The sequence below is a fragment of the Periplaneta americana genome, chromosome 5, assembly GCF_040183065.1.
Source record: "Periplaneta americana isolate PAMFEO1 chromosome 5, P.americana_PAMFEO1_priV1, whole genome shotgun sequence".
Taxonomy (NCBI): Eukaryota; Metazoa; Arthropoda; class Insecta; order Blattodea; family Blattidae; genus Periplaneta; species Periplaneta americana.
Window position 1 is genome coordinate 47,104,385 of NC_091121.1, and position 119,486 is coordinate 47,223,870.

The 119,486-nt window shown below is 35.2% G+C and overlaps 4 protein-coding genes across 6 annotated transcripts; 1 reads left to right on the plus strand and 3 right to left on the minus strand.

Moving 5' to 3' along the window:
- Nucleotides 1-6,810: 6,810 nt before the first annotated feature.
- Nucleotides 6,811-43,101, plus strand: LOC138699591 (kinetochore protein NDC80 homolog). 3 transcript variants are annotated; one of them, XM_069825599.1, is made up of 8 exons: nt 6,811-7,317; nt 8,279-8,412; nt 10,306-10,497; nt 13,965-14,061; nt 18,842-19,061; nt 25,930-26,078; nt 28,246-28,911; nt 41,036-43,101. In XM_069825599.1, exons 2-8 carry the CDS (start codon nt 8,306-8,308, stop codon nt 41,480-41,482), a joined length of 1,878 nt encoding a protein of 625 aa, XP_069681700.1. In that variant the 5' UTR covers nt 6,811-7,317; nt 8,279-8,305; the 3' UTR covers nt 41,483-43,101. The 3 variants fall into 3 exon arrangements, with proteins under 3 accessions (XP_069681700.1, XP_069681702.1, XP_069681701.1); XM_069825601.1 differs by having other exon boundaries at nt 7,293-7,317; nt 8,285-8,412; XM_069825600.1 differs by having other exon boundaries at nt 7,299-7,437.
- Nucleotides 43,102-46,462: 3,361 nt separating this feature from the next.
- On the minus strand, nt 46,463-75,846 carry LOC138700410 (uncharacterized). The gene is made up of 7 exons (XM_069827028.1): nt 75,838-75,846; nt 72,436-72,537; nt 65,610-65,738; nt 60,371-60,519; nt 55,009-55,109; nt 50,855-50,986; nt 46,463-48,174 (listed from the first exon to the last, which is right to left on the minus strand). The coding sequence occupies exons 1-7, from the start codon at nt 75,844-75,846 to the stop codon at nt 48,062-48,064; spliced, it is 735 nt and encodes a 244-aa protein (XP_069683129.1). The 3' UTR covers nt 46,463-48,061.
- Nucleotides 75,847-76,291: 445 nt separating this feature from the next.
- Nucleotides 76,292-95,242, minus strand: LOC138699593 (uncharacterized). Its single transcript, XM_069825602.1, has 4 exons — nt 95,065-95,242; nt 81,247-81,353; nt 78,686-78,784; nt 76,292-76,940 (listed from the first exon to the last, which is right to left on the minus strand). Exons 1-4 carry the CDS (start codon nt 95,082-95,084, stop codon nt 76,594-76,596), a joined length of 573 nt encoding a protein of 190 aa, XP_069681703.1. The 5' UTR covers nt 95,085-95,242; the 3' UTR covers nt 76,292-76,593.
- An 8,990-nt stretch (nt 95,243-104,232) lies between these two features.
- Nucleotides 104,233-118,336, minus strand: LOC138699595 (uncharacterized). Its single transcript, XM_069825604.1, has 4 exons — nt 117,802-118,336; nt 114,482-114,591; nt 109,132-109,275; nt 104,233-104,444 (listed from the first exon to the last, which is right to left on the minus strand). The coding sequence occupies exons 1-4, from the start codon at nt 117,807-117,809 to the stop codon at nt 104,350-104,352; spliced, it is 357 nt and encodes a 118-aa protein (XP_069681705.1). The 5' UTR covers nt 117,810-118,336; the 3' UTR covers nt 104,233-104,349.
- Between the last annotated feature and the right edge of the window lie 1,150 nt (nt 118,337-119,486).

Sequence of the window (119,486 nt, forward strand, 5' to 3'; positions counted from 1 at the left end):
TATAAATGATTGTACAGTTTTAATGTTGACATTTTGTGGAGAAGTTAAGTCAATAAAGATATTATGTTAAGAGGTTATTATATGTTTCCACACATGTGCTTTTTTTTTTCTCTGATGTCTCGTCAATAATCAACTTTGGTTCTTTAAGCCTGTCTTGAGTGATTGTTGATACGACATCTCTGATTCTTTAATTCTTTTTCTTGAAGATTCTTTACGGGCTTTCTGGAGATCCTGTCTTTTACATGGCATCATATGAAATAAACTAGTGGAGTTAAATCTGGTAACCCCTGAGGTCAAGAAATGTTACTTAATCAGAAAACAATAACATACTGTAACATCAGTAGGCCCTAAGTGGAGGTGTAGGGTGACCAACTTCTGGTCAGAAATATACTGGAGATTTGGTCCTGACAAATTTTAGAGCAAGCCCGGATTCATTGATGAGCTCCCGAACAAAAACCCCCGTGTTATCTCGACCACAGCATTACCCAACACAAGTTATAAATCAGAGGTACACTGGGCATCGAAACAAGGTCCACATGATTATAAGTCCAGCACTCTAGCCACTAGATCACTGTACTCGCTTTTCTGCAAAGTAATGTAACAAGTATTTATCTAGGTAATTTCTCCAATCATCTCTTCCTGTTTTATAATCATGTTTTACAAATTTCCCTAATCCTAGAATTTTTCATTTATCATTACATGTACTTTTAAAGGCATCGAAATATTTGTAAGCACGAAGGAGAATGACTTCATTGTTAAATCAAGAACATTAGATACACAACACTTTTAAAGGACATTTGTTTCCAAACTCTTCAATGACTGCAACATAATCCTCTAAGGTATATAGCCTAAACTTTGCTGCCTTTTCAAAACTGCCTCTATTTCACCAAAATCATAGTCATTAGGCAGAAAGCTGTGAGCAGAAATAAAAAGCGCAGAGTAATCTATTTCAGAGTTGGTCGGGAATCTAGCACTGTTTTTAGCATTAGGCACAATCTTTTTTGTTGTGATTTTGGCCACCACATGACTTGCTCCACAATATTAACTCAATTTCTAAAAAAATTTCCTTCGACATGTCTCAATAGGCAAGAAGCAATCTTTTATACATCTCTTCATGCTTCACCTCTCAGCCATAGTAGTATCCAGTGACTGTGCGAGGGGTGGGCGAGAGTGTGTGCCAGTCCAACCAAAAATTTTCGTGCCCACACTAAAAGAACAGTTAATACATTTCAAGTTTAATAAATCTTTCACAAAGTACTAAAAGTAGTCTATTATTATTTTCTAAGCCATGCATTTATTATTCAAATATTCATACTTCTTCTGTCCACACCTGTAGAGTAACGGTTAGCACGTCTGGCCGCGAAACCAGGTGGCCCGGGTTCGATTCCTGGTCAGGACAAGTTACCTTGTTGAGGTTTTTTCCGGGGTTTTCCCTCAACCCAATAAGAGCAAATGCTGGGTAACTTTTGGTGCTGGACCCCGGACTCATTTCACCGGCATTATCACCTTCATCTCATTCAGACGCTAAATAACCTAAGCTGTTGATAAAGCGTCGTAAAATAACGTACTAAAATAAAAAAAATTCATACTTCTGCTTTGATACTGTATATAATTAATGACAATGGCTCGGTAGAACTTATCAAACAAGCATCTGGCTTTAATTTAACATTGACATATTCTAAATAGTGTAGTATAGTATTGTAAGTGCAGTTTTAGTTATGGTAGATCCTAGTAAACAGTCAGATATTTTTTTTCATTTTACCTCTAGCGAGAAAAGCAAAGTGTAGTGATAATGATAATGAAACTGACTTGGCGACGAAAACTTTATCGCGAAGAGAGTGTAACTACAATGCAAAAGGTAATAAAACTAATATAGTCGTAAGTGAAAGTATCAGTTCAGTTGTAGGAAATATTTCTACTTCAGTAAACAATGGTCTGCGGCAGCCATTCATGGTATCTTAAGACTCCTTATGGTAAGGATTTCAGAAGTTTTCAATCTGAATTATTATTGTTTAGTCAACTGTCCGAAGACAGTGTTACCAATAAAGCATCACTCATGAGGCAACTAAGCCAAGAGATAATGGGGTAGGGTGTCTAGTTCCTTTCCCTCTCCTTTGCATACATCGCTGACTGGTTACATATTACGCCAATCAGACTTCTTAATCTGAATAGTATCAATTATTTCATTGGGTGTAATACAGTATTGAGCGTGATGCAGCATTCTGTTTTCCTTGTAGATTCTTTTCGAATGAGGGTAGATAAGATAAAAATGTGTTCATTTGTGGTTATGAGAACTGGAAGCGAGCACTGGAAAAAATGCCATTTAGGAAACATGCAAATAGGCCTAGTGTAGTACATAAGACGTCTATAGTTTTCTGGGGTTCGTACAGGGAAATGAAAAGAAATGGTAGTAGGTTTCAGATGTTACCCAATGCAATGCTTATACTGCTGAAGTGGTTACCTATATAAAAACAGTATTAGCAAAATGCAGTATCGATATAAAGAAGGGCTGAGCACATATATACTATGATGCTAATGTACTCCTATGGTGTATGAGTAGTTAGACCTTCAGCCTGTCACACAGACAGTCTGGATTCGATTCCCGGTCAGGTCTGCAATTTTTCATTGCAAAATCCATAGTGGCACTTGTGGTGGACAAGGTCGCAGTTGAGGTTTTTCTCGAGGTTTTCCAGTTTCACCATATTAGACATCTACATCATTCCGTCAACATTTCTCCATTTTATCATCATTCCATAGCATTACTCGAATGTCAACTGGCATCCACAAAGTCTACAAAATGCACCACTCTAGGGTTACCATGAGAAGAAATTCTATAGGAAGACATGGAATCTAAAATAAGAGGACATTGCTGAAAAAAGGAGGACTTTTTAAAAATTGGTATGAACAAAATTAAAGATAAAAACAATGGCTCACCTTAGTCAGTTTTCTCACTAGTTGCTGTATCAGTATTACATCTGTACCCTACTTATCGGTGGAGCCCATTTTGTGCACAAGAGTCTAAAGGGACCAACTTATATCTTGTAACAAATAACTATGGAACTGTTCACAGGACATGTCCTTGAAATTATATTTCACTATGATAATACCTCTCATTGTCTCCATTAGCATGCGATTTCGTTCTTTTGTCCATTGAGCAGATATTAGGGAAAATACTCTCAGCACATCCATTGTGACATGGAATAAATAAATAAATAAATAAATAGAATTGACATATTTTTGAGAGTTCTGAGAAAGTTTCAGTGCTCGCAGAACTATTGGAATTGAAGAATTTGCACCATTGTTTATCTAAACTTAAATCTTTGTCAAAATTAACTTTATTGGTATATCTTTGTACATTGCAGAATAAAATTGATAAAATAGCTTAGAATCATGAATAGTGACATTTTTAGAGTGCAAGAATTCAATGCATGTCAATAGGTCATCATATTTTATGTTTTTTATGTGCTCCAGCTTCAACCATTGAAAGCAGTTAAATTCTTTCATAGGTTTTCACCATTTGTTTAGATATTCTATGCATAATATCGTACATTATTCAATATTCATATTAATTCTAGTTGAAATGAGAAATGCCGGACATTTCAAATTTTTTTTAAATTCATTCATTCATTCATTCATTTATTTTATTCCATTGATCTTACATGAGCAATGAAGCTTTAAGATGTGGAACATGTCAACATTTTACAATATTACAATTACAATTTTTACAAATTTTTATAGTTTTACAATTTAGTAATTTTCTACAATTTTTACAATTTTGTACTTTTTTTTTTTTTTTTTTTTTTTTTTTTTTTTTTTTTTTTGCGAGATGTAGTGAGATGAAATGAAGTCCGAGGATTCGCCAAAATATTACCCGGCATTTGCCTTTTCGGTGGGGGAAACCTCGGAAAAACCCAACCAGGTAATCAAATCAAAGGGGGTAATCAAATCAAAGGGGTTGATGCCAAGGACTCGCTATAGACCATCCGGCTTCAGTCCCACGGCTGGGGAAAACCTCCGAAGAAGCCAAAGTCCAAAGGGGGATCCAACCCAAGCCCGAACGCAGCTCCGGATCAGCAGCCCAGCGAGTCTGTCGACTGAGCAACATCGATGGCTCTACTAAAAGTATACAATACATAGCCAGTCAGATTATTAAATTTACAAACGCAAACGATCATTCATAAGTTGAGCTATATTATAATACAAAACAATTTAATTAAATTTAAGGCATAAACAATTCAACCAGTTGTGATATACAGAAATTGATAATACATATCATGCAAACTACTTCAAATTACAAACACAAACAATTTATCAGTAGAGATATATAGATTACTATTCAATTTAAAGCATATACAATTCATCGGCCAAATCTATACAAATATATACAATACAAAGTAGCATACTTTCATTAAGCTATACATATTTGTGCAATTAATATCAAGTAGATTAATTCAATTTATAATCATAAACAATTCATCAGTTGAGCTATACATATTACCATTCAATTTACAGTAGGTCTATATACAATTCATCAGTAGAGCTACACAGACTAGTAATCATTTTAAGAACATATACAATTCATCAGTCAAACTATACAAACATATACAATCAAATTAGTTCAATTTACAAACTTATTTTCGTTAAGCTATACAATTCATATGAAGTAGATTAATTCAATTTATAAGCTTAAACAATTCATCAGTTGACCTATACAGTATACTATTCAATTTACAGTACATACAATTCATCAGTTATGCTAAACAAAAAATACAATAAATAGTAAACAGATTAAGTGAATATAAAAACATATTTTAGTTGAGCTATATAAAATTGTACATGTCAATTCACAAGCATAAACAATTCATCAATTGTGTAGAAGGTATGAGTATGTAGAAATTTGGTTAATTCTTTTCTGAATCTTTTCTCGTTGTTCTTCAAATCTTTAAGATAATTAGGCAGTGCATTGAAGACTGTTATACATGAATAGCGATAAATGTCTGCCAGACAGGATAAAATGATTAAAAAAGAGGACATATCCTCCTTTTGCTAGACGGATGGTAACCCTACACCACTCTAAGTATGATCGAAATACAACTAATCATAATTAGTTCCCCCTCATTTTTTATATTTGATTTAACGTCCAAATGTTTTATTCATTGACTCACCACTAACAGCAGTAGATGAAGGTAACACAGATTGAATTACCGTACTGGGTCACAGATTTCACTTTCACATAAAGACAATAAAATTGAGAATTTTCTTCATTAAATTTAACGGATGCACTTTCTATTGACGTCTCAACACGTATTTTCTTTTTAAGAAAAGTAAACAATGTCTGCTGTTTTGGCCTCATACAGTGAAATATTTATATTTGTGTATAATATCTTATAGCTATTTTAGTAAACAAAATTATTATATTTTCTGAACAGAACTAACTTTGATAATTACACCAATAAAAACACAGCACACCTGACTTCTTAACTGTAGATTTACCTTAATAATCAAGACAGAAAGCTCATATGGTTTAAATTTCTACCAATCAAGGCAGGATGGCGGACTCAGCTATGCGAATTGTGTTGCGAAGTAGCCTTTTCTAAAATCTCTTACGTAAAAAAGAAGAAAAAATAGACTACCATTCAAGGAAACAACTATACCTGAAAATCTACATAACAGAATTTATTTTAGTTTCTGAAAAGTCATATCGAATTGAAATATTTGTAAATTATATTTTTTAGTTTAAATAAGTCTGAAATCTCTGGGGGGAAATTCTCCCTTGGGCCACCTCTTGAGTTAATGATTGTTCTACATAGTGGTGTAGAACACTTGATACAATTTTTGGAGATGGTTGCAAAGCTCTATTCTGCACTTTGCTATCAATGATAATATTTTTATTATAGTTCACAGACAAAAAAAAAATACATACATATAATCATTGAAACCTTACATATTACATACCGGTACTTTATAATTTACATATAGATATACAATTTTTAATATAATTTCTAAATTTAACTATTTAATATAAGATGTTTTATCTTGCACTTGCAACTAGTTTTGTGCAAGACTCAACTCATTTTAGTATGTTGATACAATTAGTCTTTGCTCACTTGGCTAAGATGTACTTCACGTTTCAATCTGCAATGTGCAGCTAGCATATATAAATCTTCCATTGTTCTAGTGTATTTAAAACTTTTGAATATAATTATGTGTTTTATTTTATTTATTGATAGTACTATTCAAAAACTACACCTTTCTTTCTTATCCAATTTTTTCTCATTCAATTCTAGCTATTTCATTTATTCTTTCCATCTAAATTTTTGATCTATGGAATAATTATAATAAATGGAATGAAATTACTGTAGACGACTACTACCACTACTGGTATTACTATTATTGCTACTACTTCCACCATGACTACTACTACTACTACTGCCAGTACTACTACTATTACTACTACCAGTACTAATACTACTAGTAGTATTTAGTAATACAGGTGTTGATTTTATGAAACCTCATATGTGACAGTACTGAAATAATTTTTCAGGAGGAAGAAAAATTTAATACAATATCAATAGGCCTTGATGCCATATTTTATTTTCACCATATTCACCAACGTTTTCTACCGAATTACTTTATATATATATATATATATATATATATATATATATATATAAATTTTTTCTTCCTCCTGAAAAATTATGTTGTGTACTGTCACATAGGAGATTTTATAAAATCAACGACGATATTATTATTATTATTATTATTATTATTATTATTATTATTATTATTATTATTATTATTCCTAAGTCTTCATGCATTTGAATTTAGTTGGTCTGTAAGAACCCTGGACTTCGGGCGGAGGTAAGAGAGCGCAAAACGAAATAGTTAACAGTAAATTCTGCAGAGGGACGTAGAAACGTATCTTTTTGCCTGATCCATCGAAGTCTCTGAGAAGCTTAGTTGCGATTGCTATTGTATGAGCGCTGAAGTATAATATGAAAGGACCAATAATATGAGAGTTTCAGCAACTTACCACTACAGAAACATGAAGAATGAACAATTATGAAATAGATATGACATGATAGAATGTATTTATGGTGCTACTCATCAGAAGTTATATAGATATGTGTTATTATACATTTACAGCATTATATTTCAAATTTGTCGGTTTCTTATGTTAATGAAATGCATAGATCTAATTGATTTTGTATCTCATACGTTGGCAGCATTGTCTCAAGTTTCTAAAAGCGGCAAAGAGGAGTATTGGCGGGAATATTTTGTAGACAAGCTCAGTTGTTCTTGGACGACTTGACGTATGTAAGTATTCATGATTTCTACTATATTAAGCAGTGCGGTAGTGAGACTTTATGTTAAAAGACGTTATCATTCATGACGTATTGGCGTTATTGAGCTCATTTTTGTTCCATTCATTTGTAGGTAAGGTTATTATTTATTTATTTATTTTTTTGCTTAAGTCAGTGTGTTAACTAATAGTTCTTATTACTACAAGTCGAAATTCTGTGTGCTAGTTAGATATCCATTATCTATTTGTCGAGTTCACATACTGTTAATAAGCAATAATTTGTTCCACATCTGAGAGTTACGGAATGGTCATAGGTCATAATTTTTATAAATTAATAGAATAGTGGCAGTGCTTGTAGTGCTGGTGGGGAGATAGAATTTATTGTCGAAGGAGGTCTTATTTTGACATATCGAAATTAACAAACTTGTTTTACACATTTAAATGATGACCTGTTTCCTTGTGATTTCTGATGTGGGCAGCATCCATTTATTTATCGGTATGTACAGCTGGTGAATAGATCAATATAGGTATTATTTACTCAATCCACAAATGGTATGTACAGCAGATGAATAGATCTATATAGGTATTATTTACTCACTCCACAAAATGTATGATGGATGAGAATGACTATTACGACGAATACAGAATTATTTTACATATTTCATCCTGTAACAAAAGTTGACGTAGTTTTTCTTTGTCCATGGTAGCAGGTTCCAATAGGCGAAAGGGAAGTTACTGATTTATGAAGTTAAAGTAATGCCACAAATTGGACCAAATAATTATTCTGCCACTTTTTGTGGAAATAGCACAAAAAAACATTACTGCACACTACTGCCATAGGCTTTGTTATATAACAGCACCTTCGTTTGCAAATGTTCCAGCAAATAGCATTGCTAGCACGTTGTGGTATAGCAAAGTTTTGCTCACTATGAACATTGAAGAAGTGAGTAGCCTAATATATGGCTTTTGAACAAGTTTCAGGTTGTCTAAACTGCTCTAAGTATGAAAAAGTCTTCCTTAGGAAAACGGAAGACATCAGTGCCTCCACGTCGTTTATCTTCATTAGGTGGCTTTGGAGACCCTTCTGAACCTGGAACCAAAAATTCACAGTAAGAAAATCTTTCTTGGAACTCAACAACTTGTTTCAATTTCTAAAGGGGGGAGTGGAAATAGGTAGGTAGCAGAATGTGCTTATGCAAAGCAATAGTAAAGAGCCTTCGATAACTGTAGTGTTGTAAGTTAATATTTCTGTCTTTCTTTTGTTGACTGGTCTTGGCATTCTGTGCAAGGAGTGTGTTACAGTAGAACTTCAAGGGCACGTGACCTCTGCAGTGGCTGAGTGGTGAGACCTTCAGCCTGTCATGCAGGCAGTCCAGGTTCGATTCCCGGTCAAGCCTGGGATATTTCATAACTTTAAAGCAAGAACACAGTTGGCTACAAATCGTAAAGCAATAGCTATAATAGCCCTCTCGTTTTAAAGACTCATGGTATTACTGTCAACAAAGTGATAGCTGGAGAGAAGAAAAATCAAATAGGTTAATCAAATGTTGAGTAAATGTTATTTCATAACACATAATTAATTATTTCTATTCTATTCTATTTCAGAACATAAATTTGGGCAAAATTTCATAACTCCTCAATACTACAATGACCCTGATATAACAATACAACATTTATAGTCCAAAGAAAATTCTTGCATTGAGTTTTGGCTGTATATCAATAGAAATACATTTTAAATCTTTTAAGAATATTATATATATATTTTTTTTTTGTCTAATGATTTGCAACAAAGCCATTTGTCTTCTCGCACTCCAATATATTATTTTTATTATAGCTATAATAATTATTTTGAAGTATGCTAAATAGTTATAAATTAGAATGATAATATTATTGTGAAAAGGAATCTCTTGTCACTAATATTTGAATTGAATTCGAGTTCAATGCAGAAGATGAAAAATTAGTTACATGATCTACGATTTTATTTCTGTATGTGTTGAAAATCTACAAATGGAAATGATATTGGTGGGTAACAATATAGAAGTGAATTGTTACGGAATACGTCAAAACTACATTGATATAAAATGTGGGTAGTTTCCTAGTAACCAGTACTCGTTACATAGGTCGTTTTTATGTTTACACAGTGGCTCCTTTCTGAAAAGAATTTTAATAGTTTGTTACTAGATGTGATTCTAGTCAGTTTGTAATATATTTTTGAACGTGTTCTTAGGTTAGGTTAGTTTAGGTTTTAGTTCGTTTCTGACAAAAGAAAATATTTTTATCGTTATCTATAATAATGCATTCTTAGGTTAGGTTAGGTTAATTTAGGTTGTAGTTCATTTCCGACAAAAGAAAATATTTTTATCGTTATCTATAATAATGCGTTCTTAGGTTAGGTTAGGTTAATTTAGGTTGTAGTTCATTTCCGACAAAAGAAAATATTTTTATCGTTATCTATAATAATGTGTTCTTAGGTTAGGTTAGTTTAGATTGTAGTTCATTTCCGACAAAAGAAAATATTTTTATCGTTTTTCTTTTCAGAAAGGAACCACTGTGTAAACACAAAAACGACCTATGTAATGAGTACCGGGTACTAGGAAATTACCAAAATGTGTTATGTACAATCTTAGACACACAAATGACTGATTTCCTGTAGGATTTATTTGTCTATGTCTACTTCAGGAGCGCCTCGTTCATGCAACTAGGGAAAGCATGTTTATTTTGCACAAAATTTACCCCTTTAATATATCTTTGTTATAGATTAGTTATAACACTTGATCTATAAACAGACAGAAAAAAAACACACAGGAGAAATAGAGCAGAGTCGTGTATAAGAAATCCATTCATGTGTAAACTTAAGCTTTCATGGAATCAACCTATGTCTTTCGAAGGGAACTTGGTATATTGAAACCAGTATGGTATGATCATTTTTTTCTTAATGTTTACTTATTTTACCAGTCTTAAGCATGTGTCGGGATTAAATGTTTCAACTTTTCATCTTGCAGAGGCCACAAGAAATCTTTGATCCCTAGGCCATCAAGAACTCGATCTTCATCTGCTGATCGGGATGTTGCAAATCCAAGTACCTTGCACAAGAGTAGAAGTCATACTCAGTTGTCAACACTGGGTATGGCCTCCACCACCCCCATTACCCCAGGGTTTATGGTTGTACCTTCAGGAAGTTGCTCTTCAGTTAGGTAACATTAAATTATAAGTTGTGTGTGCATGTGTGTTGCTGTTGTGTGGTAAAAGTGACCATGCATTCACAGCCCATAACTGGTAGTGGATCAAACATAATGGTTATATTCTTCTGTACAGAATTACGTGGCCCTTAAGAGGGTCTTCGTGTAGGTATGATTCTAAAACAGTGATGTTAATGAGAGTGCAAGTGTGCCTCATCGCCCTTATGCACTGTTCAGAGCATGTACAGCACGCAGGTACAAGTCACTGATGAACTCGAGGGTTATACATTACACATTGAGAAAGAAGTCGTTCAGTAAGTTTTAGGCTGACTGGACTCCTGACTTCTTTTGAGTGAAAGAGGCGAAAATGTTCTTTGTCTGATATATAGAAAACATTTGTTACGAAGAGGAGCAATGTGAAACGCCTGAAATTCGCGGGTGTTCATGTAAAGGGGGTTAAGTATGATTTGGCTAAACTGGAATAAGTACAGATTTGAACTATCCACAATTACTTTTCTCTTGTGTTAAAGAGGTTAAGTCATTCTTCCATCTATGATGCAGTTACAGGGCTTCATATTTTGTGACAAAGGGGTTTTGTTCAGTACCAAAGGAGAGAAGTTTACATACCTTACAATTTAACTTAACCCCCTTTACACGAACACCCGCGAATTATTAATTGATGTACATAATGTTGTATTGAAATTTTGTTGTTTTATTGACATTAATTAGTAATAAATTAATATATGTTTAGATGTACTGTATAGGTTCTCCCTCGCTGCATTGCATTTAAGTTTACAAAGTAAAGTACAAAAAGTATGGATGCTAATAGTGTAGACTCATTATGAATTCTGTCTAAAAATTGTGAAGATATGTCATCCATAGATTTTCAGTTTGACAGTGGTGCTTACCATTGTGATGTTCTTTGGTTAAGCCGGAAAAGTTCTTTCCAGGTTCTTTGAATTGCGTGAACAGACTCAAGTTGGAAGTTCGCTTTGCCTGGTAATATATCCAGGGTATGAATATTTGCGGCACAAATTATTTCTGTATTTGGCAGTAAGCACATATGTGAGCAATATTCCTCACTTATGAACCTCACAAAACCAAGACTAATACCAAGATTATCAGAAGATAATAAGCGTGCTATGTCTTGCTGCAGGAAACATAATTTCGCCGAACATAAGAAGGTTGGTGTCGGCAAAAACAAGAAAAAACACTTCTGCATTAGACGAGAAGTCAGGAATTTAAATTTGTTTCTAGAACATTATAAGTATATTATTAAGTGTGTAACAGTTACATAGTAATTAATTAGGTAGGCCTCAATATCTAAAACATCTAAGATAAAAAAAAATACTATGTTTATTATTTGTTGCAATCCTATTATTTCATTTTTCTGAATGCACAATGTCCTGTAATTTCTTTCACTTTTGTATTGGTCAGTTTAAAACAGGAAAACAGTGTTTTTATAATAATTGGATTATTACATAATTATATAAAAATTAATTATACTCTAGTGAGCAAGAAAATCGTATTGGATGACATGGATAGGTGCATTATAAGGAGAAAAATACGAGAGTACTACACACTAAAAAATGAAGTACCTACATTAAAGAAACTCTGCGCTACACTGCAAGACGAAATAGGTTATGAGGGTAGTCGACAGCACCTCAGACGAGTATTGCATTCTGTTGGCTTCATTGCGGTAAGAGGAATAGGTAATTACATTTCTGAGTAGCTGTCATAATAATAATAATAATAATAATAATAATAATAATAATAATAATAATGTGACAGCGACGTGAGATTCGAACTCACGACCAGCGTCCCGCAAGAGAGAAGATCGCGCAGAGCACTTTGGAATGGCGCGCGGCTGAGAGGGGAAAGGGCCAACGCGGCGAGAGAGTGGAGAGAGTTTGCGCGTGCATCTTCTGCTTGCCTAGAGAGGCCGAGAAATCCGTCGAAATGGAAGACTCGCGAATTCGAACTTTCGAGGCTACGTCGCTGTGGTTATAAATTACGGACGCGAAGGAACGACAGCAGAGTTTTCAGTTATTCAGTCAGTGAGTAAGCCAGAGCAAGCAAGCCAGACTTGTGTGCCGGAGTTCGACTCTAGTGTGCGTCCGCATCTGCGTTAGCATCCGAAGGCCTGAGTTCGAGTGCAGTGGACCGCAGTTGGAGGGACCTGAGTTCGAGTACAGTGAACTGTCTCTGAAGGTCTGTGGTTCGAGATACTGTGAACTCGAGTGACTGAGATAGAAGAACTGTGAACTGAGAACTGGTAGTTCTGATTTGTAAATAGTACTGTGTAAATATTAGTTAAGATTAACAGTTCATTGTTGTGCGTAATAGTCCAAGTAAGTTGTCATTGTCGTCGGTGGAGTGCTATAACGAATACTGTGTTGAGTGAAGATCCAATTGTTGACGAGAGCATTTAAGGTGGATTGTAGAAAGGAATTATTGTGGCGAATAAATTACATTGTTGTTACTAATAAAATTTACAATAATAATAATAATACCTAATAATAATAATAATCTTAATGGATCCCTGTTACTAAATGTGGTAACGCTGAGTTCATAGTGCTCTCTCCCTTCCTCCTGTGAGCACCTCCTCACTTGCTCACCCCAATACAGCTAGTGCTCACGTAACTTGGTCAGAGTTTCAGTTCAATTTGTCAACCTATAACTATAATGGATAAGAAAACAATTTCCATTGACTGCCTTCATGTAGAATTGTATGGAAAAGAACTTGCTGATAATCTTCCAAAGAATGGAACCAAGATAACAAAGAAAAACGTTAACCTACATTTAACATCACTAAAAATAATAGTCAAAACAACTGATCGAAAAACTAGACAACAACAAACTGAAATGGCACAGAATAAAATTCGGAAAAATACAGAAACATTTTGGATTGATTTTTTTTTTTTTTTTTAGTAGGTTATTTTACGACGCTTTATCAACAGTTTAGGTTATTTAGCGTCTGAATGAGATGATGGTGATAATGCTGGTGAAATGAGTCCGGGGTCCAGCACTGAAAGTTACCCAGATTTGCAAATCAGAAGAAAACAAAAGCAGCAGTAACAGCTTTCCGAGTCAAGAAGGGCACAATATTGTCTAGTAAAGCACTTATACCGGTATGGATTCAAAAAATGTCTTAGATAACTGCAGCTTATGCGGACTACTAAACTCCATAAGGGATTCGAACTGTGCTGAATATTGTAAACAGAGACATAACAGCTCTTTATTGGGATGCTGGAGGGAGAATAGTACAACTACCATCAGCTTGATGCTATTGGAAAAGAAGACATAATAATTATTAATTTTGCAACCGTCACAGTTTCAGGGAGTTGACGAAAAGTTCAGTACCCATCATAAAAAAAAAAAAAAAAAAAAAAAAAAAAAATCATTTAGGAAAGAGGGAGGCTATTTGTTGTTCTTGAAATTACAAGGTGAAAATTTATGATATATGTTTCTTTAATTTTCAGGAGCTACATGAACTTTGGTGCAACTCAGAGCTCTCGGCCAATTAAAGATACAAGACCCATTTCTGAAAAACAGTATCAAAATAAGACTGTGCAGAAGGTAAGTAAATAATGATAGTTATACTTCTGAAGAGTGAACCATGTACTGTACCAGAATTATTATTAATAAAAATGTCTGATTTAAGATGAATGCATGTGATATGATTCAAACAAAAGGCGAGTCGCTGTGTGCCGAGTTTCTAGTATGTAGAATCCAAGTCACTTTGCCCCATGAGTGAAGAACACTGTGATCATCCTCTTCTTCACTGATCTTGATTTTCTTACAATCACAGGAGCATTCTCGTCTCCAAATAATCACATTTTGTTCTGGATTTTTGTTGGTATGTTATAATAATACATTCAAGTTTCGTCACTTGTAACAATGGTCTTTACATTGCATTAAGATCTATTCTCAAATTCTTTTATCATTTATCGGTTTCGTTTTGCACGATGTGCCCTTCCTCTGAGAGTGAGTAGAGCACCCAAAGACAAAGGCAATAAACCTTTCTAACATTGAGATGATCATGCAGAAATGAAAGAATAGCTGATGTAGGAATGTTAAGTGTCTCTTCTGTTGATATGCCAGCCACTTCTCCTGCTGCAATATTTTCCTTATCACCTCAATGTTTTCACAGGTGATGGATTCAGAATGTCATCCAGAACATAGATCGTTTTCAGTTATAAAATTACTGCTCTAGAACTCTCTGTATCAGTAGAAAATGGTTATCCAGTGTGGGTAGTCTTCCCAGCACTGGACTCATTTCCTCCAGGCACTTATTGGTAGTTAATCCTTCAGAAAAATTGAATTGGATAAGTGAATTACAGTAAAATCCCTTGTATTCAGCACCCAAATAACCGGCAATACCAAAACAACGGCACTTTTGGCTAGGCTAAAAAGAAAAGTCATTCATGTGAAAGGGAAGATTTGGACGAAGATTTGATTGGTTTTCGTGGATTGCACATGCCACTTACTCTTTACATGTGGAAACGTACAGAAAACTCTGTTATGTTCCTGGAGTAGATCATGTAGCGTCAGTAAGTTTCCACTTGAGTCTTACAAACAATGCACAGAAACGATATCTTTAAATTTAACACTTAAACTCTCCTGTTTCGAGGGGGTGTTGGATGAGTCTAAATAGGAAAGTGCGAAATTCTCTGTTCCTACAGCACATAAAAGTTTTATTCGTGTGGTAAATAGCATCATGGCTACTAACGCTACGCGTAAGAGGAACATCTTCACACTGAAGCAAAAGCTTGAATTACTCGAGAAAATAGAGAGGAGTTAGTAGATCCAAATTAATGGACGAATATAATGTTGGAAGTTAAACTTTAGACAATATAAAGAAACAAGACAGTCAACTCCGACAATTCATAAGTAATGCTGAATCTATGAAAGTTGTGGAAAATCTGAAAACTACATCAATCCCACTTTGAAGAATTAGATTATGTTCTATAACAATGGTTCACAATTAAAAGATCTGAGGGAATGTGCATTTCTGGGCTGATGCTACAAGAAAACACCAAAGAATTGCATTGGAAAATGAAACTGCAAGGTGAGTATGGATTTTCCATTGGGTGACTTAACAGATTCAGAGAGACGTGGAATCCGAAAATTAGACATATCCAGTGAATAAAGCAGTGCCAACAGAGTGTCCGTGGATCAGTTTATTATTCGTGGATCTCAACCAAAAAGGGACTTTCGAGCAGTCAGTGGATGCAAGCCATTAAGATGAACTGTAATACAATACCTGTACGTACTCTCCCTGGTAGAACTCTTGACTCAACCCATTGCAGAAGATGCAATCCGAAAATTAGACATATCCAGTGAATAAAGCAGTGCCAACAGAGTGTCCGTGGATCAGTTTATTATTCGTGGATCTCAACCAAAAAGGGACTTTCGAGCAGTCAGTGGATGCAAGCCATTAAGATGAACTGTAATACAATACCTGTACGTACTCTCCCTGGTAGAACTCTTGACTCAACCCATTGCAGAAGATGCAATCCGAAAATTAGACATATCCAGTGAATAAAGCAGTGCCAACAGAGTGTCCGTGGATCAGTTTATTATTCGTGGATCTCAACCAAAAAGGGACTTTCGAGCAGTCAGTGGATGCAAGCCATTAAGATGAACTGTAATACAATACCTGTACGTACTCTCCCTGGTAGAACTCTTGACTCAACCCATTGCAGAAGATGCGACGAGCAAGAAACGCTTCCTCACGTCTTGGGTTTCTGCCATCATGGAGAATTGCTCCGAATCAACAGACATAATACGGTTCGTTCTCTCATTGCAGCTTCAATCCGTCAGAATGCTTCCTATGAGGTTTATGAGGAGGTTGGTTGCGTCTCTTCTGATGGCTCTACTAGACTGGCTGATATCATCATAATTGATCGGCAGAAGGATAAGGGTGTCATTCTGGATCCCACAATCCGTTTTGAGATGCATGAGCAACAGCCACAAGAGGTGTGTCGTGAAAAACAAGTCATATATGAGCCTTGTTGTCAGCATCTTGGAGCACAATACCACATCACACATTGGACAGTTTTTGGGCTCATGTTCGGTGCCCGTGGCACGATCCCACGAGAAACTTTAAATCAACTTAAACAATATAAAATTTCTGATGCAACGATTGATGCCAAAGGATCTCACGTGTTAAAATCATCCTTAGCTATAATTAGTAATCATTTGTACCCAACAAAATTTTTATTGTAAATGATTTCCTACGTTTTCTTATCTTAATGTTTTTTCTTTTTCTTTCCAAGTGTCACAAAATTGTTTTGTTTACTTATTATTCTTTATGAATTGATTAGTAGGCCGATCTATCGAACCCTTATTTAGGGCGGCTTTTGTTTCTACAAATTATCTTCCAGAAAATTATGTCTGAGAGTAATGTTAGTGTGAAACAAATATATAACACAGACGAGACTAATTTATTATGGAGGTGTCTTCCTACAACACTGGCATGTGCAACAGAAACCTTGCCTAAGGGCTTCAAACGAAACAAAGATCGATCAGTGAATATTCGAACTGAAAATTAGTTTATTTTTGTGTTAAGTGATGTGTTTTAATAAAGAAAATGCACACAGTTTTATGTTATGTATTTAGTTATGATCAAGTTCTGAAAAACAGCTTCATATGGCTGCAGTTTCAATAGGTTGACATCATAAAATACTAACAGGTAATTTGTTAAAATAATTATTCAATTATCTAGCAAAATCTCGTATCCGGAACTTGCCTGGTCCCATTTGTGTCAGTTAAGGGGGATTCTACTGTATGTTCACTCTTAGAACACCCTGACATTTCAATACACTTTCACTGTCACAGTTCGACAAGAACTGCTGTGAAGATCGTACTGGTACCCTATTGCCTTCTAGACCAGTTTTCACCCCTTTTTTTTTTACATTCATCACAATGACCGGAGTAACTGGGCAATTGTTTCTGCATATAGCAAAGCTTCCTTAAGGACCTCCATAGTATATGATAACTATGGAGTGGATTTTTATGTGCTAAAAAATTTAAATATATTTATTTTTTATGTGCTAAAAAGTACGAAAATATTTGCTAAAAATAAAAAAAAAATATATATATTTTTTTTTAATATGACAAAAATACCTTACTTAGCTTGAAAACAAATGTTACTGGTACTCATCAATCACACTTGAGTATCAGTTGCTATAGTTGTCCGAGAATTGTGGTGAACAACAAAGGTCATCTCCAAATTCTGCATCAGAAATGCATGCCGATTATCTCTGAACAACGACATACTGTGAAAACGATCTTTCCACATCACAGGATGTCAGACGTGCATATTTAAAGAGAGGAATGTCACAAACACATACACCGTCAATTTCACCTACAGGCACACCCTTTGATACTTGAGCAACTTTACACATTTATTTATATCCACTGTTTTGCCGTGAATGCACACGTGAAGCAGCGGCAATGTGCTTGTTTCCAGACAAATGTTGGGTTACCTGAGAGCACTGATCTGCACTTACTGATTTACCACACGGTTGGCAAAATAACACTTTTCTGTCGGTAGTAAAAATATTTTTAAATTCATCTACATATTGCTAAAGACGCAATCTTAAACTCGATTTGATTTTAGGCATCTTAAGAGACTAATGTACCGTTGTGATTTCACAAACAAAGCTCAGAATGAAATTATCTTCAGCAACAATAAATATTCCTAATTATGTGTTGCAAGATTTCTCCTCGTCCATGTTAATTTATTCTCTAATAATAACACTGATATGCTGCCTAGCAGTTCTCAGAACTTCAGGCGATACTATGACAAAAATGGATCACAGATACACCATACAGTGCATAGAAACACGAAGCAACCAAGAATTCTTAAAAAGAACTAAGAATTCTTATAAAGATAACGTACTTTTGAGTGATATAATTGATTTAGTTTTAAAATATTTAAAAGTTCTTGTAAAAAATTATTTAAGGAAAGAATTCCAAGATTTATGTGTTTATAATAGATTTCCTGAAAATATGTATTTACATAATTTTTTTGTGAAAATATGTGTTTTTATGTGAAATAAAATTCGGATTTTAAACTTTGAACTTCACATTCGAAATTTTTTACTTTGTTAATTGTGTTTTATCACATGCAAAAAAAAAAATATTTAATTACGTAGGAATCCGCTCCTTAATGATAACTTCCTCTCCTGAAGAAGAGTGAATATGACTTGGGTTGCATACTTCATTTTAAGTAGGTACAGATATATATATATATATATATATATATATATATATATATATATATATTTTTTTTTTTTGTAAAGGCTGTAGGTGCTTGGATAGATCATTTTTACATCTCTTCTTGTTACAGATAGTGGCTTACTTCAATAGTATTCCTGATCAAAATATTAGTACAGCATTGGTTAAGCGCTCCTTGACAATAAAATTGTTTGTGGATGCAGTGGTACAATTGTTGTCTCCGTTCTTCAAGACTCTCGTTCTGAATATGAGCAACTATTCTGAAGAGATCCCCCGTCTTGCAAAGAAGTTGGGCTATCCTGGTACTGTCAAGAAATCCTGGCTTGTTACAGGTAAACATTTCCACTCTAGCATCTCTATTTTAAAACAGGGTTTAAGCTAGAAAATAAATAATTGTCGCAAAAATGCACAAGTGAAAAATTATATTTGTGCCAATTGCGAAATCCGTGTGTAATATTGTAAGTAATTGGGCAGAAAAATAAAATTAATAAATTATGCAGAAACAAAAAATTATGTAGGGCTTAATTTGTTTCTTGAAGTTTTATTGCTTTCAGTGCATCTTATATATTACACTCTAGATGTACGAGGGGGATCCAGGAAATAACGACCGTTTTGTTGTAATAATTAAAAAAAATATATATATATTTATTTGAAAAAACAAAGTCTCTTACATAACTGAAGCTTCCTTTACTTCTCTACATAATCACCACCTACATTTAAACGTTTGTCGTATCTGTTCACTAGCTTTAGAATTCCCGTGTTATACTCCTCTGCCGCCAGTTCATTAAGCCAGGTGTTCACTGTCTTCTTCAACTCTTCATCACTTCCAAAACGCGTACCACCCAGAAAGTCTTTCAGCTTAGTGAAAAGGTGAAAATCGCTAGGAGCAAGGACTGGAGTATAGGGCGGATGATCAAAGATTTCCCAACCGAATTGATCCAGCAATTCTCGAGTTGAAGTAGCAGTGTGCTGGCGGGCACAGATTTTGTGGTAGCCAAGATGTTGCGACACAATTTCACCAAGCAAAGAACGAGAAATGTCAGGAAAGGCAATATGCAATTCGTCGAGTGATGTGTGCCTGTCTTGCAAGATTCTGTCGTTCACTTTAATCTTCAGGTCTTCTGTGAAGAGTGATGGGTGTCCGGGTCGAGTTTCATCGTGGACATTTGTTCGCCCATTGTTGAACATTTCGCAACATTTTCTCACATTTCTTTCATTCATTACAGTATCACCATACACTTCCTGCAATTTCCGGTAAATTTCTGCAGGTTTCAAATGTCGGGCATTCAAAAATCGAATCACACTCCTCACCTCACAGTCGGCGGGATTATCAATCACGTCGTTCATTTTGAAGTAACACAAAATGCACAATGGCGACTTGTTGCAACCAGTACTCACAACATTATGAGAACACATGTTAAGGAAGCCAGTTGACCTTCAAACAAGGAAGGGGAGTCAGCTGTGCGGCGGGTATGCGCGAACGGTCGTTATTTCCTGGATCCCCCTCGTAAGTAAATCATTAGACGCAGGTATGTTTAGACTCAATTACTGCTGAATTTACATCATATTAAAAATACGTTATTTTATGGGCACTCTAAACATTGAAATTCTTTACTAGTAGGCCCTTAAAGTTTTATTGCTGGCAGAGTGCTAACTCTTTTTACTAAAGATGGTTTCTAATTCCAGTTTTTACAAGATTCATGCAACTAAATCTTCGCTCACAATTTGCAGTAACTTATGCGATGGAATTATATAAATCAATTAGAAGAAATTGTTCTCTTGCATGAATAATTGCACCAACTCTTTGGAATCCATTGCTGAACATCTATTGCTCAATACCTTTATGAACATTGCCCATGTCATTAGCATTTCATTTAAATTCACAATAGTTCAAACACATATCTGATTTACTTTTCTCCATTACCATCTTCGTTTCTGAAGTCCAATGTGGTTGTCGCATTTTTGCACATTTACATTCAAAGTTTGTTCCATTTTTAAAAGTCGGGTGGCAAAATGCGACGAATGCGACTGTGGCTTAAACCCTGTTTTAAAACGTTTGCACGTGAGATAGAGGACTGTAATGTGTGTTATCCCAAAGAAATATGAAGGACATAGCTGAAAATATTTCTAGGCAGGAGAAAAGGAAATGTTCCCTATTTCTTCCGGGAGGAATGTAGATAAGAAACGAATCTTAAAGAATCGTGAGTGTAATTGAAAAGTCACATGGATAGGTATTGTAAACAACTTCGGGACAAAAATTTAGCTGCGAATATGACTAAGGTGCGAAAGACAGCATTCAGAATTAGCATAAAATCTGGAATCTTGTGGCCTTTGTCGGCTTTTGGAGAATTTATGCTTGACATGATTTTTTGAGATCATTCACTTCTCAGGTAGATCTGTAGACCAGATAAACATATTTGACAGTCTTTATCACATTGAATTACTATTGGATGATGCTGCAAAACACAGTTCATGGTAGACATTGTTACTGTTAAATAGTGACCTTCTTCAATTTCCAAATTGAACCCTGGCCTCCTCAATCCTTCGCCTCCATTCCTCTCTGTTCCTTGCCCTTGTTTTCCAACTTCCTATCCCTATCAAGCTCCTTGCATCCTCTCGCACTACGTCCTCCCATCTATTCCTCGGTCTTCCTCTACCCCTCTTCCCCCAAATAGTATGTTCCAGTGCTTTTCTTGGAGCCCTTTCTTCCTCCATCCTAACCACGTGACCAGCCCACTGGAGTCTCTTTAATCTAATGAAGACAGATAGTTTAACTTCTTTGTATAACTCATAAATTTCTTTATTAAATCTTATTCTCCATTCTCCCTTTTCTTGTTTTGGTCCATATATTCTCCTTAATATTTTCCTCTCCAAAGCATCCAATTTTTCTCCTAATCTTTAGTGAGTGTCCATGTCTCACATCAATATGAAATAATAGGTCGAATAATTTTGTATAATCTAACCTTGTACTTTCTGTGAATCATTCTGGACTTTATAAAGTCTAATATGATATGATATGCCCTGTTTGCCTGAAGAATCCTTCTATTTATTTCATCATTCTCATAATTTTTTTAATTAATTGGAGCATCGGCTGGAACAACGTTGTAAGTTACAAAATTTTCATTCGGCGTATTTCTGTGTAATAATGTTGTATGTCATGTTACCTTACTGTACTCTTTGGCTTGCAACTGTCCATCAATGCAGTACGTGAAATTTGTCCACTCAAAAGTTTGCTACCCTATAAGAACAACGTTGTACGTGTACACATTTTTGCAGCACCTGTAAATTTTACCGAATGTAACTTATAACACTGTTCCAGCCGACGCTTCAATTATTGAGCCTAGATATGTAAAACTTTTAACCATTTCAATATTATGGTCTTTTAAATTTATTTCTTCCGTATCTTCATTCTGTTTCCGTGTAATTACTCTCATGCCCTTTGTTTTTTCTCTATTAATACACAATCCTATTTCCCTAACATTTACTGTTAAATCCTGGTAAACATCCTTAAGTTTTTGTTCCGATCTTTCCATGATATTGACAGGTTGCCAATCTGCTTCTACTCTAGTGTAACATGACAGATCTGGGTTGTCTCAATAAGCAAGAAAGGTTGCTAAAGTAATAGCAGAACATAACATTTTACGCTGTATTTAAAGTATATTTTTTGTATTGCAATTTGTATTGCCACATTCGAGGTATGGCACTGTGTGGCAAATAGTTTTCCTCCACCATACACTTTTATGACGTTACTTATAATTTTTTTTACTAGTAATATACAACTGTTGTACATTATTTTGTGCAACAGAAAATTACAACTCCATACTATACAAGAACTTTTACTAATAACTAGGGAGCGGATATTTATGTGCTAAAAAATTTAAATATAGGCCTATTTATTTTTTATGTGCTAAAAAGTACGAAAATATTTGCTAAAAATGAAAAAAAAAATATTTTTTTAAATAAGACAAAAATACCTTACTTAGCTTGGAAAGAAAAATATTACTAGGTACTCACCAACCACACTTGAGTGCTAGTAGTTGGCCGAGAATTGCAGTGAACAACAAAGGTCATCTCCAAATTCTCCATCTCAAATGCATGCCGATTATCTCTGAACAATGACTTATACTGTGAAAACGATCTTTCCACATTACAGGACGTCAGACGTGCATGTTTAAAGAGAGGAATGTCACAAACACAAACACCGTCAATTTCACCTACAGGCACACCCTCCAATACTAGAGCAGCTTTACGCATTTTTTTATATCCACTGTTTTTCCCAAATACATTCTGGAATTTGTCCCTTAGTAATTATGCTTCTGAACCTGGTAGCGAGTCTAGTTTAATTTTCATGGCACATACCTCCCTATTTCAGACAACAGGTTTTTGGATGTTTCGAGTTTTTTATGGTGTCACACAAAAAGCTTAGATTTGCTAATAGAAAAGCCAAATCATTTTTTAAACCATCTTTCAGTATATCTTGAAGGATATCGATTGACGAAGCCCGGTAACAGGGAATCACAAGACGTATTGCCTTACTTGATAGACATGAGTGAGAGGCGAGAAATTTGTTTAAATTAAATAATGTTGATACCCAAGCTCTTATCCGTTGTGTTTCACAAAAAAGCCTGGAATGAAATCATCTTCAGCAACAATAAACATTCCTAATTATGTATTGCAAGATCTCTCCTCCTTGTCCATGTTAATTTATTCTCTGATAACACTGTTATGCTGCCTAGCAGTTCTCAGAACTTGAGGCGAAACTATTACAAAACTGGATCACGGATACACCACACAGCGCTTAGAAACACGAAGCAACCAAGAATTCTTAAAAAGATAACGTACTTCTGAGTGACATGATTGATTTAGTTTTAAAATATTTAAAAGTTCTTGTAAAAAATTATTTAAGTAAAAACTCCAAGATTTATGTGTTTATAACAGATTTCCTGAAAATATGTATTTACATAATTTTTTTGTGAAAATATGTGTTTTTATGTGAAATAAAATTCGGGTTTTAAACTTGAAACTTCATGTTCGGAATTTTTAACTTTGTTAATTGTGTTTTATCACATGCAAAAAGAATATTTAATTACATAGGAATCCGCTCCTTACTAATAACCAATATTGTATTAGACCATACTCCTGGAATAGGGTCTTGGTCGATGCGACCTGAATGGAAAAGAGTGCTTGAGCCACAGATGTGCAAACACTTTGTATTGGTGGTTATGATTGAAACTGCGTGGGTGAACTCATATGTGTGGAGGCTTGACATTATCTTGCCCAATAACAACTCATGACTGAGATGATATCAAGGATCATGAATTGTTATTGGGCAAGATAACGTAAAATCTACACATATGCACCCACACACGCACGCACGAGTTTGCCCATGCAGTGTCAATTACAACTTTATGTTGTTGTTGTTTTCTAATACCAGGCGTTTGACAATAAAGTCATTTGACCTCTTGCAGTCCAATATTTTTCAAAGATATTATCATGGCCAGCCACTGAAGCACAGATTTTGAGGTGTTCCGAATCCATTTCTTGGTTTGAGTTGCACAATGGGCAGTTAGGGGACTGATATATTCTAATTCTATGTAGGTGTTTGGCCAAACAATCATGGCCTGTTGCCAATCTCAGCTACAGACGATTTTCGTGGTAAATCGGGAATTAATTGTGAATTTTGACGCAGAGAGTTCCATTTTTTCCCTTGGGATTGTTTATCAAATTTTGTTTGTTGTAGTCTAAGTATGTAGATTTAATAAATCTTTTCACAGAGTAATACGTAGATTTAGTAACAGGTCTGTAAGTAGCAGTGCTGCCCTTCTTTGCTAATGCATCCGCATTCTCGTTTTCCAGGATTCCACAATGGGATGGTATCCATTGGAATACAATTCTTTTATTGAGTGATATTAATTGAGAGAGCATTTTAGTTATTTCTGCTGTTTGAGATGAAGGTGTGTGTTTAGAGACAATTGATAGAATAGCTGCTTTGGAGTCTGACAATATAACTGCATTCCTAAATTTATTGATGTGGCATAGAAGATTCCTGACACTTTCACTTATTGCAATGATTTCACCATCAAAACTTGTTGTTCCATATCCAAAAGATCTATAAAGTGAGAAGAGACAGCACGTAACACCTGCTCCGGCACCTTGTTCTCTGGAGATCAAGGATCCGTCGGTGTATAAATGAAGCCAGTTTTGTGGAGGATACCTTATATGTTGTTGTTTTCTAATAGCAGGCATTTGACAATGAAGTCATTTGACCTCTTGCACTCCAATATTTTTCAAAGATATTATCATGACCAGCCACTGAAGCACAGATTTTGAGATGTTCCGAATCCATTTCTTGGTTTGAGTTGCACACTGGACAGTTAGGGGACTGATATATTCTAATTCTATGCAGGTGTTTGGCCAAACAATCATGGCCAAGATTGTCTCTAAAGACAATTGTTTCAGTATTTCAGTGTTTACTTCTGATTTCAGTATTTCTTCTGTTAAATTTAGATTATATTCTATATTTAATACAGTTAAAGGGTTTGGTTTAATGTGTAAGGTTTCTTTTAAATTCGGGATATTGATTTTCTGTTTTAATTCTTGAACAATGGATACGAACTTTTTTTAGTTTTCAATCTACAGAGAGGACTGTATGAACGCCAATTGTTTCCTGGTAATCTGATATGTTTTTCATATTGAATCAGTGCTTTTTCTTCTATTGTCATTTTGATGCTGTTAATATTAGTGAGGAATCTCATAGAATCTATTGGAGTTGTTTTGATTCCACCAGTAATGAGTCTGAGAGCTTGGTTTTGAACATATTCTATGTCGTTTATGAAAGGTGAAGTAATTAAAATTTCTCCACAGTATGTCAGCACTGGCTGTATAAACATTTTGTATGTAGTGTTCAAAGTATTCCTAGAGCATCCCAATTTCTTTCCTGCTAGTCTATTTAGAAGGGAGAATCTTTTACGAATTACAGCTTTATTTATTTCCCAGTAGGAAACTAATTCCCCCACCCCTGCATGTTCCCTTTCACTAATGAGGAAGAAAGTGGGGAAATAATCATTGATTTGTAGAAGTTTAATTATGTGACGATCATAGATTGAACCTAACAAAGGATGAAATAAGCTCTTTAGTTTAAATGTAGTTATTGTGAAGTAAAGTATCGAAATGCTGATCTATTTGTTTTTCTGTTCACAGCAAATTCCTCATATTCATGGCTTAATGTGATTGCGCTTCTGTCTTGGTTGGTTGATTTACATGGAGTGAACAGTCATATCCGCGAGTTGATGTTTCCACCAAGAGATGATGATGATGATGATCTTCCAATGAACATCTTGGATGACTCAGTAAGCACATACACTATTACCAGTAGTGGAGAAAATATCAGGTCCACAGACAGCAGTAGCTCACCTAGTCACAAGCTCAGTTCCTTACAGATTGTGATTAAAGAACTATAGAGCAGACTTGTTTTGCATTAATCCCATTCTACATTTCCTGTTTCATAATCACCATCACATTCGTCAGTTTTATCTTTATTTATTTGACTAAAACTAGCAGTGCAACTTCTTTTTTGGAAAACTTGCTCCCCCTGAGAAATCAGCATTACACAAGCAGACTCTACACAAGTACAGGAGTCAGTATTAAGGTACGGTCACACATCGCTACTTTTGCAGCGCAACTTTTGTACTGCAGCTGCAAAAGTTGCGTGTCGTGTTCACACGTAAGCCAAAAGTAGCGCGCTGCATGCTACTTTTCGTGCTGCGCAACCCGAGTGCTGCAAAAGTTGCAACTGGAGGTTGCGAGTCTGTTCACACACAAGGCGCTACGTTTGCAGCCGCAGTCATGCTGCAGGTTTCCATATCCATGTTGACTTCTCAATATATATTTTGTGGTTATGTTTGCATTATTAAGAAACTCATGCGAAAGCTTCCTTATCTATTATTTGCTTTTCTGTCGTATCTAGTATTCAGAAATTGACATTATTTTTACTATAAAGCTTTTAAAAACGCCTATATATTTAAATGATAACCAACAGTATATTCGCGTAATCAATGTTGGCAACCCTCCTGTTTGGAACTACGCTAAGGAAATTTAAAAAAATGAATTATATCGTCAGCAATTATGCTCAGACTGTGTTGTGTATTTAATAACTGTTACAAATAATTTATTTTCATCACATTTAACATTAAAATATATTCAAACAATAAAAGTATCATTGGCACATTTGGGTGGTAACACTGGTTGCAACCGCAGCAAAAGTTTCAACAAAACCGATATCAAAAATGCTGCGGCTGCAACCCTGAGAACCCTGTTCACACATCGCTACTTTTAAGCTGCGTGCAGCATGGAAAAGTAGCGGGCAGCACGTTCGGCAGCCGCTACTTTTCGGGTTGCACCGTTGTTCACACGTCGCAGTACAAGAGTTGCGCAGTTTTTTGTACTGCAGCGCTGCAAAAGTAGCGATGTGTGACCGTACCTTTAGGCTCCTTAGAAATGATCATTATACATGCAAATTCAACTTAAGTACAGGAGGATTCCTTGAATTGAACTGAATTTCAGAATTGAGACCTAGAAAATCTATTGTGGTAACTCTGAAACTGGACTCATTTCAAACCCTCACAAACTGACTACTACAGTAAGGCCTGTGTCACACTTGGCATTGCTGCCAGTCTGGCATCACTGCCATCAAAATAAATGCGGTTGGATTAGGCATCTCACACTCCGATGCCAGCAGAGCTGCCAGGTCGACCTGGTTGGCAAGTTGGTATAGCGCTGGCCTTCTATGCCCAAGGTTGCAGGTTCGATCGCGGGCCAGGTAGATGGTATTTAAGTGTGCTTAAATGCGACAGGCTCATGTCAGTAGATTTACTGGCATGTAAAAGAACTCCTGCAGGACAAAATTCCGGCACATCCGGCGACGCTGATATAACCTCTGCAGTTGCGAGCATCGTTAAATAAAACATAACATTTTTTAACAGAGCTGCCAGTCAGTAATATTTAACACTTGTTGCCTCACTACTGCCTTGTTCTATTGTTGTCTGTGTGTGTGTGTGTGTGTGTTTTTTTTTTTTTTTTGCAACATGGACAATTTGATACCCGGATGATTGTGGTACTGCACTTTGCTTACTGCAAAGAACTTTACGAGAAAATTCCCTTAAAGAATGAATGAAATGTTGCCTTCAGGTGGAGTTATCGCCAAACCCCAAAACAATAACTGATATATATCATATCGCCCATGAATAGATGGTTACAGGTTAGATCAGGGGATTAACACTGGTGCAGGTGGATGTGGAATATTAGGTGCTATTGGTGCACAGATTATATTCCTTAAAAGTGGTATTGCCCTTAAACCAGGTTTCCTTAAAAGCAAGAATTACATGATAATTTGTCTGGAACTTAACAGATTATTCCTTAAAAACTGGAACGTTAAAATGGGGATGTACTGTATCAGCCAGAACTTGAAACTTAATCTCACACTGTTTTTGACTGCAACCATTTCTTCCTGTGTTTCAGACTATGTTTGATTACTATATGAAGAGCTTCGACCTGTACAACAAGGCAGCCAGCAGCGAGGTCATTGACACGCAGTTTAATAGAGACATGTCAGCAAAGATTGGAATCAGTAATACTGACATCGAAGACCTCGAAGCAGATATTCAGAAGCTGAATGTGGAATTGGCAGATCCTGAACAAATAGCAGAGGAACAGGAAGAAGACGAAAAGTTGAATGAACTTTCTGAGTTGGAGAATAAAGAGAAACTGTTGGCAATGACCAAGCTAAACAGAGACAATTATAGAAAGGAGTTAGAAAAAACAAAGGTGGCCTTATTGCAGAGTATTCAAACACTGAACACTCACAAGCAGAATACACTCTCAAATATTTCTCGGCTGTCAGATTTGGTGAAGAACCAAAGAATTTCGATGGAGGACAAGAGGAAGATAGAGGCAGATATTATGGAGTTGGAAAACACAAACATAGAGCTTCAGAATCAATTTGACTTGTGGTCCAAGAAGGTATACTCTGATGATCTACAAATCGCTAAGCTTTCGTCTGACTTAAATAATAGGAAGACAAAACATGAGGAACTGTTACTTGAGCATGCAAGTACCATTCCCGAATTGAGTGACTTCAGGGTGACGGTCACCTATTTCCAGAACGGTTCTCTTGAGATCGTGAAGGTAAGCTGCCTCTTACACTATTTGTACAATTACCATTCTTTCCAACATAATGTCTACAAATACTGTATTTTTTTTTTTGCATTAACTGCATCCGTACATGGGTTGAACTATCAGATTCATATGAAATAATTTGAAATAAAAGAAAATCTTATTCTTAGGCCATACAAACAAATTTAGATTAAAAAAAAATTGTTTCAAATAATTATTTGGACCTTTCTGCGTGATTTTCAATATAATTTATTGAAAAGTTATAAATGCCAGTACTTTTAATTTTGTAATACGTTTTATGTGTCAAACTATTTTGTTTATTAATATATCTCTGAAATTATTTGGTACAAAATGTTGTCGTTTGATGTGTTTCGTATCTGAATGTTTGTTTCATAAGTTGGCTAACTTTGTTTCGAATTTTCAAAAACAAATTTCAGTGTTAGGCCTATATGTGTTTGAAAATGTGAATATATCTAATGTTTTGTCTCTTCTTCTTTTTTTTTTTTTTTTTTAATTATTAAAATGAGATCTGTAGTTATACCACAGTCTAATAGATACAGTCACGCAACTCATACGTATAAAATATGCCAACATTTGACAGCTGGCCCGACAGTAGCCCTCTAGCGGCAGGCAAGTTAAAAGTGTGCACACGACATGATAACACATCAGAAAATGGGTTTTGCGTAATTTATTTTATATTTTTATGCTATACAATAAGTGTATATGGTTCTTATTAATTCTACTTTAGAATCCTGGAAGAATTTCACACGCAGTTAATCTACAAGTTTCAGAAGCTGGGAATAAACGTAATTCTTTCTGCTCCTTACAACTGAATCATGGCCCTGATCACGTATCATGGTTTGAAATAATATAATTGTTCGTGCGTTGTCGGTTAATTAAATTCATTACTAAATATATTTATGAATCATTGGAACTTTGTATTTCATGTGAGAAGAGTAAAAATTGGTAGCTTCAAAATTGTAGGGCATATCTCGTAGGGTACATCGCGTGGTGAACTCTTCTCCCTATTTCCTGAGAAATTAATGATTTTGCATACCGCAAATTGGGATAAACTCGGCCGCTGAGGTAAACATTAATATGAAGTTCATTATTTTTCCATTTCTTAAGAACCGGTATTTCCTTTATTATTTTGAGTCGCAAATAGTGCTGATGTATGGTTTAAATTTTTATGGAAAGTTTACCGCATTTTACATTACATTTCCAGTTTTCACACATAATGCCTAATTTTGACTTATCCTACCTATATAATACGTAATTTACGTGCACTTACTGTTAATATGACGTAGGTGAGAACAAATAAATGAACACACAATTTTGTTGAAAAAAATTGTAACTTCAATTAACTCAGAAAGTGTAGGCCTTATTTTATTTTCAGAGCAGAAGTGGTGTAAGTCAAAAATGGGTAATGAGGGTTAAAGTAAACATTCTGTAAAATACAGCGCACAGTGGCAGTTAATATTGAATTTATTTAAACTATTAATAGTCGGTGAATAGCACGAAGGATATTTAATTGCTACTTTGCGCTGTGTTTTACAGAATTTTTACTTTAAACCTCATTACCTGATTTTGACTTACACCACTTCTGCATTGAACGGCTCAAATAATCACTGGGAATGTAAAATCAACGCCAATAACAGTCATGAAATTATTACAGAAAAGATTGCTTTTTATATTAAATTTAAAAAGGCTCTTTTATTTATTGAGAACTTCATACGTCTGCCACATGAATCTACACCAACACATCAGAAATTTATCGACACAGTCCGGATTTATTCAAGAAGTGAATATTTTGCAAAAGGATTACTATACTCCATGAGTTCTTGCAAAATTAACACCATGATACCTACTTGAATGCTATATAACATTCAACTTTTGAAAAATATAAAGAAAAAAACACGAATACAAAAATTATGGAATTACTTGCATTAAAAACTGTAGTTATATTATCCAAAATCGGAATGGTTACACATTTACACATATGATCTCTGCAAAAAATAATATACTGTAACAGGTATTTACTTTGTTTTTATTTAAACTGTCCTTCTGACATACAAATAGGTAATTGATAAGTAATAAAATAGTGTTTTATAGAACACAATACGTAGGCTACCTATAACGTGGATTATTGGTTATGACTGAGTTATGATTTTCTCTTGGTCTTTAGGAAATCTGAAGAACGACAAATTCGGAGATTTAAACTTGTTGTTACTGTACTGCAATTTTCGTCATTGCACACATTGTCTTTATTCCGACGCGTGATTAAAACATTATAACATCTCGCATCCCTTTAAAGCACGTGCTGGCTGTATCAACCCTATGACCAGTGCCTTGCCTGCCGCTTGGGCGCTAGTGTCGCGAATGTTGGCAAAAAAAAGTGTTGAAGTTGCGCGACTGTATCTATTAGACTGTGGTTATACTGTTACTATTATTTGAAATTAATACACCTACAGTTACATTAAAAACTATTGGACATCAATGATATTGAAGTTATGTTACCCCTTTTCTCGAAAGTTAAAATCAATATAATACTATCGATAAGCTGTAAAATTTCATGCTTGTAGCTACTTTAGTTTCTGAGATGATGGTCAAAAGGTTTAGCAAGAGGGTTGGATGATGATGAACATTGAAATCTCTCCCCTTCGACTTTTAAAACTGATGGAAACGTCCAGAAAATCAGTGAAATTGTTTGTAAAGACTGAACATCAGCATGGTTGTAGGCATCGTAGAAATTGACAAAGAGACATTGTGACAAATCTTACATGATCAGTTGATGATGAGAAATTTATAATCGAAAGTATTAAAGTCGTCCACATTGTGATCCTGTTATTAGTGATTAAATCTGCAAATATAAATTTTTATTTTTTATTTTATTTTATTGGGTTATTTTACGACGCTGTATCAACATCTAGGTTATTTAGCTTCTGAATGATATGAAGGTGATAATGCCGGTGAATTGAGTCCGGGGTCCAGCACCGAAAGTTACCCAGCATTTGCTCGTATTGGGTTGAGGGAAAACCCCGGAAAAAACCTCAACCAGGTAACTTGCCCCGACCGGGATTCGAACCCGGGCCACCTTGTTTCGCGGCCAGATGCACTGACCATTACTCCACAGGTGTGGACTGCAAATATAAAGATGTTGACATTTCAAAATATACGAAGCTCAATACATTTTGTAAACAAAATCATATGGAATATTAAGCTAAAAAGCGAGAATGTTGATGAGTGAGGAGTTAAATAAGATATGATGGAAGTACCATAATGATTAAGGTAAGAGACTGAAAAGTGCAAATTTTGACGTGAATACGTCTATAAGTTCAGCCCAGTATTAGGGTGCCATCCCAAAATATTGACCCACACATTTTCAGGCGAGCTTTGTCACGCCTATAATTTCTAAACTATGCGACATTCCAGTGAAGTAAACAGCAATCAACAGTTGAAGTATCAATGTATCTAATGTGATCTTGAGTTGGAGAGGGTGATGTCATCTAGTGATATGTGGGAGGAGGGAAGTTGAGGCATGAATTGACGGGTTGTGCATGGCAGTTGAGTCAGTCACACATAAAACTTGTGTCTGTCCGATATAGCCTACTCCAATTTTTTTAATGAACAGATGGTTTATAAAAGTGGTAGTTTCCATGTAGGTGTGCTTAAAAAATCTTGTGCATGTGACGTAGTGCTATCCAATTTTGAATGTCATCATCACAACCATTTCACGTATTAGACCTAAGGTTCTGTTATGGTCTCTATGTAGCGCATTTTAGTGACATGCTTGTAACTTGTCATAGGGAATTTTAATTACATTCAAGTCTCTACAATTTTGAATGTGTCGGCAAGAAATCCTTGTCTGGTCTACTAGAGAAGCGATCCATCTTCTCCAGTCTTGTTCACTCACTGATACAAACCCTCTATGCAGGGCTGTTACCTTTTTGAGGTGATTTCATACATCTTCAGCAGTCGTATGGTGATCTCATCTAATTTTAACTTGCAGATCCTTAACAGATTCTGGTCTAGGCATTCTAGAAAAACTGTTATTTTCTCCACACCTTAGAAATATCCTCTGAATTGTAAGGACTTTGATACCAACCATTCATCAATATGGCACATATCTCACTTACATTTCACAAAGTATATTGCTGTTGCAGTCTCTTCTGGACTTACAAACATGTTGCATGACAAAATTCAGTTTTAAAGTGACTGTAAAGCCTAAACAGTTGTAATTTCAAGAAATTCAAGATACAGTGATTTATTTTTAGTCTAAACAGAGGCAAGCATTCGGATGAAGCTACTGAAGCTCTGCTTCACAATAATTGTTGCTAATACTAGAAACATTATTGTCAAAAGCTCTTTTATACTCTCTTTCAAACTGCATGCAGATATAGCAATTTAAAAATGTGTTTTCACATTGCTACTGAAGCTTGATTCACTTGAGTGTCCTAGCGGGCATTCTATGAATGGGAAAGGGAAGAGAGAGGCTGAGAAAGAGAAGGAGAAATAATGGCTTAGGCTAATAGTTTTCAATACTCAACTGAAGCTGTCCTCACAACATCAATCGGCTTAGGCTGTTCAGGATGAGAAGCAATAAACCTGTGTTTTTTTTTCCATACTTATCGAAAATTCTATTCTAAAATCTAAGAAAATTTGAAAAATCTTATATCAGTTTTAGTTTTCGTGTGGAAAAGTGCAAGAATGAAGCCAAAATTAATATTCTTATTTAATAACTAAGTGCAGGAGAAAAATCTTACTTTTATTTATTTCAATGCTAGTAACAATGTGTTATTAGAATATAATATCGTGTGTAATTTACTAAAGATCTGTTAAACAAGCTACTTTCACTGTGGACATTGAATTAAAAAAAAATATCATCCAGTTTTTCACAACTAATGCTCTTGGTTAGTGTGTATGATTCTCGTGAGCGCAGCGACTGCAAAAAGGTCTTTGACACTGACAAGAATAAAAACATACCAGTATGTGCGCAATAGCCAATAGTACAGGAAAAAAGAGACTTGAACACTGAGTGATCATTTCAGTAGAATATAGTTTGCTGGAGGACATGAGAAATACTCGAGATTTCTTTGATAAGGTGATTACTGCCTTTGCATTGCAAGAAAGAACGATGGAATTAAACTCCAGATAAAACTGATGCTGCAGTACAGATGAGTCAATTTTGTGTAACTGAAACAAACAGCTGCTATTGATCTATTACTAATAATAAATCTGTAGCCGAAATTTTTCTGGTAATTTTCGATTTTCCAAAAATAATTGGTCCTAACATATATAATTAACCGCCCTGAAACCGAAAATCGCTTTTTTGAAATTTTTGTTTGTATGTCTGTCTGTCTGCCATGTATGGTGGGTCCCTATCACCACGGCATGGCGCGTCCTCAGGTTGCGGATAGAGGAGACGGCCTCCAGATATGGAGGGTAGCTGCGAATATATTGAATAAGCAGTCGTGGACAGCCGATAAGGGGTGGTCCTCCAGCTTGGGGGTTGGGCGAAGGGCTAACAACCCATCACCGTAAAAAACAGCTTGTTACGAATTCCTACAGTAAGCCTCGGAATAGGACTGATTCTCTGGCACGACCACAGCAAAGGAATAAGGTTTTGAGATTTGGCACTTGGAACGTAACTAGTCTTTATAGAACAGGAGGGGTAACATCAGTAGCAAAACAACTAGCTAGATATAGAATAGACTTTGTGGGAGTACAAGAGGTTAGGTTAGATGGGAATGGCATATCACAAATAGGAGATTACTTGTTGTATTATGGGGAAGGAAACAATAATCACCAATTAGGAACAGGATTCTTTGTACATAAAAGAATAAAATCAGCAGTAAAAAAGGTCGAATTTATCAGTGACAGGTTATCATATTTAGTACTTAAGGGTAGATGGTGCGACATCATAGTTATAAATGCTCACGCCCCTACAGAAGAGAAAGACGACTATATAAAGGATAGCTTCTATGAGGAATTGGAACATACTTTTGATCAGTTCCCTAGATATCATATGAAAATTTTATTGGGGGATTTCAACGCTAAAGTAGGACGGGAGGATATTTTTAGACCAACTATTGGAAAAGAGAGCCTACACGCAATTAGTAGTGACAATGGAGTTAGATTAGTCAACTTTGCCACATCGAAAAATTTAATTGTCAAAAGTACAACATTCCCCCATAAGGATATACATAAATATACTTGGACTTCTCCAGATGGATTGACACACAACCAAATAGATCACGTCTTGATAGATAAACGGAGACATACTAGTATAGTAGATATTCGAACTTTCAGAGGTGCAGACTGTAATTCTGACCATTATTTGGTGATTGGAGAATTAAGAGAAAGATTATCAGTAGCCAAGCGAGTAGAGCAACAAGTTAATATTACTAAATTCAATATTTTGAAATTAAAGGGCGAGGAAGCTAAGCAAAATTATCAGGTCGAAATTTCGAATAGGTTTGCCACTTTAGAAAGTTCCGACGAAGTTGAGAAAGAATTAGATGTTAATAGCGTGTGGGAAAATATCAGAGATAGTATCAAAATTGCAGCTGAGCAGAGCATAGGTTATTATGAAACTAAGAAAAAGAAACCGTGGTTTGATGAAGATTGTTGCATGGTAGTAGAAAGAAGGAAACAGGCAAAATTGAAATTCTTACAGGATCCAGTTGAGGAGAATAGAGATAATTATTTCAATGAAAGACGGGAAGCAAGTCGTACACTTAGGAATAAAAAGAGAGGTTACTTGAAGGAAAAACTGAATGAGGTAGAAACAAATAGTAAGAATAAAAACATTCGAGATTTATATAAGGGTATAAAGGAATTTAAGAACGGATATCAGTCAAGGGTAAACGTGATCAAGGATGAGAATGGTGACTTGCTTGCAGACTCTTCATCAATCCTAAACAGATGGAAAAACTATTTTGCGCAACTACTAAATGTACATAGGCCAAATAGAAATGATCGGGACGATATTGAAATACAAACTGCTGAGCCATTTATACCCGAACCCACGATTTCAGAAGTCGAAATTGCGATAGAAAATCTGAAAAAGTACAAGTCTCCAGGTATCGATCAAATTCCAGCAGAATTAATACAAGAGGGTGGAAGTGCATTATATAGCGAAATTTATAAACTTGTACTTGCTATTTGGGAAAAGGAAATTGTACCAGAACAATGGAAGGAGTCCATAATTGTACCTATTTTTAAAAAGGGGGACAAAACGAACTGTGGTAACTTTCGAGGAATATCACTTTTGTTGACGTCGTACAAAATTTTGTCCAATATTCTTTTGAGGAGATTAACTCCGTACGTAGATGAAATTATTGGGGATCATCAGTGCGGTTTTCGGCGTAATAGATCGACTATTGATCAGATTTTTTGTATTCGGCAGATAATGGAGAAAAAATGGGAGTATAAGGGTACAGTACATCAGTTATTCATAGATTTCAAAAAGGCATATGACTCGGTTAAGAGGGAAGTATTATATGATATTCTTATTGAATTTGGTATTCCCAAGAAACTAGTTCGATTAATTAAAATGTGTCTCAGTGAAACATACAGCAGAGTCCGTATAGGTCAGTTTCTATCTGATCCTTTTCCAATTCACTGCGGGCTAAAGCAGGGAGATGCACTATCACCTTTACTTTTTAACTTCGCTTTAGAATATGCCATTAGGAAAGTTCAGGATAACAGGCAGGGTTTGGAATTGAACGGGCTACATCAGCTTCTTGTCTATGCAGATGACGTGAATATGTTAGGAGAAAATACACAAACGGTTAGGGAAAACACGGAAATTTTACTTGAAGCAAGTAAAGCGATCGGTTTGGAAGTAAATCCCGAAAAGACAAAGTATATGATTATGTCTCGTGACGGGAATATTGTACGAAATGGAAATATAAATATTGGAGATTTATCCTTCGAAGAGGTGGAAAAATTCAAATATCTTGGAGCAACAGTAACAAATGTAAATGACACTCGGGAGGAAATTAAACGCAGAATAAATATGGGAAATGCCTGTTATTATTCGGTTGAGAAGCTCTTATCATCCAGTCTGCTGTCCAAAAATCTGAAAGTTAGAATTTATAAAACAGTTATATTACCGGTTGTTCTATATGGCTGTGAAACTTGGACTCTCACTCTGAGAGAGGAACATAGGTTAAGGGTGTTTGAGAATAAGGTGCTTAGGAAAATATTTGGGGCTAAGCGGGATGAAGTTACAGGAGAATGGAGAAAGTTACACAACACAGAACTGCACGCATTGTATTCTTCACATGACATAATTAGGAACTTGAAATCCAGACGTTTGAGATGGGCAGGGCATGTAGCACGTATGGGCGAATCCAGAAATGCATATAGAGTGTTAGTTGGGAGACCGGAGGGAAAAAGACCTTTAGGGAGGCCGAGACGTAGATGGGAGGATAATATTAAAATGGATTTGAGGGAGGTGGGGTATGATGATAGAGACTGGATTAATCTTGCACAGGATAGGGACCGCTGGCGGGCTTATGTGAGGGCGGCAATGAACCTTCGGGTTCCTTAAAAGCCATTTGTAAGTAAGTAAGTAAGTAAGTATGTCTGTCTGTCTGTCTGTCTGTCTGTCTGTCTGTCTGTCTGTCTGTCTGTCTGTCAGGATGTTTGTTACCTTTTCACGTGATAATGGCTGAACCGATTTATATGAAAATTGGAATATAAATTAAGTTCGTTGTAACTTAGAATTTAGGCTATATGACATTCAAAATATTTCATTTAAAAGGGGGGTTATAAGGGGGCTTAAATTAAATAAATCGAAATATCTCCCTTATTATTAATTTTCATGAAAAATATTACATAACAAAAGTTTCTTTAAAAATAATTTCCGATAAGTTTTATTCCATGCAAAATTTTGATAGGACTGATATTTAATGAGATTAATGAGTTTCAAAATTACAATAACAACGCCATATAAGGTGGTGTAATGAAATAAAAAAACAAGTGACTTCGTCTATAAGGGGCCTTGGACAACAACAATCGAAAGCTATGAAACATACAGTAGCCTACAGAGAATGTTTCTGTGTTTGTATGAAGTAATATCGGAAGCTAAATTAACTGATTTGTATAATTAATTATTAATTCACCATTGGAAAGTGTAGTTTCTCTAGATGGACATAATGCTATAATGTTATTACAGTAACTTCTGAGTGAATCGAGGACAGGTAATATTAAAATAGCTTCTTATGCACAGAAAACTTGATAGGCATTCATTTCCTGTATTTCCTACAATAATTTTTATGACCAAATGAGTGGTCTCTGGATCAAAATGATAGCATTTTAATTTTTTTAATACAATTTAAGTAACGTAATAAACGATTTATCCTTCTATCAAACACGAATGTTCCCTGGATCAAATATCCTATTTTAATTATGTAATTACTTTATATTTATTTCTAACGGGTGCAGCGGAGCACACGGGTACGGCTAGTATCAAATAAAGTAGTAGTGGTAGTAGTAATGATAGTAGTTGTAATAGTAGTAATAACATGATACATTAAGGATAATGTATACTAATAACAAAACTGTAACCAATATTTTTCTGGCAATTCTCGCTTTTGGAAAAATAAATTATCTATAACATGTATATCCTGAAATCGAAAATCGCATTTTTTAAATTTCTGTTTGTATGTCTGTCTGTCGTGTCTATGTTTCTTACCTTCTCATTCTATAATTGCTGAACCAGTTAGTTAGTTAGTGGGGTTTAAAAAGGGCGTGTCAGTTACTATTTGCGCCCTTATCTAATATCTTTCACTAAACACAAACACAATACAATAACCAGAATGCTTAAAAGAACTAAAAAACGTCACGGTTGCTGAACCAATCTCTATAAAAATTGATATGTAAAATAAGTTATATATAAGTTAACATATATTGTAGGATATTCGCATTAAAAATACTTTCTTTAAAAGGGGGGTTATAAGGGGGCCTGAAGTCAATAAATCAAAATAGTCATTCATGCGAAAGAGAAGTTGGACGGAGATGTGAGTCGTTTTCGTGTATTGCACATGCCGCATATTGTATTTACTCTTTATATTGTTCACACGTGAAAACATAGAAAAAAAACCCCATTATGTCCCTGTAGTAGATCGGGTAGCCGAGAAAATAGAGAAGAGTTCGTAGATCCAAATTAATGGACGAATATAAAGTTGGCAGTTCAACTTTATACAATATAAAGAAACAAGGCAGTCAACTTCGGTGATTCGTAAGTAACAACGAAAGTTGCGAAAAATCGAAAAACTGTACATCAGTCCCACTGTGAAGAAATGGATCGTGTTCTATATGAATGTTTCGCACTTAAAAGATCTGAGGGAATGTGCTTTTCTGGGCTGATGCTGCAAGAAAAAGTCAAGGAATTGCACCAGAAAATAAAGCTGCAAGGTGAGTGGATTTTTCGTTGGGTGGCTTAACAGATTCAAAGAGAGACGTGGAATCCGAAAACTAAACATGTCCTGTGAACAAAGGAGTGCCAATGAAGTGTCCGTGGATCAGTTTATTAATCAGTTCCAGAAAATTGTCTGATAGTAATGTTAGTGTGAAACATATATAACACCGATGAGACTGGTTTGTTATGGAGGTGTCTTCCTACAACACTGGCATGTGCGTAGGAAACCTTGCCTATGGGCTTCAAACAAAACAATGATTGTGTAACTATTATGGTATAGCTCTGAAGATAGTTTGATTGACATAGAATTCTAATGGATTTATTTTGCAAAATCAAGACACTCCCAATTTTGCTACCATTTCCCCAGAAAATTAAAGCATACCGAATTATCGACTGAAAGAACGAAAAGTAGGCACATCTTAAATAATTTGGAGAAACGGAAGTCACTAATTTCTCTAATAAATATATAACTTTTGATAAAGTCATTTAAATATGCGCTCCTGCATATATGACTTGTATCATCTCAAATGCAGGCAGTAAGGCCGTAAAAGCATTACGAGAGGGGTTCGGCCGGCGCCGTGGATCGTGTCCCAGCATAGCTCAGTTGGAAAGAGCGCTCAGCGCGCAGAGCTGAGAGGTCCTGGGTTCGATTCCCGTTGCTGATACGAATTTTTCTCGTATTAAATAGTAATAACTCTTGATAACTTTGTGCATATATATATATATATATATATATATATATGTGTTCGATAATTTTTTCCCATGTTAAACTGGAGTCTATAAAAAGTCCTAGAAATTTGGTACGTTGTCCTTTTTTATTACATGATTTAGGCTAAAAGTTATGTTGATAGTTTTTCCTTGATTAAGCAAAAAACTATTAGATTCAAACCATGAAGCCATCTGTGATAGAATATCATTGGTTAGAGCATGTAATTCATTCAGAGTAGAGCTAGAACATAAGAAGAATGTAGTGTCATCAGCATACATGATTGTTATAGCTTTAATGAATTTAGGAAGGTCATTTATTGCTACTAAGAATAGTAGTGGACCAATCATTGAGCCTTGTGGAACACCATAATGTATACTGGAGAGACTTGACCAATTTTCACCTATTGAGTCTTCTGCCATGAAAATAGGTTCTAAAAATATTTAGTGTATTTCCTCGAATACCATAAAATTCTAATTTTGATAAAATTAAGTTGTGATCAATGCAACCGAACACTTTGGAAACATCACAAAACACAGCATTAACGTGTGACCTATTTTCAGAATTTCTTAAAATTTCGGTTATTAAAAGCACAATTGCATCATTTGTTGATTTCCTTTTTCTAAAGCCAAATTGATTAGTACTAAAGAGATTTGAGTTTTCAAAGTAGTCATAAATTTGATTGAAAATTGCATATTCAAATATCTTGGATAGCACTGAAATAATGGAGATTGCTGACAGTGTGGCTCCATTTATGTTTGTTCTTACTGATACGTAATTTTTGTGCTAGTTCAATTTTTATTGCCGTGTAATTGTAAGGCTTTGCTGTATGACAGTGTCATTTTTATAGATCTCCAATAACTTTTCTTATTATTTCATTATTTAAGATTTTATTTATTGTTAATAATTCACCACCATATTGTAGACTGATTTATTTTGGTATACATTTTGTATGTCTCAGTATGAAATATTTTCTGAAGTGATTAATATTTGTATCTTAGGAGTTGTGTGAACAGATGAAGAACTTGATAGCTGTCCTCGAGTTGAAGATCAGCCAAGCAGAAGACTGCATAGAAGAATGTGATGAATCAGATAATGATCAGACAAGTGAGATCAAGGAGGTGTACCAGAGGATAAAGAATGAGGCCGAGACAGAAAAAGTAGAAGCAACGCAGCTGAAGGAACAACTGAAACAAAAACAACAGGAATTGAAAAATGAGCAACTACGTCTACAAAATGAGACCACAAGGCTCAAAAAGACTGAAGCTAAGAAAAATGAAGATACTGCCAAGACTAGGGATATAAAACTGCAAATTTTTGATATGCATGAACGTGCTACAAAATTCTTTGATGAAATGGAAGCGATGCATAATGAAGTAATTAAAAAGATGGAAGCCACTATGGCCCCTGTGTACAAATTAGCTGAAACATACATGAATAAGAAATGAAGAGGTTTTGCATGTATATACTGCTTTAATTAATAGCTTCGGTTCTTAAAGTTCATTTGTTGCAATGTATTTGTGATTTACACTAACAGAGAAATCGTATCGATATCACAGATTTATTAAGGATATTTTTGGTCAAAGTGTATCGAAAATCCTGGCTTTGTCTTCCATAGGCCATAGTTCTCCTAGTGAACAGAGGAAATTTCTGTCAATTATTGAAATTTAAACATAACCAAAATAGATTTTCATGATCTAGTATATTGGGGTTATTATGGGTAATATTTCATAATAGTATCTTGGGGCTATCATGGGTAATATTTCATAAAATAAATTTGGCAGTGGAACTAGTAAAGTTCTGTCCATGAATAACATTTCTAAGTTAAAATCGGACAACATTGTACAAATGTTTTAAGAACATTTGAATTTATGTCTTTATCATGCAATTTGTCTTCCGTTTGTACATTCACATATACAGGTTTAGTAAAAAATCCTGCACATCTAAATAATTTTTTAAGCATGTGGTTCACTGACATGAAACTGTGTGTGGGGATAGCCGTATACTAAGAACTGAATAGTTGGTATTAGTTTTTCTTCTAACCCAATATATATTTATATTTTCGAATAATGCTCATTAAGAGCTTTTCAAAAAGTGCCCACGTTAGATACGTCTTTACAGATTTATTTATCCATTTTAACCAGAAATAGAAACCCGGCTCCGGAACAATTTTTTCCTTGAAATTATTCAAATCTGCTTTACATTCAAATCTGCTTTACAGGGAGCTTCACCTGAAAGACTAGATTTGCAGAAAAACTCTGTAATTGAGTTCTTAGTATACAGTTATCTCCACACATCAAATTTCATGTCATTGAACCACATGCTTCTAAAATTATTTAGGTGGTGTGGTACTTTTTACTAACCCTGTATATGTTGCTTCTTTTGCCCATGCATTACTTCTAGCAGATACTTTAATGTACTGTTACATAATACACTGTGATATAACACTCTCTAACTTAGTAGCAGGTAGCGCATGTATGGTTTATTAGTGATTTATTCGCTTCAAACCATTTCAGTTACATAAAACCAGTTTGCAGATTCTCGAAGTCCATGATTATTTGGATATGTAATTTAAAATTGCTCAAATCTGTGTCATGTAATTTGGTAGATGTACGAATTGATTTTTATATACGTCTATAATAACTATGATAATGCCTGGAGTCCCTCAACTTTCCCTGATTTCAACTGCCTTTTGGGCGACAACTTTTTGGAACTCAAAAGAACTATTGTTTGTCCACCGTGTACCAAAAGGGATCACTATTAGTCAGATAAATGCGTAAGATCCCTAATGTTGAGGTACAAAGATACCCAGAAATTGAAACACTTTGAAAGATGATATTCCTCTAAAGATAAGTTAAATATAGGTTAAAATAAAGAAAGATAAAACATTCAGTGCCTTAGTACAATTAAGTTATTTACTAAAATATATAAAGAAATTTTAAATAAGTTGTTCTTGTTTATAAATTGAAATTACAATTTGTGGATTAGGCTACCTAGAAACTAAGAATATTTCCGTTCATGTATTATTAATTGTTTTAAAGATTATAGTGCAATTTCATTCCTAGTTTTCTGCCTAAAGACAAGTCTTTCATTGCAAACCCACAATTCTCCAATCTTTCCTGTTTTCCACCTTCCTCTTAATCTCCTCATGCGTTCCATACATGACAATTGGTGATGCTTAAGTGCTAAATCTGTTTTAGTTTGACGTTACATCTATGTATTCAATATGGTAGGTCGCCAACCTCTTAGTAATGATGTAAAAAAAAAAAGAAATAAATACAGTAAAACCTCACTTATTACGCTGTCCTGTGTAATACGCTTTTTTTTGTCCGTTCCCTGCACAGTTCTTATATAACACCTTTATAAAATACCCCGTTTGTTATGCTCAAGTCCCGCATAATACGCTGTTTTTGTTTAATATTTTTCATGTAATTTTCAGCAATGTACTGTAACAGCAATGAAACATCTTGGTCGCTGAACTCACTGGTGCCATTAACCTGAAAAGTATTTGTATTCGACCCTTTACCTGCGCATTTAAACCTTCATACTTCATACCTTAGTATACCCCACCCTCTTGCTACGCTTTCTTATTCGTCTCCTTATCTGCGTGGTTAAAGCTTACATACAGTTACAATACCTCACCCTCTTGCTAACCCTCTTTGTCGGAAAAATTGGAAATCTTACGAAAGTACGATGAGAATAGTACTCTTACTCAGGAACAACTCCCTGATGCATTAGGAATGCCATCATCGACATTAAGGACGATAATAAAAAATCGCGACTCAATCACTACATCTGCGACGTCGGGAGGATGTAATCGCAGAAACTGAAGTGTGGTAAACATGAGGACTTGGAGAACACGCTCATGGCAAACAAGTGTAAGTGGCTTTTTTTTTATTTTTTCTCCCCCCGAAAGAATTAAGTACAGTACATATTGTAAATGTCTTTGACGTACAGTACAGTAATTACATAATGGAGTAACACTGTATTACCTTTCATGAATAGTGTATTTCAATTAAGAAAAATGCTACTAGATGTTGTATATAAGTCAAAATTAATATACCCGCCTAATACGCAGTTCCGGTTAATACGTGTTTTACACCCGGTCCCTTGAACAGCGTCTTATCGGGATTTTACTGTAATGTTAAAATGAATAACTTGTAACTAGGGAACGAAGTTGAGACACCAAAACATTGCCTAGAGATGCCAAAGGTTTAAGGAACACAGGATATAGGCTGACGTTAGCTGTTTACTTTAGTGATGTACCTTCAGGTTCGTATGCAAAATGAAAGATGTTATGTGAAGGAATTTTTGTTTATTCGGGGTTTAATGGGTGCAGGTTTTGTATTGTTTACTGCATTGTAATAGGTTGTTTTGACACAGCAAGCCTATTTTCTGTAGCTACTTTACAACACCATGAGGGGGCAACATGAGCACAAGGTTGCACTCATTTCCATGGAGAATAAGCATCTGTCACTGATAAATATAGTTTTATATCCATAAATTCTCTGGCACACTTTACAAGTAAGATATTGCTATTTTATGGTTTCTTCAACTTTACGTGAGAACATTTTGTTGCAGCATTTAACCTTCTACTGTGCACGATATGTCTGTTTCAATTAGGATTTTTCTACAATACAGCTAAAGAAATTTTCCTCCTCTACAAATCTCTATTCTCAGCATCTTCAGTAAGATCTCTTTTAGTCGTACTCTTTCTGATGTCATTCATCCATTGTTTTCTTGCTTTTCCTCTTCTCTTCCTTCCCTCCACAGTCCACTCCATCATCATCATCATCATCATCATCGATATTCTTCCATTTTTCATACTCTTCACGTGTCCAAACCATTTTAATCTTCTTTCTTCAATTACTTCAATAACATTCTTTCTACCTCTATAATTTCTCTAATTCTTTGATTTCTAATTTTTCCCCTTCTTGATTTTCTCGATGCTCTTCACCAGAAGTCCATTTCAGTGGCCAATAATTTGTTTTAATGTATTCTGTCTAATGTCCAATATTCTATTGTATAACACAACACTTTGTACCAGTGACTTATAAATTAAGGTTTTTATTTTATTTAAAATGTTCCTACTCCAAAGAACCGAGTTCAACATGCCAGTTATATGTACTTCTTCCTTCACTTGTTCTTTTTTCAACTTCAGTGACACTCTTCCATCAGCTTCTAAAAATGACCCCAAATATTTAAATTTATTGACCATTTTGATTTCTTTTTTACGAAGCTCTAGTTTTCCATCTTCAAGATTAGGTATTCGGTTTTCTAAACTTGTTACTGAACATTATTTGTGTTTGCTGTCAGTATTTCTAGTTGAGACATTTCTCCTAAAAAAGAAATCGTATGACTACCGTTCGCAGATTTCTACATCAGTTTCGTGACGCTGCAATGCCTTCGAGATAATACATACTGTACTGGTAACCAAGTTATTCAGAAAATGGTGAGAAACAGTGTCTATTTTAAACAAAAAGAGAGAACGATAGAAGAGGTTATTAATAGAGGAGAAGCTTGTAGATATTCAAGCAAGAATTAAAACTATCCCAACGAAATAATTCGCGCTACTAGAATGAAGGCAGATGAGTGATATCTGAAATTTCAGAGGCGGAGATACAAAGAGTGTTTTGGAATTTTTTTTTAACACGATACAACATTTGTATCGAGAACTCTGAACATCATTTTCAACAGTTGCTTTGATGAAAAGTAAGGTTTACATCAGTTTTCAACTTCCTTCATTCCTTAGGTAACTCTTAACTAATAATTTAGGACTAACGTAATGAAACTGAACTCTCGTCCCACTTGCGCTGCTACAGCTGACGAGTGAGTCGAGCAATGGATTTTCCTCTCTTTGGTATAAACAATAGGTATTGTAGAGTATTCATCTTACCTAGTTGTTGTAAATTCCAGGTTATGTTCCATTATTGATAAGATTGATAAAGCTGAAGTTTTAGATAATCTAAAATGTGTTACAAAATCTGAGTCATCGTAGTCCTGAAAGTATGTGGCGCATTCTTTTAGCCACATGGGACATCTTCTTTTGTACTCTTGGCCATATTCCTCATCACAATAATTTTCCCTTTCATAAATTTAAATATTCCAATCGCCTATGCGCAATCTTGTTATTCCGATTATCTCAGTTTTTCCTGTTTTATTGGCCAACATTTCTCCGGTAAAATTTAAACCGAGATAATCCTAATTAACCGAGATAATTTTGTTGGTTAATACAAAGGTAGCTATTTAAGTTTTTGTAGCTAAAAACCGAGATAAAATTTTTATCGACATTGGTGAATATGGCCTTTACTGGTGTAAAAAAAAAAAAAAAAAACACCTTCAGTCACATACTATGTGGTTGACATATGACTAGCTGGTTAGAGTGAATATCATATTAGAAGAAAATTAAAAAAATAGGACAGTATATGAAAATTTTAAATACGATTGTATATTTACACATAACACATTTATATTAAATGCATTTAACATTTTATGTAAGATATTAAATATGGTACATGGTTTTCGAACGTACATAACCAAAATGTTTGGATTCACTAAGCCTCGAATTCTTAAATTAGAATCTGCCCTATTGCTGTATTGTTTTACCTCAATATTGCAATGTTTTATATTTCATGTTGTGGCCAACAAAATATGAGAATTGATATAACTTACAGTATGTTTTTTATACAGAAGGAATCGTCCTGCTAAGAGTTTTAAACTTGTCGGATTAGCAGCTCAATAATATTTAGGGTTAATTGATTAACTAGCGGACTTACTCGTGTTAATTATGTAAATTTGTGCGGCTTACAGCTATTTCAGTGCTTCATGCACCATCCTCAGAGCCTACTAGATCTCAGTGTCATCTCGAACTTCTCTGCCTGTTATGTGGGTGTGTTTGATTGTTGAAAGGTGTTGAAGAGTGGAGTCAAATAGTGTGTGTGTGTGTGTGTGTGTGCGTGCGTGCTGAAAATTGATCTGTGTGTTGAGAATTTGATTGGGGTGTGTTTTAGTGTGTTTGTATATTTTGTATTGTTCTAGTGTGTTGAGTTTTTGGTTCTTGGGTTATATGTATAGGATTTCCATGTCCGCATTTATGTTATTGTATGTATGGTTAGCATTGGTTATGTGATCGGCGTATGTAGATGTATTGTGTCCTCTAGTTATTGCTTTAATGTGTTCTTTGTAGCTTGTTTGGAATGATCTGCCTGTCTGTCCTATGTAGAACTTATCGCAACTATTACATGTGAGTTTGTATACACCTGTGTGGTCGTATTTATTTGTTTGTGTTTTTTGTGTGTTGAGATGTCTTTGTAGTGTGTTTTGTGTTCTGTATGTTATGTTGTATTTCTGCTTTCTGAATGAAGATGCGATCTTGTGTGTGCTTTTGTTTTCATATGTTAGTGTGATGTATTTCTTGTGTTTGTGTTGTGTTTTGCGTGTTTTTGTGTTTGTTAAGTTTTTGTTTTGTCTTTCTTATGATGTTGTCTATTATGTTTGGATTGTATCCGTTTTCTTGTGCTATGTATTTGATTGTGTTCACTTCTTCATTGTAGTGTTGTTGGCTCATGGGTATGTTGAGTAATCTCTGTACCATTGTCCTGATTGCAGCATGTTTGTGTTGTATGGGGTGGTTAGATGTGTTGTGTATGTGTGTGGTGGTGATGGTTGGTTTCCTTGTGTTCTTCCTCCTACTATCTGCAATCCCTAAATGTGATTGGCCTGCTAATACGATTATCTTAAAACTCTTGGCGTGACAGCTCCTTCTGTGTAAAAAAACATACTATAGGAGATCTCTTTTCTTTCATAGTTTTCCTTTACATTTCTTTTGGTCTGCAAATTGTAATAATCCACTTCCCATACTCTGTTGAAGTATTTTTTAACTAAAGAGAGAAAGAAAATCTTGGTAAAAATAAATAATTTGCAGAATTCTAAGTTACATTTTAAAAATATACAAAATTATAAAACATGTTGGAAAGAAATCTAATTTGAATTTTATATTAAAAATCCGAGGCTTACACATTTCGATATCATTTTGTAATGCATGCTTGATTGGTAGCAGTAGCCGATGACTGCCATATCATAGGTTGTGTTTCCATTACAGCTGAATAGGGTGGAGGTGCCTCTTCATATCTTAAAGTTCCTGTTGAAGAAAAAATCATTATTTAGTTTAGTATGAAATGAGTATTTTAATTTATACAATAATTGAATTTAGGCCTACAGATACTGTCTCATAAGTAGAGAGCGGAATTTAGGCAAAAATCTATTTTTTTTCCTTGATACATACAGGCTTGAGATTTAATATTTACATTTTTCATGGAAATATAAGTATAAATAAAGGGGTTTTATAGTGCCTAAAAATGCCTATTTCGACTTTTTTTTTTGCATCATTTTTCGTAACTGTTTCGTGTTTTCTTAACATTCTGTACCATTTACATTCCAAGACGCATAACAACTCCTTCCTAGCAATGAACAACACAATAGAGAAGTACTCCGGGTCACCCCTTCTCATTCTTACAATCTTTCAACCCTAAAATTCTAACTTTCATTTGGCCTGGGTAGCATAGTTGGTATAGCGCTGGCCTTCTGTGCTCGAGGTTGTGGTTTCGATCCCGGCTGAGGTCAATGGCATTTAAGACTGCATAAATGCGACAAGCTCATGTCAGATTTACTGGCATGTAAAAGAACTCCTGAGGGACAAATAATAATAGTAATAATAATAATAATAATAATAATAATAATAATAATAATAATATCTCCCTCTGTCTGTCAGCAATTTAACAGAAACTCATTGGGTTGTACCCGAATAAGCATTCTCTTACATTCCAGGACAGATAACAACCCCTTTCTTTTTTCTCACCATTTGTAAGTACAGCAGTCAGCGACACAATAGCCACAGTTGGTGCTGATTACTGTGAAACAAGCTATGGAAATGTGATTGGTGGATGAAAAACACTAAGTTAAAGACAGAATGTCTTCATTTTTTCTATGCATGTGTAACCCTTGCAAAATATGAAATGAGTGAAAATTTCTTTTAATCCTAGAATTTTGCATTAAATGAATGTTGAATCTTATATTAGTGACATTATTTAAAAAAAAACCTATTTTTTATTTTATAGAGCCTAAATAAAGGAGTTTAAGAGCCTATTTTAGGCGCCTAAAATGCTACTTTTTAGGGCCTAAAATTCTGCTCTCTACTCATAAGTAATGTCGGTTTTGGAGCAAAAATTTAGTTGGACGAGAAATAATTTAATCTTGAAAATAAAGGCCATTAAATTCTTTGGTCTTTAGCCACCTTTCAGAGAGGTTTGTTATCCCATGACAGTACCAGTTTCTGGTTTTTGATGCGAAGAGTTTGGTGATACCCATTTCAACAGCTTCCAAGATTTGGAAATTTCTTTCACACAGGAAGTGAGCCATGGATTGAAACAGATAGTAATCTGAAGGCACAAGATAAGGGCTATATGCTGGGTGTGGCGACAGTTCGGTTTCTCCCGAATCCTGAATTTTTTCCATGGTTCAAGCGGTATGGGGTCTTGCATACTCCCATTGCAAGAGAATAATTCTATTTCGATTAACTAATGCTGGCTCCTCTCTCTCAAAACTTCATGAACTCTTCCTAGCTACTGAGAATAAAGATCGCATCGACTGCACATCCTTTTGGAACAAACTCCCAGTGAATCACACGTTCAGAATTCCACCAAACACGTAACATTGCTGTGGAAGAAACTGATTTTGTTTGATGACTGTGGTAGGTTCATGGGGATCGAGCTACTGTTTTGATGCATCAGAGTTGCTGTAATAAGCCCATTTTTCATCACTTGTGATAATTATCCTGATAAATCTAACACAACACAAACACATCCCTGATCAAAACAGATGAAACCAGAAGACGCAGGGATCTGACTAGTTTGGAGATGGCTCCTAAGCTGAAACTAGCGAACTAGATATTTATAAACTTAGTTCAATATTGACATGGAAAAGTTGCATGTAACATTGTAAAATTCGTTTGCAGAACAAAAATTTACATTTGTTCAGATCAAATTTCTGCACATTTAAAAGACAAAGCTAAAATTATTTCAATCATTTATTATCATAATACACTGATCTCTTAAATTGCCAGAGCATATTGGAAATTAAAATCAATGTCTTTCCCAAAACACTATGAAAGGTTTCATATAAAACAATTTTTATCTCGAAAACGAAAATTGTACTGAACGTTTATTTGTGTAACCATTAGGCCTAATAAATTTTGACAGTGTTATTGAAGGATTTACATTTAATTATTCTACCTTTAACTTGTCGGCCAAAAATGTCTCTTAAATTAAATTTTTTTTTGTTTGAAATATCTCAAAGAATAACTCTCTGAAATTAATGACATTACTTACAGTTCACTTCGTAGCCTATAGCAAACAAAAATTTATCTTTTATATTCCAGGATAACTTTACCGAGCGCGAAATACCATATCGTCGCCTGAATGCAAGAACTAGGTAACTCGAAATTTGCGTTTTTCAGTTACCTCTTTTATAGCATAGCAAAAATCGCACAAAATGTAATCCAGAATCTAGGTAACTGATCGAACGATACCAGCGACATCTATTTTCCAATATAACAAGTAGGTAAAAGAAAACGAGACATATTCCTTAGTGCAATAAATAAGTAAATAGGCGATGTCATAAAATATGAAAAATCAAGTTACCTAGTTCTTGCATTCAGGCGACGATATGATCTGATGCACTTATGGTTTGTTCTGATTTTAAGTTACACGCAGTTTAGGTGTACACCAACATCATTGAATAGCACTCTAAAAACTTTCACAAACCTGGCATTGACCCAGCAAGCAGGCTATACTGTGTCTGCAGTTCACTGTATGAGGGATGAGGTGCTGCCATATTGTTATATGGTGGGTCTCTAATGCTAGGGGGCGCTGAAGGCGTGACTGGCGTCCTTCGATCTGCAACATAAACATTTTTATATCTTGTTTTATCTAATGAGTTAATTACTCTATAACTAAGTTCGTATGTAGTTTATGAAATTCGGTCATGTGAAATGTGTGATGGATGAAGCAACTATGGGCAGATTTTTTTTTTTTTTTTTGGAAAATATTGACTTTTATTTCTACTTTAACCACCACATACCCGACAACAATGTGACTTTTAGTCTTAATAATTCACCCTACAACAATTTTATTGGTATTCCACTCAACACAGCAACACAATAGTCGTTATTGCACTCCACACGACGACAATGGCAATACACGACGTGTATTATTGAGAAGAACAACAATGTAATCCTAATTTCAATTAATGTTCACAATGCACTATGTGCAGAACAAAACTGTCAGTTCTCAGTTCGTTTGCCTTGGCTAATTCTTCTAGCTCACTGTTCAAGAACTCAGGTCTTCCGAATTACGTCGCACTCGCCTGGACACTGCAACAGTTACGGACTCATTCAAGTTCACTGCACGTCGATCTCAAGTCTTCCCAGTTGCGGTCCACTACATATCGAACTCAGGTCTTCCCAGTTGCGGTCCACCACACGTCGAACTCGGGTCCCCGTCGCTCGCTGCTGTCCAAGACAAGACTTGAAGACTCACTTGTAGACTGACTTCCGAAGACTGACTCACTCTCTGTTGGCACTAGTGCTTTTATTTATTACACCATAACTTCTGGAATCTTCGAGAGGAATACGCTTCTAGATGTTTCCCTTGCTCTCTCCGCTCCACGCCGTCACCGCAGCCTTCTCCCCTCGCTCCGTACCGCGCTACAGCTCCTACCGAAGCTCGACTTTCCATTTCCCCGCGCCTTCCTTCTCACCAGATGAGCGCGCAACTCCCCGACGCGACCAGAATATTCCCGCATGGCGCCACAATGTATTAATTTTTCTTCTGACTTCTCTACAATTCCTTAGAGTTTGGTAAAACTCTTGAATGAAGTGCAAAAATGGTCCGAGCATAACATCAGTGTTTTGAGAGATACAATGATCAACAGCCGAATAATTGAGATTGTGTTTAATGTAGTTACTAAAGTTCTAATTATTTATTATTTAAAAAGATAGTGCTGATACTAGTAGGAACAAGAATAGAATGCATAATATTTTCTGATACGGCGTTTTTTGGCAGAAGAGGTGATACTGAGGGATATGCTACTTAAGCTAAATGACAGGTGTGAGCAGTATGGGATGAAGATAAATGCAAACAAAACGAGGACCGTTATTATCGAAAGAAAAATAAAGACTATAAACGTGCGAATTCGAAAGGAGTAGTGGAACAAGTGGACAGTTTCAAATACTTGGATTTATAAGAAGTAATATGAGTTGCTGATAGAAAGTCAAAAGAAGAATAGCATGGCAAAGGAAACTTTTAAGAAAAAGGAGCATCTGCGAGCCCTTGGAAAAAAAGGAAGAGACTGATGAAGTGCTTTGTGTGGAGTAGGCCTATGACATTGTATCGGAAAGAAAGATGGACATTACGACAAAGTGAAGAGAAATGACTAGAAGCCTTTAGAATGTGAAGGACTTTCCCTTGGCCAGAAAATTATGAATAAAATTAATAAAACGATGCAGGAAAATATAATATTACAGAATTATAATCCTTTCTGATCTGAATTTTTAAATGATTTTCCACAATTATGGGTGTACAAGATCATAGAGACACCATGAAGAAAAAACAATCCTTTTCCTAATAACAACTGGCCAAAGAACTTACGGGTGTTGCACTGTATCGGTGAAGAACGAAACTACTTCTGAGGATACCAAATGGAATCATCAGACATATGAGTCAGAGATTACAGAAATGTTAGTGATTCCAAATGGATTCATTCGAGCGGAAAGGATTAAAACCACTTACTGTCAGAATGAAAGTTCACAAATCAAGTTCCTTTATCAGCCAAAAAAAGCGGGCGAGATGCATTTTTTTTTTTTGCAAACGGAAGTAATTGCAATTAAAACCTCGATCTCATTGAAAATTATTCCTTATCGATATGACTTTATGTATACCCTAATAAATTATTCCATATTTTTTTTTTTTTTGAATTTGTATATTGACATGTCGTTTCTTGAACAACATCTGAAGTTGTATATGTCGTGCGTGTGTGCACTTCTGTTGCTGAGGCACCAGCGTGTGCGAAACGTTTATTTAGGATAGTTTTGGTCTGCTTAAGCTAATTCAGTGGTGCATATTGAAGCCCGTACGGGCTGAAGCGCGCTGCGGGAAGATTGCTCTGGGCGCGGGTTGCCTTTCTTCCCCTACTAGGACGTGCCGAAAGAGGGGTAGCGATGCAAAGGTTGTACATGCATAATATATCAAATAGAGCAGCGATGTATGGATGATACTGTCCTTAATGTGTGGAAAACGTTGAATTATTAAGAAATGTATTCAGAGACGTTAAACGGAAATGACCCAGAACAAATTAGAGCTCTTCTGTTACCCCAGTTCCGCAAATAAATGAAATTTACCTCAGAGTTGCAGCTAAAATTAATTGATCTTTCACATACTACATTGCTGAAATGTACTTATAATGACAAGGACTTCTTTAGCTTTTACAATTACTTAAACTATGAACTGTGTCCGAGGATTCGTAAATTTTCAGCGAAAATTAGTCAATTACGATTTTCAACAGAACATAGGTACCGCTAGATTTTCATGAACCTAACAAAGCCAAGATTAAGGGCCAAGCTATTCGATCTTGATAAGCGCCCTATGCTTAGATTTGCTTCTTTAAATAATATTTTGTGAGACGTAATAAGGCTGATGTGAAGTGGAAATCGAAGAAGAGATTCTGGCTAAATATTATTTTAAAAGGTTTATTTTCGCATAACAATATTGCTATTATGACGAAAATTATGTTAATACTGAAGCAGTTTTATAAGTTGTACACGTGAACGCAGTTATTTTTAAGTTATTCATTCCATATTGTAGGCCTAATGTACAAGAACCGGAACATTTTGTTAGTTATTCAAAATCGCACATATCTGACATCTTCTGCTGTGAAATAATTATATTAAAATGTGTAATCAAAAGTATAAAAAAAAAATATTGCATCTAGACTTCATAATAATTTTGGTCGCTCCTATTTTTACAGCATATATACTGCAGCCAGGTTGCACGCGAAAGAATCATTCGCGCGCTATTTCTCATGCATTCCTGTGCTGATTTTATTTTGTTTGAGTTAGTTTCTGTTTTCCTAGGCTCGTTTTAGTTAGTTTTGGTTTGTCTAGATTAAGTTTAATTTTCTCTGGCTTTCCTTAGGTTAGTTTTTTCTTTTTTTTTTATTTCTTTGGGTTAGATTTGGATTACTTTGGTTAATTTTAATTTCATTCTGTAGTTTTATTCACTGTTGGTGGCCACGAAAAAATCAACTTTCAGTAAGATGATTGAACTACTTGCCTCCATTTTCCACACATTTCTGGTATCTGCTTAGGAAATTACCCATCACCTTTCTTAGTCCTTTTTGAGAAATTGAATTTGTCTATTGGCCGACAATATCCTTCAGTCCGTCTAAAATGTGTGGATTCGTCTTGTACACTTTTATCTTTCAATGATGACATCCAGATTTTCTTCTGTGAGGATTGTACGTCGCCTTTTCGTCTCTTATCTTGAACATCTCCTATTTACCGAAACTTATTAACCAATTTATGAATCGTATCACGACTTTGAGCTCGATCACCCGCGAATTTCTCTTGAAATTATCTCCTAACAGCGGATTCTGTACCGACATATGAATCGTAAATAAACTACCGATATGGAATAGAATAATTAGGCCTATTATTTGCCATTTATTACTATTCTTAACAGACTGTACACGTGTAGTAGCTTACACTGTTCAAACAACACTAACTGTTTCGCGTGAGAGGTCAAAACCAGTTATCCCCGCCCGGCTGTAGGCGTCGCCTTATCGGCTGAGGCAGTTCCCGCTGCATCTCTGGTCAGAAGATATTTGGTTGACCCAGTAGAACAAAAATTGCTTGTATACTTGCCTCCTGACTTGCATTGCTGCTCCAGGAACCAGAGTGTTACGGTACACACAATCGCTATCGATACCACAATAACAGCTGCTAGGATAACAATCGCATCCAAACTGCAGAAAAAAAAAAATCAGATGACATGTTTTATCACGATATATGACAGTTGATATTACTTCCAAATCGAAAGGATTCGTGATTAGTAATGTAAAATCGTCGTCATATTATATAGGTCCACAGTCCGTATCAGCTTACTTAATACCCTCAAGGCCCGTTCACAATGAACATTAAACATAAACGTAACATAAACACAGAAGTTTGTGATCAGGTTACCAAATGGCATCATTTACAATAATTCACATAAACACTGACATTAACATTACCATTGGGCGTTAACATGAAAGTTTGCAAACTCCAAATGTCATGTTTATGCTTACGTGATTTGGAAATAATACACAATCGTAGAGCGCAGAAGTATTATAACAATATGGCGAAATGACGTCGTTGTTATGTTTCCATAGTTACAACGTATTTTTGTATTTATGTTTATGTTCCCATCTTGAATGATGGTATGACTTTTTATTTTACGTTAATGTTTACGTTCTTAAGTTAACGCTTACGTTATGTTTAATTTTCATTGTGAATGGGCTTAAGGGTGAAACCTAACCATTTTCCCCCAGTTACTACATATGCTAGTGGATTATAGTAATTTTATAGTTCTCAGGTTGATTTTTTTACGAACTTCGTTTCGAATTTCGAGTACTGACAAATACTACAACTGGCAGTTATATTCTAACTTATGTTGGCAGCAATAATTTTGGTTTGCAGTAGGAAGAATCTGATGAAATGGAAATATCTAACTAAGCTTGTGAAATTTGAACGTAATTAACAGAGACCGAAACTTTGGCAGATTGCCTTTTTAAATGTGTTAAATCTAATCTTCATTTTGAAAGTAAATCTGTACGAATTATACCTTTGTGATTGAAACGTCACAGTTTTATGTTGCCCTTTTCTGTCTTTTCTTAATATAAATGCCTAATTTACAAAATAAATGTTTTTTTTGCCTTTATTTGATTATTTATCTATTATTTATTAATTTATTTACAAAAATTGCCTAATTTTATATTTTAATTTATTTATATAACTGCTACAATGAAAGTGACTTCACCGAATGTATATTGTTGTCTTTCAGTCAGTTCATATTCTCTTTACAACAGTGAGTGCTGCCCAAAAACAACTTTTTCAACATATCTAGACAACAAAATATTTTTGCCAAAATTGTACATATCAGCTTCTGCCATAAGACCACAGAATTACTTCATATTTCTGTGTTATAATTGCATTAATTTAATAATCTTTCTATTAAATACAATATTTAAATGTGTTATTGACAATTCTCAAAAGAAAAATGTTGGTGCCTAGATTTGATATAATTCTAATACAGCTCATTTGCGGTAGTACTTGAGAATATTTTCCAGTATTTCTATATCATCATCATCATCATCATCATCATCCTTCACGAATTAGGCCTCTGTAGACCTGTTTCGGCCCCATCTAGCAATCTTCTTAACGGTCTTCCTGGTCGACGATGTCCTCTAGATTTATATTGCATCATAATTTTTGGGATTCTTGAATTTTCCATTCTTCTTACATGATCTAGCCAATTGAATTTGTATCTGCTGATTTTTTCTTCTACTGACTCTACTTCTAATTGTTCTAAAATTTCTTCATTCCTTTTTCGGTCTAAAAGAGTATATCCTGCTGTTCTCCTGAAAAATTTCATTTCCGTTGCTTTGATTCTGTTCATGTCTTTTTTCTTTAATGTCCAAATCTCGCTTCCGTATAGAAGGGTGGGTAATGCTAGTGTATTATATATTTTTATTCTTGTAGATTTTTGTACTAATTTAGCTTTTAATGTATTGTTTATTATTCCTAGAATTTGTGTAAATTTGGTAATTTTCTTGTATTTCTATATTCTATCTGAAAATAATTTGGAATGGGGATCACTTTAAAATAAAAATTTTTATTTTCCAACGTAGAGTTGTAACGCAGTACATGCTTACATTTAACACAATGAGCGAATCTTGAGACGACAGTTTCGGTCTTTGTCCGCTAAAATTTAAAACTGATCTAAAACTTCAGACATAATTTAAACCCTATCTGTCTACTAAAAATCAATAAATGAATAAATGAGTGAGAGAGTGAGTGAATAATAAATAAATAAAACTTTTGTCATTATCACATCATTTTTTGCCACTTCTTTGATTCTGTAGTTACTCTTCTAAAACCAATTCTGCTAGTAGCATAGTTACTGGTAGGTACAAGTCATAGACCTACTCATAACACAGATAGATACATATGCTGGTCCTCCAGGTTGAGAGTTGGTGCTGCATTACGAACTCTTGATGTCATCAACTGTAAAATATGGCGAATTGTTACTATGCCAATAGATTGTACTCACCTTTGAATCATGTTGTCGAATAGTGTCGGCTTTGCTCTCGTTTGTAGTGCAGAAGGCCTTGCACAAGACGCGAGGAAATCGTGTCGACGAGGAAGATGGCGCACATCCTCTATTTAATCTCGACGTGACAAACCTGCGGTCACGTTGTTAGTCAGCCTTATCACCATGAAGGAAAGCCTTTCCTTTTTCATTTCTTCACAATTTTCAATCGATTATAATAGTGGGAATAATTTGTGCGCAGTTAAGTTCGCTTTTGTCTTCAACATTGCTACCGTAGTATTTCCTTTATTTTCGCATCTTTTCTTTTTTGTCTCTTTTCCTCATTTATTTACATTTTTGTCGCTATTTTACTTTCTTATTACTGAAATTATGTGATTACTGTGTTACTAATCAACGATGTATGCAATGGAGGGAGAAAGGAACTGGCTACCCTACCCCATTATCTCCTGGCTTAGCTACCTCATCAGTGATGCCTTATTGGTGTCAATTATATCAGTTATGAAGTTCCAAACAGTCTTCGGACTGTTGACTAAACATACATACATGTGATGTTCCACAGGAAAAGGTAGACCTACCTTAGGGTAAAGAATATCGAAATTCATATTTTGTCATATTCTCAATGATGATTTCATAATAAATCTGTAGTGCTTTTCAGAAAAAATATATCTTAAACCAATAAAAAGTTATCCAGTTTTGAATATACAGTTTTAAAATCACTCGTTTTGAATGAACAGAAGTTAAAGTTTGCTAATATTCAACTTCCTTATCTTCATCCAATTTTAATTAAAATTTAAAAAAGTCTCGCCTGATTCAGAATTAAATGCTGAATTCAGTTGTGAAGGTTAAATTTGTGTAGAACAAGTCCTTAAAAAGCTTAATAGGAAAATCTAAACGTACTACTTTGTCGTTTTTAAAGTTAACTCACATTTTGTATCTTTTGTAACGGCGTTATTTATTGACTAAAAGTTGTTATATTTTATCGGTCTTACTAATAAAAACTCTTATACAGACAAAACTAGATAAGTATAGACGGTTCGCCGAATTCAATATTACTATATTACAGCGTGCTTATCGGAGAATCATACAAAAGGAAAAAAATATATAAGAAAAAAAAATCTTATACAGACGTTTAATTGTATTATACTTACACAACGAATAGCTCATTTTATAAGTGGTGTGTAAATTCCTTCCTAATAATCACACAGCTACGTCATAGTTTCATTATTTCATTACGAATAACTGAGATTATCTATTGCATCTGATAGTGTGCGCTAGTGTGCCGCGCTAAGTATCGATAGTAGCCTACAGCTGAATCTGATCGATTACCACGCTATATTTTTGTCAAAGAGTTGATGTAGCAGCAGTATAATTGTAATTATTCTGTGCTCTTTGGTTTGTTCTTCTGTGGTTACAAGGCAACTATCATCATAAAATGACAATCGATACGAACAGCTGTTAGAAGGACGGCCATTTTTTCTCTATATACAACGCTTAAACAAGGGGTTCATGTATATAACTACTGCAAAGCAATTCCCATGTATAGTTATAGGCTGTTTATACATCCATCGCATATGCATGGTTTATTAGTAACGTTTTCTGTCCCAACTCAGCATAAGTCTCGTATAAAAACTATGCACGGTTTATTAGTAAGACCTCATGTGTATAATGTCCTAAAGAGTTAATTGATAGATATTATTCATTAAGTTAATCCACCCAGTAATTTAGGATGAATATATATTCGGAAACAGATGATATGAGAAAATCAACTTTCTCAAATCAACGATTCTAAACGCTGTAATCTATACTAATAATAAATCTGTAGCCGAAATTTTTCTGGTAATTTTCGATTTTCCAAAAATAATTGGTCCCAACATATATAATTAATCACCCTGAAACCGAAAATCGCTTTTTTGAAATTTTTGTTTGTATGTCTGTCTGTCTGTATGTTTGTTACCTTTTCATGCGATAATGGCTGAACGGATTTCGATGAAAATTGGAATATAAATTAAGTTCGTTGTAACTTAGATTTTAGGCTATATGGCATTCAAAATACATTATTTAAAAGGGGGGTTATAAGAGGGCCTGAATTAAATAAATCGAAATATCTCGCTTATTATTGATTTTTGTGAAAAATGTTACATAACAAAAGTTTCTTTAAAAATAATTTGCGATAAGTTTTATTCCTGGAAAAATTTTCATAAGACTGATATTTAATGAGATAAATGAGTTTTAAAATTAAAATAACTGCCATCTAAGGCCGTGTAATGAATTAAAAAACAAATGACTTCGTCTATAAGGGGCCTTGGACAGCAACAATCGAAAGCTATGAAAGATAGCCTACAGATAATGTTTCTGTGTTTGTATGAAGTAATATCGGAAGCTAAATTAACCGATTTGTATAATTAATTATTAATTCACCATTGGAAAGTGTAGTTTCTGTAGATGGACATAATGCTATAATGTTATTACAGTAACTTCTGAGTGAATCGAGGACAGGTAATATTAAAATAGCTTCTTATGCACAGAAAACTTGATAGGCTATTCTGTACATTCGTTTCCTGTATTTCCTGATATAATTTTTATGACAATGAGTGGTCTCTGGATCAAAATGATCGCATTTTAATTATGCAAATACAATTTAAATTAAGTAACATAATAAACGATTTATCCTCATATCAAACACGAATTATCCCTGGATAAAATGTCCTATTTTAATTATGTAATTACTTTATATTTATTTCTAACGGGTGCAGCGGAGCGCACGGGTACGGCTAGTTTAATATAAATTTGGAAATACTTTTTTTTTTTTTCAATATATGAACCTTTATAGACCTACAATATAAGGTATAAATATAATTTCTGTGTTTCATGGATGCCTGGAAATTAATATCGTATTTCACTGATAAAGACACCCACCTGCTCTGTTGGTGAGGAGATTGGTGACTGCCTGGCAGTGTCACTTCTTTACCTAGGAGCAGAACTCCCAGAAAGCCATGCTGTCGGGTATGGCTGATTATTTCCCATTGCTTCTTCGTACGTCGGAGGAGGATCGCCACTCGACTTAGCTAGAAACAAATTTGAAGAAATATTGAGAGTGTTTTTGACGTAGAACTTCTTTGTATTCAGCACGATAACTTGCCAATTACAATATGCTCAGTCAATTTAAGAGAGCAGTGTATTATGATTGATAATTAGTTAAGGGGAGAGGATAGTATTTTATAAAACTTTTTTCCTATTTGGTGTAAAATATTAATTTTTTGTATGTAGGGAGCTTATAGCTATGGCAACTCAACCAAATAAAAATGTTTTGAAAAAAAAAAATTATTTGGGGGCCCAAATTTGAAAAAAAAAATATACCCAATGCAGGATTGTACTAAAACCGATGTATCTAAACCGTTTTTAAAGATAGATTCAAACAGTTCTTTGCAATGTATTTGCAAAAGCATGTTCTACAAACTGTCTGTAACATAATTTTAATATTAGTCCCTACGTTTGTAAAATAAACAATTAAATTTTAATAACAATTTTTTGATTTTCTTTCTTGCAAACATTTTAAAAATGAAATCAATTAACAAAATTCTGTTACAGAGAAAAGTTTCCTTATAGTCTAAAGAATGTGTGTTCTAAATTTCATGCATGTATCTTTAATAGTTCAGAAATTATATCCATTTTTGTATGGCAATGTAGCAAATAAAATGAAGTTACCGGAAACCGATAAAAGCGGGCGTGTGATTTAAAATCCATAGCGCAGGAAGTTTAAAAATGACGTCTCAACATCCGATAAGGGCACAAATACCCACAAAAAGTTATGCAATGCATTCCACGCATATCAACGGGTATTTTACAGAAAAAAAATTGAAAATTTAATTTACCGGAAATAACAATAAAAGTGGGCGAGTGATTTAAAAATCCATAACGCAGGTAGTTTAAAAATGGCGACTCAACATCCGACAAGGGTACAAATACCCACATAATATTATGCTATGCATTCCACACATATCACAGAGTATTTCAAAGATTTTTTTTTTGAACATTTACTCATTTTTCACCAAAAAATATCATCCTCTCCCCTTAAATGATTGAAAGAATTTTAGTATGTTCTTTAAATATGCAGAAATTTGATCAGAAGAAATGTAATATTTTAAAATTCCTTTTCAGAACGAAAAGTTACATTTGTTCGGATGAAATTTCTGCACATTTAAAGGACAAAACTAAAATTATTTCAGTCTTTTATTATCAATCATAATTCATTGTTCTTTTAAATTGACTGAGCATATTGTGAATCAAATCAATGGCTTTCCCAAAACACGCTATGAAATGTTTCATATAAAACATTTTTTTATCTCGAAAAGGAAGCAAAAACGAGCAAAATTGTATGAAGCTTTTTTGTTTGAAACATCTCAAAGAATAATCTCCTGAAATTAATGACATTACTTACGGTTACTCTGTATACACTGAAAAGTGTCATATGGAGTGGTTTTGTTTACTTAATATAAGTTAAAAATATTTCGATACCATTTTTGCGTTAATACGTGAATTATTGGTATTAGTAAATTTAATGTATATAATCACACTGACGTCGGCTATTGTTTTTATCGTGAATAGAAATGTAAAAATTGTTACATACATCCCTGTCGTTTTAACATATTATCAAATGATGAAAGAGTAATGGAACGGAGAAAAATTCTCTCCGGCGCCGGGATTTGAACCCGGGTTTTCAGCTCTACGTGCTGACGCTTTATCCACTAAGCCACACCGGATTCCACCCCGGCGTCGGAAGAATCGTCTCAGTTTTAAGTTCGAACTCTTGGGTTCCCTCTAGTGGCCGCCCTCTGCACTACGTCATAGATATCTATGAACCTAGGACCGAAGTCCACACATGTGCTGAGATGCACTCGTAATGAGTGACTAGTTGGCCGGGATCCGACGGAATAAGCGCCGTCTTAAATCACGAAGTGATTTACGCATATCATATATATTATTATAATGTACCGAAGTACATATGATATTTCCATGCAGATATTCTGCGTCATCATACGATGAAAGAGTAATGGAACGGAGAAAAATTCTCTCCAGCGCCGGAATTTGAACCCGGGTTTTCCAGCTCTACATGCTGACGCTTTATCCACTAAGCCACACCGGGTTCCACCCCGGCGTCGGAAGATTCGTCTCAGTTTTAAGTTCGAACTCTTGGGTTCCCTCTAGTGGCCGCCCTCTGCACTACGTCATAGATATCTATGAACCTAGGACCGAAGTCCACACATGTGCCGAGGTGCACTCGTAATGAGTGACTAGTTGGCCGGGATCCGACGGAATAAGCGCCGTCTTAAATCACGAAGTGATTTACGCATATCATATATATTATCATAATGTACCGAAGTACATATGATATTTCCATGCAGATATTCTGCGTCATCATACAATGAAAGAGTAATGGAACGGAGAAAAATTCTCTCCGGCACCGGGATTTGAACCCGGGTTTTCCAGCTCTACGTGCTGACGCTTTATCCACTAAGCCACATCGGATTCCACCCCGGCGTCGGAAGAATCGTCTCAGTTTTAAGTTCCAACTCTTGGGTTCCCTCTAGTGGCCGCCCTCTGCACTACGTCATAGATATCTATGAGCCTAGGACCGAAGTCCACACATGTGCTGAGGTGCACTCGTAATGAGTGACTAGTTGGCCGGGATCCGACGGAATAAGCGCCGTCTTAAATCACGAAGTGATTTACGCATATCATATATATTATTATAATGTACCGAAGTACATATGATATTTCCATGTAGATATTCTGCGTCATCATACGATGAAAGAGTAATGGAACGGAGAAAAATTCTCTCCGGCGCCGGGATTTGAACCCGGGTTTTCAGCTCTACTTACGTGCTGACGCTTTTTCCACTAAGCCACACCGGAGAGAATTTTTCTCCGTATGTATGCATGTATGTATGCATGCATGTATGTATGTATGCATGCATGTATGTATGTATGTATGTATGTATGTATGTATGTATGTATGTATGTATGTATGTATGTATGTATGTATGTATTAACACTAGAATTGGGTATACACCCGGTGGCAGTGATATATAATATACAATAATACTATTACAATTATACAATAATTACAGCAATAAAAGAAAAAAAATAAAATAAAATAAACCTAAATTTATTTCTAATTATAAATACATAGGTGCAATAACCTAGGACTATAAATAAAAACTATTCTATAATAACGCCTACAATAAGCAAAGGTAAACCTAACTTATAAGTACTTCTATTCCACCCAACTATTACCAATTTAAGTACTTAATTACAAATCAACTTAATTAGATATCATCTTAATTAATTACATATCACCTTAATTCATTTACATATTATCAACTAAATTACATATCATCTTAATTAATTACATATCAACTTAATTAATTACATGACACAACTTAGATAATTACACTTCACCTACAATTAACGTCATTTTCAGTCTAATCTTCTCAACTTTTCCTTAAATGTATTGATTTTGAGAGGACCACCCTAAAAGATTGCCGCAGGTAAGCTGTTAATGCCGCAGGTAAGCTGTTATATCTATACAATGATTAGAGCTTACTTACGGTTCACTCTGTATACACGAAAAAATGTGATATGGAGCAGCTTTGTTTACTTAATATAAGATAGAAATATTTCCATGTCATTTTTGCGTTAATGCGTGAATTATCGCAATTAATAAATTTAATCTGTATAAACACACTGATGTCGGCTAATGTTTCTATCCCGAGTAAAAATGAAAAAAATTGTTTCATACATCCTGTCGTTTTAACACGTCATCAAATATAAAATTCTTATATCTTTACAATGATTAGAGTTAATTAGCCGTGTCTCTCAGCGGTACACTCTGCTAAATGAGTTTATTTAACATCCTTGAAGTGATAAGTTAATAATCACGATGAGTTGAAATCTATTAAGTACGTAACTAGTAGCTAATTTGTCAAGATATTTTGTGGACACTTAATTAATAATGAACTTTATACAGTGTTCAAGGATAGCATTTCAGTCATCTCCCTACTTCATCCTCAGTGGCCTTTTATACTTTTAGGCCTGTAGTGGGTTATATAACGACGCTGTATCGACTACTAGATTATTTGGCGTCGATGGAATTGCTGATAATGATATGGTATTTGACGATATTGGGTTTAGGTTTTGCTATGGAATTACCTGAGATTCGCCTTACTATTAGGGAAAACCTCGGAAAATAAAGAGCAGTGGCTCACAAGTGAAATAAGCCGGAAAGCTCATGAACGTAGAACTACGTTTGTTAGACAGGGTTGTTCAGTCTCCATGGACACCACTGAAACTTGGTAAACATTTTGCCTGTCTGGTGTTGTAGTATACTACCCGATTTCACTGTTCGAGCAGATGCAAACAGCTGGTGTGAAACGTCTCGCCGTTCTACAGCAAAGAGTTCACGTAGCTCGCGCCGCAACTCTCTTGCGCTCTCTCTGCCGTCTCTTGTACTCAACAGCGGTGATTTTGGGCTTATTTGATTTGTCTTGGGATGTCTTTTTCTCTATTGTGCTCGTCTTCATTTCTGCATTTTTTAAACGTTTGAATTTCGACGCATCTTGAAAGTTTACAGTTTTTTTTTTTTTTTTTTTTGAAGTTGAGGGTCCAATTTCTCTCGAATATTTTTTTTCGCGTTTATTTAGTCGATTTCGTTGCGCTCTTTCGGTCGACACCTCAAACTTCCGGAATGGCTGGGATTTCACGAAATTATTTAATCAACTTTCCCCTCTTCCCATTTTTCGTTATCTGTACTAATAAAGGAGTTTGTCTATGTCACCGGACTCTTGAACCACTCTGTATTACCTTAATATTGATCCAGGGATAAAGAAATTAAGAAAAGCATGCTCATAAGTTGTTGTTTTTTTTTTTCGCTCCTTCATGTGCTAGGAAGGAAAATAACATTAAGGGGCCAAAATCGTATAAGATAACTTTGACGTAAATTATTTTCTCTCTGTTTTATAGTCGTATATTGAAACAAAGTATATTCGTAACAGAAAAGAAAGCAATGTGCTGTAGCACCTCGGAACTTTAGGAGCAGCCACCACTAGATTTTAATACATTTATCTGTGGACAATATCATACTAGCTTAAATTAATTACCTTGTTTATTGTCTGTAGCGTAGTTGATATGTGATGTATCTGTTTCTGGATCCGATGGATGGATAACAAGGTAATATGACGGAGGGACCTCTGTCTCAGTGGAATGTGGCACAATAACGAACTTGCGATCTGAAAAGGGTTACATTAATACAAAATAAACACATTTTTGCCAAGTTTCAACCTAAACCCATACCAAACATGAGACACTAAAAACATGTATTTGTGCAATAAACTTTTTAATGATAATAATAATAATAATAATAATAGTAATAATAATAATAATAATAATAATAATAATTCTTTATTTATACTGGCAGAGTTAAGGCCATAGGGCCTTCTCTTACACTCTACAAGGTCACAAAGTATACAAGCAATTAAAATTTATCAAAAAGTTAAAGAACATAATACTAACATATTACAAAAAAAAAAATAATAGCATAATGAAATCGACACTAAACAACGTGAAAAAATACCATAATAGAAAAAAAAAAAGAAAGTAAAATACATTGGAATATAGTGAAAGCAACTCATTTAGTACAAATGGTTAATATGGTAAAACGTAAGGAAGAATATATCAAAATGGAATGTAATAAAATAATAATAAAAAAGAAAAGAAATACGAAAATTAAATAAAATTCACGATAAAAAGGCTATGATAATAAATTCATCGGCTGATAAAGAGAACAAAAAATGGGAAAGGAAGGAAAAAGAAATAGCCTATATAGCCTATATTTGTACAAAACTATGGCAGAGAAAAGGGCTTATAACTAAAAGGAATCTAATTCAAAAAGTGCAATTTTAATTTATTTTAACTTTACAAATGACTGTTGTTGATATCTTTCTCTGTTTTAAATTACTCTTTATTTCTGAATTTACCTTTTCCTAAATGTTATTTAACGACATTAGACCAGCTAGGCAATTATGACCGCTATACAAGTGCTAGTAGATTATATGTGTATGCCAGTTATTAGATTGTATATCTGTGGTGTTTAGGGTGACCAGGTATCCTCTTTTGTCCGGACGCAGAGTATACTCTTTGCCAACGATCATAACTCTCTTTGCTCCTCGTTATGGTCATTGCTCAGAGGTAGCTAGTAAATTGAGAAATCGAGGTGCGGATGTAAATCTAAAGTATCGATAAGTATCAGACAACTAAGTAACTGATCAACCAACCGATAAACAGAATCATTGGTAAATTGTTCAGAATTACATTGTATTATTATTATTATTATTATTATTATTATTATTATTGTTGTTGTTGTTGTTGTTCTTGTAGTCCGAACACGATAATGTAGTGGTTACCACGCCTATCTTATATTCGATTTCTAAGATCGTCTATCCTGACAAGTCTGTCTAAGGGTCTTGACTTCTTTCCTTCCCAGTTCTGTAGCTCTTCATTTCCACAATTCCATAAGTTATTTCCCATTTTCCGAAACAGACCTGCTATAACTAAAAGCCAGGTTATGAACCGACTAAACCGGAAGCAATGTTCTGTTGCTCTCCTTATAAGCTCTGTTGCCACATAGTGGCGCGAGATTTAAAGCGTATTCAGCGTTTGTCACTGATATGTTTAAAATAATTACTGTATATAGTTCTCGATAACACTATCAACAATATTAGTAATTAAAATTACTGTTTTAAGAAAGCACGAGCTAATGACGCTGGTACGAAATGCGACTCGTAATGCACGTGGTACTGCAAATGGGCTGGGAAGTTTGGCTACATTGTCTCCGTGATTTGTTGCTAGATTTTCGTTAGCAGACGACATTTTCACGTGAGGTCCAATGAAAAGCTCCGTACTCCTTTCCCCCTCCAACCCACCACACTCAACGTGTCATCGCTGCAGAGACTACCCCTCTAACCCGCACTTTCCTCTCGCCCTGCCAACTACTTCCTGTTTAGTCGGTTCATAACCTGGCTTTTAGGCTATCTGTTCAGAAAGTACTGCAGCTGGCTGAATGTGCTCCCCTCTATCGAGAGACAAAAGAAACTGTATCGCCATGAAACTTGAGTGGTGACCACTGGTAAGTGGAAATGCCGTCAAAAGTATATATAGTTTTAAGTAGGCCTACTGTTTAATTGGAAAACGTGGTTGTAACTTACATTTGACTGTTTGTCCTCTTGCGACAATAATGCACCACAGGAAGAGCAGGAATAGAAAAGCTCCTGTTGTTGCGATTACTATGACGATTCTGTGAACAGAACAAACAGATTTATTTATTTTATTGTATTTCAAGCAAGAGAATCTCTTCGTCATGCATGTGATCGAAACGGAGTATTGATGAAAGAAATATAGTACGAAGAATTTTGACACGTAACATCTACATTCGACCTACATTAATAGAAAAAAAATTGAAAGGATTTGGTGGCACGGAAATTACATGACATCATTCGAATTTTTTCGCCATGGAAATACGTCGTATGCGATGAACTTAGGAATGTGGACGAGTTCATTCCTGTACACAAGGGGAGTTCATATAGATAATGTACTTGGAAAGGTTTATTATAATCCGTGGGGAGGGTTGCAATATGTTTAAAAAAAAAATGTTACTTAGTTGTGCTTTGATATGAGCGCGTCCACACCTGTGGAGTAACGGTTAGCGCGTCTGGCCGCGAAACCAGGTGGCCCGGGTTCGATTCCCGGTCGGGGAAAGTTACTTGGTTGAGGTTTTTTCCGGAGTTTTCCCTCAACTCAATATGAGCAAATGCTGGGTAACTTTCGGTGCTGGACCCCGGACTCATTTCACCGCCATTATCACCTTCATCTCATTCAGACGCTAAATAACCTAGGCTGTTGGTAAAGCGTCGTAAAATAACCTACTCAAAAAAAAAAAGATATGAACGCTAAACAAACGCGTGCATAATACATGCGTAACTATAGAATGCTGTAGGATTAGTATAACTCACAGATGGGTCAATAATAATAATAATAATAATAATAATAATAATAATAATAATAATAATAATAACAATATTCACGGGACAATCTCATGTATTCAAATTTGTACAGTATGTCACTTAATTTTTAACAGTTCTTTGCTTGTCTCTTGAATATTACATTATTATTATTATTATTATTATTATTATTATTATTATTATTATTATTATTATTATTATTAGTATTATTATTACTATTATTATTATAGAACGATTGACTGTCATAGCTTATTTCTTTCAATTCATTATAAATACTTAAATCTTATAGCAGATTGTATTATTTATTTATCCTAATTCCATTACCTTAATGTTTTGTATAGTCGTTACATGCAATCGTAGGTGTTTCCTCAAATCGTCTGTCACATTTTCTGAAAGTGCATTGTTTATGTCTCACAAGATCTTGCTGTAAGTTAATCATGTTTATTTGGTGGGAGAGCATCATTTAATTCTAGCAGATTGAACTCGGTTTACAAGGAGAAAATCTAAAACATCTGGTCAAAACTCTCTGTAAAAGTTTATCCACGAGTATACAATTGGCACAAAAAATTTGTTTTGCTATGGCTTAAACTCTTCTCTTCTACTTGAGCAACTTTTGTACTTGCTAACAAAGAGAAGCCAGATGAGTCAGAACTTACACTGCAGTGGAGGCAGATTGCTAAACCATGAATCACATTTTAATCACAACACTGTTCACTATAAACTGTGTGTTGTTTTGTCTACCGTCTGTGGAATTTGTGATAGCCTCCTCAGTCCGGGGAAAATTTTGGGATTCAGAAATCTATGAAATTTTAACATAGTGTTGCAAATGGACTGTGTATTGATGAAAAAAAAAAGTAGGAAAAATATATTCAAGTAATGAAAGTAACTCAAAATTAGACTATCCTGTAGAATACCTTGGGACTCAGTGTATTGTACATTAATTATTAGGCCTATATTAACTCTGATTGAATATTCTGTTTTATTTTATAATATGAGATACAAAATAACTATTGTTACTTTAAAATCTAGAAGCCTGACATCTCCCATACGAGACACAATGTAGACTATATCTCAATTTTAATAATGTGTACAAATTTTAAGGCATGAATCTGAGTATGCCATCAAACAGAACAATGTTTTATTTAACCCATTCAATATAATATTTATTTATTCTTTTTAATATTATCAACAATCCATTGACTTACCTACATGTTCCATCTCCTTATTTCCAGAAACATCCATCTTGGAGCGTGTGTGACAGATATGCAAATTAATTAATTTGGTTGAATTCACATTTAGATGGTGTTGCCGTCTCTTCTAAACATCTTCAACTAGTTTCAAGAAAATTTAGTATATTCTTCTTGAAATAGCGAGATTTAAAAAAAAGTACTGTTTAATGTATTCCATAAGAGGAGGATAATGAGATGTGGCCGAGTATTTGCCATAGGACTACCTGATATTTGCCTTACAGTTGGGAAAACTTTGGGGGGGGGGGAGGGAACACTGATAATGAGTTCAAGCGGGTTTAAAATCCACGCCCTATCGGTTCTTGCAACCTAGCTCATAATTTCTGTAGTGCTCGTGAAAAGTGGCACAAGTCAAAAATGTTAATTTTACAGGGGGGGGGGGAAAAACTGTTTTCACACTGGTTTATGTTGATTTGAGTTTCTTCTGTATGAATTATTGTAATGGGAGAAATACTTATGTCTCTTTTCCCAAGCGAGCAGATGTTCCTTAAGTCGTCAATAAATTAATAAAAAATGTTTGTGGAAACTGACTTATGCCTCTTTTCCCAAGCATTGCAGATTTATTCCTTGCGCCCAGACTACTAAAGAGGTAGGCCTATTGAGGATCCTTAATTCTAAACCTCAATTTCGTCAGCAACTCAATAGAATAATTGAAGGGTTCAGAGCCATAGTGGGCCAAGCGCCATTTATTAAAAACAGAGAAAGCAGGGGTTAAAGTTAAGTGAATATCATAGTTTAATGAAGATTGACATATCATTTAGTTTTAATGTGTTTACTTTATATTACTTGCTATATGTTTCCATTGAATTATGGCGATAACTTCATTTTAACCCTTGTTTTCTACGGTTTTAGTAAATGGCGCTTGGCCCACTATGGTTCTGAACCCTTCAATTAGCTACTGAATTGTGACCAAACACTTGAAACGTGAAATGGGAAGTCATATGTCATCATCATGACCCAATATTTTAGTAACTGTTTCATGCTAAGTACACACAGGAAAATGTTATCTCTGTTTATTTAAAGAAATAAGGTTTTAAGGAAACATCGCCAACTATAAACTTCGAATTCCGATTATTTATCATGTTTCCGTTATCAGCGTCTTATTCCCTTAAGCCTACAGTGACGTTTTATCTTCCTCTATTTTAAGAATGTTTTTGGTAATTCTATTATCGATGTCACAATCATCTTAGGATTAGGCTGCCAAATATGTCAACTTACATCTAATCTACAGGCCCTTGTCTTTTAATGATCTTTATTGACTTCTTTGGCTGATGAATTTGTACGTCATCCTTTTGCAACCTATTTGTTCATTACGATATTTGAAGAAGTAAGCTGGGATGGATAGACTTGACTTGGCTTTTCGAGAGCAGGACCCGGGACGGATTCTTGTATAAGATAACAAATGATTGATAGAATTTTATTTTTGTCCTTTAAATGTACAATAGTGGCAAAAAAAAACCGGATCGACCCTTGTAGCTGATTTCAGAGCCTTGTTCACTCCAAAGCACGATAGACTGGTAACTAAGACTTTCGTGGTTCGAATCCTGCCTGGGAAGGAAATGTTTTTTCGTTCCTTATTCAAATTTATTCCCAATACTTTTCAATTGCTGATAAAATTCATGTTCTGGGAATAATAAGTTAATTAAGTAGTAAAATATCGCTGCAATCGAAAAGTATTGGGAATAAATTTGAATAAGGAAAAAAAAAAAAAAGGCCCTTGAAGGGCCTAGACCGACAGCCGGCTGCTGATCTCACGTTCACCTGCCGAAGCAGAGATGGACGATCATCCAACCAGAATAGAAGTATCGTGTGGTTAGCACGATGGTCCCCCCAGCCGTTATAGGTGGCTTTCGCAACCGGATTTCGCTACCTGTCGTAGCTCTCCAAGTGCCTCAGATGCTGGGTGAGCACCGGTCCCATACATTGGCCGAAAAATCATGAGAAAATTTCTCCCAACCATGAGGACTAGAACTAGCGTGCATTCCGTAACGCGAGTCCTAGGCAGGATGCCTTAGGCCACTGTGAATATTTCTGGTACTGATGGTAAAATGCTGGCTGCCTATGTAATCTCTTTAGGTCCATTGTTCACTCACAAACAAGTGTATCTGGCAGCGGATGATCGTGATTGGGGAATGAAATTATACCATTATCTTTCGGCATGTTTTTAAAGTTCTCAGTCTAGTATATACAGTCACGAAGGTCAATACGTAGTAAATATGCATCCATAAATAGTTGCTAACCACTAGGATCGCTAATATCGCCTCATTACAGACAGTGCGAAATTATACCTGCACAGTCTATTGTTCCTAGTTCCCTCAAAACTTAAGCTTCGTCACTATATATACTAGACTGTGGTATCACTGTAATTTTATATCTTTCTTTACATTTATTATTGTCAAGATTTTAAACTGGAAATTCACCATCGATGGCATTGAATTTGTATCACCAAATAAAAAATCTTTCATCCAACAACACTAAAAACTGCTAAATTTCAACATTAAACGTCCTATAAAATGCTAAATTTCATCATTAAATGTGCTATAAAATGCTAAATTTTATTTTTAATGTGATAAATTTTCTATTTTAAATTGTTAAAATCTACCATCTTCAGTAATGAATAATCCTGGATGCCTCTAACGTCAGTGCTGTTATTTGGTACTCACTCGGACATGATGGAGTTCAACCTGAGGTCTGCTGTGCCGTATTGGATGGTCCCTTACGTCTGATGGTTCTTGTGGCGGAGGCCGACAAACAAATCCTCCTATCTATCAGCTGTGACGCGCACACAGATTACGAGAGACGATGAGTGGGCGCAGTAACTATTCTCGTAAATGGGAGTTCTTGAGTAAACATCTAAAGCTTCGCGGATAATTTCGAAACCAGCTGTTATTGTTAGAAATAGTGATCCATTACTACATTAAACATCGTTTCCTTTTTATAAGGAAACTTTCCGAGACTCATGATAAAGTTGCACATCCAGACCCAACCCAGTTAATAGAGGTTCAAAGGAAAGGACATACATACATAAGTGTTCTGCCAGAGCCTTCTTTAGTTACAAGCCGAAGCCATACGTCGGCAACACTGTAATTAACTGTCACCCGGAGGCCGACCTTACAGGACACGTGTTTGTGCTAATGCCGATTTTCAATGTAAATTAATGTTACAATATAAGTGTCTGTCGATGGAATTATGTTTGCGGTCGTACCAAACGTTAATTGTTTATGTATTATGAACTAAATGCGCGTTGGTGATAAAAAAAACAAGACAATAAATGAAAATAAAATGGTTGCAGTCTTTGGGAATTTTTACGGTTATTGATGACAAAGTAATTGACTATTCTACTAAATATTAACTACATTTTTATAGTCTTATTTGTGGTTTGTGTGTATCAGAATTCTAGCCAAATTGTTGGGTCTCGCCTGCTATATCAATAAAGGTACGCCGTTGGTTTTCAAATTAAACAGCCGTTTTGTGATCCCATAAATGTTGCAGTTTTGTTGAATATTCGGAATGCCTGCTATACGTCAGAACTACCTATAATTTGTAGATGCATATAATCACTTTGTTGGTTTTCAAGGTTTGTTTATTAATATTATTTATTTTGTAATAAATTAGGTATAAACATGTTTCTTTTCACTTCGTATTTTATTTAGAGAATTTAAAGTTCACAGAGTTTACGCTAATTGACACATACATGTACTTATTAGATAATGTTGCGTTTTGTTACGTATTATGTTGAAGGTATGTTTTTTTTTCATTTTTTCATAGTTTTTTTTACTTGGCTTAACTGTATACTTTTATTATAATAGGTATGTCAATAGTTTCTTCTGTTTACATTTTATTTTAGGCCTATTTGCATAATTTACATTCTTAGCTTGTTTTCTGTAGCTATATTTATTTAAAATTATATTTTAAAAAGTTTATAACAAATAATTTAGGATAATAGTATTGTTATGGTGACTGGCCAGGTTCAAACTAAAACTGGCTTCCTGGACATCTGAAATATTTATAGAAAAACACGACATAATCACATGAAATTAAAATGCATATGATATCCTACACCTTTCACGTTAGAGATGAAACAACATTAAGCGGCAAAACATTGTCAATTTACTAGCCACAAATTTGTTAACTGAATGGAACTTAAGAATACTGCGTAGGAACTTACGTCTTTATTGCATTATTGATTTTATTATTTTCGGCGCAAGGGATATCTTTATTTATTTATTTACCTTCGTACTATCAATGAAAACATGTTTTTTTGTAATTATTTTAAGTGGGAGCCTTTGTATGTACTTACGCCGTATTCTGAAGTATAGCTAATTGATTGCAATAAAACACTATTTTTGAACCCGTAATAATTTACATCACTACTCTGAATCTTGATCTTACCTTTGAGCATAAAGCAATATTGAAAAAATACGCGTTACGTATAACGAATGCCATGAGCAAACACAATATCACTTTAAAATCTCCCGCCTCCACTCTGCGTTGCCAAACCTACCCATGCTCCGGCTTGTAACTAAAGAAGGCTCTGGTTCTGCCCAAGAGCAGGTCCTTCACTGCAAACCCAGCTTTCTCTAATACTTCCTATTTTCTACCTTCCTCTTAGTCTCCGTATAAAATCCATATATCTTTTTTTATTTTATTGGGTTATTTTACGACGCTGTATCAACATCTGAGGTTATTTAGCGTCTGAATGATATGAAGGTGATAATGCCGGTGAAATGAGTCCGAGATTCAGCACCGAAAGTTACCCAGCATTTTCTCATATTGGGTTGAGGGAAAACCCCGGAAAAACCTCAACCAGGTAACTTTCACCGACCGGGATTCGTACCCGGGCCACCTGGTTTCGCGGACAGACGCGCTAACCGTTACTCCACATGTGTGGACTCCCAAATATCTTAATGTCGTCTATCATCTGATATCTCCTTCTGCCCCAAATTCTTTTCTCGTTCACCATTCCTTTTAGTGCATCCTTCAGTAGGCAGTTTCTTGTCAGTCAGTGACCCATCCAATTCCTTTTTCTCTTTTCGATCAGTTTTAGCATCATTCTTTCTTCATCCACTCTTTCCAACACAAATCTGTCCATTTCACATGCTCCATTATTCTCCATATCCACATTTCAAATGATTCTACACTCTATATCAGATGCCTTTGGATCAGATATAAACAACGGAACGAAATGCAAGAGAGCGCGGTTCACACGATACTAAATGTTTGTGTATGAATTAAGTGACCGACTACGTTCATATAACGAAAAGTGAAAATTAAAGTAATGTGTCTTTGAACATATCTTCTTGCATCAGTCACTAGTTGTACTGCTGTCGTCTGCTCATACACCGCACAGAAGCTAGACGCAATAGAACTGTAGTAGTGGACGCGTCTCTGAATACCGACTCGTAACCAGGATATGCACGCGCTAGTGTCTACAACGCTCTCAGCTAAGTAATGACTCGCCAAACAATGGGAGCGCAGCGATAACATGAGATGCATCGAGACCCTTGTTATGGTCTGCTCCAAAGACATCTGGTATAGAGTGTAGTCGCTTCTCTTCACTTAGTCGTAATGTCCATGTTCTGCCACGTACAATGTCACACTCCACACAAAGCACTTCACTAGTCTCTTCCTTAGTTATTTTTCTAGAGGTCCGCAGAAAATGCTCCTTTTTCTATTAAAAGCTGCCTTTGCTATTGCTATCCTCCTTTGACTTCCTGGCTGCAGCTCACGTCACTGCTTATAGATCCCAGGGAGTCACACTGCCCCCCCCCCCGGGCTCTTTTAAGATGTGAAAGAGAGTGGTGTCCGGAAAGCAACGGGAAGGTACCGCATTTATCCTTCCCAAGAAAAACTGCAGCCCTGGCATAATGAGTCTTTCCACGGTAAAAGATTCCGGACATAAATGAAAGGAGTAAGAGCCAAATTGTCAGTATGGCTGTCTTGGGGTAACGTGTTGAAAAGAGTAGGCTGTTACAGTTAAGAACAGAATTTTTAATATACAAGACGAAAAATCGGAATATATGCAAACCTATTCTTCAATTGAAGAATGTGATCCCAAAACTCACGTAGTCCATTTGGTCATTTTTATTATTTGTACATACAGGGTGATTCACGGGGATTTACCGTCCTTTACGGAGTTTATTTCCGAAGACATGATGAGCAAAAAATGTCATATAAACATGAGTCCTATGTACATAAATACTACATTTAATTTTCTGTTTACAATAAATGCAAATGTAGCTTACTCATTGCCCTCCACTGTTCGATCCTAATGTTCACGATGAACACAATTACGGGAGTAGAAGGAGACCGCTATCTGAAGATCGCTAATGTTAACACGTAATTCTCCCAGGCCAGCCCTATAGTTTGTATGGATAGGAGGGAACAGTTGCTATGTGTTGGACGAGTTGAATAGGTTGCTTCTGTGGGACGAATTGAGAAGGGATGAAATGGGGACAAATCGGATTACCAGCATGGAAAGCCGACCTCTAGCCTAACCGTTCGTTATGTAATAATTAGTTATATTTTATCACAGTTTTTCTTTATTAATAAAATACATTAAATAAATATCACTATAATTAATTAAAAATAAACCCGTAAGAATTAGTAACTAATAAAGACTTGGGTGTATAAATAAATACGATAGCTACTGTAAATAGAAATTGCAATTATTATCAATACTGCATTTTCTTTAAAATAAATAAAATATTGACGCAAAATATAAATTAATATTATCACATAGAGCTGAATTTACAGTCCACTATATTATTATTATTCACAGAATAAATACGTGTGGGTCTCCATAGAGACGTAACACATCACTAAATATAGAAATTCAACTGTTTAGTCCTCTGGCTATTGTCTGATAGCGATAGATGTGATGGCTGATTGTCTGCAGAAGTTGAGTTTGGTGGTGCGTCTTGGTCTGTCGAAACAGTGACGTATGGGGGTGCGTTCAAACATTCCTGTTGATTTCCCATCGCTGTCAAATACGAACATACGTTGAGATACTCTTGTTGGTTCTTCATTACCGTTGAATATGGTGGTGCGCTCTCATATCGTAATTGGTTTTCCGTCACAGTTGTATACTGTGGTGCGTAGACAAGATATATCTCTGGATTTTGCATCACAGTACTGTAAGATGGTGGAAGATCTCTTGTTTGTTGAACTGTAACATACGGGAACAGTAAAATTAATTAATTCCTAGTTGCGCTATGGTGATAAACGTGGGATTACCTCCACGTCTGAAAGTTACAGTACTGGCTGATCTTGGAATAAGTTCTGTGGAATACAATTAATGTTGTGCTAGGTTAGTGAGTTATTTTAATACGATTACAATTGAAGACTGGACATAAAAAACGCTGATTATCCAACAGATTTGACTTATTCCAATTTCAATGTTTTGTTTTTAAATTTAAAAAATATACAGGGTGATTCACTAGGATTTACCATCACTTTCGGAGCTTATTTCCAAAGACATTTTGAGAAAAAAATGTCATATAAAAATTTGTCCTAATCTTAATATTTTCAGAGCTACACTAATTTGAAGTTGTTTGTAAAATACCATTATTCTTGAATTTTAAGGGTAAAAGAATATTACAGATAAAGAATGAACTATACAGGAGTATCATTTTTTTAATTAGCTAGTATTATGAAGTTAAAAATGTGTTGTGAACTCCATAGTTGTTTCGTACAAAATTGTTTTCTGATTTTTAACTACAAAATTACATTTTCTTATGCATTTATCACAACAATTGTTACAAATCACGCCGCTCTTGTAAATTCTTCAAGACTGTACATTAGGATCCATAATTAAACTGTAAAGAATCAAGTTCCTAAAGTCATATGATTTGTAACAATTTTTGTGATAAGTGCATAAGAATGATGTAATTTTTAGTTAAAAATTGAAAAACAAAATCTGTACAAAGCAATTAACAACACTTTTTAGCCTCAGAACACTAGCCACTTAAAGAAATGTTACTTCTGAATAGCTCATTCTCTATATGTAATACCTTTTTACCCTTAAAAGTAAAGAAAAAAAGGTATTTTACTAATAACTTCAAATTAGTGTAACTTTGAAAATATTGAGATTAGGACACATGTTTATATGACATTTTTTGCTCAGAATGTTTTTGGGAAATAAGCTCCGTAAGTGACGGTAAATCCTCGTGAATCACCCTGTATAAATAGTACACATTTATACAGGGTGGAAGTAAAAAAATCCTCCAGATTGTAAGGGACGATAGGGTACACTCAAATGAATAGAAAACCTATAATACATTTTCTGATTAAAGTCTCGATTAATTATAAAATTAGGTAGCAAGTTTCAGCAGACTGGCAACACCGCCGCTCACACTTCTCGTTCTCTTCGTAATACTAATGCAAGAGGTCAACGAACTCATGTCTGTCTGCCAAGCCAACTAACCCCCACCTACCTCTCTGGCTCTACAACGTTGCAAACTGGTCGCATCATTGTTGTTTTTTTTTTTAATTAAATTTACATAAAAACCGTCTATGCTATTGAAATACGCTAGAGAGATAAATGATTCTTTATTAGATTTTCTATCGATATGAACAAACATCACGATCCTTCTCGCAGTAGTTACCGAATAAGAGGGTGTTAAATATGGTAAAACAATTATTTTTTCTGGGAAAACTATAAACTTCTTACCATTGTGTATTACACTATTTTTTTGCTATATACAACATAAGTTATTCGCTCTAAAAATTTACAGGATTATTTCACTTCCACCCTGTATATTCTGTTCTTGTTTTGATTCTCTTTTTTATTTTAGTAATTCCTGTTTTTTAATTATTGCGTTGTATTTTGCAATCGTATTTGAATTCATTCAGGTTGGAAAGGGAAAATATGTTATTTTTTTAGAGCTTTAGACAAATTTTAATGCATCTCACCTGTTTGCCCTTCTGTCTGGGCTGTAGTTGACGACTGTCGGGTTACACGACTTTGAGGAATCACAACTGTCTGAAATAACCCCACGTGCATTTCACGATCTGCAACACATTAAAGTGAACATGTAAATAGTTCGCATTTTTACGCGATATTTCTTTGAATCATTATCGTAGCAAACAACTATCACCATAAACTCAATGAATACACTGAACTTTTCGTCGTTGCAGAAGCAGTGACGAATTCAGAGATTGGCCTGACGAGAAATTAACACTTGGAGCTTAAAAAGTTTCCCTGCGCGGAGATATTTTAAATTCGAATATGCCTACATCTATTTTACTTTCATTTTAAGATATGTGTGTTAAATCTGTTTAAAGATACTATTTGATTGAAAATGCGTTTCCAATTCACTGTGGGCTAAAGCAAGGAGATGCACCATCACCTTTACTTTTTAACTTTGCTCTAGAGTATGCCATTAGGAAAGTCCAGGATAACAGAGAGGATTTGGAATTGAACGGGTTACATCAGCTGCTTGTCTATGCGGATGACGTGAATATGTTAGGAGAAAATCCACAAACGATTAGGGAAAACACAGGAATTTTACTTGAAGCAAGTAAAGAGATAGGTTTGGAAGTACTGTAAATCCCGAAAAGACAAAGTATATGATTATGTCTTGTGACGAGAATATTGTACGAAATGGAAATATAAAAATTGGAAAATTATCCTTTGAAGAGGTGGAAAAATTCAAATACCTGGGAGCAACAGTAACAAATATAAATGATGCTCGGGAGGAAATTAAACACAGAATAAATGTGGGAAATGCCTGTTATTATTCGGTTGAGAAGCTTCTATCATCCAATCTGCTGTCAAAAAATCTGAAAGTTAGAATTTATAAAGCAGTTATATTACCGGTTGTTCTTTATGGTTGTGAAACTTGGACTCTCACTTTGAGAGAGGAACATAGGTTAAGGGTGTTTGAGAATAAGGTGCTTAGGAAAATATTTGGGGCCGAGAGGGATGAAGTTACAGGAGAATGGAGAAAGTTACACAACACAGAACTGCACGCATTGTATTCTTCACCTGACATAATTAGGAACATTAAATCCAGACGTTTGAGATGGGCAGGAACATGTAGCACGTATGGGCGAATCCAGAAATGGATATAGAGTGTTGGTTGGGAGGCCGGAGGGAAAAAGACCTTTGGGGAGGCCGAGACATAGATGGGAAGATAATATTAAAATGGATTTGAGGGAGGTGGGCTATGATGATGAAGACTGGATTAATCTTGCTCAGGATAGGGACCTATGGCGGGCTTATGTGAGGGCGGCAATGAACCTTCGGGTTCCTTAAAAGCCAATAAGTAAGTATTTGATTGAAAATAACGATTTTCAATGAAATAGACTAACTAAACGAAGTTATAGCTGCTCTTCTCCTTGGAAATAGTGTATTATCATATATGACAACTACTTTTAATTTACTCAACTTCACAATAATCATAAAATTCTCTAGCATTAATAAATGAAAGCGTAACCTTTAGACGCGTACATATAGCTGTGATGATGATGATGATGATGATAGTAGTAGTAATAATAATAATAATAATAATAATAATAATAATAATATTTTTATTAACGACCTAACCAACGTATGATTTTCTGAAATAGTTTTATTCCATTAGAAATGTCTTATAGCCATAATTAAGGGCAGTTCAGGGTTAAGATACTTTTGAGGAAAGAGTTTTTTAAATTAATTATGCAGGTTAATTTCGTTTATCATCATTCTATTTTACTTCACGATTTATAAATATTCATCTACTATTAAGAATAGATCAATTTTCATAGCATGTTTTCAAATGCCTTTCGGGTTACGACAATATTCGAAGTAAAATGAATTCAATAACCGCCAAAGCGATCTCATGTTTGCCACTGCTTTGGAACAATGAGCATGCGCAATGCGTAGTATCTGGTACTTCGAAAATTGACGTGGGCTATTTTGATTTCTGGAACAGTATTTACAGTAATGGCAAAAAAAAAAAAAAAAAACCGGACCGACCCTTGTAGCTGATTTCAGAGCCTTGTTCACTCCAGAGCACGATAGACTGGTAACTAAGACTGCCTGGGAAGGAAACTTTTTTTTGTTCCTTATTCAAATTTATTCCCAATACTTTTCGATTGCAGCGATATTTTACTACTTAATTAAATTATTATTCCCAGAACATGAATTTTACCAGCAATCGAAAAGTATTGGGAATAAATTTGAATAAGGAACAAAAAAAAGTTTCCTTCCCAGGCAGGATTCGAACCACGAAAGTCTTAGTTACTAGTCTGTCGTGCTCTGGAGTGAACAAGGCTCTGAAATCACCTACAAGGGTCGGTCCGGTTTTTTTGCCACTACTGTACATGTTTAAAGAGTAGAAAGAAGACATAACAAGCAACAAAATCACGTAGTTGTATTAGAACCTACGCTATGACAAAATAAAATGTAGCTACATTGCATTGCATAGCAACCAATTCTTTTTAAAGAACAAATCACAAAGGAAATCACGTAAGAAGTTGAGTACACTTACATTGAGGCATCCTCGCCTTCAAGGCTGTTCTTATGCACCAGAAGACGATCAACATAAGCAGGATGATACCAAGCGTTGCGAAAATGGCGATGAGCTTCTGGCCTAAACTGCAACATAGAAAATAAATCGGTCATGAAAGTGACACATGCTTCTGAGTGAAATGAAGGTGGTAATGTCAGCGAAACGAGTCCAAGGTCGAGCGTCGAAAGTTATACAGCATTTTGCTCTTCATGAGTTGAGGGAAAACCCCGGAAAAAACATCAACCAGGTAGCCTCAGGATTTGAACCCGGGTTCGCTCGTTATACGGTCAGACATGCTAACCGTTACTGCACAAAGTAGACAAGAATACCAAGTGTAGAACTAATAGTCTTACAGGTTGCGACAATCCGTGGAAGAAATTCATCGTTATAATCTACTGGTGTGGTGTACACGAGTGTTTTTAATTATCTCCAAAAGAAGAAATAAAATAGATTCAGGTCTGGCGATCGTGCAGGCCATGAGACAGGATCGCGATAACCCATTCGTCACCAAATGTTACCCCATTATCTGTATCAGTGTTGACTCTTTGATGACTGAGCTTTGAACGAATTTACGTGCATAAACAGCAAGCGATCACACATTCATGTACACTGAAAAAACAACCAATCATGCACTCATATGCATGACAAACAGCCACAACACGAAAGCAACTGTAGCTCGAGACAGGATACACATTGTTTAGTAAAATGTGTTTGTTTTAGTATCCTCTATCTAACATAATCGTCTGTAGCAAAAGTTCTGAACCACCCTGTATTATATGATACGAACAGTGACAAAACCGGAGGGCTTACGGCAGACTCCACTTTTCGTTGGAACTTTCTGTAGATAATTTGGCGCTGGATAGTAGTAGGTGTAATATACAAGATGATTCACGGGTTGCCGCCACTTACGGAGCATATTTCTAAAGGCATTTTGAGCAAACAATTTCATACAAACATGGGTTCTATTCTCAATATTTTCAGAGTTACACTAATTTGAAATAATTTTTAAAATAACATTATTCTTTAGTTTTAAGGGTAAAAGAATATTACGGATAAATAATTAACTAACTGTTGAAGAGTATCATTTCTTTAATGGTTAGTATTCTGAAGCTAAAAATGTGTTGTGAATTCCGTAGTTGCTTCGTACATTTTTTTTTTGTCATTTTTAACTACAAAATTACATTTTCTAACGCACTTATCATAACAATTTTTACAAATCACGCCACTCTTGTAAATTCTTTAACCCTTTCTTACCTATAGATACCATATGGCAATAATTAACTTTATAGCATTTATATACTCGTGTGTTACATATGAAGGTAAATTTTGCTGGATAACTTCTATTTCAATACATTTTCATCAATATAGTTTTGTTTCAAATGTTGCCCCTCCCGTAACTTGGTCACTGAATTGGTCCTAATACAGCTATTTGTTTCAACATGGATTGCTTGTAAATTTAATTTGGGTTAGAAAGGGTTAAGACTGTCCATTCGGATGCAAAATTGAACTGTAAAGAATCGAGTTCCTGAAGTCGTATGATTTGTAACAATTGTTTGTGATAAGTACGTAAGGAAAATTTTTAGTTAAAAGTTGAAAAACAAAATCTGTACAAAGCAATTAACAACAGATTTTTAGCTTCAGGACACTAACCAATTAAAGAAATGATACTTGTGAACAGTTTATTCTCCATTTGAAATATTCTTTTACCCTTAAAACTAAAGAAAAAAGTATTTTACTAACAACTTCAAATTAGTGTAACTCTGAAAATGTTGAGATTGGGACACATGTTTATATGACATTTTTTGATCGGAAATAAGCCCCGTAAGTGGCAGTAAATCCTCGTCAATCACCCTGTATACTGACAGTAGTTTGTAGGTTAGACCGTGGAGCGTGCAGTAATAGGAAATTTTGACAATCACATCTTGATTTTTGCACAGGGATGGCGTTAACAGTTGCTTGTTTTACAAGGCTAAGTTAATATTAGCTTTCTGGTCCAGATAAGGGATATGTAAAAAAGAGGAAATACTTTTATGTAACCTGGAAGCGAGGAAAATGCAGTAAGAGAAAATATATTTCGAATTTGAAGGTTAGAACGCAGGAAATTGAGAAGTATGAAGTACAATAGAGAGTTTTCGCACCCTACTGGTACGCTAAACTGTTAACGCTATGTTGACGTCATTGATGAAAGAGCCAATCCGTCATTCACCTCATGTTATTTCAATAGCAGTTCCCCTAACTCTAGGCGGATAAGGTGGAAATGAACGGAGTTTACCGTAAACCTAATTCTGTGTTGAAACGTGGCATTTCGTTTGAGATTTACCACTGTGGACGATATTAACATACTTACAACAGCTCAAGATGGATAAATTATTCAGGCCGAAGTAGTAGAAGGCTTAGGGAAGAATTTTTGATTGAGATTCCAACAGACAAAAGGTTGAGTCGTGAGTCCTCCGTAAAGCGAAAACGCTCCTTTGTTTAACTCGCCGTAACTCGGAAACCAGTAAAGATTTTGAGTAGCGACTACTTTTAAAAGTAATTTTCATTCCTTATCAACATTCCTCTCGCTTTGACCTCCATCTAAAATAAGAAAGTTTGCCGCTTACCAACTTTTGAAGGTGTAAATGTCTATTCTGAACAGATCAATCGAAGTTAGTATTTTTTTTCTCACTTTTGAAGAAAGATTTTCATTCCGAATGTTTTTCGATACTTTTCTTAGACATTGCTCTATCAATTTAAAATAATTACAGTGCGATTGACTGACAACCATAAGAGGTACCAGTGATAAATATTTAACGAAGCAGGAAATACGGTTTAATAAAGCCTTACGTTAAAGGAATACTTTCACAGATCGCTTACGATTCTTTCCGAGATTTTACGAACGTGAACATACGTCACAAAATACGTCACTACTGACGTCAACATAGCGTTAGCCATATAGCGGGCGACGAGGGTGCGAAAACTCCCTAATAACATAATGAGCGTATTCCGAATCTCACCGGTCCGGTGGCATCAATGACGTCACGTTGCAACGAAAATAAGGAACAAAACTGCTGGAAGAATCGATGCTGTCATGGCGACTGTGTAAGTGGTTATCTGTGCTACGCTATCAAAATTTTGCGAAATTTCCGTACTGCCATCTCGTTCAAATAAAAGAGATCATAAACAACTTATTTCTTGAACCGGTAGTAATAACTGGTCCGTTGACATGTTCGCTCATAAGCCATTAACATATTGTTTTTACGTTGTGCTCATTACAAACAATACAGCAAAACTAAAGCAGAACACACCGCCATGACACAACAGTGCACGATGTCATTCGTCTGCTAATTCCCGCCCTATACAAGAACCAATCAGATTCACTGATGGAGACTGCCACCACCTCTGCAAGTTGATGGAACCGGTGCGACACCGGTGGAGCATCAATGACGTCATCGGTGGAATTCGGAACACCGTGATGCCATCGGATTGCTCATCGGTGAGATTCGGAATACGCTCAATAGTAGCATAGCTGTAGTTGAAGGAGAAAGCAATAACTACTGGCTCATTCAAGAGAGATATGATTTAAATTTATTTAATTCTAGAAGTACAATACACGAAATCTCATCGTTTCGATAGTTACATCTACTTTCATCTTGAGGTGAAAAAAAAGGGTGAGAACAGTAAGTGGATCGGACAGACGAATTGTTAATTTTTGTATGCTTCACGAGCAATGGAGAAAATATATTCAGCGCTCTTCTGAAGAGAGGCTAGCATTTCTTTCATACATGTCAATGTGCACTGTAGATTTATATAAAAGATAGGCAGCTTCCTCCATCTTTCGACAGCCATTTGAATTACCAAGCAGACGTGAGATATAGTTCTCCGCATTTCTATGGAAGTTCATGGAAGTAGCATAGCAACATGTGAACTGAAAACGCTAGTCATTGCACGTATGAAGTCAGTTTTCCAGTGTTATTGCGTCAAATAAATAGCCTACGTGCTTTTTAAGTCCTCTGAAATAGTGTTGAATTGCTTGAATGTTAGGAGAGAAGTCTGTAGTTTTACATAGAATTCTGACTTTCATTTTATGAAAGTTGATCCGGTCGTATGACAGTTAAACAAATAATTTTCTACAAAATAAATAAAAGTTATACTCTGGCTATCGTATTGAGGTTGCTTTTTCAGAAAATGGTTTCTTAGCTGATTTTATTCACATACCTATCATTGTTCCTTAATCCAGACGTTTGAGATGGGCAGGACATGTAGCACGTATGGGTGAATTCAGAAATACATATAGAGTTTTATCATTGGTTAAAGTTCTCGTTAACACTTTGTTGAAAACATAAAATTTACTTAGTCTTACTTTAAAAAGCGTTAAAATTGTTAAAAAAGGTATATACCTTCGACAGACGGCCCGTTTCGACGCTATGTCACGTCATCCTCAGTGTCTCTTGAACCACTGGTGATCTTGACTCTGCGATGTGCATTTGTTGATGGTAGGGGTGGGGGTGTGTTGTTCCTATGGTGGGGGCTGGCTGTTTGTGTATGATGATGTAATGACGTCGAATAATGTGTGCGTATTGAACTGCAATTGTGTGTTAAGTATATATTGTGCAGATCAACAATAATCATGACTACAATAATATAGAAACAGATATGGAAATTTTACACATCACACCAAAAAGTTCACAATTAAACATCCTAGAACAGTACGGAATATATAAGAATACAGTAGCATACCCACAATATATACTTAACACACAATTGCAGTTCAATATGCACACATTATTCGACGTCATAATACATCATAACACACAAACAGCCAGCCCCCACCATAGGAACAACACACCCCCACCCCTACCATCAACAAATGCGCATCGCAGAGTCAAGATCACCAGTGGTTCAAGAGACACTGAGGATGACGTGACATAGCTTCGAAACGGGACGTCTGTCGAAGATATATACCTTTTTTTTTTAACAATTTTAACACTTTTTAACGTAAACTAAGTAAATTTTATATAGAGTTTTAGTTGAGAGATCTGAAGGAAAAAGACCTTCGAGGAGGCGGAGACGTAGATGGGAGGATAATATTAAAATGAATTTGAGGTAGGTGGGATATGATGGTAGGGACTGGATTAATCTTTCTCAGAATAGGGACTGATGGTGGGCTTATATGAGGGCGGCAATGAACCTCCGGGTTCTCTGAAAGTCATTTGTAAGTAAGTAAATCACTGAGATATATTCTTCAGAGGTAACAGGCTAGGTATAAGCACCTCCTAATAATAAAAAGAACTAAAAATATTCCACTTCTTATGTCTTACAAGGTGTTAGATTGTGGTTGCCAAACACCACGAAATTGTGACGTAATAGAAATGCAACCCGCATACCACTATCGCAGGGAGAGGGGTGAAGTTGGTATATCCTCGGGTAATACAGTGAATGGCAATGCAGAGACAAACTGTGACCAAAAAACAAAAACAATATAATATTCTTCTACTTATTAACTACATACACTTTTTCCGTGTGAACTTTTTATCCTCCTATTCATTTTTGTATGAAATATATTTTCTTATTTACCATAATAAGAACGTGTACCTTATATCAGCAATACTTTTGTTTGTTTATTAATGAAATATTGAAATTACACTACATACGTCGAAAAAAACTCGAAATATTTTACCCCGATTAAAACATAGACGCCGATACTTTTTATTGTTTATTTATAAATGAAATATTCAATTTACAGGTAAGGGCGTGGTAGTCTTTGTAACAAGAAGAACAATGACAACGTGCATTGTTCTTTTATACTTCATTTAAAATTTTACAACAAATTAAGTATCTCATATTTTTGCCATCTGCACAAAAGAAATACTGTTCCTCCCATGCTGCTTAAAATTAAGTTTCTACATATTATCTATTTTGGAAAAGACATCGACACATAATATCCTACACACTTGTAACATTACATGTGTACGTCCGCTGCTGATATGTCTTTACTTCTATCGAAGTGAAGGCTGTAAACAGAGGGTGGGGGTATGATGTCATGGTTACGCTCGAGTGGAGGCAGGGGCATGTGTCGCGACACGGCTTTTGGGGATCACTGTGTTAGATTGTGCTCGGAGCTATCTGTGAAAAAATCTCCTGATTGTTTAAGTAAGAATTAGGTGAAAACAGTACAGTTCCTTATTTTTCTCTCTTATTATTTTTTTTTGGTAGATAAGTTCCTTACTCCTTATTTGACAAAGTATAAAAGGCAGACATTGTGTAAATAGAGGTTTCCAACATTTCTGCGTTCTTTCTCTGTTTGCAGCTATTTATCTTAGACTATTTAACGCGTTTTGTTCAGTGATGTATTTCTTAAAAAGAAAAGTGCCCTGGCTCTGGCATTTCGGTAGTACCGGTAGTACTTGTCTTCGTCGTCGCCGCCGCCATACTGAACAACTAAACGTACTATTTGTCAGGTTGCAAAAAAACACAATCTAGTTATGTAATTACTGCAATAAAAGTACACAATAAGATATCTACAAATATAAAGTCATAAAATGAAAGCCAATTGAAACTTCAAACTAAGAGATAGCTATAAAATAATCCTTTTTACATTGTGAATGAATTTTTTGATAATAATGTAATATTTTAGTAGAATGTTGTTATGTTTTTAGATTTTAATCTTTTTAATATTGACAAATATTTATATTATTACCTTGACGAAGCCTTTTGTACTATTGTACCTTCAGACAAATAAAGAATATGAATATCATCATCATCCATCATCATTATCATCATCATCGTCATCCTCGTCACCATTTCCACAGGAATACCTATGGAATGTCAGACGAAAATACATGGGTTTGAATCTTGATAAAGAGGTTGTTGGATCTGCGGAATAGATCTCACTATGATGTTGTTTAAATATTAATAAAATATGACTTTTTATAAATGAAAGTTTAACGAAAATATAAAAATCAGAAAAGTGCCCTGGCGCTGCCCGACCTCGAAAAATAGTACCTCTGCGCCGCCAGGGCTCGCGGACCTAAAATACATGCCTGGCCTTGTTTATATTATTTTTTCTACTAGTCACTTTTTTTTTGGATGTTGTACATGAAAATTTAGTGTTTCTTTTAATAAAAGTTTAATAAAGATAATACTTACTTACTTACTTACTTACTTACAAATGGCTTTTAAGGAACCCGAAGGTTCATTGCCGCCCTCACATAAGCCCGCCATCGGTCCCTATCCTGTGCAATATTAAGCCAGTCTCTATCATCATACCCCACCTCCCTCAAATCCATTTTAATATTATCCTCCCATCTACGTCTCGGCCTCCCTAAAGGTCTTTTTCCCTCCGGTCTCCCAAGTAACACTCTATATGCATTTCTGGATTCGCCCATCTTACTGTAGGAATTCGTAACAAGCTGTTTTTTACGGTGATGGGTTGTTAGCCCTTCGCCCAACCCCCAAGCTGGAGGACCACCCCTTATCGGCTGTCCACGACTGCTTATTCAATATATTCGCAGCTACCCTCCATATCTGGAGGCCGTCTCCTCTATCCGCAACCTGAGGACGCGCCATGCCGTGGTGATAGGGACCCACCATACATGGAATAAAGATAATAGGGACGATAATAATAATAATAATAATAAAACTAATATTACATGTAGGTCTATAGGAGTATGAGTGCAAGTACGGATGTCCCCTGAGAGCCTCTTATTATTAACAGATATTTATTTTGTTTGGAAAAACTGACAGGGAGCTCATTGCTTCCTTATACGCAATTGCGTAAAAAGTTTATGCTGTTCGTCATTGCTATTATGGGTATAGCTGAAATTATTGTAAGGATGTTTGGGATTTGTGATACAATTTTTATATTTATTTTCATTTCTCGCTTTATAGCCTGCTCCCCTCAGTTAAATTTAAGAAGGCAGAGCCTTCTCGTCAGCTACTTCATTATCGTTTCCTCATTCCTTGAGGCCTAGTCTCGAGACAACAATGAAATTGACAGTCGAAACGATTCACACATCAATATGACGCCATTTGAGATTGTAATGATGTCAAGACAGAGAATTGGATTAATTTGGAAAATAATATCACAGTTACGTGCTTTCGAAGTAGGCTATGTTAAATTAACTATTTACCGTATATCTTTATACTGACATTATTTTATTAATTATATTTTTGTAAATGAGTTTATTACAAGGTTACATTAATTTGTTTCTCCTTTTTGCTTTATCACGGCTGGCTGGATTCGATATGTTTTTGTTATTTTTTTTTATACATGCTTTGACATCTGTGGTCATACCGCGTGATTCGTAACTTTTTTTTTAACACATCATGATTTTAGTAATTCGAAGCCTATTGTAATTAATGACGTCGCCGTAACTTTTCTCGGATGTCAAGGTGTTTAATTTGTAACTAAGTCAATTTTGTGCATTATCTCTGTACTATTGCTTAAAATTATGTATAAAATCGTAAATTTATGTCATATTCTTGCAATCTCTCTACATCTTCGATTATAATTTCTAATTTTATTTAATTTTGTTTTAACTGAATGTAATTATTGCATAATGTATTTAGTATTGTTTACTCTCTGTTAATGTATTTTTGTGCGAGATCGTACGTATTTTTTTGGTTTCCGCACAAAACCAATCCGCGGAAAGTCTAAAATTCCACATTCAGTATTTCCAACCTAATACACATAACAATTTCCCTCTTCTTACCGCTTAAGTGACGTATTGATTTTACTGCTTTAGGCTTTTAACATATTATTTTTAGAGACGTTCAATATAGTAATAATTATAAATTGGAAACTTACCACTGCAATTTCACCTAAATTGCACTTTTAATTATTGTTTTTAAATATTTGCAAAAATTAAGTAAAATCCATAACTCCACTAAAGTTACTGCATTCGTGATGCAAGTAACATTAAGGAAGCAGTGAAAAAATCAACAAGATTCCAGACTCATCATAGACTGGGGGGAAAAAATACAGACGTATATCACGGCCTGCTGGAGTATAGTAAACACAGAAAACATTTTAAAGCAACAATGTTGAAGATAGATATTTTTGTTTTGCAAATTTGCCGTCATTAAACAGAAACCAAGATGAAGATTTCATTGCAACTAATTAGAAAGTCCTCTTTCAGGTATGTAATAAACGATCTTCGCACAAAATAATGTACGATACACGAGCGGTATATTTTCTTTCAATTCTCGGAAATTAAAAAAGCTCAACTACGTTTCGCTTTTTCAAACTTTTCCTCGAACATGAAAACTTCAACATATCGCTCTTGTAACGCACATTACTAATATTGTAACTATGACTCATGCCTACTACTACTTCTTTAAAATTGTGTATTATCTCTACATAATGTTTTTCACATGTAACAAACTACAACCCTAATATACCAAAGGGTAAAATAGGGTTTCAGTATTTGGATAATAATAATAATAATAATAATAATAATAATAATAATAATAATAATAATAAGAGTATAAACGGTTGAAAATTGTTACTCATGGCTGTTTATTATTATTATTATTATTATTATTATTATTATTATTATTATTATTATTATTATTATTATTATTATTATGTCTGAGCGTGGTGATGACCACATTCAAGTGCCATTGTCAAAAAAGCGAAGAGTTCTAATCTCTGCTCCCCCCATAGGCCTACGTCCTCATAGCGTCTGAAGTTGATACCTACGTATTGCTGTGTGTTCTTAGACACCATCGTCATTGTCACAAGCTTGTTGATTTCATTAGGCCCAGGCAATTAGAATGTTGGGTCTAAGAAGTTTCATAACTCATTGTTTTTCTACATCGGATGCAATCCTGATACTTCACTTTGTACCGGTGAGATTGTATCTATAATATACTTTTGTAGCTTGAAGCCACGTTACAAGAACTGACCGGCCAAAACTAGAAATATTCACGCTAATTGATGTGCTTACGTTTGTGCAGATTCCTGCCCACTGACTGTTCAACTACCTGACGCTGAGAACTTGACGCTCTCTCTCTATTCAAGGCTATTACACGGAATACAGTCTGTGAATCATTTTATGGACAATGTTAGTTGCGTGATTCTATGAAATCGCAGTCTTTCTACAACGGAAATTATGATTTCGTTTTCCTGGTGTCAGAGGTAATAAAATTGCCAATTTACATATTAAAAATTGATCCATTTGTATGCTAATTAATTTTATTAAATAAATAAATGAATATAGAAATAGATAAAGAAATAAATAGGGAAATAGATAAAGAGATGTATGGATGGATAAACGGTTAGATGGATCATTAAATAAATAAACAGGTAAAGAGAAATATGGAAATAAAGAGATAAATAGGGAAATAGATAAAGAGATGTATGGATGGATAGATGGTTAAATAAATAAATAAATAAATAAACAGATAAAGAGATAAATATGGAAATAGATAAAGAGATAAATAGGGAAATAGATAGAGAGATGCATGGATGGATAGATGGTTAAATAAATAAATAAATAAATAAACAGATAAAGAGATAAATATGGAAATAGATAAAGAGATAAATAGGGAAATAGATAGAGAGATGCATGGATGGATAGTTGGTTAAATAAATAAATAAATAAATAAATAAATAAATAAATAAATAAATAAACAGATAAAGAGATAAATATGGAAATAGATAAAGAGATAAATAGGGAAATAGATAGAGAGATGCATGGATGGATAGATGGTTAAATAAATAAATAAATAAATAAATACATAAATAAATAAACAGATAAATATGAAAATAGGTAAAGAGATAAATAGGGGAATAGATAAAGAGGTGTATGGTTGGATAATTAAATAAATAAGTAAACAAACAAATAAATAAACGGATAAATAAATGAATAAATTAATTAATATGGAAATAGATAAAGAGAGGTATGGATGGATAGACGATTAGATGGATATTTAAATAAATAAATAAACAGATAAAGAGATAAATAGGGAAATGGATAAAGAGATGTATGGATGGATAGACAGTTAGATGGATAATTAAATAAATAAATAAACAGATAAAAAGCTAAATATGGAAATAAATAAAGATATAAATAGGGAAATAGATACATAGATGTATGGATGGATAGACAGTTAGATAGATAATGAAATAAATAAATAAACAGACAAATAAATAAATAAACTGATAAAAATAGTTAAATAATAAATATATAAATAGATAACTACATAAATAGATAAAAGGATACATATATTAGTGGATACAATGATACAAATATAAAGAGATAAATAAATAAAAAAATAATAAGTATCGGTAATAGATAAAGAGAGGAATAACTCTAGTGATGTGGTAGAACGCCGATAGAAAAAGAGGGAAAGGGATAGAAATATTGATAGCAAGATAAATAGCAAATATGTAAATAGATAGGCTATTGAAGTGATGCATTACTGTGTATTAAATAAAAAATTGCTGTTAGCTTATGGGGGGAAGCTCAGAACCGACTTTTTGTAAGACATTAATCATTTCGCTCAATGATTCTTATGGCGATAATTTTCAAAATAAAAATCTGTAAAATGTGCAAAGTAAAATATACTGAATTGACACGAATGTGAGATCCTTTTCGTTTGAAATGTATTACTGCGTAAGTGAGGCGGGTCTTACACGTGATGCAAGACAGTAGAACTGAGGTATGAAAACAAAGATAATACAAGAGTCTCGAAAATTCTTACACTTGCGGATATTTGGCTCAGAAATGGCTAAATTTTAAATTTTACAGCAGGCATAATCTTTGTCCTACCAGTCTGTATGCAAGGACGGAGGATGGTGCAGTATGTATAGTCTCAGACACAAAAAATGACCAATTTGCTGTGAATTTTTCTAAGATTACTTCGGGCAGCGTCCGGTTCACATGACTGGGGAAAATTCGATTATTTTGCACATAATTTACCCCTTGAATATATCTTTGTTATAGATTATTTTACCTCTGATTGAAGGTCTGGCTGATATGTACATCTATTATCAAGCAGTACATCTCACTTGACGGTATGTGTCGGAGGAAGAACAATTGTTTGTATGCGTCTGAAGTCTGACTAGTGTAATATGTAGTTAATCGGCAATGTATGCAATGGTAGGGGAAAGAAATTGGCACCTTACCCCATTATCTCCTGGCTTAATTCCCTCATAAGTGGTGCCATGTTGGTATCACTTGTGGGATTCAGATCTGTCTTTGGACATTTGATTAAACAACAGTAGATTATTTATCGATGGCTCTGAAGTGACACCTCGTATTTTCAAAAGTGGTCATTTAGTTTAACTATATTATTACTTAGAGTAACTACATTAACATTATGTTCACAAAATTCGATATTTAACTAATATTTTGTCTTCGAATAGAAGATCTTGAAAGCAGGAACATAATATATATAAAAAGTTTATAGATATAGTTTGAGAAAAACACATTTGTTATTAAAATTAAATATTTTTATTGTTATTAATCAAGTGGTATGGGTCTTTTCCATATATTTAATGGTGGTGTGGTGTAGTTATTTAAAGCTGAAAGTTAGAATTTATAAAACAGTTATGCTACCGGTTGTTCTTTATGGTTGTGAAACTTGGACTCTCACTTTGAGAGAGGAAGAGAGATTAAGAGTGTTCGAAAATAAGATGCTTAGGAAAATATTTGGGGCTAAGAGGGATGAAGTTACAGGAGAATGGAGAAAATTACACAACGCAGAACTGCACGCATTGTATTCTTCACCTAACATAATTAGGAACATTAAATCCAGATGTTTGAGATGGCAGCGCATGTAGCACGTATGAGTTAATCTAGAAATGCATATAGAGTGTTAGTTGGAAGACCTGAAGGGAAAAGACCTTCAGTGAGGCAGACGTAGATAGGAGGAGGACAGTAATGAACCTCCGGGTTGCTTAAAAGCCATTTGTGAGTAAGTGATATAGATATTTATATGTGTAATTCTCTTCAGTATTGGCTGGAGGAAGCGCAAAAATTATAATGCCTAAAGGGAAGACCAAAAGATACAGTATCACTTTAGCAAGCTCTCTTAGCAGGATAAAATGATTCTACCTCTACATTTCAAGGTAGTTCACGAAACATGCAGTAGCTATACCAAGAAGCTATGTCTACTGTCGGAAAGCATGGCAAACCTGATATTTTCTTAACTCTCACCTACAATCCGCAATGACCTGAAATAGCTACTGCTTCACTCACACATGAAAAACCGACTGATCGTCCTGACATTGTTACTTTCGTTTTCGCATTGAAACTCAAGAACTGAAGCTGTATAGATTCAATAAAAAGTATTTAGCATAAAGAACACCATTCAAGGGGTATGTTTCATTATTATGGAAGGAAATAACTTCCAAAATATCTGGTATTCTTAATTGGAAATAAGTTTGAATTTATAATGAACTTAGTTTGTAGCATTTGCAACAAACAAACAAACGAATCAAAGCAAAGACAGAGCGGAGTCTTGCACAAGAAATGCGTTCACGTGTAAACCTAAGCTCCAACAAAATCAACTGAAGTCTTACGCAGGGGTCTTAGCGTATGGCAGCTGGTCATTTTTTGTCTGAGATGATAAGATAAAACAAATCTAAGTACTGATGCATCTTTCCTTTACAGTTAAAATAAACAGTAATAAAAACTGAAATCTGTAACATAACCTATAGGCCTACAAAAACAGTAAAGTAATTATAATCAAATAAAAACAAATTTACCATCCATTGCATAAACATTAATTCCACTTTCAGAATATCACTTTCATTTGCAAGGTACAAAAACGATAGTCCTGTACTGGTAATTGCTGCCGCAGGCTTACCTGAGAGGATCCAGTTCCATGCTGAGTATGCCCCGTTGCCGGCCACATGAGCGGTTGTGTTGACACTGAAGACCCACCGCAGTCGTCACATCTGAAGCGCGCGAGGATCTATGACGTAGCCTCTGGCTTCCCGCAGCACACTTTCCTCTTGTGAGTGACGCAGGATGACATCCCCGACTATCTTCCGCTAATCTTCGGCACTTTACCGAGATTGCGGTGAGTTCAGCGTCTAGAGTCTATGTGCAGGCACGCACGTGCAATTAATTACAAGAGATCAAGGGATTCCATTGCAGACTAAAGTACGGACTTTGCCTGAATGTCTGTAAGGCTAACTGAATGTTTATTTGTATGTCTGATTACGGCTGGCAGACTGAATGGCCGACTAGCTGCTACATTGAAGAAATAACTGGCTGGAAGAGTGAAGGTTGATAGACGAGGAAGGACAGACTGAAGGACTGGCTAGTGGACTGAACGAGGAACTTGTTGTCTGATAGACTGAAGGAGCGACTGGCTACTAGATTGAAGGAGGGCTGGTAGATTCAAGGAGTGACTGGTTGATAGACTGGAGGAGGACTGGCTGATAGATTGAAGAAGGGGCTGGCTGGTAGACTGAAGGAGAATTTGACTTGTAGACTGAAGGAGAGACTGACTAGTAGGCTGGAAGAGGACTGGGTAGTAGACTGAAGGACTGGCTGATAGACTGAAGGAGCGATTGGCTGGTAGACTGAAAGAGGACTAGCTGGTAGACTGAAGGGGAACTAGCAGGTAGACTGAAGAAGGGAACTGATTGATAGACTGAAAGAGGGCTGGCTGGTAGACTGAAGGGAGAATTAGCTGGTAGACTAAGAAGGGACTGGTTGGTATACTGAAGGAGGACTGCTGATAGACTGAGGAAGGAACTGGTTGATATACTGAAGGAGGACTGCTGATAGACTGAAGAAGGGACTGGTTGATATATTGAAGGAGGACTGCTGATAGACTGAGGAAGGGACTGGTTGATATACTGCAGGAGGACTGCTGATAGACTGAAGAAGGGACTGGTTGATATACTGAAGGAGGACTGCTAATAGACTGAGGAAGGGACTGGTTGATATACTGAAGGAGGACTGCTGATAGACTGAGGAAGGGACTGGTTGATATACTGAAGGAGGACTACTGATAGACTGAAGAAGGGACTGGCTGGTAGACTGAAGGAGCGACTGGCTGGTAGATTGAAAGAGTACTAGCTGGTAGACTGAAGGAGGACTGACTGGTAGACTGAAAGAGAACTATCTGGTAGATTGACGGAGGACTGGCTGGTAGACTGACAGAGAACTAGCTGGTAGACTGAAACTGGCTGGAATTTATGAATGAATTAATCTGGCTCTATGAATATGTTACTGACACACTGAAAATAAACATAACTTATATATATATATATATATATATATATATACAGGGTGTTTAAAAATACGGGGCATAATTTCAGGTATGTATTTCCCACATGTAGACAATCAAAATAGTTCATTACAACATGTGTCCGGAAATGCTTCATTTCCGAGTTATGGCCTTCACAACATTGAAATTCACCGGAACGTTTTTCTTTCCGCAGGTCGTTGTCATTACAGAAGATGTTCAAAATGTCCACCTCCTGCTTGAATACAGACCTCACATCGATGTCTCATTGACCTGCGAACACGATCCCAAACTCCAGGAGTATTGCGTATGTCCTCAGAACATGCCACAATTCGATTCCGAAGGGATTCCAAGTCAGGCACCGGAGGCAAATAAACCAATGATTTTAAATGGCCCCACAAGTATAAATCGAGAGGGTTCACATCAGGTGAGCGTGGAGGCCAAGCAATTGGACCACCTCTACCTATCCATCGATCAGGAAACCTTCGATCCAAGTACCGGCGAGCCGTACGACTGAAGTGTGCAGGAGCGCCATCATGCAAGAAGTGAATGTGTTGACGATTGATCAGTGGAGTGTCTTCTAAAACATGAGGTAGGTATGGTGTTTTCCAGGAAGTTTGTGTACGCCTGCCCCGTAAGTCTGTTTACAAGTAGCCTACATGGCGTCCAACTAATCGATCACCAATGATACTGGGCCACATGTTGAAGGAGAACCGCACCTGGTGATGAGATGTAACAGTTGCACGTGGGTTTTCATACGCCCATACATGCTGATTGTGGAAATTTGTTATGCCATCTCGTGTGAATTGTGCTTCATCTGTAAATAATACTAAGGCAGGAAAGTTCGGATTTACACCACACTGCTGCAAGAACCACTGATAGAACCTCACTCGTGCAGGGTAATCTGCTGGTGACAGGGCCTGTACACGTTGCAAATGATAAGGATATAATTGATACTCTTTCAACAGTCTCCAGACAGTCGTATGAGGAACATTGACTTGCAATGCTACCCTTCGTGTGCTGATAGAAGGAGTCATGTTCACAGCCTCCAGAATCTCCTCCTGTACTTCTGGAGTTGTAGATCTTGGTCGTCCCCTTCCCAAACCAGGAGAGTTAAATTTTCCATACTCGCACAGACGGTAATGGAGACGTACAAATGTCTTCCGATCTGGACATTGTCGCTGTGGGTACCTCTCCTGGTACAAACGACGAGCCAGCGCAGCATTGCCGTCCGCCTTACCGTACATGAAGTGTGTATCTCTGCCAGCTCTTGATTTGAATACATGTCGCACAGTCTAACGTCTACACAACATTGAATGTAACCTTCGCCTCGGAATGAACTGTCAGAGTGCCCTCTTAATGTCTCCTTTGACGGCAACGACCTGCGGAAAGAAAAACAGGGTGAGAACATCTTACAGACTTACGGGGCAGGCGTACACAAACTTCCTGGAAAACACCATACCTCATGTTTTAGAAGACACTCCGCTGATCAATCAATCATCAACACATTCACTTCTTGCATGATGGCGCTCCTGCACACTTCAGTCGTACGGCTCGCCGGTACTTGGATCGAAGGTTTCCTGATCGATGGATAGGAAGAGGCGGCCCAATTGCTTGGCCTCCACGCTCACCTGATCTGAACCCTCTCGATTTCTACTTGTGGGGCCATTTAAAATCATTGGTCTATTCGTCTCCAGTGCCTGATTTGGAATCCCTTCGGAATCGAATTGAGGCATGTTCTGAGGACATACGCAATACTCCTGGAGTTTGGGATCGTGTTCGCAGGTCAATGAGACATCGATGTGAGGTCTGTATTCAAGCAGGAGGTGGACATTTTGAACATCTTCTGTAATGACAACGACCTGCGGAAAGAAAAACGTTCCGGTGAGTTTCAATGTTGTGAAGGCCAAAACTCGGAAATGAAGCATTTCCGGACACATGTTGTAATGAACTATTTTGATTGTCTACATGTGGGAAATACATACCTGAAATTATGCCCCATATTTTTGAAACACCCTGTATATTATTTTTCCACGTCGTCTTGAATAAGATATCGCTTGGGAATCGAATTTAATGAAGAGACAGTGTTACTTCATGACTACATTATAATATGAAATTCGTACTTGCTGCACACAAACCAGATGTTCTCACTATTTTGTTTTGTTTGGTTTTTTCGTTGTTATTTACGTGTTGACTGACGCAATGTTGCTTCAAGCCTCGCATTCAACTTCTCAGAAGTGGCTGCTATGCTGCTTCAACCTAACCAGGACGTGGTGCAAGCCGCACTGATGAAATGGTCGCAGTGTCTAACATAAAGTTTAGTGACAACTTATCTTTAGTCTTACATACAGATTACACTTGTTATCGACGGATTCTGCTATCTTATTACATTGTAATGTAAGAAGAGAAAACATTGTGACTTTGCACAGAAAATCGGTTCAGAAATTTTCACGACAATGTTTTCGGCATGCTTACACCGAAAAGTTATTTTTAACATTTCGTCTCTAGGGGTGCTATTCATAGACATTTCGCTAGCCCGCGCTAGGAGCATGCTAAACAGGATTCATATATCATATCGCTGACACGAAAAACGTTAGTTAGCTGATCATCCACCGAAAGCCCGCGCTAAGAATGTTTATGAATACGGAGTGAACAACGATTACTCAAGGACGAACAGCTTGTATTCAGAATAAAAAACATCGATTGATCAGGCAAAGATTTGCATTAGGCCTACATACGATAATTTTTACTAAAAGTAATGGATTATTATTTTAGTAGGTTATTTTACGACGCTTTATCAACATCTAAGGTTATTTAGCGTCTGAATGAGATGAAGGTGATAATGCCGGTGAAATGAGTCCGGGGGTCCAACACCGAAAGTTACCCAGCATTTGCTCAAATTGGGTTGAGGGAAAACCCCGGAAAAAATCTCAACTAGGTAACTTGCCCCGACAGGAAATCAAACACGGGTAACCTGGTTTCGCGGCCAGAAGCGCTAACCGTTACTCCACAGGTGTGGACAAAAGTAATGGATAGTCAACTCATTTGAAAAAAAATCAGAATAATAATTCATCAAAACGGACTGTCAATGAGCTGATGTCGAAACCTCCTTTCAAACCGCATACACAAATCTTCACAGATAACACTGGTATGCAACCATTTTGTTTCAGAGAAACTTTATATTTTTCATTCTCCCACTATGGACAGTCAAAAAACCCACATTTACTTTCGTTTCATCACGTCCAATGTTTTATAAATATAACGTTTACGAAATTCCTGAAAGTCCTATATACCATTGCATAATTAAATTATTATTATTATTATTATTATTATTATTATTATTATTATTATTATTATTATTATTATACGTCTTGATTACACAACTTTTAACACTGTTTCACTTCGGAATATGTATGATAAGACTTTATTGTGTTAAATTCTAACGTACCTTGTTTACATGTTTCGACCTTTTATGGGTCATCTTCAGAACTGGTCGTTGTTGGTCTTGGCGCCTCTTATTTTGTTTCCTGTGAGGGTGTGTTCGTGTGGTATAATGTAGAGTGAAAGAGTGTGTGTGTTCTGAACACGTTACACGTTACAAAGAACACATCACAGCCATAACAAAATTACAGAATACCTCCACATATGCAGAACACATCACAAATGCTAACCACACCCACAGAGACATCAACACAGACATGAAAGTACTACACATCCAACCAAAAAGCCAGAAACTAAACACACTAGAACAATATGAAATATACAGACACACGAAAACACACCCCAACGAAATTCTCAACACACAACTCAATTTCACAACACACACACTCTTTGACTCTATATTACACCACACGACCACATCCTGACAGGAAACAAAACAAGAGGCGCCAAGACCAACAACGACCAGTTCTGAGGATGACCCATAAACGGTCGAAACATGTAAAGAAGGTACGTTAGAATTTAACACAAGAAAGTCTTATCATACATATTCCGAAATATTATTATTATGTTGAAAGTATTAATTTATACATAACTGAATCATAAAAATGTTATGAAGCAAAATACTGGTAGTTTTGGACTAATTTTGCAGCTACAATATTAAGTGTAAGAAAGCATGTATTATTGAATTATCATAAAGGAAAGCATTTTCTGGTTACGGATGTGACAGATTGTTTACATTTGCTTGACTTACGTGAAAATAGGCTATGATTCAATATACCCTATTCTATCCGAGTGTCTCTCTCTCTCTTGATTTTGAAGTTGTCAGTGCAGTATAAAGGCTGGGATGGTGTTTTCCGAACACTAGTCTACTTGCAGGCGATTGTGATGCCCTTCCGACAGATTGTTTATACTATATTCGTTGTTTACAGTAACATTATACTGAATCCACTGCACCTTGTACTGTGGAGGAGGAGCCCATCTTCTTCCAGGAGTTCATATGACAGAGATGTATAATAATAATAATAATAATAATAATAATAATAATAATAATAAAAAAATATAGGGAGTAGATGAGCGCAAATGCTAGTGCCAGAAGCATTTGGGTCTCAGCCTAGATCATATACAGGGACATCATTTTATTTTTACTAACATTTTTAATATTAACCTGTCTATACCTTTAGAGAACCGGAAACACCGCTTGCTCCCCCCTCCAAGACTGGAGTTCGATGATACTGGCGTAAAACACAAATCACTCTACTAGGTATAGGATGGAAGAAAAGTAGTTCATCCATTTACGTAAACTAGGAAATATCGCGATTTTGAGTTTGATAATTTTCATTAGGTTTTTCTTTAATCAAAGTACAGTACTGTATTAAGAATAAGTGTTTTTACTCACGAAGTGAGTTATCCATGCGAACGTATTCATTATGCAGTGTATACTGTCTACAGCACATTAGCGTACAATATAGAGAAAGAAGTTAAATTGAAAAATAGTCATAATATGAATATTTAAACACAATTTTGAAAATGGTGGCCGTTCATTTCGATACAGGCTTCAGTTCTTTTGTGCATATTATCGCACTATAGACTATTGCATCTAATTCCAATTGCCAGTTTCGTCCTTCGTACTAGTAACTCATGTTGAAATAATTCTGTACCTATTCTACGTACTGTGAATTCAATCTTCACTTCTGCCCGACCCGAAAATATAAAATTACTCAGACATGCTATCTACTGTCCGTCCAAGTGGTTATGCCGCAGGATTGTAGAAAGGGAGGAAATCACGTGACAGTTAATTACTTAACGAGGCCCTTTTATTTAAGTTAAATTAAACAGCTGTATAATATTACGTAAACGTCCAATTCCTAAGACAAATTAATGTTTTCAGAAAAGAGCTAAGACAGCCCAGCTTTTACAGAGGGGCGAGCAGAAGCAGGTGGGGGAAATCGGGATGCGACGTAGGCAAACGGACAGTACCTGTGCGAAAATATGATTCAATATTGAACGCTCTTTCGTCACTGGAAAACGCGAACATATTTCTGGAACGTACTATACTCAGTAACTCAGTACTGCTTACTATCTGCGGTCTTGGTTCTGTGTGGAGTTGGAACTTCCTTAGTAGAAGGGGTGGGAGTGAAGTGCATTCAAAAACTCAGGTACAATAAAAATTGAAGTAAAAATAAAATGATGTCCCTGTATAAGCTTACCCCAGATAGGTCAGCCTTGTAGGTTTTGAAGTTAACAACTTTTGTCATGTTTACTACGCTGCCATCTAGTTGTTAATAAGGAGTCACGTCATAATTCCCATTTGAATTGCATTAGCGACTATACTGTCATCTTGTGTTCGTTTACGGCGGACGGGTGGCGAATCTGGCGGTTGTTCTCTTCAAAGTGCAAACGATTTTAATATAGCAATGACCTATCTGTTACATATCTAGGGTCTCGTTTTAATAACGCGGTGTCGGGCTTTCTCTACTTCCGGCGCGTGTGTATGACGAGATTCAGCAGGCCCTTTCAACACTGTCACATTGTGACATACAATTGTTTGGATATATCTTATTACATTAAAATTCCAATGAATTTTATCTCCTGTACCATTCCTCCTCTTCAAATAAACATAACCACCAAACAGGGGTTTCTTCCCATCTCGAGCTGATATAATATAATATAATATAATATAATATAATATAATATAATATAATATAATATAATATAATATAATATAATATAATATAATATAATATAATATAATATAGGTGTATCGGTCATGCTGAATTTAAAAGAATTCCATTGCCAACGAACGTCATTGTATTTTAAGGGTTTTTTAAAACATATTTGGGAAAGTGAACACAAAATGAACTTCGGGTACGTGGCTTCGGGAAAATAGATTCGAGAAACAGGCTTTCAGGAAAACGATTCTTCGGGAAACTGGATATTCGGGAATGCAGATTCGGGAAAATCGGTGGGGATAAATAATAATAATAATAATAATAATAATAATAATAATAATAATAATAATAGTATTAATAGTAATAGTAGTTTAATAATATTTATAGTACCGGTAGGCGTAATAGTAGTAATAGTCATAATACTAAAGTAATATAATAATAATAATAATAATAATAATAATAATAATAATAATGATGATGATGATGATGATGATAATAATAATAACAATAATAATAATAATAATAATAATAATAATAATAATAATAATAATAATAATAATATAGTCTTTTAGTGATAATGTGCTCCAGTAGTTATATAGATCATGATCATTTTTCATATTTGTCTTGATTGGATTCGGAGTAATAATTAAAAAAAAAAATATATATATATATATATATATATGTCTTTTTATTCTAAGCAGACGGGTTAGATCATTTTTATACGTACGGGTATTTCCCCAAGGCTGAATTCTATATGTTATTGTTGATTCTGCTAGTGCAAAGTTCACAGTGAGCAATATGTTGTATGGCATATTTTCTTTTATATAGGCCTATATAGGCCCTCATCATAGAACGTCTTTATACTCATCCTCCTGTACTGTAGAAATACCTAATGACGTGAGGACTGCCGGACTTTATCACAATTTAAAATTAAATTGGAAAATTTTGTCTTATTTAATGCTTTTTAGGTATTACTAGAAGTGTTGATTTGTGTGTTTTTTTACTCTAGATTAAAATTGTAAGTTTCTTGTTTAGGTCTATGTTAGTTAATTAGTTAGGATACAATTAATTATGATAGTTAATCACTCATTTAAAGTTTGTGTGACTGAACTTGTGTATATTTTTGTGTGGCTTTACTTTATTTATAGTGTATTTTTTTCCTTTTTATTTCTATTATTGTATTTATATTTCTGGTGGTCTGGAAGAGAAAGCCTGATGGCCTTAACTATACCAGAATAAATAAATAAATAAGTAAATAAATAAATAAATAAATAAATAAATAAATAAATAACTGAATTAATTAATAAATGAATAAATAAATGAATAAATAAATAAATAAGTAAATAAATAAATAAATAATATAATTTGTAGGCCTAATATAGTTCTAAGTTTAATTGGCATTATTTCAGTATGTTTATCCTATTTAAAGTGTCAGATAATATGTTTATAAAATGTGTAGGCCTACTCATTTCTAAACGTGCTTAAAAAATAATGCGATGAAAAATGATCATGGAAAGTAATTTTTTCTGGGAAATCTACGCGCAAAGAAACTTATCAGCTGTGATTGCTGGTCTATTCTCCATAAACTCAAAGTGAACTACGAGCAGGGTGTAAACACAGGGGGGGAAAAATTCCCTATGATGGAAGGAACTATTACCGAGCAAACCTTCGTATTACATTTATTTGTACTGGTTTCATATATAAAACAGACATTATTAAATAATCACAATGATGCATTATAAAACTATACATATATTATATATGTTGAAAAGTTCTGTGCTCATCTCATGATGTTGCTCTGATGAACAGTTCCGGCTGGTGCTTGATCTGTTTCTGCCACCGCAACGGAATATGGAGGTGGCGGTATTGAGTAATCTGTGAACAAGGAGCAGTCATTGACGTAACACGAAAGAAAAATGATTGGTCTTGTGGCAGGCTGAATTATTCACTTTAAAGCAAATCTAAACCTAAAATCTTGACATTATAATCTAACTTCGTTAGGGTTATGTCTACATTTTTATATTGTGAATGGTAGCATTTAAGACAGTGCACGACATACACAACTTATCGAGATTATAACCGGTCGTAGCGCATGACTCCAGCGGGGAGATCCGACCACTTTCTCGCACGGGAGGAAAAGGAAGCGGCGGCGAATAGCGGCGATTTAGACCTATAGTCCCGTACAAATAATGCACCGGTAAGCGGTAATAAGGAAATGTAATTTTGGAAAACGTATATGTGTCTTTCACGTGTTAAGTTTTATGTTATCTTGTTAACATATTTCGGCCTGCTATTGGCCATCATCAGAACTTCAGAATTCTTCAAATACGTGGAGTGTGCTGTAAGTAGTAACATATCTTTCCAGGAAATCAAAAGGAGGATGCAATGGCAAAGGAAGCTTTTAATAGAAAAAGGAGCTTCTTGTGCGGGCCTCTGGAAAAAGAACTAAGGAAGAGACTAGTGAAGTGCTTTGTGTGGTGGATTGTAGCATTTTATGGGATGGAAACATGGATATTGACGAAGCAAAGAGAAATAATTTAGAACAGGGGGCGTCAAGTGACTACACTCTCGTGCGTACGTACAAACCCTCAAGCCCTGACGTACGGCTGCGGGAAAGGGTAGCTGCTTCCACAGTGGCGGAGCTAAAAACTTGTATGTGAACCAAATTTGTGATAAGAGTATAAATTAATTTCAGCTTTTTATTGAAGTACACTTTCACTGTTAATTGCACTATACTGAAAACAGTAGTCTACACAATTTGGTACAGTTAACTAACTATATACGAAATAAATTTTTGCATGTTTGCACAACAGTGAAACAAAACAAAATATTCACTTTTATACAGATTAACATAATACGAAATAAAACTGTTCACTGTTTGTCTTCTCATTGCTATACAGTTCAATTAACAAAATAAAACAACAGTGCAAACGTTGTTACTCAAATCTCTAATAGGCCTAATAGTACTTTTTCTTATACATCAGAGATTCGCGGCGATTTTTTGCAGTTTTCTGTTAGTAAGCAGCTTTTGAATTCGTGGAGCTATTGTTTTAGTACGACCCAATCGCAAACATGCTTTCAAGTGTTCATCACTTAATTGGCTTTTGTGACTTGATTTTGTAAACTTCATTAAAGAAAACAGTGTTTCGCATACGTAGGTTGTCCCGAACATGCACAGCGTTGTTGCAGCGAGATTGTGCAGTTTAGGAAACCTTTCTCGTGGAAAACAAGTATAGAAATGGTTGATACTTTTTGTGTTTTGATACTTATCCTTTAGCTCAATATCGCTTTGTAAATCAAGTATTCCTAATTATTGTAGTTCAGCAAGAATATCCAGGACACTCGCTGAAAAAGGTGTTGCAAATATCTTAAATTGTTGTTAAAGTTCTGTAATAAGCAGGGAAAGGATTTATATGTAAATACATATTTACTTATAAAGCTAATATAATTTATATTTTGCATTATCTTTATGTTTCACAATGTGTAGGGTTGAAAAATCCTACTTTTATTTTCCATATTTTTCCATATTTTAGAGTTTAGTACATATTTTCGTTAATTTCCATATATTTTCCATATTTCATATAAAACAGTCCATATTATATTAGGTTTAACAATAAAACAAAACAAAATTCCATTAACTTTTAAAAATACATTTCAACAATAGAGATTTAAACACATGTTCAGTAATCCCTTTAACATCAGAGTTATTTGAAAATTAGCAGTCCTATCAACAATGGGAAAGTAAGTTACAAAACTGTATTAATTTAATTTAAAATTTTTAACAGACTTCAGTTGTGCAGCTCAACAGTTAAATGCCAGTCAGAGTACACATAGGTTCAGTTTTGTAAATCATACTATAAAGACGGTAAATATGCCAAAAGTACGTCATTCAGTCAATTTAAAATCAAAACTAACAAGTTACATTTCAGAATTTAAAGAAGATGGTTTATCAACTGACAATAAAATATTATTTTGTAATTTGTGTCAGTGTGCAGTATCATCTACACAAAAGTTCCTGGTGCAACAACACATTACAACTAGTAAACATCAGGCCAACAAACAACTAAATTCCAAGCAGAGACAATTGTTTTTAACACAACCAACAACATCGAATGTAAGATCTGAGTTTAACATCGACCTGTGCCGTTCTCTCATCTCTGCTGATATTCCTCTCTACAAACTAAAGAATAAGGTCTTCAGGGAATTCCTTGAAAAATATACTCAACATACAATCCCGGATGAGTCAACACTTAGGAAGACGTATGCTCCATCCATCTACGATGAGACAATACAGAAGATAAGAGATGAAATTAAAGATAGTTCAATTTGGGTTTCCATTGATGAGACTCCCGACAAAGAAGGTAGACTTGTTGGTAATGTAGTTATCGGTTTGTTAAGTGAACAATATTCTGAACGAATTCTTTTACATTGTGATGTTCTAGAAAAGTGCAATAACAAAACTATAGTTAAACTGTTCAACGAAGCTATGGGTATCCTGTGGCCAAAGGGTATTATGTACGATAATGTGTTATTCTTTATTAGCGATGCTGCCCCTTATATGGTCAAAGCTGGACAAGCATTATCTGTTGTATATCCTAAATTGACTCATTTTACTTGTGTGGCGCATGCATTTCATCGTGTGGCAGAAGTGGTCAGAGACAATTTCCCTAAAGTAGATTTGTTGATTTCATCAGTGAAAAAAGTATTTCTCAAAGCTCCCAGTAGAGTTAACGTGTTGAAAGAAATGTACCCTGAAATTCCATTGCCACCAAAGCCAATTTTAACTAGATGGGGTACATGGCTAGAAGCAGTTGAATATTATGCCGAACATATAGACTCTATTAACAATGTTCTCCTTGCATTGGACTCTGAAGATGCAGTCTCAATTGATACTGCGAAAACAGTTACCTGTGACATAAGTGTGAAGAATGACTTAGCTCACATTCAGCATACATTTTCATGCATCATAAAAACGCTCAAAAGTCTCCAAAATAGGCACCTTTCACTATCTGAAAGTTTTGAAATTATAAATAGTACTGTGGAACAACTGAATCGTGGTAGAGGTAAAGTTGCAGATGCAGTAAGAGCTAAGGTGGACACTGTACTTTCAAAAAACCCTGGATATGAAGAACTACAAAAGGTTGTTGCTGTGATGAGTGGTGAATCAACAGTGAAGATTAACTTGGACTTATCCCCAGCAGACATTGTGAAATTGAATTATGTACCAGTTACTTCTTGTGACGTCGAACGCTCTTTTAGTCAGTATAAATCTATCCTCAGAGACAATAGAAGAAGATTCACTTTTCAGCACTTGAAAGAAATGTTTGTAACCTATTGTTATGGTAACAGACAATAAAAATTGTGTTTTGTTGAAACTACATTGGAAGATAAGGTACGTCCATTATATTTTTTGTTTAGTTTGATTAAAATGTACCAATATTTAACGTACATAGTCATTTTTTTATAATTTTAAGTCCATATTTAATTCCATATTTTGGTAAAAATCCATATTTAATTCCATATTTTGGTAAAAATAACTACATATATATTTACATATTTCATATATTTTTAGTCCATATAAATCCGTTCCCTGGTAATAAGAAATGAAGCTGTGTTGGAAAGAGTGGGTGAAGAAAGAATGATGCTGAAACTTATCAGTAGGAGAATTAACTGGGTCACTGGCTGAGAGGAAAGTGCCTACTGAAGGATGCATTGAAAGGAAGGTGAACGGGAGAAAAGTTCGGGGCAAAAGAAGATATCAGATGATAGACGACATTAAGATATATGGACCATATGCGGAGACTAAGAGGAAGGAAGAAAATAGGAAAGATTGGAGAATAATGCTGTGTTTGCAGTGAAAGACCTGCCCGTGGGCAGAAAAATATGACTGAATAAATGTTCTTACTAGAGATGAACAAAACTAACTGCCTCTCTCGCTCGCTGTGTTCGTTGCATTTGTCTTTCGAGTCTCGTCTCGTAACTCTTGTGCGCTTCGAGTCTCGCTCGTCATTCTCGAAATAGTTTTTGGTCGACGTGGAAAGATTTCGTAACTTTGAATAACATACATAATTTAAATAAATAACATTAGAGATGTTTAATTGATACAAAAAAACAAAAGAAAACAGTATCACAGTTATTTAAATGAATTTCTAAGGAACATAAAACGTTGCATTAAATAAAGCGTTTTTTTTTACTTGAGATTATATACTTGATGTCAGACATACGAAAAAAATTCCTAGTCTTTTAATAAGGGCCTAGTAATTAAATAAAGATTGAGTAACAGATTACTACACTGAAACGTAGAGATAATGTTTCAAATAGACTACTTGATTGTTTATACATATATAACAGTTGCCAAAACAAATAAAATTTCATTCTGGTATAAACAATTGTGACGATTCAAGGCTGCTTGACGTTCGAGAGTTGATTGCTCCCGAAGTGCTGGTGTTTTGAACGTTTGCTTACAAGTAGTCAATGACAGGCAATACTGTCGTGCGGGTTTTCGCCTTTGCGGGCGCTGTTAATCTTGCATTCTCGCTCGTTGTTCATCTCTAGTTCTTACCAATGTAGTCGTAAAGATCGTAGGGAGGTAACCTCTGTGGAGCAGATGACGTCAAATAGTAGGGCTGCGTTGGGTACATCGACATGGAGCTTGGAAGTCGAGGGTTTGGCTCACTTGGGTCTGATACAGTCACTTCCTGTTGGACTGAAAGAGAAAGATCATAACTTTTATTAGATAAATTTATTTTAAATTTAGTATCAAGACGCAATAAATTGTATACCAGTACGTACTTAATTATACATTAAATTATTTATATTACATGGACATTGAATTGTATAGATGTTTTCATTTATTAGGATAAACATGTATGAAATGAGCAAAAGTTCGCGATACTGTCACGTGGTATCATTGTCTTCTCGCCAGGACACAAAAGCAGGTGCTATTACAACCAAAATGAAAATGGCTTGGAAACAAAGAACACTTGCGGTTGTGTGTTTCTTGTTATACAGATTAGTTACGCCCACCGATAGGCATATTCCCGTGTGGCGGTATAGGTTTATTTTGTTCACTCGTTACTTGGACTGAATGAGTTTACATTAGAGCAGGCATGTCAAAACCCTGCACATTGTGCAGTCGCGCACATTGTGCACTGGTCTGCGTGCAACGTGCAGTTCCTATTCCCCTACCTGGAGGGAGTGAATCGGCTTGGAGGGGAACGCGACAGGGCTGTACAGTACCTATAGTAGCAGATCAGCTTTTGTTTCAGTAACACAGATCAGTACGGGTGCTCATTGAGCTGTGATTGTGAATGCGTTATGGAAAATAAAGTAAGGAATCCATAGATATAACGAAAAAGAGAAATCACGAATCATATAACATAACTGTTATGATGTTTTCCTCAGCCAATAGTAATTATTTTAAAATGAAAGGCTTTCATCACATCATGTGGACCTAATAGTGATATGAGAATTTAAATCATATTGGTAAAGTTCTCAAAATATGATATTCGCCTGCTCTTATTTCTTAATTAGTACTCTCACGGCAAGACAAACATGAAAATGATGTTGTTTTTGAGTCTGTACTAACACAGCCATCAATGGTTAGACGACTTAAAACTTTTATTTGATAAGCTGATAAGTGATGAGAATATAGTGAGTAATGCATGTGAGGCTCTTGAGGTTGTAAGGGAAGGAAGAAAGCAACTATTTGTAAGGCGGAAAATTTTTCTGGAAAAATAATACATAATGGCGAATTTTCCACCTAACGTTACTATATTATCTAATATACTTACGTTAATAAATCTTTAAACCTGACATAAAGAAAATGTCCTCGCTTCACAGCTTGTGAAGTACTCTTTCAACTCAATTCAGTAACGCTCCCCACTTGCTAATACTTGCTCTCAACGTTTTCCAAATAAACTACATATAAATTTAAATTCAAGCTTAATTTATCCAATTTATTAATAATTATGTGAATTTATATTAATATACAGCAAGGAAATGATTCCAGTGTAAAAGCCTCACAATGTCCTATTGCATGTAATTGGGAGTAAAATATTTTCTTTCTTAGCATTTGTGCACCAATGGTCCCAATAATGCTTGAGGAACAATGAAAGAGTATTATTTTGAAATAATCAGTACCTACTACGTAAAATGAAATATTGTGTTCGTTTTTTTGTTGTTTCGAAATTACTGCTATATTTATATTTTCTTCAAATACTGTATACAAATCATGTAAATAAATGATTCTTTACAAACGACTGCATTGTGAATTGTAACTGAGTGAGTCTATTGTTTCTTGTGTTACAATTATTGTCAAATATAGACACTGACAATAATTGTGTTTTTTCCTTCTGCTAAGTATGTTTATAATGTCCAAATGTCAATTTAATTGAACACTAGAAGCGCAGAATAGAATCTTGTACATCCCTCCCGCTAAGAACTGGTAAGAGCAACACGTGAATGACGCAATCTGCACAGACCCGCGTTCCGCGCACATACACTGCACTTTCAGTGTCTGATTTTTGACATGCCTGCATTAGAGGAAAAAATCAAATACTTCCGACATAGCTGCGAAAATCGAGGATTTTCGGAGCAGAGCAGATGATTGAAACATCATATTTAAAAATAAGTGATTGGTTTCAATAGCCAGATTCCACTCAAAATACGATTTAATGCATTATTTCTTATTGAGTGCGTGGTTTTCACCGAGGTTTGTCTTCAGCGAAATTTCTGGTCTAATTACTCTGAAATAAGTAACGATTGTAACAAAATTGCTCTAAATTTCATACAATCATACTAATAAACAAGTGAAAGGTAAGTCACCATTTTGTCCTTTGTTTTGGAAGTTTATTTCTTTCGCCCTAAAATTCGAGCACACGGACTATCCTGGATAAAAATAGAGAGGAAAATATTAGTGACATAGTATCATTTGAAGAATATTTCATTGCAGAACTGTGCAACACTGCACAACATGTATTTTCAATTAACTGTTACAGCTGTATTGTAGCTAAGTTAAAGCATTTACGTGTTCAATATTTGCATTATTTATTTTAAATTTTTATGTTTGATTCCTTTTTTCGCGTTTGGAGCCATCGTCTTCGTTTTATTTTATTATATTCTCAAATATACGATTTAACGTAATGCGCAACTCAGTTTTTTAATTTATACAATTTTCGTAATATTATATTCTTGAAAATTCTAGACATTTAAAAATTTCTAAAATTTACATATATAATTTTCCTCAAAGTTTTATGTTGAACAATATGCCCAGAAAAATAATTAAAAATAATTCCTATTTTTAGTAAACATTTTTCTGAGCCTCGTACAAAGATAATCAATTTCCTAAAAGTTTGAAATGAAGCTAAAACTCTCTATAATGAAATAGTGGATTTGGTCTGTGGAGGAACTTACGGGCTCATACCGCGTTGTCTTGGTGTTATGGCTGACGTTTCGACCGCTGTGTTGTCATCCTCAAAGCAGCATCCACTGCTCTGAGGATGACCACAACACAGCGGTCGAAACGTCAGCCACAAATACCAAGACAACGCGTTATAAGCCCGTAAGTTACTCCACAGACAATGTATACCAACAGCGGAAGCCTACGCCAACACTTAAATGGTGGATTTGTTTTTTCCTGGTCAATATAGTATTTCATTATTAAAAAAATATATATAATTTGAACGTTTGATTTTTATGGCTTTTCAACTTCACTGACTGATATAAAATATCACAACCTAAATAATAATAATAATAATAATAATAATAATAATAATAATAATAATAATAATAATAATAATAATAATAATATGTGTAAATAAAGCACTTCATGCACAGATCTGTTGTGGAAAGTTTAATTACTCTAAGTATAGGCATTCAAGAGATATTTTATTTGTAGAAGTTAAAATTTTATTAAAAATTCTGATTTCCGGTAAAATAACTTTAAAATTTATAATATGATTCTGAATATAGTAACCACTTAGCTATATACCTAAAATAAACTGAATTTCTAACCTAGAATAAAAAATATCGCGATTAAATCTTCCTCAAGAAACTGTAGACTTTTTGGCATCATATTTATAAAAAGAAGAAAATGACTAGAATTAACCAAAACTCATTAACGCGTCCCCTTGAATCTGTCAGTTAAGATGTGGTACCACTTTTTGCATCTCACCTTCTTTAGTTGCCATTAATTATAATCTAGTTATCAGAAAATAAAATTGTACTTAAGATCATATTTTTATTAACTAGTTCTGCGGTAAAAATTTAGCCATTTTATTTTACTTTAAGAATACCGCACATCAGGAATCCACTTATCGGAATTTATCAATGTATTAGATATCGTGTCGCACACATACAACTTAAAGTTTAAAGTGTCAATTATTGTACAATACGGTGCTACGAGACGTAAAACAACAGAAAAGACGTCATATTTGTTTCTTTGAATAATCAGATAAGACTTCAGTCGTTGGTTTCAATGTCAATATTGTGAAATACTAAGCAGACAAATACAGATTTGTTGTAATAATTGTTTCTAGTGTAATGAATCAATTAAAAGAAACAACAGATGAATGAGATTTGAAAATATGATGTCATGAGATGATCGATTGCGATTCTAGACCGGTGATAGGCCTACTCTTTACGCTGTTCGCGGACCGTATACGAGTCTGAAAGATATTTATTGTGGTTCTTGAATTAATATCAGCACTATGTCTAATGTACAGCTTTTGTATATTAATTTGGCAACTGCATCTTTGTTTACACAGCAACATAAGAAAATTTAATGTAATAATATAATTATTATCTGACGCAAACTGTGAAGGAACCAATTTAATTCTGGTACGAGTTGTCGCGAGACAGATCTAATTGTAGAACGAGTTGTCGCGGAACAAATTTTTAACTTGGGGCGAGTTGTCGCGGAACAAATTTCTAACTTGGGACGAGTTGCCGTATTACGAATTACTGAGACAGATTGTCCGGATAAGCTGCCAGGTACTATAGGCCTACGTTATTTTGAAATATAGGCTTACTTTTCCTCACTGGCTAAAGAAGAACGAATGCATGATGTGTTTCAGTAAGACAGACCTACAGTTCATACAGCTCGAACTTGATTGCTTGCGATTGTTGATTTCTCTGGCGACAGTAATTAGTGCAGGTTCGTGGTCCGCTCGATCCCCAGACCTAACGCCTTGCGATTTTTATTTGTGGGGGACTTTAAAAGACTCAGTTTATCGACAATGGGATGAATTACAAAATAACGTACGAGAAGAAGTAGCCAACATTTCGCAAACAGAATTTCAACGTGTGAATGAAACTTTGTTACGACACTACAACATTTCGACCCTCCCAAGTACTAACATTGTAACTCATTTTTTACATTTTTCAGGAGATGAAAATTAAGTTTTAAAATGATCGTGTAAATTAGTGTATGCAAAAATGTAGAGTAACAATAAGATTTTACATACAATTGGGAAGGTTTAGAGCTATACAATGATAGTACTGAGAGAAAAAGAAACAATTTAAGATAATATTAACTAGGACAACTCAAAACCATAAATAATTGAGTTACAATGTTAGTACTTGGGAGGGTCGATTTGTCTCGAAGCACAAAGGTAAGCAATGTTAGGCAAGTTCACAATTTTGATTTTCAGAATAGTGGTACTAAGTTAGCCTTGTCCGTTATTCCGATTTATCTTGATGCATAAGAATGTATGTGCGTCTCGTCGATCCACCGACCGCGCGGAGACTGGGATATCGGCAGGCGAGCGGTGTGTGCCTGCCGCCACGGCGCCGCTGAAAGCGAGCCCGTGTAAAATGATAGCTCTGTAGAAAGAAACAATGTAATATTTGAATTCTGACTTTTTGTTTTGGGATCCAAATTATTATAGACGTCGTCCATGTAAAAAACTTACTCCGACGTCGGTCCTGATATTTCTTACACAGGTAGCAGAAAAAGAATAGTGCAGACATCAAAACAAAGACGAAAACGAGTCCGAATACCATCAAGACGACGACATCTGACCTGCAAGAATCAATTTAAGCATTAGTACCACTCACTAATCCTTGTAATCACACATAACTAGCATAGACTGTACCAAAATTTTCAAATTCAATTTTGTTTACAAAAAAAAAAAAAAAGACCAAAATCAATTTTCGTTATATAATTTTTTGTACAGAACCAAAAACAAAATTTGGGCTACCTGAATTTAAGCACTGAGCTTGCGCAGTATGTTATAACTGGAACTTGGAAAATTCAGGTGACCCAAATTTTGTTTCTGAGTCTATACGAAACTGTTCCTTGAACACTTAGGAGGAAGTTGATGATAATTTATTTGCTTCTACATTTTCTTTGAGGACCAGGAGCGATTTTTATGTAGTAGTTAGGCCTGATCTATACGTCAATATTGCAACCTCTTTCACAAATCTGCCTTTTTCTCAAAGCTGCATTTTTACATGTCCAAAACGCTCCAGGTGCATGCAGTTTTCACCAATTTCAATAAAAATTTTCACACGTGTTTATGAATATATTATTTGAGATCTAACGTTGAGTTGAACTGTACAAAAATACATAGACAATACGTATCAAGCAGATTAATTAAACTGCTGAAACTTTTAACTCAATTTTCTAATTGACCGTGCAAAACGTAATATAGGTGTTGTATTCATTTAAGTCAGCGGTGACCATGCCGGTGTCGTGATTACATCGTGTAATCACAGACATTCAAATGGGTACGAGGAGTTTCCTGTAAATTGCTGTGTTTTTCGTTCGCATACTGAAGGCAAGCAGTGGCGGTATCATGTCGCTCTACAAACTCTGTCTCTACAAGCAGTAAGAGGTGGTTTCGTAAAGAACGAGAAGGAGAACTTTTTTGTTGTTCTGTCGGACAAAATGTAATATGTTTACTTTGCTCAACGGTTCAATTAGGAGTATATATAAACACTAATTGCGACACTGAATAATGTATTATTATTATTATTATTATTATTATTATTATTACTACTACTACTACTACTACTACTACTACTACTACTACTACTGACCACCTAAGTATGTGTTTCTATAATTCTTCTGTACGTGCATGAATATTGATATTTTTAGATCTTCTCCCTAGAAGGATAAAATTATTAGGGCCGTATTCATAGACATTCTTAGCGCAGGCTTTCGGTGGATGATCAGCGAACTAACGATTTTCGTATTCATACACCAGTGTCAGCGATATGATATGATATGAATCCTGTTTAGCACGCTCGTAGCCCGGGCTAGCGAAATGTCTATGAATAGCACCCTTAGGTTTTATCTCAATTCTAATCTTCTTAATCTTTAGATGAGGATAACTATTTATTAGTTATTCATTTAATAATAATATTGTAGAAAAACTGATTCAACATTATGTGCCAACGAACTGTTAAACGCCAGGAACTGACATGTCTTAAATCATAGCCAGGAAGAGAAGTATGAGACAAATAAATGTAAGGAAGTCAGCTACCTAATGGGGTTTGAAATATCTCGTGCTCTAAAGGCTTTTAATAGAGCATAATTTTTCAAAATAGTAATGATTAAAATAGCTTAAATAACTTGTCCATAAGAAGTTTTTAATTTTGAAAAACTACGAATATCTCGCCCAAATATCGAGAGAAGAATTTAGAAAATCCCTGATTATATTCATGAGGAAGGTTAAAAAAAGAAGTAAGAAAATCGTATATTATTCACTGGCTCTTGATGACAGCTGTGACATTACTGATAGAGCAGAGCTTGAGAGTTTTATCCGCGGGATTGATCAAGATGCTAGTACAGGAACCACCACTGGTTGTAGTTTTCATGCCAAGTACCTTTCCTCCGTCTCCTTACTTCATAGGCTGTCTGTCGCATGTAACCACTCCAGCTCGAGTTTTGGTCACCGCTGATTTAAGTGTACCCTATCATCCCTTTCAATCTGCAGGATTATTTCATTTCCACTCTGTCTATATGTATTCGTGTATGTAAAGAACCACAGGTCTATTTAAAAATGAAAATTGAGATTAAGCTTGTGTGACGAACATTTTCAAGACGTCTTGCCCCTCAGAACACTCAACAGAAACCAGATATCAGCAATCTATTATCATCAAAAAGGTAGTTCCACACTTCTCATTAGAACATTATTTATTATGCACGCACTGTTCTTAAAATATTGCATATTTAACTGGTAGGCCTATCAGAAGTAAAATTAAATATATCATGATAACTTTTACCTGCGAAATATTTACTGTAAATTACTGTATGTGTATATTTATCTGTGCGAGATCGTGCGTATTTGCTTGGTTTCCGCACAAAATCAATCCGCGGAAAGTCTAAAATTCCACATTCATTATTCCCAACCTAACACACATAACAATTTCCCTCTTCTCACCGCTTAAGTGACATATTGATTTTATTGCTTTAGGCTTTTAACATATTATTTTTAGAGACGTTCAATATAGTAATAATTATAAATTGGAAACTTACCACTGCAATTTCACCTAAATTGCACTGTTAATTATTGTTTTTAAATATTTGCAAAAATTAAGTAAACTCTACAACTCCACTAAAGTTACTGCATTCGTGATGCAAGTAACATTAAGGAAGCCGTGAAAAAATCAACAAGATTCCAGACTCATCATAGACTGGGGGGGAAAAAAGACAGACGTATATCACGGCCTGCTGGAGTATAGTAAACACAGAAAACATTTTAAAGCAACAATGTTGAAGATAGATATTTTTGTTTTGCAAATTTGCCGTCATTGAACAGAAACCAAGATGGAGATTTCATTGCAACTAATTAGAAATTCCTATTTCAGGTATGTAATAAACGATCTTCGCACAAAATAATGTACGATACACGAGCGGTATGTTTTCTTTCAATTCTCGGAAGTTAGAAAAGCTCAACTACGTTTCGCTTTTTCAAACTTTTCCTCGAACATGAAAACTTCAACATACCGCTCTTGTAACGCATATTACTATTGTATTAGAGGAATTATAGTTATTTTTAGCATAACATGTGATCCGCGACCGATCATCCTTGTAGTTATTGGCCCTCCAAATAAAACAGTTTGGGCGTCCCCTGTCCTAAGACATCACAGAACATGAATTTGAAATGTCCGCACTGTAATCGTAAACCCACAACCGTGGTTTTTACATAATGTTAAATTGTGCATGTTAACAATCGAATTACTAAATGCTGAATTAGACATGTTGGCTGGGAAATTCAATACTTACTCGTCCATAATATTGGCGGCCTCTTCGCCGGGCGGACCTTTGGTGTTTGATTGTTATCATGTCGTTGTTATCGCTGAGATTGCTCTTCGCCACCTTTACCGCTACTCTTGTCTCCACAATCGCGTACACATTAGATAAAGTCGTAATCACTCGCTACTTATCACTTACACTCTTGTTAAGGTCGATGGAATAGTAGATAAATAATAGCTAGATAAACATCCGGGGTGTCTTCGATAACATAATTAGTATGTTTTAAAGAAGCCGCTGTTGTAAAGTAAAAAATACATTCATGGTAATTCATAGCTGAAGTACATACGATCAGAGGATACTAGCGCAGACTGACGAGGAGTGCGACTAGATCTCTGAATTCTCATGAAAACAACCGACCAAAGCTCGTCAATCAACCTTCGGTTGTGAAGAAGACAGCCGGGCAATGATTCGCTCGAAAGCATGGAATCGAGTACTTATAACTAAGGAACGGATTTCTATGTAATTAAATATTATTTCTGCGTGTGATAAAACACAATTAACGAAGTTAAAAATTTCGAACATGAAGTTTCAACTTTAAAACCCGAATTTTATGTCACATAAAAACACATATTTTCACAAACAATTATGTAAATACAAATTTTCAGGAAATATATTATAAACATATAAATCTTGGAGATTTTTTTACTTAAATAATTTTTTACAAGAACTTTTAAACATTTTAAAACTAAATCAATTATGTCACACATAAGTACGTTATCTTTTTAAGAATTCTTGGTTGCTTCGTGTTTCTAAGCGCTGTGTGGTGTAGCCGTCATCCATTTTTGTAATAGTATCGCCTCAAGTTCTGAGAACTGCTAGGCAGCATATCAGAGAATAAATTAACATGGACAAGAAGGAGAGATCTTGCAACACATAATTAGGAATGTTTATTGTTGCTGAAGATGATTTCATTCCACGCTTTGTTTGTGAAACACAACAGATAAGAGCTCGGTATGAACATTATTTAATTAAAAAAAAAATCTCTCCTCTCTCGCTCATGTCCAACAAGTAAGGCAATATATCTTGTGATTCCCTGTTATCGGGCTTCGTCAATCGATATCCTTCAAGATATACTGAAAGATGGTTGTTTAAAAAACGATTTGGCTTTCCTATTAGCAAATCTAAGCTTTTTGTGTGACACCATAAAAAAAACTCGAAACATCCAAAAACCTGTTGTCTGAAACAGGGAGGTACGTGCCGTGGAAATTAAACTAGACTCGCTACCAGGTTCAGAAGTACAAATACTAAGGGACAAATTCTAGAATGTGTTTGGGAAAAACAGTGGATATAAAAAGTGTAAAGTTGCTCAAGTATTGGAGGGTGTGCCTGTTGGTGAAATTGACGGTGTTTGTGTTTGTGACATTCCTCTTTTTAAATATGCACGTCTGACGTCCTGTGATTTGGAAAAATCGTTTTCACAGTATAAGTCGTTGTTCAGAGATAATCGGCGTGTATTTGTGATGGAGAATTTGGAGATGATCTTTGTTGTTCACTGCAATTCTCGGCCAAATACTAGCACTCAAGTGTGGTTGGTGAGTACCTAGTAACATTTTTGTTTCAAGCTAAGTAAGGTTTTTTTGTCATATTTAAAAAAATATATATATATATTTAGCAAATATTTCCGTACTTATTAGCACATAAAAAATAAATATATT

Coding starts and splice junctions, on each gene's coding strand:
- LOC138699591 (XM_069825599.1), top strand. CDS start 8,306: ATGAAAAAGTCTTCCTTAGGAAAACGGAAGACATCAGTGCCTCCACGT. Junction 14,062..18,841: donor AAAATAAGACTGTGCAGAAG/GTAAGTAAATAA, acceptor TTCTTGTTACAG/ATAGTGGCTTACTTCAATAG. Junction 26,079..28,245: donor TGAACATCTTGGATGACTCA/GTAAGCACATAC, acceptor CCTGTGTTTCAG/ACTATGTTTGATTACTATAT.
- LOC138700410 (XM_069827028.1), bottom strand. Junction 65,739..72,435: donor TTGAACTCCATCATGTCCGA/GTGAGTACCAAA, acceptor AACCCTTTTCAG/ATCGCAAGTTCGTTATTGTG. Junction 55,110..60,370: donor TCTCCTCACCAACAGAGCAG/GTGGGTGTCTTT, acceptor TTTTTTCTGCAG/TTTGGATGCGATTGTTATCC.
- LOC138699593 (XM_069825602.1), bottom strand. CDS start 95,084: ATGGAACTGGATCCTCTCAG. Junction 81,354..95,064: donor ATGGAACTGGATCCTCTCAG/GTAAGCCTGCGG, acceptor TCTATGTTGCAG/TTTAGGCCAGAAGCTCATCG. Junction 78,785..81,246: donor GAAGGCGAGGATGCCTCAAT/GTAAGTGTACTC, acceptor AATGTGTTGCAG/ATCGTGAAATGCACGTGGGG.
- LOC138699595 (XM_069825604.1), bottom strand. Junction 109,276..114,481: donor ATATCAGGACCGACGTCGGA/GTAAGTTTTTTA, acceptor TTTCTCTTTCAG/TCCAACAGGAAGTGACTGTA. Junction 104,445..109,131: donor CGATCTTTACGACTACATTG/GTAAGAACTAGA, acceptor CCTTGTTCACAG/ATTACTCAATACCGCCACCT.